The sequence below is a fragment of the Vigna unguiculata genome, chromosome 4, assembly GCF_037176805.1.
Source record: "Vigna unguiculata cultivar grain cowpea cultivar isolate G323 ecotype 2 chromosome 4, ASM3717680v1, whole genome shotgun sequence".
NCBI classification, from domain to species: Eukaryota; Viridiplantae; Streptophyta; class Magnoliopsida; order Fabales; family Fabaceae; genus Vigna; species Vigna unguiculata.
In genome coordinates, this window is record NC_140795.1 from 10,958,967 (window position 1) to 11,096,064 (window position 137,098).

At 36.1% G+C, this 137,098-nt stretch overlaps 1 protein-coding gene, 1 non-coding gene and 2 pseudogenes across 9 annotated transcripts; 3 read left to right on the forward strand and 1 right to left on the reverse strand.

The window, feature by feature from the left end:
* Window positions 1-19,760: 19,760 nt before the first annotated feature.
* Window positions 19,761-19,886, reverse strand: LOC114182832 (small nucleolar RNA snoR77). The gene has a single exon (XR_003604267.2). It is a non-coding gene; the product is annotated as a small nucleolar RNA snoR77 (small nucleolar RNA).
* A 19,226-nt stretch (window positions 19,887-39,112) lies between these two features.
* On the forward strand, window positions 39,113-41,132 carry LOC146886785 (uncharacterized; annotated as a pseudogene).
* A 7,351-nt stretch (window positions 41,133-48,483) lies between these two features.
* LOC146886786 (uncharacterized) lies at window positions 48,484-50,028 on the forward strand (annotated as a pseudogene).
* A 1,321-nt stretch (window positions 50,029-51,349) lies between these two features.
* Window positions 51,350-102,247, forward strand: CSTF77 (Tetratricopeptide repeat (TPR)-like superfamily protein). Of its 8 annotated transcripts, none has more exons than XM_085672159.1 (24): window positions 51,350-51,531; window positions 51,608-51,673; window positions 51,748-51,810; window positions 51,943-52,052; window positions 52,748-52,848; window positions 54,681-54,742; window positions 54,838-54,978; window positions 55,086-55,214; window positions 57,519-57,565; window positions 59,335-59,398; window positions 60,878-60,998; window positions 65,532-65,590; window positions 65,805-65,873; window positions 66,768-66,908; window positions 72,595-72,659; window positions 77,477-77,573; window positions 82,919-82,978; window positions 89,131-89,277; window positions 90,825-90,891; window positions 90,960-91,055; window positions 99,962-100,054; window positions 100,618-100,869; window positions 101,117-101,130; window positions 101,717-102,247. In XM_085672159.1, exons 1-24 carry the CDS (start codon window positions 51,529-51,531, stop codon window positions 102,005-102,007), a joined length of 2,358 nt encoding a protein of 785 aa, XP_085528285.1. In that variant the 5' UTR covers window positions 51,350-51,528; the 3' UTR covers window positions 102,008-102,247. The 8 variants fall into 8 exon arrangements, with proteins under 8 accessions (XP_085528285.1, XP_085528286.1, XP_027924443.2 ...); XM_085672160.1 differs by having other exon boundaries at window positions 100,618-100,752; XM_028068642.2 differs by having other exon boundaries at window positions 101,117-101,211; window positions 101,717-102,008.
* Window positions 102,248-137,098: the final 34,851 nt, after the last annotated feature.

Here is a 137,098-nt window from a genome sequence, read left to right on the forward strand (position 1 = left end):
TTATTATATTAATGAGTACGAGAATCAAATGAGTACTTATTTGTATATATAGGTCTTTTTTAGCCTATGCTGAAGTAATAAAGACATTTCAAAATAAATGAGAAATATAATTGTTCAATGAATATTTGTAGTTAAATTAATTATTAACATATGTATATGCATAAATATATGAGTCATAAAGAATAATTGTTGAACTTAGATGAAGATTGTCAAGGGTAAATCTACTTCTAAAAAATTCTCCAACAATAAAAAAAGTATACACTACAAAAAATTTTGTTAAATACGAGAGTTATTTGAAGTATAAAATGGTAGTTATGACTGCCATATTTTGTGGGTATGGCGGGTACGGGTACCGCCATACATCTTGCCGCCACAATGCAGAATATGGCAATCTTTGACAAAATGCGGCAGCACCCACAATTTAATGCACTGTGTAAATAATGGCAGTTGAGACCGTCATATTTTGTGTGCATTGGCAGTTAAAATTGTCCTAATTTGTTTATTTTAAAAGAATTCTAATATCAAATACGACACTTAGAAATTTCATTATTTTCACTATACTAACGTGGTATATGACGTTTCAACTGCCATAATTTGAATATGAAATTATTATTTTTTTTATATAATTATTTATTTAACTATTTATTTAATCTGTTTTCCATTAATATTTAACCTACTTTCCATAAAATTAGAAAAAGTAAAAAATTCACATAGATAACATTTTGATCATTAATATTTTCGTTCATAATTTATATTAAAAAAGTTGATGTCATCCAACACCATCCAAAAGTTTGCATGTACGTTTACATATTGAAAACAAAAACCAAAATAGATATGACGCATTATTATAATACATTTTGCTAAAATTTCTATAGTTATGTTCCTAATTAGTCTTTTCTGTCTCACTTGATCTTCTTATGCCAATAGGTGATAGAGCACCACTTCCAACATCTGGTGCCTGGAATAGAAAAAAAAAACTTATAAGTTATTAAAATTCAAATGGGTATTATAACAAACTTATGTAATTTCATAAATAAACTATTAAATTTTACTCATTTTCCATCTTCAGGAACTTCTCATCCATATTTGTTGATGTTGCACTACATGAAGCAAAATTTGTACCATTTAACCTTGCAGTGGTTTGCTTTAGTGTAAGTCATCATATAGGTTGAACTACTTGGTGAAGAGAAAGGTGTTTTTCTCATCAAATATCTTAAATTTTTCCTAGAGTGCATAACTCTTGAATAGGCGACTATCAAAGAGAAATTAGAATCAAATCAAATCATGAAGCAAGCTTTAAGCATATACTTATATTCTAAAATGGTCCAATTGGAGAGAATGACTCATGTAAATCAGAAAAGAAAAAGGTCATGACATATGTAACATCCGGATTTTTTTTGGATGTTACGGAAACATATAAAATAAGCATTTTTAGCGGAATGATTATCGATAAAATGAACTTAAGAAAAAAAAAAGTTTATAATTTAATCTATTAAAAACGTAATTCAAACATCCATTGTCTAAAAGTTTTCAATAACAACGACATTGAAAATAAATTACACCGTCTTTAATGCGTAATTTAACAACTTAATAAAAATAATGAACATAAATCTCAAGTTCACCTATTTCTCTCGTTAGTCTACTCCACGGTAGAATCATCTGCAATATCATCTGCTCCCATATAACACACGCATCATACGATCATCGCACATACAACAAACACACAAATAAGGGTAAACTAACCACAACACTGATATATAAAAGAACTCTAACAAAATAAAACTTTGTGAATAATACTCAACATCACATTACTTCAGCATTATATATAATCACAACCAAACACTGGATCTCTAAATACGACGAAAAACCTCATAAAACTTAACTCAATCAAGAGTCTTCAAACAAAGAAAATACTCACATGCAATATATGGAAACTAAGAATTTCCAACAAAATAAGCTTTTATCTCAAATAAAATATTATTCAATATTTCTAAGATTATGTATATATTCTTGTCCACTTAAAATAACCCATATTTTCTTATCTTCCTAAACCGTGCACCGAAATCTTATACCTATATACAACTTTAAAACCCCATTGTATAAAATCTTAACATTATATCATTTTGAATATAATATTTGAACAAAGTCTCATGCATGCCACCTATCTCCATGCCTTCTACCTGGACTTGATTTTAATATATAATATATGCAATAAATATATAATCGAGATACATGTTACAAAACAATATATATACATATAACATCCTACAATCATACTTATAAAACCCAGTCCTTTCTTATAATATAGAATAAAACAAAGACTTACTTATAGCTATAAAACCAAAGCCATTTTTTTAATTGCACATGCCCAGATCATAATATTTTACCTTCATTTGACTTCATAAACATATATTTTACGACACCTTATATTGCACACCTATGAAAACTTAAACATATGAATTCTAAGCTTCATCCAAATAAACTTTCACATGAAATCAAATAAAATAGTAGTATTTAATATTATTTTGAATTAACACAAAATTTATGTGGCTACAAACTTTCACATGAAATCAAATAAAATTTATGTCCCATCAAACTATCAAATGCTTCAACACTAACTCATGCATAAACATTCAATTAAGTGATTTATATTCACTTGTAACCAGGACCCCTCCCTAGAGTAATGCAACATGCATTCTATATATATATGCACCTATCAAATCCAAGCTTCCATACGTAAATCAAATTCTAGGATAATTCACAAAGCATTAAGATAAGTGGCCAAGGAAACAAGAAAAACTACAAAACGTGATAAATGGCTACCCCACTTCGGTACAACAAGTTTATACTAATGTGAATTCATTAAACCAAAGAACATACTACAACAGCAGAGTAACATGCATAAAGCTGAACTACCAGAATAAAAAGAAGGTAGAAATGCACCAAAAATCTAAGGAAGACAACCAATATTTTCCTCTTCATCTGCAAGAACAAAAACCTCACGCATACCAAGATGAGAAGAGAAAAGCATACCCACAGCAAAACGAGGTTTGTAACTCAGTGAACAAACCAACACATTATTCATCACCAATTCAGTAACAAGAATACTCACCCAAAATCAAATACATCAAGCATCAAACAACAACAATAATAAAAGAAAGCTTCCCCTACCTCTATCTTCACTCTCGGCGTTTTCTCTCAGGTTCAGTTTTGCCTAGTCATTTTCTGGCCTTCTTTTTATGTCACCAGTGCAGTAAGGGCTTTCTGCCCCGGTTATTTTCCACATTTTTTCTCGGGTCTGGAACCGAGGCATATTGGGGCGAGGCCAAAAGGTACACCTTTTGGCCTCAGTTATCACCCGAAGCCATAGACCTAGTTTTATGCCTTGGTTGTTTTAAAACCGGTGCCATATACACAGTTTTCTGCCTCGGGTCAGATAGGACCGAGGCCATAGGTGAAAAATATTTTTTTTAATTCAAATTTTCACAGACTTTTTGGCCTCGGTTATGGTTAGAACCGAGGCCATATGTGAGTTTTTTGCCTCAGTCTTGGTAAGAACCGAGACATATTCCACTGCTTTTTTTTAAAATAAATTTTCTGTTTTATATATATTCCCACATTCATATATTTTTCAGACCTGCATATATTTTTCAGACAGCAGCACAACCATAACAGAATATTTTCTCAAACATCCATAATCCAAAAACATTTAAAAGATAATTGAAATGTATACAATCGAAATACATATATCCTAATCAATACTATTGTACATTTGAATTATGAATTTTGCACATGCTATCCTACCAAACTTTATGGACTTCGCGGGAATTGGCAAATGACTCTTGAATGTCTGCAAAATAAGACATTAAGTTAGTATATAGAAAGACAACTTTACTATACCAAACTTTAGAATATTGAAAAGTAATTGTTTTAATTCAAAAATATATTACCGTGTCCCAATTAGTTGTAATACGAGCACGCACAATTGTTGTCATCCATTGCATTATATAGTAACCGCACTCATATGAGTCGGTTTGTCTATTACACTACATTATATCAACAACATTAAAATCAATTAATGAAGAAAATCAAATCAAACAATTATAAATATATGGATAGAAATATCAAACCTGGAGGGAACACCATGCAAGACATTTTGCCTTAGCCGTTGATCTCCCTAACAACATGTTATGTCCAATAATTGAACTCTGATAAAGGGAATAAGTTAGGATACTTTTATATAACATGTCATTTTCATAAGATTGAGATTAGGTTTCTTACCAATCTATCACTTGTCTAAGATGGTTGGGGGGAGGGCGGTGCAAAGAGCAAAACCACACAGCAAGGTTCTCCCTTAGGGAAACCACAAGTAATTGCCAATGATGTCTTAGAAGAAAATAAATTTATTGTTATGCATTAAAATGATAGATTATATTCATAAGTTAACAAAAATGACTTACCCAGCAATATAAGGGACAAAATAAATTTCTTTTCCGTGTTGAAAGCATCTAGTGACATATGATTGGATGTCATAAAACTTGTTGTCTTCATGAGTGAGTTGGGGGTCTAGAAACCCATATACATAATTCAGTCCCATAGTTTCAGTGACAACAGACAAATACCTAAACATAAAATTGAATTGATATAAGTAAATAGATAAATATATCATATAACTATATATAATGATTGAAAGACTTACATCATCCATAACTGAATAATGGTAATATTCAGTTCCTCTTGTCCCCATGCAAGCTCCAAGACATCTTGGGAATGCAAGTAAAGTGGGATGTCAAGATCTCTCCCAAAAATGTTAGCATCCCAAGTAACCTGCATCGGGTTATCTTAGGAATTCCTAAGACTCATATCCAAGGCAGCTTACCACAAGCACCCCACCCCATACGACTAGTTGGGGTTCGCCTTTTTAATCAAACAAAGTAAGTATAATATAATAGAAGTAGTAGGGGCTTCATAGCGACTTTCATTCTAAAGGAAACCGAAGAACAAACCTTTAGTCAATAGGAGCCCTACTTCCCTCTTTGCGACCTCATCACTTCAAAGCGCAAACCAATTTCTTAGTCACCGGGCGGAGCGCACCTTAGGTACTTCAGTAGGGCGAGCTTTTTGATAGTGACTTCTTTCGTTTGGTAGGGCGACGAAAGAAAGGCTACTTCAATCTAGGAAACAGCCGGAAACTCGAGAGGGTCGCCTTTGGAAGCGTTTGCCGGTAACCAAAGCGTCACGACTCAACAAAAAGGAAGGAGTGACGCTGACTGAATCCAATCCATAAACCCGGAAACGAAACAAAGTTCGTTCCCTTTCAGTAGGTATGATTTCTGCAAGTTGGAGCAATGCACCAAGAGGATCGTCCAAAGAGAGAAGAATCTTCTTTGATTGAGGTTTTTCCTATATTGATACAATTTCAGTTAAAATGGAATATAATTTAAGTTTGAACATAATAAAGATGTAAACTTAAAAATGTAGTATATTTGTGGGTTTAAGAGTCTGTACCGGGGAGTCAGTAACAACCAAATCTCTAGGCCAGGCGAGGAAACACTGGAATGCTTGTGCCACAGTATACACCTCATTTGTGGGCACAAGAACTAAAGCATACGGCATGAGAACCTCCTCTACCGTGACCTTAACCTCATCCTCTGATAACTCCATGCCATGAAGAACTGTGGTTGCCTCAAATACTTTTCCACGAGCCACTAGTGTCTTTTATGTACCATCCCAAATATATAGCTGACATGGATGAGAGTCATCCATGTCATCCCCGGGAGGAGCTGAACAACTCCCCTTTCCGCTTCTACCTGGTAGAGTCAACGATTTATTAATGTTATTCAATTACTTTATTAAATATCATTTATTCAATTCATAACTTATAGAAAACAAATTTACCCGTGGGAGGCACAAATGGGTCTAGTTCTGGCGGAGGATCCACTACGAACGAATGCCATAATGCTCAAATTGGCGCATAAGTTCTTCTCTCACCTGCGTTGTGATCATTTCCTTCATTCTTTGTTCATAATCAGCACCATGACTGCATGAAGACTGAAGAGAGGAGGAACCGAAAAATTGGCGTATGCCGACTCCTGATCCAGCACCACGCACACGTCCAGGGTGCTCAGGTCGTCTAATTGTAGCAGCATGTATGTCATGACGACCTTCTGGAATGAATCCTCCTTGGGAGGTCTTCTCAACCAACGAATCCTACAATGTAACAAAAAAATTTATAAAAACAAATACAATATAAAACATGAACGAGCTATTTAGATAAGAATTGTATCTTACAATTTTCTCAGAGATTTCTCGTGCAGATTCAGAAGTGTAGTTGCCCGATGAACGTAAACGGGCTAACTTCCACTTTTGATGACGTGGTGGTGGTGAAGGAGGCTCAGTATCTTCACCCTCAGAATGTGGGGGCCTAGATTTTTTCTTTTCTGTCAATATCTTCTCTTCAAGTTTTCTATACCCACCACGAGATAATATGTGGGGGTTTTATTTTAAGCACTTATGCTTTGAGCCTTTTTTCTCTTTACCTGTAACATATAAAACTCACTTTATGAATTAGTTAAAAATTTTGCATAATTATCAATTGTGCTATTGATGATTTCAAATAAACATACCTGTCATCCCTCAGATGTCCAAAGCTCAAGAAACTGACGCCATGTGTCTTTGTAACATCCTGACCGGATATTACGGATTTAAATAATAAAATAATGAAGTAAATAATAAAAAAATCATTTATTATAACTGATATTCCCAAAACGCGGGAAAATTAAAAAATTTTATTACTTTCACAATAAACCAAAATTTCATAAGTATAAATAACATTGTAATTATCCAAAAGTCCAAAATATTCATAATTACAAATTATTTGAAAGCATAAAAACTTCATAAAAATTCTGATAAAATCTTCTCCCAAAACTAGCCCCGCTCCGTCTCTAGTCCTCACCAGATCCACCTACAATAACATCTGCTCCCGTGTACTGCGTACACGATCATCGCCAAACACAAGCAGATAGGGTGAGCTAACATATTACACAAATATATAAATATTGCATAGTTATATATATCACACAATCACACTAATACTGTTGCAGTAAAATCGCCTAGCGAAGGACACATACCACCAAGCACTACCCGCTTCCAAACCGCTTGGAAGGTATGACGAGTCGAACCTTGGCTCACATTCAATACTTAAATTTTCGGAATTTAATATTACTTTTGTGCTTAAATATTGTATTTAGTTGCATACTATATTATTGGATATTATTGAGTTTAATAATGCAACTGTAATTTAATTTAGGTCCTTAAGAGTGTAAATAATGAATATTTTAATTCATAAATTAAGTCCCAAAATAGGAATTTTGGAGAGAAATAGTCCAAGTACTAAATGTACACCCAATTCTCATTTTTACACCCCTTTTTTCCAATTAGAATATCTATTTCTAAAAAAAACATATGTGGAGCTAACTGCAACCCCTCTTTTCAGGTTTACACCCCTTCTGTAATTTAATTTTCAATTTCTACTTTGCACCCCTCCTTTTTACTAAGTTGCACCCCTAATGTCACTTAAACTCCCGTCCACCAGATTGTGCCACGTGGCAATCCTCCACTTATTAAGTTAACCAATTAAAACTTGCCACATCCTCAATCCCCCACTCATTCACTACAAGAAAAATCATTATTATCGACTGTACTGTACCTAGCCAAACTCAACCAAGTAAAAAGTGTGCATATCGAAACCACCTAGTACCCGGACATCACCAACATAAGCCATCTAGGCAAGTAGTCGGTCGAGACCGACTACTCGAGCACATCTGGTAAGGTCTCCAATAAACTTAAGCGAAAATCGAAGCCCCCCGCATTCAATAGGTCTCAAGGGCCTGGGTTGGGGCCCAGGCCCACTCATGGCCCAAACTAGAGCCCAGGTCAAGACCCAGCCCATGAAATGGTCAAACGTCAATAATGTTCTATAAATACACGTGGACCCCATCATTTAAAGGTACGCATTCATTAATCATTGATTTGACTCTCTAAGAGTTTTGACTTACTTGAGCTTCGGAGATTCTTCTGCAGGTAACCCCTCCTGGGTTCAAGCTGACATGTATCGACCGGGAAGAGGCCAACTAAAGAGATAGCGGACTACATGGTAAGGTGACGCTTGTGTCTAACCTCTTGTTTGTTCTCTGCAGGAACACCGACGGTTAAAATCCGTCGGTAATGGCCAAAATCCATCGCTAAATCAACATTACCGACAGATCATCGACGGTCAAAAATTCGTCAGTAAAATGCTTGTCTGTAAAATTTTACTGACGGAAATCATGTTCCGTCGGTAATTATCGACGGAAAAATCCGTTGATAAATCTGTCGGTAATTATCGACAAAAAAATCCGTCGGTAAATCTGTCGGTAATTACTGACGGAAAAATCCGTCGTTAATTACCGACCGAAATATCCGTCGGTAATTACCAAAAATCCGTCGATAAATTTGTTACACTATTCATCTTCTTCCTCCTCCCCTCTTTCAAATTTTTTTTTTGTTTTTTTTTTCGTGGTCGTCGTCCCCGTCGCCGTCAATGTCGCCGTCGTCGTCGCCGTCGCCACTATCACCATTGTCGTCGCCATCGTCGCCGCCGCCGCCGCTGCCGCCGTCGTCTTCTTCTTCCTCTTTCTTCTCCTTCTTCTCCTTCATCTTCTCCTTCTTCCTCTTCTTCTTCTCCTTCTTCCTCTCTTCTTCTTCTTCTTCTTCTCCTTCTTTTCTTCTCCTTCTTTTCTTCTCCTTCTTCTTCTCTTTCTCCTTCTTTTTCTTCTTATTCTCCTTCTTCTCTTCTTCTTCTCTTCTTCTTCTTCTTCTTCTTCTTCTCCTTCTTTTTCTTCTTTTCTTCTTCTCCCCGTCTTCTTATGAAGGTGAGATTTGGGCGGGAAAATTCCCGCTTCTTTTACCGACGGATTTATCCGTTGGTAATTTTGTCGATAATTAAAATTTGAGAATCTGTCGGTAAAATCCGTCGGTAATTCAAATTTACCGACAGAAGTATATCCGTCGGTAAAATTCCGTCGGTAATTTTAATTTTTTTTGTAGTGATTAAAATAACCACTCACAGTCTGCCACATCATCAATCCCCAACTAACTCAAATCACCAATCAATGTTTGCCACGTCATCATCTCCTTCCCAACACAAACTCTAACCCTAATCTCTCTTTCTCTCTCTTCCGCACCAACTCCATGCCGCAGCCGCAGCCGCAACCGCCACCCCGACTCCGGCCGTCACCGCACACCCTATGGCCGCCATGAACCAGTCCGGCCACCGCTGCTCACGCCGGAACGCAGCCACCGCGACGCGCTATCCCCGGAAAACACCGTCATCGTTGCTGCACCGATGGTCCGCGACTGCATCGTCTTCTCGCTCGTCCCGCAGCCACCACCGCGTCGTGACAGCACTCGCATGGACAACGTGAGCCTCCAACTCCCGCGCCTACACCGACCTCCGTCGTGTCTCTATCACACTTCCATCGTTTCACCATGTGCGAACCAATCTTCGTGATTCATAGAACCACCGTGTCTACCGCCTCCAACCACCGTCTCTGCTGCGTCTCGACTCCCCTCCGCATCGTCCCGCTGCGAGCATCTGCCATCGTAGTACCTCTCGTCGCAACCACCATTTATTTTTTCTCCTCACTTTTGCGTTGTTGTTGCGCCTACAAGGAGATGAACACAATCGCAAATCTGCACGCGAGTTCGATCGTCACAGATCTGCACCAGTTCGAACAAGACTGGACACCACCACCCTATCACCGTGTGCGTCGTCAGAATTGCATTCGCAATCATCGCGAATCATTTGCGGCAGTCCGATCAGTCCTCCTCGCAGCGGTCGTCAGCCATGGAAGAAACTCACATGGGAAACCCTAATTTCGGAGAGGGAAACTAATTTGGGGGAAATTGCTTTGACACGTGGCAGCCTCTCATTGAACAATCAAAGAGTCAACACTGGTCAACTCTGGGCAAGGCTTGGTCACAGTTGGTAATAAACTATTTTTACACTATTTTTGGTAGGTGGTTCCTCTGTAGGAACCCTAATTGGCCTAACAATGAAGAGATAGTCTGGCGGCAGTTCACCACCAACCAGACTAATTCTGGAAATTTCCCAGAATCACAAACTCTAAAAATGGAATATACGAATCATACATAATTATACTAAATTCAGCATACCAATAAGAATTAAATTAATCAACGCATGAATTACCCTATTTAGCATGCCATTCAAATTAAAAATTAAAGTTAACGCGTAAAAACTCCCCTAACCTGGTCTCCTTTGCTTAGAACTTTGAAAATTCTCCCTTGACCAGCCCCAAAGCTCCCCCCAACACTCTCAATCCTCACAAACACTCAATTTTCGTTCTCCCTTCTGCAACCACAATAACAGCCCACCAAAACCCTTTTTCTTACCTCTAATTAGCCTTTTAAAAGTGCTCTTAATGTGGTTTAATGGTCTAAAACGAAAATCCAATTAAATTATGGTTAATGTCCTTTAATTGGTAACTAATTTGGCAAAAATAAAGTTTAATTTGGGTTCTCCAAGACTTGAACCCACAACCATGCCAATACCAAATCAATGATAAACCATCAAGCTAATTCATGTTTCTTACTAACTTAATTCACATATTATATTATTCCACAACATAATTACACATATTATTAAAATAATAATATTTAATTAATTAATACATAAATAGCATACATAGGACTTAAACCCAAGTCCTCTCACACAATTAAAGTAATCTCAACCACTTGAGCTAGTACTTTTCCACATCATACAAACCAGAATTAAATACCATAAATGTTCTTCCTACCCGTATTTATTAATTAATTATTTATTTAATTATTTAATCTTCACGGGTCTTACAGTCTTCATCAATCCAACTCTATTTCAACAATGGATTCTGATTCTTTTTATGTCCAAAGACATACCTAGACGTCAACTTGGTCTTAAAACCACGAAATTTCTCAGCCACCGATGACAAACATTTTTGTTTAAGCGTCGCCACATTTGGAATATCAAATGTTAGCTGCAATATAGAAAATGTCATCAACAATATTTATCATATTATCAACAAAATCAAAGTATAACGTTAATAACATTAATATTAGTTACCAATATATCCTGCCATATCATTTCCTGATCAGCTTCAATGACATGATCAAAAGATGGCGTAAGGATTGATATTCTCTCTCGTGCCAACATTCCTAAATAGCTTTTGAAGACGTCCCCAGAACGACCACTAGGCTCACCAGTGTCGATGTTAATATCAACTATGTTTTCTGACCTTTATCTCTTCTAATTAAGAGCTCTCTCAACCTAGTGGCTCCTCTGGTGGGTCTCTTAGCAGGTGCTTCATCCTCTGATGAAGTATAATGTTCAGCCATGTATTTGTGAAATGAAAACATAAAAAACCATTAATAAGAAACATATAAAATAATATATAAAACATTATTTAACAAGACACTTAAATTTTAACAAGAACATGAAATTCGTACATAAAGTTATTGATTGGTCATATGTATATTCCTTCATCGTGATCTTCTCGAATTGCATGTACATCATCAACTAGATGGATTTCATCAACGGTTGTCGTTCTTCTAAATGGGTGAGCGACAACAATATTAAGATCACTCATATTCTCTTCATTAGGATCAATTTGCTTTTTTCCATGAAGAGCGACAAACCAATGTTCAGTTGCAGGATCTTTAACATTAGGATAAATGGCTCGTCTCGATAACCCACCTTTCGAAAATCCACTAGAGTCATTCATGATTCATCTATTTTGACACCACTCTTATTGTCAATCCACTTACATTTGAACAGTGGAATAGTAAACATGGTATAACCAACCTCCCATATCTCTTGTATTACACCATAGTATGTCATTGATCCTACTACGAGATTTTGATCTTTAGATGTAGAAAATTATAGCGACTCAGCTTCAAGACTGACTCCACTATTTTGTACTGTGCTTTTATCATCAAGAGACTTTGTATAGAATGTGCAATTATTGATTTCATAACCTGTACAACAGATGACATCAAATTTCAACCCATTTGCTAACCACATCAAAGTCTCAGAGCATTGTGAATCCTTCAAAACCTCAGATTTAAACTAAGGCATGAATGTTCTATTATGCTCCATCAAATGTCATTTCTCTTATTGTCTAGGATTGTTCTCTTTCACAATGACTTTGTGTGCAGATAAGTAAGGCATTACCTCATTTGTGTTGTTCAATATGTATAGGTTTGCTTGCATCAACTCTTCGCCATTTTTGGTAACCACACTCACACCTCGGATGCTGTTACTTATAGAACACCTGTTCAACCATGATTTGTGAGGAACTCCTATCGGTTTTGCTTTTGCCATGTAATCTGAACAAAACTTGACACTTTCTTCAGTAATATATCTTTCGATCATTGAAGCTTCTAGACGATATTGATTTTTCACATACCCTTTCAAAATCTTCATGTAACGTTCAATGGGATACATCCATCTTAAGTATACTGGTACACAAAACTTGATTTCTCTCACCACATGAACAAGTAAATGTACCATGATGTCAAAAAATGATGGAGGGAAGAACATCTCTAGCTGACACAAGATGATAACAATTTCGGCTTGAAGTTCATCTAACTTTAAAGGATCAATGACTTTGCTACAAATTGAAGAGAAGAATGCACACAAACGCGTTATAGTTTGTCTAACATTTTTGGGTAAAATTCCACGAATAGCAACAAGTAACAATTGTTGCATTAAGATGTGGCAATCGTGAGACTTTAGGCCAACAAGCTTCAAGTCTTGCATGGACACTAAACTCTGAATATTTGAAGAGTATCCTTGAGGTACCTTGACACTCTTTAAACATAAGCAAAAACTTATCTTCTCTTGTCTGGACATAGTGTAACATGCAGGGGGCAAATAAGTGCGCCTACCAACCTCCTTTGGTGCCAAGTCTTCTCGAATCTTCATTTCAACCAAGTCCAAACGAGCATTTACTCCATCTTTTATCTTTCCCTGAATGTTGAGTAGTGTACCAATCAAGCTATCACACACATTCTTCTCTTCATGTAAGACATATATGCAATGCCTAACTTCTAACTTTGACCAATATGGAAGGTCAAAGAATATTGATTTTTTCTTCCAAGGGCTCGATGCAGATGACTTCTTGGACGTTTTACCAAATACATGATGTACTTTATTAACTTTTTCATGAATTTGAATGCCAGTTAATGGAGTTGGTTCTTTGTCATTCTCTTGATGTCCATTAAATGCTTTTTTTAACCTTCGATAAGGATTATTAGCTTGTAAAAACCTTCGATGGCGTAGATACACGGTCTTCCTTCCGTTTTTCAATTGATGAAATGCAGTATTTTCTTCACATATAGAACATGCTTTATAACCCTTGACACTGTACCCTGACAAATTACCATAAGCTGGAAAGTCATTAATGGTGCAAAATAACATTGCATGCATCATGAAAGTTTCAGAAGCAACAACATCAAATACTTCAACACCATCAACCCACAACAACTTCAAGTCTTCAACTAGAGGATTGAGATATACATCTATGTCATTTCCAGGCTGCTTTGGACCAGATATCATCATAGACAACATCATGTATTTTCTCTTCAAGCAGAGTCCAGAAGATAAGTTGTAAATGAATAATATAACAGGCCAACAACTGTGGTTTGTACTTAAATTACCAAATGGATTCATTCCATTGGTAGCTAAGCCAAAACGAATATTTCTACATTCTTCAATGAACTTGGGAAATTCCTGATCAATATTTTTCCATTACATTGAATCAGCTGGATGATGAAAGAGTTCGTCACATATTCTCTCAGTTGCATGCCATCTAAGGTTTTTAGCATCTTTAGGATTTGCAAACAAACGCTTAAGTCTGGGCACGATTGGAAGGTACCAGAATACTTTCAAAACAGATCTTTCCTTCTCTATTTGACCATTATCTTCACTGTTTCTTTTATGCTTGTACCGTGATGACCCACACTTTGGATATTTTTTCAAATCTTCAAATTCTTTTCTGTATAATATGCAATCATTAGGACATGCGTGTATCCTTTTATACTCCATACCCATCGGACAAAGAATTTTCTTGGCGTCATAGTTTCGAGTAGGTAGAGTATTTCCTTCGGGAAGCATTTCATTCAAGAGCACGAGCAATTCTGTGAAGCTTTTATCTGTCCAACCATTGGTCGCTTTCAAATTCATAAGTCTTAAAACCGCTGATAATCGCGTGAACTTAGTTGAACCAACATACAACGGAGTTTCCGCATCAGCAGACATCGTCTCATTCACATGCGCTTGTGCAAAAGCTTCTGCGCCAACATCCTGTATCATGTCCTCCATATTGTCTTCTTCTACTCGCTCTTCCCGTCGCTCTTCCCATCGCTCTTCCCGTCGCTCTTCCCATCGCTCTTCTCGTCGCTCTTCCCATCGCTCTTGCCGTTGCTCTTCTCATCGCTCTTTCATGGGGGAATTGGCAACATATTCAGTTCGAGAAATAGTTGGAATGTGTATTAATTCGACGTGCCATGTCCATATTGTATAACTTTTAAAGAAACCATCACAAATAAGATGTTCCCTAACTTGAGTTGCATTTAATTTTATTCCATTCAAACAGTTGACACAAGGACATCTGAACTTCACCTCATCATCACTTCTCCCCTCATAACGTTGCGCAAATTTTATAAATTCTTCTACTCCATTCTCATACTCAGCGTTGATACGTGGTAAATTAATCCAATCTCGATCCATACTGAAATCGCGTGAAAAATTTCAGTAATCTTTGAATCAATGCTCACGTCGTAATCAAGGTGTGACCCTATCCCATTTAAGAAGATTCACTTTCTTTATTTTATTGGTACATATTACTTTTAAAATACATATATTAAATTTCACAAAATTTTGCCAGCATTTCGCATTGGCCTTCAGGATACACGAAATGAAAGTGATTATAAACTACAATCAAATATGCACCTGAAGATCAATACAAAACACAATTGACAAATATTCATGAATTTTAAGATATGTATTTTAAAATATATATGCACTAATAAACTACTAAAAAGTGATTTATCTTCTTAAACTGTCCAATTGGACAATTCAAGATTCAATACATTTAAAAATATCCCCTTTTATCTAATTAAAAAATAAGTAGTTTCGTCAAAATGGAAATTTGGGGACAATACATAATTTTCGTATTGAATCTCAAACGGGAAACTAAGGCTAACTCATAGTATATACAAACAATCCAAACAATTTCAATTCTAATGAAAATCAATACTTGCAATAATCGAAATTCAAAAATAATATATACAAAATGGAAAATGAAACAAAAACGAGTTAGAAACCTACCTTGGAGGAATGGTGGTACTACAATTGCCGGAAAAATATCGAGAAGTGGTCGCAGGTGGCCGGAGGTGGTCGACGGTGGCCAGAGGTGTGGTGGCATGGGTGCAGAAGAGAGAGAGAGAGCGCGCGCGAGAGAGACCGCGTGAGAGAGAGAGCGACAGAGAGAGACGCGAAATGGAGGGGGCTCGCTCGCGTGGTGGTTGCACTGGCCAGAGGAGGTCGATGGTGACCGGAGGATGTGGTGGCAGTGGGTGCAGCGGAGAGAGAGAGAGTGGAAGGAGTTGCAAAGGCGCTGGCGCGGGGAAGAAGAAGGGTTCGCGAATTTCGAACCCTAAATAAACCATATGGCTTCGGTTCTTAGAGGAACTGAAGCCATTGACCCCCTTCTGGCACCGTGTCTCCTTGGACCGAGGCCAAACAGCTAACGTCCAGCCACTTTTTGGCTTTGAGTCTTACTGGATCGAGGCCTATACCCCTGTTTGGCACCGGTTTTGAGCGAACCGGGGCCTATACCCCTCTTTGGCTTCGGGTATTTGGTGAATCGAGGCCTAAAACTTGGCTCTAATTGAAAAAATGCCACCGCGCCATTATATGCTTCGGTTCCTAGCCAACCGAGGCATATAAGGCGAGGTAAAATGGGAATTCTGCACTAGTGTGTAATGCCTAAACTTATTAACCTAGAATTTTTATATCCTTTCCTAAAATCCTAACTTTTAACCTAAAAATATATCGCGTCAAAGAAATAAATCCCCTTTTTCTTTTTCCTTTTGGTTACTAAGATTTGCAAAATAAAATAAATCAACCTCTTTGTAAATTGTGAACGAGTGATTGATAAAGAGTAAAAAAAAGATTCACATCCTACACCAATCCAAACAATCGTGAATGCCATAAAGAAAATTAATAGATTTATGTGGGCCCCACTAAAAAAGGAAAAAGAAAAAAATAAAAGAAAATTGGAACTCCTTAGTTAAAAAGGATTGAACCTATGCACCTTAACATTTAACACCTAAACTACAACCACTAATCCATATTTCTTCTTTGGTTACTAAGATTTGCAAAATAAAGTAAATCAACCTCTTTGTAAATTGGGAACGAGTGATCGATAAAGAGTTAAAAAATTATTTACATACTACACCAATCCAAACAATCGTGAAAGGGATAAAGAAAATTAAGAGATTTATGTGGGTCTCACAAAAAGAGGAAAGAGAAAAAAATAAAAGAAAACTGGAACTCCCTCGAACCTATACACCTTAACATTCAACACCTAAACTACAACCACTTATCCATATTTCTTCTTTGGTTACTAAGATTTCCAAAATAAAATAAATCAACCTCTTTGTAAATTGAGAACGAGTGATTGAAAAAGAGTAAAAAAAAGATTCAAATACTACACCAATAAAAACAATCGTGATTAAGAAAATTAAGAGATTTATATGGGGCCCACCAAAAAGAGGAAAGAGAAAAAAATAAAAGAAAACTGGAACTCCCTAGTTTAAAGAAAGATCAAACCTATGCACCTTAACATTCAACACCTAAACTACAACCAATGATCCATATTTCTTCTCCTTAAATAATACGCACCATTTGCTTAAAAACACTTATATTCCATATTTTGTATTTCAATAAAATAATTAAATCAAATAAAATAATGATCTTATTGCAGACATTAGTTTTTTTCGTAGCTTTCTATTTATTCTAAATTTTCTGGGTCTTACAACATACAATGCACATTTAGAAGTATTTTTTTCTTTTTAAATAGAGTTTAGAAGTATATAACATGAAAATTTTCCCTACTTAAATTTACAGTGTATAAATTGAATCATAGTTAGTCCTTACTAATCCTAACGCATAGAAACTTAAATTAACTTGAGATAGAAATAGATTTGAATTAAACAAACTTGTGGTATAAAAGCAGAACCATGCACATTTGGTAACTCCTACTCCATTCTTTGCTTTTTAGGCCAATATATCTCGTTTGTTGCCCTATTGGTTTATTTATTTCTTTTGTTGTCCCTCACATTTGATGCTTAGATATTTTTCTGCAATTCTGCAAAATCATTATCATAATTAGGGATGGCAACGGAGTGGGGCGGGGACGGGTTTCGCTATCCCATACCCATCTCTGCAGAAAAAATTCATCCCAATCCCTATACCCAAACCCAACGGGTATCAAACTTTTGTCCTATCCCCATCCCCACCGGGTAACGGGTATAATCTCGTACCTATACCCGTACCCGTGTTCTAACTACTTTAATATTAATTTTTATAAAAGAAAAAAAATTATGGTAAAGAAAACATAATATTATCAAATATTCAATACTAGGAGGATGATTGTTTCTTTCATATTAAATACTTTGAAATAAATTATAATTGTCTAAATTTTAGATTAGAATACCAAATAAAATTTCATGAGAACCAAAACATTTATTAAATTTGCAAACTACAACATTGATGAAACTTAGTTGTTAAAATTAAAAAGTATTTCAAAAAAATATAGAAGGAAAACAAATATTCAAATTAAAATATATTTTAAATGTTTGTTTACTTCAATTTTTTAAATTCTAATGAATCTCTTTTTTATACACTAATAAACGTTATAATACATCACTTGATCAAAATGACACAAAGAACAAATAATAAACATAATAATAAAATTTTGACATAGATTTTGTATCTTTTGAATTTCAATATATGTTGGATAGTGAGAAAAAAAATTCATAGCAATTACATTAAATTTTTATATTGTAGTAAATAAAAGTTATTTATACAATTAAAGTGTAAAAATTACAGTATGATTAATAATGAGTTATAAAATAAAAAATAATAAGATAAAATATATCAAAATATTATTCTACATGATGAAAATAAACAATAAATAAAAATATTAAAAAACTAACACATGTGTGTTTTAGAAATAATTTGAGAGACTTTTGAAAGAAAGCGCACAAAGAAAATCAAATGTATAATTAAGGTATGATAAGATGAAAAATACCTTAGAGAACTAATTATTAAATTATGTTTGAAGTGGTTAAAATTAAATAGAAATATCATTAGTGATAAAAAAATTTGTCATTAAATTACAAATAAATTATTAATTAAATTGGTCACTAAATCAAGTATCGATTCGATCATTGAATCGGTCACTAATTTAATCACTGATTCAGACAATAAATCAACTACTATCACCCATGACGAAAAATAGTGACTAATATGGGTTAATGACTAAATCAGTCACTATTTCATGTTTTTCTAACTGAATTATCATATATTATTCCTAAATATAATTTTAAGCACTTCAAACATAATTTAAAGTGAAAAAATTATAGTATGATCAATAATTAGTTATAAAATAAAAAATAATTAAATAGAATATATCGAAATATTATTCTACATGATGAAAATAAACAATAAATAAAAATATTAAAAAACTAACGAATGTGTGTTTTAGAAATAATTTGAGAGACTATCGAAAGAAATCGCACAAAGGAAATCAAATGTATAATTAAGGTATGTTAAGATGAAAAATACCTTAAAGAACTAAGAAAACTTTTCAAATATCAACATATATACTCAATGGTTGAAAAATAATGAAAATTATTTTAATGAAACAAAAGAGTTCTTCAAATTAAACAAATATTAATAATAATAATAATAATAATAATAATAATAATAAGTAAAGAATTTTTTTATATTACCTTAAATTGAGAGTATAAACATTCTCATGTGAAAGGAAAATATATAATAAATAAAAATATTAAAAAATAATAGAAATATTCAAATGTGAGGCATAAAAAAAATTTTAATTAACATACATCATTTTAACATAATTACATAAAGGTTATGATAAGTTAAAAAAATATATTGGAGATGCGAATGAGTTTCATGACAAACCTAATATTAAAAGAAAAAAAAATAGAAAAAAAATAATATATATATAGGGTTACTTAATTAATTGTGAATATTTTAATAATTTAAACGAGAACGGAGATATGGCGGAGACAGGTATTATGGCGGGGATATGTACATCCCCATACCCATCCCCATACCCAATTGAAAAAGTCAGGGATTCCCCATACCCATACCCATACCCATACCCAATCAATGCGGGGATTCCCCGTCCAAACGGGGACGGGTTCGGGAAATACCCACGGGGACGAGTTTATTTGCCATCTCTAATCATAATTGACAAAGAAAACATAAATCCAAACCCTCTCAAACCTAGAAACAAAATTATCAATTTAAACTTTTAAGAATCATCAAATAAAATCAATTCATGAAATCCCAAAAGAGAACAAAACACACTGAAATAAAATGGAGAATCTTGAAAATAAGAATAAAGAAGGTACATGAGCTTATTGGGCTAGCTTGAACATAATTTCAGCAAGACTAAAGAGAAAAAGAATTTTATTTACGAGCAGTTTAACACCTCTCATGCCATTTATTTATAGTGGCAAGTAGGCTGCCTGAGTTACCACTCAATAATCACAATTTTGAGATCCTCTATAATCACCAATTTCCCAACCCTCTAAATTCCCAATTTCTTAATAAAAAATGACAATATATAAACAAACAATTTGGTAGATTTCGCAAACTGTATACAAAACCAAATAAGGTAAAAAATTTGATTAAAAATCTTCACAAACAAAACAAAAAATGTACCAACCCTAGTGAAAAGATCCACATAGTGTAACACCCCATTTAAATAATAGCCTTAATTTAAATAAAATGTCACATAGATGAAAAGGAGAAACAAAGCCACGAAGTATAGCGTTACTCCTTACAAATATCCAGAAGAAAACAGGAAAGGATCAAGGCACACCACGATGCCAGATAAAAGGTGAAGTAAGAGATTGATAGTAATTCAAATAAAACTTAAGACAAGTCAATACATGGGCCTTAGCCCTAAATGAAAGCTGGAATCCATCCCAGAGAAGCTACACAGCAGAATCACCGTTTCCCTGTTGACAACGGGGAGTTCTCGCATCTGCTCACACTAACAGGTTGATGATCATCGCAAAAGGAGAAAACCACACACATAACAATCAAACAAGCAATAGGGTAAGCTAGAGTAGAAAACGATTTATCATACAGTTACATACAACTTCATAGTCCAAGATGCACATGTCAACCAATCATGTTACGACTTTCAAACAATACACTAAGACTCACAACGCGACTCATTCAGATACATATAATTAGTTGAATGTGAGCTGCTCTACCGAGCTAATTGTTACAATGTCTCATCCCCCACACACAAGGTTATCCCTTAATGGGTTCCAGGCCTCCTACTACTCTCACCACTAGAGTCAATACGCTCTATGTGAGACTAACTGACTCTTTAGAGTGTTAGGATGCAACCTTACCTTGAATACTTCTAAATTATATAGATCGGGCATAACCATGAACTCTCACTAACAAGGGTCATGGTATTATGACGCAACAAACTGAGGAACCACCATGAGGTCTCACCTAGAGACTCAGGGAATTACGTCCTAACCAATGAGGCACCACCACGAAACTATCATGGAATTACGTCCTAACCACATATAAATCATGCTTCACCAATTAAATAGGTACTTATCACGCATACCAATCTCATGTCAACTTTATAACCAACCTTCATTCATATTCCATATCAAAACCATACCAAACTCATCATATTCGATTTATGAACCAATTCCATACATGCAAATCATTCATCCCCTGCTTTTAACATATTAATTCACCCAAACAGGTGGCAAACATACCATGACAGAGAAGAAAACAGAACACGGTGCATTCTTGCCAACCTTCTCGCTCAAGCAGAAGTCTCGCTCAGGCGAGAGTGTTCTCTCGCTCAAGCAGTGGTGTTGTCACGTTCTCTCGCTTAGGCGAGACCTCCTGGCCTGAGCGAGATGGCCTCTTGCTCAAGACTGGAGCTCGTCGCCTAAGCGACAGCTCGCGCAACACCTAGGAAGATTTTCTGATACTTTCGCTTAGGCGAGCTCCACTCGCTTAGGCGAGATTATCATATCTCCTCTACTGTTCACGCAGGCCAGTACACAAATTCACCCAAAACAATAAGGAATATACTATCATATCATATTAAGCAACATACACACACCATAAACATGAAACAGAACTAAAGAGCAAGCAAAAACACATCCAATCTCGAAACCCTAGCTTCCCTTACCTGGAAATAGCAAGAAAATGCCTCGACTCTAAATAGTGGAGCACAACAGCTCTAAGAACGGACTTGTGAAGTGGAGCAAGAAAATGAGGTTGAGCTTGCTTGACCAAGGTGGTACCAAACCCTAGCAGAGAGTTCACAACTGCTCTAGGAAGGAATAAGGGAACTGATTTCTGAAAAGTGCAGAGAATGAGAGTGTGTTAGCTGGTTTAGGGTCCTTGGCTCCTTATGGGCCAACTCTAGGCCCAACTGATTTGGGGCAGCCCCTTTAAATTAGGGAAGAATAAAATAGGTGGGCCTTACATATACTGATTAAATAAAAATGGTAGTGAAAATTAGTGAAAAGGTTGAAAGAACTCAATATTGGGTGCTACATTTATCTCTATGGCACGGGTTAAAAGCCAAAGAGCCAAACTTCATACCCTAATGCGAAAAAAAACGTAAATTATAAATATTAATTAACCTAAACCTAAATATTATTCATTGAAATGGTGAGTTTGCCTTTCAGACTATTGTGAGAATTAAATATTAACAATTATAACTAAAACCAAATTGCACATACACTATAGGTACATCAAAAGCTAGAGTATAAACTTCTGCACATAAACTATAGGTATACTAATATAGATATTTATTTGATGTTTGCATAATGGCATTCCTACTCTCTATGAAGCAAATGATAAGCTTGTTCCACGTGAACAATCTAACGTTCCGTTTAATAAATAAACTTAATTAAACGAAACGTCACACAATATAATATAAAGAGTAAAGTCTCGGATAAATGCTACTCCTTACAGATATCCAAGGTACTTAAAATGAAAATACCAAGGCACACCACGATGCCAACAACAAAATCGAAATAAGGATCAACAGTATACAAAATAAATGTCCAAGGGCAGACAGACACATGCACTACAGCCCAAAAAGGAAACTCGGAAAGTGGGAACCGACCCAATGCGAACTAAGCAGCGGAAGAGTTCTTGTAAAATCCTGACCGGATATTACGGATTTTAAATAAAATAAACTAGAAATAATACGTCAGCGTCATTTATTAAATCTCATTTCCCAAAACGCGAGAAATTTAAAACTTCATTACCTAGTCAAATAAACTAAATCCAAATCATAAACTTGATTAAATCATAAGCATCACAAATTGTTTACAAAATTATTCCAAATCATAAAACAATAAGACTTTGAGAAAACTCTTTATGCCAGTCTAGCCCCGCTCCGGCTCTATGCCTCACCAGATCCACCTACAACATCATCTGCTCAATGTACCACGCGCACGATCATCGCCAAACACAAGCAGATAGGGTGAGCTAATAATAGAAACATCAATCATATAAATAAAATATTTATGTCAATACAAATATACCAAAGGAATTCCCTCCTTTAATTTCAAGCCACATGATCGCTACCATGTTACTCATGTTCTACGTCTTCCAGTGAGTACCTCAAGATGTCTTGCTACCATACCTATCGGCCACAACCGATAGAGCACGTGCGGGAAACCATTGCTATGTATCATACACTGTAACACCAGGTGGAGTTCCAAAATACAAACATAGTTCGCAACGTCCCAAGACTACCAAACTCGTCAGCTAACTACTGAGGACGACAATCTATCTAGACCCATCCGTACTGGCCACAACCAGCATACTCACACCGACAACACTCGCCAACCCGAGCTCAACTCAAGGGTTCCTCGTGTTCATCCGCCATCCCGAGCTCAACTCGAAAGATGTCATTCCGAGCTCAACTCGAGGAATGCCACGTACTTAACCCCTATCCCGAGCTCAACTCAAGGGATACCTTCCAAGCTCAACTCAAGGAACACCAGCAACCCACCTTTGAAGCACCACTATAGCCTTGTAGATCACACGTGTCCAGAGTGAAACATCAATACTGCTAAAGTAGAATCACTTGGCGGGGGACACGTACCGCCAGGCGCTGCCGCTTCTAGACCGCCTGGCAAGGGACACGTGCCGCCAGGCGCCAAGTGCCTCTGATGCTACTGTTAAAGCAAGTATCACCTAGCGGGACAACCTTTACCGCCAAGCGCCATACACTTTAATACTCTATTGGTTTTGTAGCTATCGACTAGTGGTCAAACACCACCGCCAGGTGCTACACCAGTACTTACACAGTACTGGTTTTTAAGCACCTAGAACAAGGTCAAAATAAATCCTACTCTTATAAATAAGCATATCCACAATCAAGAATATAGGCTTCCAAAAATCAACATGTCTCACATGCATAATCTCAACTTAGATGGCTTTCACATACGTGTACACAAGTATCACCACATATCATTTGATTAATTTTGAGTAAATTGTATAAGATAATTAATTTAGTAACCTGGATTGGTGGATTTTTAGTGGAATCAAGGAATCAATACATTTTTAATTCTGTGTAATTAAGTTTCGTTGTTTCTTTATTATAATTTAGCAATTTTGTTTGAATCTGCCAAACCCTCCCCCCACCCCGCCTCGGTATATTATTGTGTTCATCTGGAAATTGAAACTTTGGACGAAAATATTGGTCGTTGGGAGACAACTTGGTTCAACTTTCATATACTGCATTTAATCTGTTTTAATTCGATGGGGTACGACCTCTATCACTCCTCGCTCGTAGTCCTATTCTACGAACCTCCCTACTCTACGAACCTCCCCGCTCATAGTCCTACTCTACGGACCTGCCCGTTCGTAGTCCATCACACGTGATCCACCAGCGATGTACCTCCCGGCAACGCAGCATCTCTCAAGTGTGAGCACGGAACATACGAACCTACCTCGTTCGTATCCCCACACGAGAGTAATAGGATATGAACCTCCCCGCTCACATCATCACGTGTTCACCACCATCCATGAACTTACATGCTCATGGCATAGCATCTCCTAATCCAAGTATAACATCACTGCTTAAAAGCAACACACGTAAGTCCAAGACTATAGCATTATCGCCTGGCGCAGCCTAAGCGTCACCAGGCAAAACCGGCATAGACCGCCTGGCGGAACCTACTCGCCGGCAGGCACCAAGCTCCAGACAGACCTATTGTTTCAGGGTTTGTCGCCTAGCGGAACACACCTCGCCGCCAACCGCCACGCGGTACACGGACTTCCCTGGAGGTCCTATGGCCTGGTGGGCATTCCCATTGCCGCCAGGCGCCATACTAGAGGCACCTCTGCTGGTTTTTGGCACTTGAAATAGACCACAATTTCTTGTGAAACGTCATTATGCCTACACTCTTTGATTCTAAGATTGGTGCTTACTCTAGATAAAGTGTCTCCTTGCAATACTTTCGTTCCTTAGCTTTCTTACCCTATTTCTTATTGAACCTCTATTACTCATTAGTCACTCTAACCTGCCCAATATCTTAGTGATATTTAAGGTTATATCATCCATTCTAGTATTCCCTCATATAGCACTGTTGACATCAATTTATCCAATATACACTTATCTCAATCTTAGTATTTCAGTATACCAGTCTATTGATACCTCCCAAACCCCAATCTATCCATCCAAGTGAACTTACTCGAGCTAAAAAAAAGAATTCAGTCATAACTTAGACTATTTAAGACTCATATCAATGCCTTCCTTACCTCTGTTGTTACTAAATCACAGTCATTCCCGACCCTTATACTTAACCAACCAATATATTCTTACCTCAGCCAATTATTACTAATCGACATTACCAAAATCCCAAAATCATAGATTATACCATTACCATTTAGTTATTCTCTTTCCACTGTTCCATTATATCAGATTATTAATCCTCACTAAAAGTCATTACTTATTTGACTTAAATTCATCCTAAGTACATCCTTACAACCAATATGTTGTCTATATTTCACTCCACCCCTTATTCCTCTATTATTATCATATCTTCATGCCCAATTCCTTCGCAACTCAAATCATCGTTAGTTTCCTAAGTATGATTAACCAGTTTTCTAAAACAGCCATGTTATGTCGCTATCGCCTAGCGGCCAATGAGATGCTGACAGGCGGTATACCAGGTTATGGGTAAAAACCTAGGTTCCTACACTTATGTGGATCCCTTTCCCCTTCTCACAGTTTCTGTTGTCTCGAGCACTATAACCCGAAATGCTTAATGCAATATTTCTATAATCAAGCTCTTCCAATCACATCTCGAAAGACCACTAATTCCACCCGTTAGGGGAAGTACCAATTTTAACGTGAACTCTTCATGTTCACCTCTCCATTGATAATCACAAGCACACCATACAACCAATATCATAGCATAATGCAATCAAACAGACGAAAAATTCAAACTGGGATATCAACATATTACGAAATTCATAAAAATCCAGCAAAACAGCATCAGACCTCATGCATCGCCTAGCGGATTTCAACCCTCCGCCAGGCAGCTTGTGACAGAACCCAAAATTGGGTTAAAGCTGATACGTCGCCTAGCGGCACCATCATCATCGCCAGGCGATTTCTGGGCAGAAACCTAGAAACCTCAAAAAACAGTATGAAACAAAGTGGTTTTCATGCAATTTGACCATAGTAAGGCACAATACATATACATGAATCAAACACATAAGGAACAACTCCCCTTACCCGGAATTCTTTGCTCCAATTGGTCTCCTAACCTTTATTTTATGATGTCCAAGGGCCTCTCTATGCTACTTCACAAGAACTCAACTCTCCTTTTCCCAAAACACCAATGATTCCTCTGAAAACCTTCCTCACCATCACTCACGAACTACAGTCCCAAAGCTTCCCTATTCTCACCAATTTACTCTCTCACCTTAATGAGGGTTAATGATCCCAAAACGAATTTTAGACTTAATCATGGGGTTAGTGGCTATTCAAAGCCCATTATGGTTATTTTACAACTCCTTTGGCTGCCCCCTTGGCAGCTAGGGTTACTCTACCCTTTCATCTCCATGCCAAGAGAAGTTTTGGCAAAAATAAAGTTATATTTGTTCAAACCTTGGCTAGCGCATTATGGTTCTTTTATCGTTTATCTTTTCTTTTTTGCTACATTGGAAAAACTCTAGAAACCCTAGCAGCTGTAAGGGAAGCCAAAGAGGTGAGGGCTGAGTAGTTACCTAACATGAAATCATAAGTTAATGCCTTTAATGATCATTTTCGTTTTCTGGCAATCAGTGAAGTTAATTCTTAGGTTAGGAATTGGTTAAAGAGAGGGAGAGTGTGGTTTGTGAGTGCCAATTCGTGGGGACTGCTAGGGAGGTCTTCAATAGCATGAAAATGTGATCAAAGGAGATTGTGCAAAGGCTAGGGAGGGTCTTGAAGTTAGAGCAATGTTTGCTGCAAGAAGGAATTCTTAGAATGCTTTGGAACAGGATTTCCAGGTTAGGGAAGCTCTTTTATATATATAATTGTTTTATGATGTTTGTGTTGTATAATGCGTGCATGTGGTGCCTTGGTATGATCAAAACCTTCGTTGTTTTCATGTTTCTGGAATTTTTCCAAAAACTGCCTGGCGGCATTAAGGTCCGCTTGGCGATGCATGAATTATGTGTTGTTTTCTTGGATTTTGTGATGAACCGCCTGGCGCCAAGGGTGACTCCGCCAGGCGAGGCGAACACTGTGCAAAAATATTATTTTTCGTACTTTTCGCGCGGCAGGAATCGTTGGGCGCTGGTTTTATACCGCCAGGCGCTGGGCTCTTGATTTCTAGGTGTTAGGCGCCACAAGTTTTTTTGGTTTGTGCAGTTTTTGTAAAACTGCATTCGTTAAGTCCGATTTAGGTGAAAGTTTGACAAGTGGTCCATAAAATGTTGCTCTTCACTTTGAACGATGGAAATTTGATTTAAAGGTTTGTAGCTATAGATATATGTTACTCATGATTGCTGGTTGGGATGTCTTTAAAATGCATGAATAAACTCTTGATTATTTCAAATAACTACTAATTTGGCATGAGTTCGATGCATGAGTGAGATATTTTGTAAGTCTCTATGAATTTGAATGTTTCTTTGAGTTAGTCACATGTTGAGAATTTGTTTATTGGTGAACGCATGTGTATTGTACCGCACCTAGCCGGTCCAACCAAATAATAATAACAGTAAACGATCACCATATATACACGGAACAAATAATGTAACCGGCCTAAGCTGACCTAAGCCTAACTAGCCTAAGCCGCTAAAAGAGTAACCGGCCTAAGCCGACAGAAGAATAATAGCGGCCTAAACCGCTAAAAGAGTAACCAGCCTAAGCTGACAGAAGAATAATAGTGGCCTAAACCACTAAAAGAGTAGCCGGTCTAGACCGGCCACTCTAGAAAACTTAACGAAATCAAGGCACTTCTAAGATTCATCAAGCCCACAATAATCAAACTAAGGGCCGGGGCTAAGGCCCAGGCCCACCTACATCCCAAACAAGGGCCCAGCCCATGACGTGGCCAGACATAATTAATAATTTATAAATATGCATGGACCCCATGAATTAAAAGTATGCATTCATTACTTCCCTAATCACCAGATTTGACTTTCTGAGAGATTTCGCTGACTTGAGCTTCGGAGTCCCTTCTGTAGGTAACCCCTCCCGGGTCCAAACCGATCACACCGAGATACCCATAAGCGATATATATCAATCGGAAGAAGCCTACTGAGGAGATGGCGGACCAAGGTAAGGTAATACTTGGGTCTAACATATATTGTTTGTTCTCTATAGGAACATGTATCAATATAAATTAAATTATTGCATAGGAGGTGTGAAGTGCTATATTAATTTGCATTGGTGCATAGAATCATGTGCTTAATTTGTTAGAGGGTTGCTGATTTATATTTGATTTGAGCATGCATATTCATAAGTTGAAATTGAATGCTAACATGGATTTAAATGGTGGAGTATATATATATATATATATATATATATATATATATATATATATATATATATATATATATATATATATATAAATAAATGAGTTATGTATTACTGTCTTATTATTTTATAATATCATATGAACATGGTTTACTTTTGGGTTCAAATTGAATTTCGGCATTGATTTAAGATGTGAGTATATATGAATTATAAAAGAGAGGAATATGTGCTTATACTTGAAAGATGCATATATGTTGTGATATTGTAATTTGGAGTATATGAATGTGTATGTTCATTACTAGATGTTTGAGAATTGAATGATTGAATGCTAGGAAATGACTTAGAGTACCTAAAACCAGTAGTGTCATATTACTAGTGTAGCGCCTAGCGATGTAGAGTGGACCGCCAGGCGATAGTAGGAAACATGGAAATCCTGTGAGTTGTGGCGCCTGACGGTGATGTGGAACCGCCAGGTAGTTTGCACTGTCATTTCACGTAGTGGCGCTTAGGCTGCACTAGGCAATGGTGCAGTGGCAGGGTGCATTTGTGATATGTTTAGCATGGCTTTGTTGTGTTGGTCCTGGTCTGGGATATGCTTGATGTTGTCATGAGCGGGTAGGTTCATGACTAGTGATGAACACGTGATGATATGAGCGAGGAGGTTCATATCCTGATACTCTCATGTGGGGATACGAGCGGGGAGGTTCGTATGTTGCGTGCTCACACTTAAGAGATGTTGCAAGCAGGGAAGTTCGTAGCTAGTGGATCACTTGTGTTGGACTACGAGTAAGGAGGTCCGTATGGTTGGACTACGAGCGGGGAAGTTCGTAGAGTTAGACCACGAGCGAGCAGGTTCGTGGAAGCATTGGAATCTTTAAGACCAGCTTGAGTGTGTACCTTGTGTAGCGTAGTGTGCTTTTCTTGTTTTCGTTATCATGTTGTGATGTGAGACTTGGATCAGGAGATGTTGTGTCATGAGCGGGTAGGTTCATGGATGGTGGTGAGCACGTGATGATATGAGCGGGGAGGTTCATATCCTGTTATTCTCGTGTGGGGATACGAGTGGGTAGATTCATATGTTTCGTGCTCACACTTGAGAGATGTTGCGACAGGGGAGGTTCGTAGTTGGTGGATCACGTGTGTTGGACTACGGGCGAGTAGGTCTGTAGAGCAGGGCTACGAGCAGGGAGGTTCGTAGAGCAGGACTACGAGCGGAGAGGTTCATAGAGGCAAGACCACGAGCGGGTAGGTTCGTGTGAGCATCATAAATCCTGAGTCCATGGCTAACTTTTTATATGAATTGAAGGTTGAAAAGCCTTGGGGATTAAGATCTTGGCCAAGAATTAACTAGAATAAAATATATGGGTGTATCTTGATTTTTTATTAACTTATATGTTAATTGTTTATGAGCTCACCCTATTTGCTTGTGTTTGGCAATGATCGTGTAATATCCAAAAATAATTTATGCAGCTAAAAATCACTTTTTAAGACATTTTTATCACACAAGTTCAAATAGCCTAATTATCAGAATTGTTAAATAAATCACTCTTTAAGCACACAAATTCAATTAAATACTCAGAATTAAACACTGAATGAGGGAAAAAATATGCACTCATCACAACCTTAGTGTGATTCCTCCTTCAGAACTTCTTCTCAACTCTCTTTTCCCTTTGCACTGTGATATACTCTCTCAAAGTGTACCTATGGCAGCCTTAGCATAAACCCCCTCTCTCCCTTTTAATTCTCACTAAATTGCACCTTAATTAGCAATGATGGGTGGAAAAATGAAAATGGTCATTAAGCTAACTTAATTGCCATTCAAGGTCCATTAGTGGCTACTTTTCCAGCCCCTCTTGGCTACCCATTCAACTAAGGTTTTCTCTACCCTTTCACATTCATGCCAAAAACTAATGTTTGCAAAAAAAGAAAGTTTAATGTAGTTCTACCAAGGTTTGAACCCATAACCATGCCAATTACCAAGCATATGCACAACCATCAGGCCAGTTCATGTTTTTTGATAATTTCTATAAATATAAAATTATATTATCCCTCTTCACACTTAACATATTATTAAAATTACATGATTAAAATAACATCTAAATGGTATGCAGAGGATTCAAACCCAAGTCCTCTCAATCTAACTATGTATTCTCAACCATATGATCTAGCACTTTTCCCCGTCTTAAAGGCTCCACTACCCGTATTTATTAAATAATTATTTATTTACTTATTTAAATTTCACGGATCCTACACTCTTTTCGCACTTGAGAAATTTGCCGCAAAACTCTGATAATACCATCAACTTGTTTGAAATTTTTTACCTTTATCATGTTTCCACTCTTTAAAACCATAGGCCCGAAAATTCATTTCTCCCTTTTCGAACATTTAACCTTGAATAGTTTAGCATACCACTACCTCTCCTCCAAGATCCACAACAACTTGCAGATATTTTGGTTATCCCACTGAATCCATACCACTAGATTTCTAACAAATCCTTCACATACTTCTTTTACTTCACACTTTGAGCATGAACATCCAATTAAGAACTATTGGCATTGGTTCTACTTCGAACACCGATGCAATAGTGAAACCCACCGCCTCCTTGGTGGAAATTCCAGTACCTGCTTTGGAACCACGTTTAGAAACTTTTTCATAACTAGGATCCTTTGTGTCTATTTTTCACTGGCCTTTGTTAAAAACCTCTTATTCACGTGACACAATGCCTCCACCTTTCATCTTGTCCCTCACTTGATGCACAAGCACGAACTTATCTTCTTTAATCAAAGAACATCACTTTGCTAGGTATCACATCCCATAGGATTGAGATTTGGAAAAACAACCAATTTATCCTTTATATTTTATCCCAACCTTACTAAGGGAACAATTCAAATCGAGTTTGAATTTGAATCCTTTGATCACCGCGGGACAAACCACAGACTTGAGCAGTCTTCACTTGACTTTAACTATTGTGAAACCACCATCTCAATTCTTACTCCCTCTTGCATAGAACCCTGACTCATTCACCATACTAGTGACACAAAGAGGTATACGACCCTAAGATAAATTGACTCTTAGTCCAAGCATCACTTTTGTAACCTGTATCTTTGAATGAGATTATTTTTGCTAACCACATCAACACCACCCATCGTAGACACCTTGTCAACAACTCAAAACTTTTCTTTTCATTTCCTCCATCATTGTGTTGTAACATCATTGGTTGTCCTTCCATACAAGAATGATCTTTAAAGATGTGCCACTCCTTATGGTACGCGAAACTTTCCATCTTATACAAGGTCAAACCTATCTCTCACGTGAGAGACCTTACCTAGAAAATACTTTCTACTCTTGCTTGATTAATCTTCCAAATTTTGCCTCAATTTAACCTCCCATTAGAGGATTTGCCATCCTTATAAACCTCATGGTCTTTAGCCTTCTTAGCTTTAACCTCAAACTTTCAACAACTTTCCACATTAGAATTCAAACATTACTAAGATGTAGAACCAAGTTGATTTCCTCAAGCATTGTTACACTTGCATGCATTTATATTTTCCATTGTTCTAACCTTTGAATTCCACTCCTTTTGGAAAGCTTGTAATATCTAATTCCAAGAACCCGTCCTTGCAGCTCCCTATGACCAAACGTTGTTTTATGAACTCTAGCATCTTCTCCCAATCTACTAACCCAAAACTTAGCTTTCCTCGCTCAACAATATACATCATACAACAACTTCCTATCTTTGAGGCAAGAAGTTGCCTCAGAGACATCATCCCACACTTGTAAAGGTAAGCAGGCCAAGTTGGCCTTGAATCTGCATTCCTTTACCACCCTAGACACCACACACAATCCACAGAAACGCAAACAAGACAACTAGAACATACAAAACAAAACTCCATCATCTACCGACAACCAAACCTTTTGTCTGACACCTTTATATCCTTAAACCATTCGAATTAAGAAAGAAAAACAACCTTTGATCTAGTCTTGAGTGTGCACCCTCATTACTTTATCAACACGTTTTTTGTTCTTAAAACTCTTGGTTCCACATACCAACTCGACTAAACTTGAATACTTAAACCCGTGAGACATGAAAAACCCACAACCCTCACGTCATCCTAAGGACGACCTGCTCTGATACCATAAATTTAACATCCCAATTTAGTAGAATAATTCTAATAAATAAAACACCACATGTTTATAGTATAAAATAGAGCACCAACAAAAAGTATATAAGAATTAAACTTCTAAAGTTATCCATAATATGCTGAAAGGAAGAGTAATAAGGCACAAAACATTGGCCATAAGCTTAACTTAGACATGAAACAACTTAACTTGAGAGTGCTCACAGAGCAAGGAGTTGCAAAATAAAACAATATGACAAAAGTTTCTCAAAAGAGAATCAGCTACCTTGCCCAAAACTAGGCAGCAAAATCATTACCATCTGAACGATCCCCAAGAATCTCTACGTCTGCTCACACTAAGGATTTGGTGATCATTGCAAAAGGAACACCACACAAGAAAACAGACACAAGCAAAAGGGTAAGCTAGATGTAAAATTTGATTTTTAATATATCATTGAGCAGGTAATAATACACAAACTTCAAACTGGAAAAACAGTAGGCACTCAAACATGTGATAGCAATCAAACAGGCAGACTCTATGACTCAATTGTCCGAACACTTATAATAAGATTGAATTCACTGGATGTCTGCACTTGTTGTGGCCTTTGCTGCTCTGCATAGCCATTGCCAATGGGTTTCACCCTACCACGCACAAGGTTAGCCTTCAATCATCTAGGACCATTATCCTGCCAAAGACTAGGCCTCCCACTATTCTCACCACTTGAATCAGTCTGCTCTACGTGAGACTAACTGATTCTTTAGAGTTTTGGGATGCAATCCTTACTTGAATCCTTATCTAATTATATACACTACAACACCACCATGGAATCTCACCAAGTCTAATGGAATTACGTCTATCTCACACCAGAACCACAATTTTATCTCAAGCATTAGAAGATGGAGATGGGAAGGGAACTATTTTAGATAAAAGAAACAGAATGAGAGTGAGGGGGGCTGAGTGAGGGTCTTGGAGACAACTAGTGGGCTTACTTGGGCCCTCTAATAAGGTCAGGCCCAAACCTTATTAGAGCAGAAAAAGGAACTTAGATTCACTGTCTAGCATAGGTGAAAGAGTCATCATTTGTTCTCTAGGTACAATGGAAAAACCTCACCACAACCTATCCTTTAAGCTCACTCCAACAGGCAGGAGTGAAACCCATACGACCTCTCGACCCACGTGAATGAACTAGTAACCAGCTGCACTAATACAGTTATTCCTTTTTTTATTCGGACAGCTCCAAAACACTCAACAGTTCACCCAAACAATAAACCCAATGAGTTTGTTTTCATGCAAAGGAAAGCACACATATACGACTTTGTTTCATGCAAAGGAAAGCACACTATCACGCAATGCACGAGAAACAAATGTTGCTATCATAAGCTATGACCAAGCTTATATACTCTTACATGCCACCCCCTAGCAACGATGAAACAAACTGAATTATTAAGCATGCACCATACTTTAGTAGGTATTCCAACTAAAATCATTAGGTCAACATAGTTTAATATACGATATCAAAGCACACACAAAATCTGATGTAGTTCCTAATATTCACGGGTTGGTCATCTAAAGCACTAAGGCCACCAAAGTCACGCCATTACCATGCAATGCCACTCATCACAAGGAAACAAAAGCTTAATATTGAACGAAAAGTGGTAAAGACGTGCAAGTTCAGGGATACACCACCTTAGTACTGCAAGAAGGGGCTAAGTTTGTTATGTTTGCATGACTTTTCTTTTCAATTAATAGAACCTGATGCAATGTGGCAGAGAAAACATGTGTAAGTTGCACAAGACATGCTAGGGTACGGCTGTCAAATCAAAGTATACAAGTGCCCTAAAACCTTAAGATATATGGCTATTAATTAAAGGAAGATGATAATTTAACAAAAAAATTTGACAAACTTTTGATAAATTACTTTTTTTAAGTAAAAAAAGTATTATAATTATTACTTTATTTTGATTAAAAAATAAAAAATTAATCTATTTAATTCTATTTATAGAAACTTTATCAAAAGTTTGTTAAAAAAATTTGTCAAAAATAATTTTCCTTAATTAAATCGTGTGGCTACACCGTAACCATACTGAAACCAGAATTCTATGCAGACCATGTGTTCTCTACAAGGCACCAAACCATATGATATGGACGTAGCTGCACCACTCACCCAACCGCAAACATGACATCACTCATTGACTTGCAAAAGCATTACGCAGCCATGAAGAAAAATAAAACATCTATGACAGCACCTTGTTCACTAAAATGTAATGCCCCAAAAGATGCATGCACCCAGTGGCGGTTCTTTTAAGGGACCCGGGGAGTCGGGGCTCCCTAATGTTTTTTTTTTTTAATTTATGTATATTTTAAAAATATATTTATATATTATTTTATTATTTATATAAATTTAGTTTAAAAATGTTTTTTTCAAAAATTGAAAAATTATGAATTTTTCCTCTTTTGTTATTTTTTGTTATTTTTTATTTATTTTCTCTCTTTTCTATACCTTCTTTTTCTCGTATCTTCATTCTATTTTAATTTTCATCTTCAATCTCTTATCATTTTCAAAATCAAATTGCACCAAGACGAAATTAAGGAGTTAAGGAATATTTTGAACCGAACAATTTCTTCTTTTGTTCGAAGCAATATGTTTTCCTCTTATATGTGACTTTTCTACATTATAGGAAGGTCTATATATTTGTTATAGATAATAAAAACATGATCTAATTATTGATCGAACTCTTCTTTTTGTAGATGGAGCTATTTTAGGCTTGGAAATTGTGTAAGGGAAGAGCTTGTGTAAGGGAAAAGCAATATTATGAATCTATTCAAGGTAAGGGAAGCTAATCATTTAGAAGTTGTTAATTTTCTTAAAATATTGAGTTTTGGTTTTGAGATTTAGGTTGGGGTATTCATAATTTTTTATTTTCCTGGATAGGTGAGAGGTGACAAATTCATATTAGAAAAATTATGATAAAGAATAAAAAGAAATTGGTTTTTCTTTTCAAGAGGAAGACTTGTGATGAAGATGAAAAAAATGTATTTACGTCAACTAAACTTGAGAACTTCATGAGAATCCAAGAATTGAAGAAAATGAAAAAAAAAACTCTCTAAAGTTCCTAGAGTTCCATATAATGAATTTGAAAATTCTTTAGAACGTGATTCAGAGATACATCCTCAAATTTTGCAATACCCACCAAATCAAATTGACGATATACGAATGACTTATATAAAATGGGGTCCATATCATGATTCTTCCCATTTTTATAGCTACAACTGAAAGATATTTTTCTACAATGAAAATAATCAAGAACAAGTTAAGAAATAAGATGGAGACTAAATTCTTAACAAGTAGTATAATAATTTGTATTGAAAGGATATTGCAACAAACTTTAGTTTTGCTTCAATTATTGAAGATTTTAAGTCATTGAAATAGCATAGAGCAACACTATGACTAAAGGTGATAATTTTTCTTCTTTTAATATATTATTATTGATGATAAACTTTATGTTTCACTTTCCTATATATAATTGTCATATTTTGTTGAATTCTACTATCATGTGTGTTTGTTTTGGGTAGAGAAAATGATGAGAGGAAATGAAAACCTTGTTTTTTAATTAGAAAAAATAATTTATAAATAAAAAATATAAATTGGCTCCCTTGAATTTTGTCCAAGTTCCGCCATTGCATGCATCGCATGGTAAAACCACCACAGTCTATAAGGTAACGAGAAAGCATGTAACTCATGGATGAGACGAAACACGACTACATGGTGTGGGACACAATTTGAAAGAATGGTCGCTCAACAACTCCTAAAGAGTTTTACGTTTTTAATCACTCAACAAGGAAGGAGTTAAATCCCCTAGACCCAATAATACAGTATAAAGAAATTCCCAAAACTATTCACGTAAAGCAAGGGAGTCATGTTATTCAAGAATCAACAAGAGGGACCTCATTCAGCAAAAAAAATGTCACAAGGTAACATCCATTACAACTTCATTAACGCGTCAATGCTCTCCCAATTCTCATGCAGTGATCTTAAAGAAAAAAACACAAAGGTTGAACTTCCCCTTACCTATTCTAGCAGTTCTTCAAGTCTATGTTCCCCTCGCTCAAGAACATAGTAGAGCAGCCTCAACCTGCACTCTTGTCTTCCACTCACACCCCTTCACGGTTTCTCTCTCGGTTTCTTAGTCTTTATGTTTTTTCCCCACCAGTGCAGTGAGGGCTTTTGGCCCCGATTACTTTCGTGATTCTGCCTTAGTTCTAGAACCGAGGCATATTGGGGTGAGGCCATAATGTCTCTTTTCTGCCTCGGTTGTAGAGGGACCGAAGCCATAAAGGCTCTTTTTTGCCTCTAGTCTGGGAGAACCGAAGCCATAGGTGTTCCATATTTTTTTTTAAATAAAAAATTTCACAGGACTTTTGGCCTCGGTTATGGTATGAACCGAGGCCATATACCCACTTTTAGCCTCGGTTTTGGTAAGAACTAAGGCCTATTCTGCTGTTTATTTTAAATAAATTTTCTGTTTTATTGTGATTCCTACATTTAAACCTGCATATTTTTCACATAACAGCAGAAACAAGAACAAAATATTTTTTTAAACATCCACAATCCAAAAACATTTAAAAGATAGTTGGAATATTCACAATCCAAATACATATGTCCTAAGCAATACTATTGTACATTTGAATTATGAACTTTGCACATGCTATCCTACCAAAGTTTATGGACTTCGCGAGAATTGGCACAGGATTCTTGAATGTCTGTAAAATAAGACATTAACATTAACTTAGTTAGTATATAGAAAGACAACTTTAGTATACCAAACTTTAGTATATTGCAAAGTAATTGTTTTAATTCAAATATATATTATTGTTTCCCAATTAGTTGTAATACGAGCACGCACAATGGTTGTCATCCATTGCATTATATAGTAACCGCACTCATATGAACCGGTTTGTCTATTACACTACATCATATCAAAAACATTAAAATAATTAAGGTAGAAAATCAAATCAAACAATTATAAATATATGGATAGAAATAACAAACCTGGAGGGAGCACCATGCAAGACATTTTGCCTTAGTTGTTGATCTCCCTAACAACATGTTATGTCCAATAATTGAACTATGATAAAGGGAATAAGTTAGGATACTTTTATATAACATGTCATATTCATAAGATTGAGATTGAGGTTTCTTACCAATCTATCACTTGTCTAAGATGGTTGGGAGCAGGGCGGTGCAAAAAGCAAAACCACACAGCAAGGTTCTCCCTTAGGGAAACCACAAGTTATTGCCAATGATGTCTAAGAAGAAAATAAATTCATTGTTACACATTAAAATGACAAATTATATCCATAAGTTAACAAAAATGACTTACCCAACAAGATAAGGGACAAAATAAATTTCTTTTCCGCGTTCAAAGCATCCGGTCACATATGATTGAATGTCATCAAACTTGTTGCCTTCATGAGTGAGTTGGGGGTCTACAAACCCATATACATCATTCAGTCCCATAGTTTCAGTGACACCAAACAAATACCTAAACATAAAATTGATTTAATATAAGTAAATAGATAAATATATCAAATAAATATATATAATGACTGAAAGACTTACATCATTCATAATTGAATAATGGTAATATTCAGTTCCTCTTATCCCTGTGCAAGCTCCAAGACATCTTGGGAATGCAAGTAAAGTGGGATGCCAAGGTCTCTCCCAAAAATGTTAGCATCCCAAGGAACTTGCATCGGCTTATAAGCTATCATTTCTGCAAGTTGGAGCAATGCACCAAGAGGATCGTCCAAAGAGAGAAGAATCTTCTTTAATTGAGGATTTTCCTATATTGATGCAATTTCAGTTAAAATGGAATATAGTTTAAGTTTGAATATAATAAACATGTAAACTTAAAAATTTAGTATATTAGTGGGTTTAAGAGTCTGTACCGGGGGGTCAGAAACAACCAAATCTCTAGGCCAGGCGAGGAAACATTGAATGCATGTGCCACAATATATACCTCATCTGTTGGCACAGAAACTAAAGTAAACGACATGAGAACCTCCTCTACCGTGACCTTAACCTCGTCCTCTAATAACTCCATGCCATGAAGAACTGTGGTTGCCTCAAATACTTTTCCACGAGCCACTAGTGTCTTCTCTGTACCATCCCAAATATATAGCTGACATGGATGAGTGTCATCCATGTCATCCCCAGGTGGAGCTGAACAACTCCCCTTTCTGCTTCTACTTGTTAGAGTCAACGATTTACTAATGTTATTCAATTACTTTATTAAATATCATTTATTCAATTCATAACTTATAGAAAACAAATTTACCCGTGGAAGGCACAAATGGGTCTAGTTCTGGCAGAGGATCCACTAGGGAACGAATGTCATAATGCTCAAATTGGCGCATAAGTTCTTCTCTCACATGCATAGTGATCATTTCCTTCATTCTTTGTTCATAATCAACACCATGACTGCATGAAGACTGACGAGAGGAGGAACCAAAAATTTTGAAAGTGCCAATGCACTAAAATTTTAAAAGACAAGGTGGTTAAAGTTCATCTATACCAAAAAGGATTCATGCCAAATTACAAGATATGGCCATTTCATGGTGAAGAAATGCCCTCCGTTGATTTCACTACATAAGAAAATTGCATTCATATTTCAAGTATTGTTGCACACACCTTTGAGATGGATCAATTTATGTATATGCAAGAAATGGTGAATGATGCTCTTAATTGACATGCTTCATTTGAACAACAAGACAATAGTCGTTTAGAAGAGTCTCCAAATGAAGCCACTCAGAGGTTTTACAATTTGTTGGCAGAGGCAAATCAACCTGTATTTGAAGGGGTAACAGAGTCGAAACTGCCAATATGCATTAGACTTTTGGCTTGCAAATCTAATTGGAACATTCCCAACCAAGCATAGACAATATAGCAAAAATCAATTTAGATCTAACACCACTGAATAATTATTTGCCAAAGAATTATTATGAAGCCAAGAGATTAGTTTCAAAGTTGGGATTAGAGTCTAAGAAGATTGATTGTTGTGTTAATGGGTGTATGCTTTTTTATGACAACGATAATGGCAAAAATGATGCATCCTTGCTTGAATGTAAATTTTGTGGACAAGCTCGATATCACACAATCCATGCAGGAAGAAGGCAAAAAAAACAATTCCATTGAAGTCTATGTTCTAATTGCCTATAATTCCAATATTATAAAGAATGTTTGCTTCAATGGAAACAGCACAACACATGACATGGCATTATGAGAACAAAACTCAAGGAATGTTACGTCATCCATATGACGGTGAAGCCTGGAAACACTTCGATCGAAAGCATGAATCCTTCACGAGTGATCCTCGTAACGTTCGACTTGGTTTATGTTCGGATGGATTTAATCCATACATCTAGGCGTCGTCTTCACCATATTCTTGTTGGCCTGTGATTGTTACTCCATACAATCTTCCACCTGAGATGTGTATGACAAAGCCTTTCATGTTTTTAACATGTCTAATACCAAGTCCATCTAATCCAAAGGCATCCATAGATGTTTATTTGGAGCCTTTGATTGATGATTTGAATAAGTTGTGGAATGGTATTTGGACGTATGATGTTTCAAAGAAGCAAAATTTCCTTATGAGGGCGGCTTTGATGTGGACTATTAATGACTTCCCTGCATATGTAATGTTATTTGGTTGGAGCACACATGGTAGATTAGCTTATCTGCATTGCATGGAGCACACTAAGACATTCACATTGAATTATGGTCGGAAAAGTTGTTGGTTTGACTGCCATCGAAGGTTCTTGGCCACTGACCATCCATTTAGGAGAAACAAAAAGGCATTTCGCAAAGGGGAAGTTGAAACGGATAGGCCACCTCCTAGGTTGACCCCATCACAAGTTTGGAGAAGAGTAAAAGATTATCCAAAAGTGACTGAAAATGGTGTGACAAGGATAGATGGGTATGGAAATTGGCATAATTGGATCAAAAGAAGCATATTTTGGGATCTTCCATACTGGAAAGATAACTTGCTAAGACATAATCTCAATGTCATGCATATAGAAAAAAATTTCTTTGACAAGACCAAAGATAATGACAAGGCAAGAAAAGGTTTATCTTTATATTATGGTCGAAAAGACTTGCAATTGAAGCCACAATCTAACAGGTGGTTGCTCAAACCAAAAGCAAATTACACCTTCACAAAAGATGAATCTAAAATAGTTTGTCGTTGGATCAAGGAACTAAAAATGCCATATGGTTATTCTTCAAACTTGGCAAGATGTGCTAATATCGAAAAGGGTAGTATTCACGGTATGAAAAGTCATGATTGCCATGTCTTCATGGAGACATTACTCCTTGTTGCGTTCAGCTCATTGCCAATGCACGTGTTAAATCCTCTAATAGAAATTAGTCATTTTTTCAAAGACTTGAGCTCAACGACACTAAAGGAGCATTCATTGAAAATGTTAGAGGAAAATATTCCAATTATTCTTTGCAAATTGGAAAGAATATTCCCTCCTAGGTTCTTTGATTCAATGGAGCATCTCCCTGTTCATTTGCCATATGAAGCATGGCTTGGTGGGCTAGTGTAATATAGGTGGATGTATCCATTTGAAAGGTGATAAACCATGATTACTATATCTTTGTATTTTTAGACCTTTATTCTTGTTTCAAATCACAATCTATTCATTTCTTTTTATATATTTATGGGGGAATCAAAACGTTCTGTAAAATGTTGGAGTGCCACACAATTTTTTTTCAAAAGTAAATGTTGGAGTGATAGTAACAAACCACAACATTGATTTTCATAAAAAAAGAAAATCAATTTCTTTTCTCAATGTTCATTAAAAATAAAAAAAACAGCATACAAAGCTGAATGTTGTTGTCGTTTTCTCAACACTGCTTTTGTATGTGAAAAACTGAGGATTGTTGCCCTAGTTGAATTTTGGAAAAATCAGACATGAATCCTTAAATGTTGATTTAATGTAAAACATGAGCTTTTCTAATATATCTGGAAGACAACACATCAAGGAAATTAATAGAACAAGTAGGTTCTCTTTTTGCATATAAATAGGGCCATAGTATCAACTTTTTTAAGTTGTTACACAAAGAGTGTTTTTGTTGAGTGTTTCTAAAAATGCAAAACTACAACATCTTGTTTTTAGTTTAGTGTGTAACAAAGTAAAACTTCATATTTCTTTCAGTAAAAGGTGATAACAATTTTTGCATCAAGTTGCTCTCAAGAAAGAACCAAGCTTGTCAGCATATACACAGGTAATGTGCAACTTTGTAAATTAAGAGAATGTGCCATCATTTTTGGAATTAAGCTTAGTTTTAAGTTTTTCTTTGAGTCTGCTCTCATGTTGGTACTATTTGGACTTGTAAGATTCTGCTGCACATTTTGGGCAAAAAAGAAGCTCAAAGATCAAGGCCTTGGAAGCTTCCTTGACAAGAAAGTTAGTCTAAAATTGTGTTGTTTGTTCTTGTTTTTTTGTCTCTTACAAAAACTATGTTTCTTAAACAAATAACTTTGTTTGATTGGTCTAACTAGTCCAACACCCATGTAGAAAATAGTTTGAACTAGTATTATCATTTTATCTAATAAAACATACAATTTAGTCATTAATTTAATATACAATGAACTTTTTATAGTTTATATCATTTTATTACTTAAGATATAAGCCTAAATGCTTCTTATTGAATCATGGTTTAACTACTGTTAAACTTAAGCCAGTAAACAATGAACTAGTACATAATAAAGAAGAATGGTACCTTCTACCATAATTCACCTATTGTTATTGTTTGTGTATCTTTTAGTGCTCCCTTCAGTTGAAAAAGAAAGCTTTGGACATAACAATCGCAGAGCTTGTGTAAGACCCACTAAAATTAAATAATTAAATAAATAATTATTTAATAAATGTGGGTACGAGGTAGGAGAAGCCTTTATGGCATTAAATGTTATTCTTTGTAACGTGAAAAAGTACTAGCTCAAGTGGTTGAGAGTACTTAATTATGTGAGAGGACTTGGGTTCAAGTCCTATGTATGTCATTTATGTGTTATTTAATTATTATTGTTTTAATGATATAATTAATCACGTTTCTCATGATATAATGCTTGAATGGTATTAGTTAGCATGAAACATAAATTGGCTTGATGGTTGTACATGTGCTTGGTAATGGGCATGGTTGTGGGTTCAAACCTTGGTGAACCTAAATCAAACTTTATTTTTGTTAAACTTAGTTTTGGCTTGAATGTGAAAGGGTAGATGAAACCCTAGCAGCCAAAGAGGGCTGGAAAGCCATCATGAGACAATTAATGAATGGTAATTAACATGGATTAATGCCATCATGAGACAATTAATGAATGGTAATTAACATGGATTAATGCTTTTTCGTTTTACTCCATTAATCCCACATTAAGACCCAATTATTGATAGGCCATTTAGAGGTAAGAGAGAGGGTTTTGAGGTAAGAGATAGGGTTTTGGTAGGCTATTGTTGTGGTTGCAGAAGGGAGAACGAAAAATCTAGTGTTTGTGAGGATTGAGAGTGTTGAGGGGAGCTTTGGGGCTGAATTGAGAAGAATCAAGGAGGGTCTTGGTGATCAAAGGAGAACTTGTCAATTTTCAAAGTTTTAAGCGAAGGAAAACTAGGTTAGGGGAGTTCTTATTGATGTGCTAAGTATTTGAGAATGATACTGCTCGTTGTCATCTGCATTGCATCTGGGTTTTTGGAATTTTCCAGAAACCACCTGGCAGTCGTATTAGACCCGCCAGGCGACACTTGTTGCACAACCCAAAATTCTAGGTTTCCTGATGGTCCGCCTAGCGATGTGAACTGGATTTCCCCAGTTCGCTACTATTTGATGTTTTGTGTTGAATTGGGTTGTCTGGATGATGTCTGGAGGAATGTTTAATCGTACTTTTATGGTGTATAGATAATTGCAATTATATTAAAATAATCACGATATGAATTGCTTGAAATTTTGAGGTTTAGGATTCATGTGGGGTGGTGATGGATAAACATTGATTCTGCAGTTTATGAATTTAATTATGTGATGGAAATAATGCCAATTTGATCAAATTATGAACTGTATACGATGGGTGCAATTGAAATTATATAAGTATGATGTTGTATGTTGTGTTTGGGAATAATTGGGGTCACGTCGAGTGCAGGGAAATATGGGCAGGACCCAAAATTATTGAGCACCGCCTGGCGGTACCGAGATCACCGTCAGGCGACATCGCAAATGCAGGAGAAATACTGATTTGTCTCACGTTTGAGTTCTTGGGTGAAATTAATTGAACCTATGGGTTGTAAAATTGTGTAAATAATCATATGGGTAAGAATAAAACTTGACGGGTGAGATAATGAACTATAGGTGTTAAAAGGTATGAAATGAGTTGTGTACGAGTATGTGATAATGGGTAGATATGCATTAAACTAGATAGGGTTGTATGTAGAAACATGATAAGGACTGTAATTATGTGGGGATTAGTAGTTAGGACACTATATAATGTTAATTGGATGATTATGGATTGGTCAAATAGTAAAATGATGAATGGGAAGAAAAATGTGCAATTTGGTTATTGTAAATATGCTTGGTTGATTGGGATAGATACTTGGAGGTGGTTTATGTTGCATGATTCCCTAGTTGGATTATTGAAAGTGTATGAGCTACCTTGAAAATTATGGTTTGCTTGATTTATTGCGTGGATAGTAATCTAGTTATAGAACTATATCTGGAGTGCATAAGTGTGCAATAATTTAATGTGTTGTGTGATTTAAGGTCCCTTAGGACCTGTTTAATGTGCTAAGATTAGTAGCAACTGCGCTACTTGTGTGGTGCCTGGTGGCGAGGTCGAGCCGCTAGGCGATATCAAGTTAAAATAGTGGTAGTGGGCCCTGTATGCGCGAGGCGCCTGACGGCAGTAAAGGTTCCGCCAGGCATAATGGAGCAGCAGAAGGCCTAGAACGAGGCTGGCACCTGGCGACGCGAGAGGGGTGCGCCAAGCGGTGACGGGCAACGAGGCGCCGAGCGGCAGGGTGGAGTCCGCCAGGCGGAGACGATGTAGTGAGGATTCTGCAGGCGCGTGGTTCCTGGCGGTGTGTGATGCCCGCCAAGCGGTCTGGACCTAGATTTCGCCTAGTAGCGTGAGATGCGCGCCAGGCGGGTTTGGTCCAGTGATGGTGCGCGAGGAAGGGTTCTACACAGCTTTAGGTGATGTTCATGATGCGAGGCTTTGGCTGGGGGCCCAGTTACGAGTGTATCTTGTATTGGGGTAACACATGACCACTCTAGGTTGTAGCTTGGTGGTTTAGGAAGTCCAGTGGAGTGTGCGAGTTGTGGCTCGTACGGCGAGGTTCGGGTGATTGCCCTCTTCAGTGCATTTTGATAGAGTTTTGGTAGTTTGGAACAGCTACAAACAAACTTATGTTTGTTTTGGGGAGCTCCACTTGGTGTCACGGTGAGATGTTGTGGCAAAGTTATTCCCACGTATGGACTATCAGGTGGTGGCCTGTAGTCGGAGGGGCAAGTAGACACTCGTACAGCAAAGATCGATCATTGATCTCACCTAAAGGGTATAGAAATGATAGACGTCTAATGTAAGTTCTGGAAATGGAGAAGTAAGGAAAAAAGGGAGAAGAATGCTAACCCGGGTTTTAATGTTGAAATGTTATATTTAACATTATATTGGTTTGGTTTTATTGAAATGAGCTCACCCTATCTGTGTGTGCTTAGCGATGATCATGTAACTTGTTACATGGGAGCAGATGTTGATGCAGGTGAGCAGGCTAATACATAGAGACGGAGTGGGGACCTCTTGGGAATTTTCACTGGTTTACTTTGTTGGACTATGGTTTTATTGTAATAATTTTATGGATAATTATATTTGTAATACTGTTTTCCCGCGAAATACATTAATTGTTTTGGCGCGTTGAACTTATGGTTTTAAATATTTCCCGTGTTTTGGGAAATTGGTGAATAATAAATGTGGTTGTTTTATTAAAATTTATTTTGTTTGTAACACCCCATTTATTTAATAAAGCTAAATAAAGGATATGTCACACAGTATAATATAAGAAGCGAGGATAAAAAAGTATAACGTCACTCCTACAAACATCCCAATTGCTTAAAGGACAAATAAAAGAGGCACACCACGATGCCAGGTTATAAGTAAAGTAAGAGAGTGATAATGACTTAAACAAATTCCCGGAGAAAATAATACATGGGCCTTAGCCCTAAATGAAGAGCCCAAAGGCAGAAGTCAATCCAAAGGCTAAGCAACGGAACCATCACCTCCCTGTTGAACATGGGTGTTCCTCGCATCTGCTCACATCAATAAGTTGATGATCATCGCAAAAGAGAGTACCACACAGTAGAACACACAACAAAAACAGAAGGGTAAGCTAGAGCCAAAAGTGGTTTTATCATGCAATCATATATACTTTCACGGTCAATTATATATACATCACCCAAGCATGTTATGATCTTCCAAAATAATACACTAAGACTCAACTCGACTCATCCAGATACATATAACTTGGTCGGATTTAGCGGATGCTTGCACTTGTGGTGGATACCTTTGCTCACCCCCGAGCTATGTGTTACAAGTGTTACAATGAATCAAATTCCTCACACACAAGGTTAGCCCTTAATGAGTTTCAGGCCTCCTGCTACTCTCACCACACGAGTCAGTCCGCTCTAAGTGAGACTAACTGACTCCTTAGAGTGTTAGGATGCGATCCTTACCTTGAATCCTTACCAAGTTATATAGATGGGGCACCGCCATAGACACCCACTAATAGGGGCCATGGAATTACGTCCCGACCACTAAAGCACGACCCTAAAACCCCACCTAGAGATTTCAAGGAATTACGCACTGACCATGGACCAATCATAATCAAACAAATAATATTTAACATGCACATATAAATATCTCATGCCGAACTTTACCATCCATCCTCATTTGTATCCCATGTTGAATCCACACCATCTCATTCTTCCCAATCCATGAATATAGAATTTCACCTCATACCAATACCATGCCATTTTGATACCAACCATTTCATTGAAATCACATGCCAAGATCATACCCAAAATTCATCATTTGCTCACCCATGAACCATTCCATATCTCATATCAAATTCATACCCAACTCATCATATTCAATTCCTGTTAAACTCATAAGCCACAAACCATAATTCATCATATTCACCCAAGGTCACTCAATTCATACTTTAAACGGCATAATCAGTCCAAACATATGATTAATATCCAAAAACAAAGAAAACAAGAAGCAAACCCACCCCGCACAGCCCCTCGCTCAAGCATAAGGGTCTCACTCAAGCGAGCTCCCTTCGCCTAGGCGAGAGCTCGACAATCTGGAACTGTGGCCATTCGCACTAACTCGCTTAGGCAAGATCTCCTCGCCTGAACGAGGCATTCTCTCACTCAAAACAAGGATGGCCTGCCTGAGCGACAACTCGCGCAGAAGGCTTGGGCGAGCCTCTACCAGTCTCGCTTAGGCGAGACCATCAGTTCTCGCCCCTGTTCTCACCTGCAGCAGTCACATTTTCACACCAAACAACAAACACAAGCACTTCACATGTTCATAGTAACATATAGCCCATACAACACCAAACAGAACCAAGAATAGGCCAAAAATCGTTTAAAACACAAAGCCCTAACTTCGCTTACCTGGAAAGAGCTATCCAAATGACTCGTATACATAAACAGTGAGCATCATAGCTCCAGGAACTACTTAGTGAGCTGGAAACATAGCATAATGGAACAGAACAAGGGCATTGAGATAAGCCTCAGAGTAAACACGAAAATAAGACTAGGAGAGATCTAGTATGAGCTAAGGAGCAACTTACGTGGAGTCGAAAGAGCTTGAGCAACGTTGACGAAGGCTAAGGATCAAACCCTAGCAGAGCTTCTGTTGAGAACGATGGGGTTTGAGGTCTGATGTTTTCTGAAAGTGAGATGAGAGTGAGAGTGTTAGGCTGGTTTAGGGTCTTTGGCTCCTCATAGGCCAGCCCTCAGGTCCAATTAGATCTGAGGCAGCTCTTAAACATAAGGGCAGAAAATATTGGGTCTTACATTGTTTATTTTAATAAGTAATTTCCAACTAGGACGTTACAGCTTGAGCAAAAAATGTGGAAGTTTCTATGTTATCTGATTTGTAACGGTTTTTAATTGTAAAAAATGTGATATATATTTTGTGGCGGTTTTTAACTGTCAAAATCTGATATATTTTGTGGCAGTTTTTAACCGTCAAAATATGATAAAATATCAAAAAATAAAAGTAAATTTTGTAGTGGTTTTTGACCGCTACTAATTTCTTTTTCATTTTTGACAACAATACCAGCGATTAGATTTTGCTTGTCAAAATCTGTTTTTGACATGCGTAATTTTGATGGTTTTTTAAACCGGTAGAAATTTCATTTGTGACGGTTTTTAACCGCTAAAATTTGTAATTTTAACTGTCACAAATGTCCATTTTTTTGTAGTGAATAGTTAAAAAAAAATTCGTTACTCATATAATTTAAAAATAAGTGAAAATTTTAAAATCAAAATGTATAAATATTTTGTTTTAAGTTTATATTTTCTTATTTTTTTTAGATAATAGGCAAATTAATAATAACAACAAACCATGAATAATAAAAATTTATATATTTATATATGTGATTTGTCTTTAAAGGAATGCAAAGGAAAGTTAATTGCAGTTACATTCAGTTATTATATTCTAGTTATTTTGGAGGTATTTGATGGATTGCATTTTATAACTTCTTTGATCGACTTTCTAATGTATTTTTTTTCTAAAGTATTATTTCTTCTTTTAAAGATTTTTTTTTCCACTATTGTTTGGTTTGTGTTGATTTTATTTACTTCTAAAGCAAATGTAATATTTCATTTATGGTTAGGCGAGTGGAAAAAATGTCAACTTCATTACCAAATTCTTCTAGTTCTAACTCGAAAATTTCAAGTATTTTATTTCAAAAGATGTTCAACAAGTTGATTATGCACCTTTATGGGCATATGTCACTTTATTGGACAAAGGAGCCTAGGCGGGAAAAAGAGATGGACTTGCAATTTTTGTCAAAAAACTTTTAAAAGTTCTTATTTTAGAGTAAAAGCTCATTTATTGAAAATTGATGGGTTTGGAATTACTGTGTGCTCAAAGGTTAATGAAGAATATTTGGTTGAATTGAAATCGGTTGTTGAATTGGCAGAAAATAGAGTAAAACCTAAGCATGTTCCCTTGCCCACTAAAGATAGACATGAAAATAGTTCATTAAAAAGAAGAAATAATGGTCCCTTAGAGAGGGCATTCAACATGGAGGATAGAGAAAATCTCAATGCTCGCATAGCTAGAATGTTTTATTCTTCTGAATTGCCTTTTAACCTTGCAAGAAACCCATATTATGTCAATTCATATTTATTTGTTGCAAATCATAATATTAGTGGTTTTGTTCCTCCTAGATACAATGCATTAGGGACAACCTTATTACAATAAAAGAGAGCACAGTTGAGAGGTTACTCAACCCAATTAAATCAGCTCGGAACAAAAAGGGGTTAGTATAGTCTCCGATGGATGGACTGATTCCCAAAGGAGACCTTTAATTAATTTTATGGTCACGAGTGAGGGGGCTCCTATTTTTTTTTTTTAAAGTGATTGATGCTTCTAATGAAATAAAGAATAAGTAGTACATAGCTAACAAGATGGTTGATGTTATTAAAGAAGTATAGGAAGAAAATGTTGTGCAAATTATAAAAAATAATGCTTCTTTATGCAAAACTACTAGAATGATCATTGAAGGTTTCTTTCCTAATTTTTTTTGGACACCTTGTGTTGTGCATACATTAAATCTTGCCTTGAAGAACATATGTGCATTAAATAATGTTGAAGGGAATGATGTTGTTTATGGTGAGTGTAGTTGGATTATAAAACATATCGATGATGTTTCTTTTATTAAGAATTTGATCATGAATCACTTCATGAGATTGGCAATTTTCAATCCTTTCTCACATTTGCAGTTACTTTCTATTGTGGATACACGCTTTGCATCTGCTATAGTGATGATGAAAAGGTTTAAATTTTTGAAACCTTTATTGCAATCAATGGTCATTAGCGAAGAATGGAGCTCTTATAAAGCGAATGATATGGGCAAAGCCCAAGCTGTGAAAAAATTTGTTTTGAATGATGTATAGTGGGACAAAATTACGTATATTTTGGCTTTCACTCAACCTATATATAACATGCTTAGAGCTTGTGATAAAGATAGTCCCACTCTTCATTTGGTTTATGAGAGGTGGGATACCATGATAGAAAAGGTGAAGACAGTTATATATAGGCAAGAAGAAAAAGAAGTAAATGATACATCAAGATTTTATGAAGTTGTTTACAATATACTAATAGCAAGGTGGACTAAAAGTTGCACTCCTCTCCATTGCATGGCTCATTCTCTGAATCTTAGGTAAATGTATCTTATCGATATATTTTTTTAATAATTTATACATAAATAGTTGGAAAGTTACTAATTTTTATAATATATTTCTTTCTCAATTTGTATTTATAGGTATTATAGTGAAGAATGGCTTCAAGAAATTTCAAATAGGATCCTTCCACATGAGAATGAAGAGATTTCTATGGAGAGGAAAAAATGTCTAAAAATTTTTCACAACTAGTTGGATATACAAAAGGTTGCACTTGAATATGTTGATTTCTCATCAAAATCAAAAAGCTTTTCTTCTTTTGACACAATTGAAGATATGTGGATATTAGATCCTAAATCTTAGTGGGTGATGCATGGTTCTTTTGCCCGTCTCCTTCAAAAGCTAGCATTGAAACTTCTTGTGCAACCTTACTCATCATCTTTTGTGAAAGAAATTTGAGTACATATTCATTTATTCACTCATTAAAAAGAAATAAGTTGGATCCTAAAAGAGTAGAAGACTTGGTTTATGTGCATACTAATTTGCGACTTTTGACTAGGAAGAATGAAGAGTACAACCAAGGGAACAATAAGATGTGGGACATTAGTGGAGATACATAAGATGGCTTTGATGATGTTGAAAATCTTAGAGTGACAACATTATCTTTTGATGAACCAAATATAGAAGTTGCCTTATTTACACATGATACTCAAAGAGGAGATGAAATTGACACTATTTCTATTTCTAGACAATAAACAATAAATAATGATTTACAATTTTTATTTGTTAAATTATTTAAAACTATAGTTTGTCTTCTTAATTCATATATTGAATTTAATAAATTTAACATATTCAATTTAGATAATATTTATTAATAAATTTTTTATTTATGGTATGATTCAAAATAAATTATAATAATATAATATATATTTTTTAAATATAAAATACTTGCCGTATAAAAACATATGCTATATTTTTTAAAATAAGACGAATCGCGATGATATACTTGTCGTATTCATTCATCATAATAACTAATCTTTAAAAAAATAAACTTTTGAGACACCAATCAATATAATAACCATAAAATAAATTTCCTATATCTTTTCCTAATAATAAAAGTGGGTAACAATAAAATAAATTTTCTATATCTTCATCTCATAATATAGAGAAGTGGATAACAGTGTATGATTATTATATCAATATAATAATATAATAATAGTTTTAAGATTAAAAGTATAACAATTTAAAATATAATTACGAACTAACTAATAGCAGGAAAAATATTAGAGTTATTCTTTTATTACTAAGTTTTATGTAACTTCTTAAATTAATTTGATTGTTTGAATGACCTAGCTGTTAATTAAACCTCAAAAAACAAATAAGGCAAAATTCTCCTCGATCCCCATCTAAATATTTCCAATTAGTCCTTGTATTCTCCAAAAAGCAAAATACCCGCTTCCTTCTTCTTCCCCTTTTCTACTCTTTTCAAACTGGGCAACATGAAAGCGTGACTGTCCCTGGCTTCTTTTCTTTCTAACCCCCGACATGGTACACCTTCATTCTTTCCTTCTACGTTGTTGATGAGCATAAAAATTTGACCTTTTTTTTAATTTTATTTTTTTAGGATAAAAGCAGTGGCGGAGACAAGTACAACATTGAAACCGCGGAAATCTTGGCAAACGAGGCTCAGGTTCGGATCCAATTCCCGAGTTCATATTTTTCGCATACCCTTTAGCTAATTCATATTGTTTCTGTGCTGTTCAGCATTTGCCTGTTGCGGAGGCCACGCCCATATACGAGCAGCTTCTGCTATTGTTTCCAACTGCTGTAAGTGTTCTTGTTAATAGCTTCGGTGGTTATTATTGGAAGCAATTTATGGTTTTGGTTGTGTTTTGTGATTTAAATTATGTCGCTTCTTCTGCTATGGGCTGATTTTTGTTGATGGTTGTTTGTGCTCAGGCCAAGTTTTGGAGGCAATATGTGGAGGCATATATGGCTACAAATAATGATGATGCTACAAAACAGATTTTTAGTCGGTGTTTGTTGCATTGTCTTCAGATTCCTCTATGGTAGATTGTTTGCTTAATCTTGTTTATGGCATTGGGTGATGTACTTTTTTTTACTGTCTCTTTTGGATAATTTTCAGCTGCGGGTTGGGGATAGAGAGGTTTTGGGAAGAGTACAGGATACAAAATTACTGCATATGTATAGCTGCATTTCTGTTCGATCAACTAATATTTGTAAACTTATTTTCAGTTGGCTATCTTGTAAGGTTTATTGGTTTGCTTACTTGAGGGGACCTGTCTTGTTGTTATTCATAGATATTCTTGCAAGGGCATCCTCTTTAAAATATTGGACATTTTACATGTAACTGTTAGAAATTGTTCAAAGTAAGAGTGAGTTTTCAGGAAGAAAAGTAATCTGATTTTATTTCTTAAAGATCAGACGTTACACTGAAGTATTTATTGGATCAGTACATTGTCATAGTGACAGCAGTAGTTAGTTGAGTAACTGACTTAACAACATGTGTTACTGACTTAACCACTTTGCAAAAAACTAACTGCCTTAGAGACAGTGACTAGCTGCTCTTCTGAATGTGTCCCATCTTCTCTATCCTATATTATGTTTGGTGTTAAATTTGTATAAGATTGTTCTTTTTTTTTTTTTTTTTTTTGTGAACATGGATGAAACAGCCTGCTTATTTTGCTGGTCTTGTGGTACATGCAAATGATGTTTTTGTTTCAATCTATCCTCTGGTATACAGGAGGTGCTACATTCGTTTCATTAGAAAGGTCAATGACAAGAAGGGCATGGAGGGTCAGGAAGAGACCAGAAAAGCTTTTGATTTTATGCTTAACTGTGTTGGTAAGTTGTTTTCCTTTGTCCTGTTCGAATTATCTTTGTTGTTTTGTTGGATTGAAACATCAGCTATTTAGGAGATGGGGAAACTCATGCATGATGATTTGGTCATGTGAGGAGCATCCAGTAGAGACTTTGGTGAAAATAACATTGATTAGAGGGCCCTAGTTGGTAGAGAAGTGGACATTAAAATTGGTCCATTGGATGGGTAGAGAAAAGACAAGATATTAGGAGACACAAATACAAAAATGTATCTCTTTTAGTTGTATTACTGGAAACATGCTTTTTGGTGGAACTTGTTTTATATAAAACCATTTTTCTGTCTTCGTCCAATATTTTAAGCTGTTAGGTAATTGGTTTCTAACTTGATATTAGAGTTTTATTACCAAATATCAAGAGTCAATCCTTGCTGCTCCTATTCTTCTAAATAAAACTTGGATATCGGCAAACAATAGGGTTAGTTCATGCAGTACCCATGCTTCAAGGTCAAAGAGTTGTTGTTTGAAATTGTATCAGGCTTCAATGGTCGTGTGGTCTAGAATTTGATACTTGTTACCTCCATTCATTTTGTATGTGGATTTCAACGTAGGGTTGGGCTGTTTATTGTCTGCAATTCAAGCCCTAGGGGCTTTGTGTGATGAGGAGTTTTACATATGAAGCCATTTATGTACCTTGGATCGATGACATATTCTTTTGTGATAACTGGAAACTATCAGTAGATTGCATACATATTTAATACAAGAAACTCTGGGAATATAAATTTTGAAAATATTTGGTGAAATTTTGTTTTACTGGGGAAATATTATTTTTTTCTTTTTTTTTTGCAAATAATTCATTTTAATGTTGACTTAAAGAAGTTTGAGTATTAAGAAAACTACAAATCTTTCTTGATTGAATAGATAATTAAAGGGTAAAAAATATTGATTTGATATATTAACTCAAATGACATGTGCCATGAACTCTCAAAATGAAGACACATGACTACATGTGAAGAATAGTACATAAAAGGTTATCTTGTTTTTTAGAATGGGGACTTGAATATAGGAGTTGATTGGTTCAAGTCAGAGCCTATTGCAACGAGAAAACCAAGTTATATATTTCATCTTATTGGATAAGGCTTTGTTGCTGTTTTTGAATGTATAATTTATTGATAAATATGTTAGTGGTTTTTGTCTTTTTACTGATTGGGTGCATGTTTGAAATCCTATTTATTGCAGAGTTCAAAGTAAAAGAAAATAGGAATCTTAAGAGATTGATTGAAGTTGAACTGGTCTGATTTAGGCATGGGGCTATTGGGGAATTGCATAAATTTTGAATTTTAAAAATTATTGGTAATTGTATAATTTTTCTTAATAAGCATACTATAATTGCAAATTTCTTGTGTAATTAACCATTTAGTAGATCTATTCACTAGTAATTTTAAATTCTTTAGTCTAGTTGAAGCCATCAATTTTCTTTTATAAATAATTGCGTCCTAGTTAATGCTTTAGCTTCTGATTTATATTTCACTTATATTTTATGTTTGAAAGCCTTCTACCACTTTTTTTTTTTTTTTACTGAAACTCACTATTAATGCTGAAATTCATTATTTTCTTTTGATGTTATTTGGAAATTAGGAGGGAAAGGGAAGAATGTTTGTTATATTTATGTATAAATAAATGTATCTATACGTTATATACATACATATATATATATATATATATAATATATATATACATACATATATATATATATATATATATATATATATATATATATATATATATATATATATATATATATATATATATATATATATATATATATATGTACCTTGACACTTAATGATGTGATAACAGGAGCAGACATAGCATCTGGTCCTGTGTGGATGGAGTACATAGCCTTTCTAAAATCATTGCCGGTTTGTTTTGTTAACCTTTCGTTTTCTGCAATTCTTGGAGTATAATTAGGTATTATGTTACATAATTTGGGGTCAAATTCCGTGATCTCTTTCAGGCTATAAATGGTCAAGAAGAGTCACACCGGATGACTACTGTGAGGAAAGTCTATCAGAAGGCTATTGTTACTCCAACTCATCACATTGAACAACTTTGGAAGGACTATGAAAACTTTGAAAATTCTGTTAGTCGTCAGTTGGTAAGATATTGATTATGGTAAAATGCTTACTCTATTAATTTGTATTCATTAGTTTGTAGCTTTTCTACATTGGTTGCATGCAATTTGATGATAAAGGTGTTCTGCAGGCTAAAGGACTAATATCTGAATATCAACCCAAATATAATAGTGCTAGGGCAGTTTATCGGGAGAGGAAGAAGTATGTTGATGAAATTGATTGGAATATGCTTGCTGTACCACCAAGTGGATCCTACAAGGTAACTTTTTTTTTTTTTTTTTCTTATCAGCTATAATTGTTACAGGATAATTTCTCCTATTTAAACATGCAACTATGGATCTCTAAAAATTGTAATTTGGGTTGTGAAAGGGTTGGAGATCACACGTTGACTAGGAATAAAGTTTGATAATAATATATAATGCAATCTTCACCTTAGTAGCCGGTTTGATGAGATTGAGATACTCATAAACCCATTTACTAAAATGGTATCAAAACCATTCAGAGCTTATCCTAGTCAAATGTTTTGGTACTATTATGCCACCATTATCGGCTCCTACTAGACGATCTACAAATATCTAGTTCCATGCTTGAGATATCCATTTCTTGGTGTGAGGGGTGTGATCGGGCTCCTGTTAAACCACCCACAAATATCTAAACTCACACTCGAGATGTTCATTCCTCGGTATGAGGGGGTGTGTTGGAGATCTTAGATCAACTAGGAATAAGGTCAGATTTTAATATGTAAGTGGGGTGCAATCACACTTTACAAGTCAGTTTGGTAAGGTTGCAACTTGATGTTTCTTTTATATTTTATTTATGCTGATGTTGGTTTCATGGTCCTCGTTTGCAGTAGTTGGTTGTGTGTGAAAGCACAACTTGATGTAAATTTTGATATTAATTTTTGTGGAAGCTGCTGGTTACACAGATTAAGCTCTATGCTTGGTGTTAATGAGATGAACACTCTTATCTTCTTCCACATCATCCATTTGTGATGACATTATATTTCTATATAGGGGTTTATACTAGGGATGTCAAAAATATCCGTACCCGTGGATATCCGCGGAAAAAACCCGCAATGGATAAGAAATGGATATTAAAAATGGATACCCGCTACCCGTGGGTACGGGTATTTTTGATACCTGCATGTTAACGGGACGGGTACGGGTATCATAGTATCTGTATCCGTGGATACCCGTACCCGCTAAACTTTAATTCACAAAAATACCCTTATATATATATATATATATATATTAGTAAAAAACATTTTGTCCTAATTTTTTATAAGTTGCACATCTTGTCTTCTGTCTTTATTCTTCCAACTTCAAGTATTGGTACGTTGTCTTCTTTCAAGTACATCCCTTAACATTTTTCTCTTCTCCTTCTTTGAAATTGGGCATATACATCAAACCATATATAGATAGTGACGTTTATGGTATGCTTGTTGTCAAATGATGGAATCAAAATAAGAATATTTGGCACGTGACAGTTGAGGTTTATTATTTGATTATTTTTCAGGAATCAATGACTTGTTGATCAAAACACTAATTAAAGAATTTTCATCATGTTGAACGTCATTTTATATTTATTTTTATAATTATTTGGACTTGAGTTAGTTTAAAATTTATTTAAAATTTATGACAGTGATGTATTTTATTTTATTTTATTTGAATTTATGATTAAATATTTATTTTTTAAATAATTTTGTAAATACCCGTGGGTACCCGTGGATATCCACGGGTATGAAAAAAATAGACGGGTACCCGCATAACGGATACCCGACGGATATGGGTACGGGTACGGGGCAAATATTTATCTAGCGGGTAGGGTACGGGTACCCGTACCCTACCTGCCCTGTTGACATCCCTAGTTTATACTTTAATTATATCTCATGTGACATTACCAAATGAATTTTGTAAATTTTTCTTTGTTTTGTTTTTTCATGTAGACATAGTTAATTTTGATAAACTTACCAATTAAAATAAACTTATAATTGAAGAAAGTAAATTGAGCAAAGGAGGTAGCTGCAAATTTATCTTGTGCACCTCAATTTTTTCATAGGTGTTGTCATCTAACATTGGTATACATTGAGGAGCATAAGTTGGTTTTAATTCTAGAGAAGTTGAATTCATTTTCTTTTTCTTCTCCTTCTATTATAAGGGTTGTTGTTATTGATAAGTTGATAAATTTTTTTCAAAATCTTTATGCTATATATAATAAAAACTTTTATCCAAAATGCAAACTATATTAACAGCTTTTTCTGTTATGCAGAGGTTCAGTGGTGGCTTTACATTTTTATATCTCTAACATGCACTCTCACATAAGTGAGCCCTTTGAGTTTCAATCATTGACAATGAATAGGCCTGTCTTGTGCTGAAATTCAATTTTATTTCAAAGAACAGGGTTTTTAAGAATTAGATCTAGACCCACTTGGTTAGAAAGTCTTATGATCTGCCATGAACTGGCTATCCTAAAACAAAGTGTTAAGTGAAGCTACATACATGATTTTGTGCTTGTTACGTGTTTAAAATCATGATTAGTTTTAATTCTTAGTTACTTCTGACAGGAAGAAATGCAGTGGATTGCATGGAAGAGGCTTTTATCTTTTGAAAAGTAAGTAGCATATGTTTTTCTTTTTTTCTTTTCCAGTAATTGGATAGTATTACATGAACATTTTCACTGATAAATTTTTATTAGACCTTTGCTACTTGATATTTGATCAAACTGATGAAGCAATTTAAGCAAAGTATTGGATTTATCTAGGGTTTAGGGTTTCTTTTGCAGCAATCTGCTTTTGTTAAAGAACAAGCAATGACAACTCTCTCCCTAATGATGTACAAAAGCATTTGCATTCAAGACTAGAGTGCGTACAATTTGCATAAGATGTCTATTCTTTCTCTTTGCAATGCCAATATATTGTGGTGGTTGAGGACAAGTGGATTGATGTAAAATACCCAATGTGGATAAGAAGAAAGAAAGCTCAACGGAAAAGAATATTTTTTAGCATTGTCACTTCAAAAGGCTTCAACTATATTGCCAAATATAGTAGTCCATGGGGTCACTTTTTCATCATAGTTAGTTGGTGCGAAACAGAGATGGCAGAAAAAGTAGAGGCACAACTCGCATCCGAAAAGGAAGGTGCGGTGTAGGAGAAGAAAACCCTAGTTTGCAGAGGCAGCAGTGCAGGAAAAGAAAACCTTGCTGTGCAAGGGCAATAGTGTAGGAAAAAGGTCCTAGTTGTAGGGCATGGGAGATTTGTTCTCTCTTTTCTGTCTTCTGTCTTCTGTTGGGTTAAAAGCCTAAATGATAACTTTGTTAAAAATTGGGCCATAACTAGCCCAATAAAAACATTATATTTTAAACTAATACCCTAATACCCTAATACCCACGAGTCTCTCCTTCTTCAGTCCCATTGTCGTTTGCATTGATGTTGCTGCTTGACGCTGCTCACTGTCGCTCGTGCTACTATATTGTTCTCTGTTTCCAATTGTCGCCATTGATGCTTTTCCTGGCACTACTGCTGCCGTTGCCTCATCTTGACATTGGCTCATCCTGCCAGTGCCGTTGCAACCAATTGCAAGTTTGTTTCTTTTTTCCAATTGTATTTGTTAAGCGCCAGTTTCTTCTTTTTTCCAATTATATTTTGAAAAATATACCTATTTTCCAACAACAATAATGACCAATAACCTGGACACTTCACTAACATCGCACATAAATAACCTAGATTGGAAACATTGTTACCTGGTGTTGTGGTTGGCAACACATAACAAGGCGAGTTTTTAATGGCATTAGCTTTTGATTAGGTTTAGGTGTTATTTAAATAGAGTTCATTCACCCAAGAAGGTGAACATGTAGTGCAATGAATAATTTAGAAAAGACATTGATTTCTCATGATTTTACGAATTTGTTTGACAATCCTGGTGATGTTAGTGTATAATATCATGGGATCTTACTATTTTACGAGTTAAATATCTATTTTAACTATAATGCTCATGATGTACTTGTGTTTAGACAAATATTATGCCAAAGACCAGGAAAGGCTCTGATGTCATGCCTAAGATGATAAAGCTTAGCTTGTTAAGTGGGGCTTGTAGCATGGTCTTGTATGTTAAGTGCATGTTTGTGTTCTATTGTCATGTTCAAAAGTTTTAAATGCACTTGTTATAAAATAAAAGATGTAAAACCATTCTCTAGACTCCATATAGGATTTAAATGTTATAAGCTTCTAGGTGGTTGTCATCTTTGGCCATACTCATCATTTTGAAATGATGGTAGCATGGATCTAGTGCTTTCGGTCATTATGTCTTCATATCCTTATCCTATTATATGTTATGATGTTTTGTTTGTATTTTGTATCTAACTTAATCATTATTTTATTTTAGAGGAAATCCACAGAGAATAGATACTGCCTCCTCCAACAAACGAATTATATTTACTTATGAGCAGGTATTAGGAAATATATTTATTGGTTTCTAATTCCTTATCCCTTTAATATTTATATTTTATCATTAATGTGGAGAAACACATAGTTTGTTTTACTTGATAAAAATAACAAGAGAAAATATATTTTAGAGAGCTTGTACAAAGTCTCTCTTATGTTCTTGTATTTATATTGAAATTGTTTATTACTCTGAGATACAATGAAAGTGAGAAAAGAGTAGTAAACAAGTAAAGACACCTCTAGGACCTTAGGTAGATATAAGTACAATTAAAAGCAACTTCTTAATAAGCCTATTTTGAACCTCTTTTAACAATCCCCCTTAATATGAACATAAAGATCGAAGGTGCCAAACCTCGAATGAATAAAATCAATCGAAGGTTGTCTCAAGATCTTGTTAACATCAACAAGTTGATCATTGGATCGGACAAACTTTGGACAAATTTGCTTGAGTCATAACTTTTGTTGAAAATGATGGTCAATTCTGTGTTTAGTCTTCTCATGCAATACATGATTGGAAGCAATGTGGTAAGTTGCTCGATTATCCCAATACATCATTTGTTGGATGTTACAAAATTTAAGTTCTTGGAGGAATTGTTTTACCTACACAAGTTCCTTTACACTAGTTCAGTTGTTCTCATACACCTCAGCAAAATGGTAAAGCAAATAGAAATAATAGATACTTAGTTGATGCCTTTCATTCTACTTGTACATCATGGGGTGATGCCTTTCGTACATGTTATCTTTTCATGTGGGCCTCAATTGGATTAGATGCATAACAACTAGCCAAGCTCACAACAAACCCAATGTTCAGCCTAGTGCGAGTTAGGTAGATTAACTTCCCAAATGGGCTTTAATGTCTATATTTATTAGTTGGTGGACTTTCTTTTTCCCATCTAGGCTTTGATATGTATCTTTATTAATATAGTGAAATAGGTTTGAGATTAATCTCCCTCTTTTGTAAAAATACACATAGGGTAATAAAGGAGACATGGGCTAAGCCCAATACACAGAATAAAGAATAAAAACAAAGAAACTGAAGATACAAGATAAAGATGAGATATCTAAGATATCTAACAATATATCTAACAATATGTATCTTTATTAGTGTGAGCTAGGTAGATGTTTTAACTAAGTCTCTTTCTTCGACATGTTTTGTTCTTCTTTATGGAAAACTCAATGTGAAGAATTTTTCTTCTGAAAAATATTCCCATTGAGTTTCAAGGGGGTCTCTTAGTAAAATATAGTTGAATTGTATAAGGCCTATTTTAGTAAATTGATATGTAGTAAGTTCAACCAGGGCTATTTTACTAAACTTTTTCATAGAAAATGTTAAGGAAAAATGAAACTACTTTTTCCATGCTTAAAATTAAGATATGAATGAGTTAAATATAAGATTTTGGAGAAGCTAATGTGGAATATCTTGTTGCGTTTATTTGTTCCATTGTGTATGAAATATCTAACTAAATTGCTATTTTATTATCTAGTGTTTGATGTATATGTACCATTATCCTGACATATGGTATGACTATGCTACATGGCATGCAACAAGTGGTTCCATAGATGCTGCAATCAAAGTATTTCAAAGGGCTTTGAAGGCTCTCCCTGGTTTGTACTGTTTTCTTTCACTAGCTATGCTGAATTTTTTGATGTACATGAATGAATATTATATTTTGTGTTCACGACATTCTTGATTTTTCTTTCGTTGGAAAATAGTAATTGTAAGCCTTGATACAATTATGATAAAGAAATTTGTCATCTATAGTGTTAGATATTAGATATTGTTATATGTAATGCCATTTGGATTAATCATGAAATGGGTCTAGCCTTGCAAAGATTTAGTAGGTTGTCTAAATTATTAGGTTTTTCTTGTGAGTCGTGTCAATTAGAAAAACACAGTTGTAGTTCCTTCCCTGGAAGTGTCTCACAACGTACTTCGTCTCCTTTTGTATTAGTTTATTATGACATTTGGGGACCATGTTGTGTTATCTCAAATTTAGGCTTTCAATATTTTGTCACTTTTATTGATGATTATTTGAGATGTACTTGGTTGATTTTAATGTAAAATCGCGCTCACAGTGGTTGTTGCTAGCCGCCCTCATAGTCGTTGGCACTTGCAACACTTGCAGTCAATGGGTGTTGGTATTGTTTATCAATAATTTTACATTTATAATCCATTAATTTGATAGATGGGTGTTGGAGAAGTCATAAATTACTTAACTCAGTGGTTAGAGTATTGCTTTTATACGGCGGGAGTCATTGGTTGAAATCCAATAGTAGGTAAGGTATAGTTATAACTTATTAGATACAATTGATTGTGGTATCTAATAAGCTTTTCTACTTACTTTTTTCTTTATACTGTTTCTTTTTTCTTTTTATTGTTTTCGGATATTGGGACACATCAATTTCAACTTGTTATGAAATAACATTGATAGCCTCTTCTCGTCTTCTAGCTCGTCTCAGAGCTAGATTTGCCTCAATTGTTTGTCTCTTGCCTTCAGCCTTATCCAAATTAGTTTATGCTATTTCAAGGGTTTGTTGTGCTTGATACATAGCCTCTGTTTCTTTTTGCAATATCACCATGTAAAAATGCATTTTTAATATCTAGCTGTTGAAGCGGCCAATGATGAATAACAACCATAGCCAGAAAGAGACGAACAAAAGTTATTTTGGCCATAGGAGAAAAGGTGTCCCCATAATCTAGACAAAAAATCTGTGTATATCCTTTGGCGACCAAGCGAGCTTTTAGCCGATCAATATGACTATCAGGTCCAATTTTCACTGTATAAACCCAATGACAACCAACAATTTGTTTGTTAGGAGGTAAAGAAACAAGTTCCCAAGTGCCATTAGAATGTAAGGCTGCCATCTCCTCTACCATTGCCTGACGCCAGTCAGGGTCAGCCATGGCTTCACTTGTAGTCTTAGGAATAGGTAGTCTTAGGAATAGACACAAAATCCAAGAAGAAACAAAGGAGAAATAGGATGGAGACAAACTATCATAATTAATGGTAAAAGGATAGAGAGGGTTAGGATTACGATAGGAACAAATATCTTTTCGCATCGTAATAGGGAGTTCAAGTGCAAGAGGCATGGGCGGAGAGACATTTGGAGCAGGTGATGCTTGAGGATTAGTAAAGTGAGTCACAATTGGAGTTTGAACCTGTCTGTTGTATTGAAGCAAAGGACGTTGAGGAGAAGCAATTACCTGAGCCGAAACAAGCGAGACTTCTGAAGGTTCTACTATAAGATTGACATCCAACATAGTGGAAGTGTAGTTAGGGGTAGTCTAAAAAAACGTGACATCAGCAGAAACTATATATCATTGGAGTTCATGAGAAAAACAACGATATCCCTTTTGAAGGCGTGAGTAACCAAGGAAAATACATTTGAGAGATTTGACGGAAAGTTTATCTTTACCTGAAGTAAGGTCATGGACAAAGCATGTGCAACCAAAGACACTAAGAAGAATGAAGTAAAGATCTTGGGTTGGATATAAGAGAGTGTGAGGAACCTGATTATTAAGGATGGAGGAAGGCATGTGGTTGATCAAATAACATGCTGTTAGAATGGCATCTCCCCAGAATCGAAGAGGAATATGGTGGTGAAGGGTACCGAAAGTTTCAACCATGTGTCGATTCTTTCTTTCGGCGACGCCATTTTGTTGTGGTGTGTGAGAGCAAGATTTTTGATGGAGGATACCCTGTGTACTAAGGAAAGACTAAAATTGGGAAGACATATATTCATGAGCATTGTCAATGCGTAAAATTTTATTAGATATACCAAATTGATTTTGAATTTAAGTCCAGAAACCTTGGAATATAGAAAAAACATTAGAACAATTTTTCATCAAGAATAACCAAGTACATCGGGAGAAATCATCAATGAAAGTAACAAAGTAATAAAAACCCAATGTAGAACAGACACGACTAGGACCCCAAATATAGTGAACTAAGGCAAAAGGTGACAAAGCACTTTTATTAACTCGAGTACCATAGGTATGATGAGTGTGTTTTCCAAACTGACAAGACTCGCATTGAAAAGACGAACTGTGAGAAAGACTAGGAAGCGTGAGACACATTTTGGTAGGATTACGATGACCTAAGCATTGATGCTTAAGAGCTTGAAACGCAGTGGAGATACAAGCAACCGATTGTGATAGATAGTATAATCCTCGAGACTCATGTTCTGCTCCAATTGTCTGTCTGGTACGTCGATCTTGAACAAGAACAAAATTATTAGGAAAAAGAATAGAGTAGTTTTGGGTGCGAGTGAGCTTGCTTATGGAGATTAAATTAAAAGGACAACCGAGTATATAAAGCACATAATCTGGGGTAAGATTAGAAGAAGGGCATGTATGACCAATGCCATGAACTCTTATTTGTGAGCCATTTACCATGGTAACAGAGGCTAAAGAATCGAAATAAGTTAGTTGAGAGAAAAAGGACTTGTTACTAGACATATGATCAGAGGCACCTAAGTCAAGAATCCAAGGTCCAAAGGAGGACTTAGAAATACATGCTACAAGATTAGCAAATTGAGCAACAACGACGACATGCTGTATAGGCTGCGGGGGCTGCCTTGTATTGGAGAAACTCATTATCGGCATCAACTGAAATTGAAACTTCATTAGATGGTTTTGGAGAATTGCCTTTGGACGACATTCTGCCTCAGTATGGCCATACCGTTGATAAAAATTGCAACGAGGGCGTTTACCACGATATCCACCAAGAGTTAAGTGTGAGCTTTCGGAAGCCATAGGAAAAGAACCTGAAATTGGCTAAAAAGGGGGTGCCTGGGTGTGAGGAAGAAAACAGAGGGCGCGTCAGCAAGTGGGCCGTGCTGGAATAATGAGCTAAACGCAAGTGGAGATAGGTGCGTGAGACCAACGTGCCGGAAAGAGACCGTGCGTGTAGTGTCTGACGAAACGAATAACGAAGGGTGGTGGTTGCCAGAAGAAGACAGTTCTGATCGCAGTGGGCACCGAAGGAAAAAGATCGGTGAGAGAGCAAAGGGGCACACAATAGCTGTGGGTACTGTTGACCTGAAAAAAAAAATTAAAAAGAAATTCAAGATGGAAACCTTAAACTATTGATACCATATAGAATTGTATATATTATGAATTATGAATGTATTGTGTGTCTAATGCTATTTATACTATTGAATAGAATCAATTACAATAAAGACACCTAATAATTAGAAATCAATCATGCTAATTTATGAGATTATGTAACAGTTGATTTCTCATAAATCTATAACAATTGAGTATATTCTAACATAGTCATTTGTATATTGAAATACATTAACTGGTCTCTTGGAGAATGCTTGCTATCACAATAACAATACTAAAGTTGTCTGTTATTTAATGTTGATTGAGCAAGATTTCCTTTTGATAAAAGATTCTCTTCTTGATATTGTGTGTTCATTGGTGCTAACTTGATCTCTTGGAATAGTAAGAAACAAAATGTTGTTGCAATATCTAGTGCAGAAGAAGAATATAGAACTATGGCCTTACATAATTACTTAAGGAATTACAATTTTGGAGATGTCACTCAAATAAAACTTAAATGTGACAATCATATTGTTTTTTATATTAGGTCTAATCTTGTTTTTCAGGAAAGCATCAAACCCATTGAGATTGATTTCCATTAATTTGAGAAAAGATTATATCAAAGACAACAAGACTGAATTTGTTATTCAAATGATTAATTAGCAGATATTTTTACTTTGTACGAGGATCTAGAATTGATTATATTTGTAGCTAACTTTGTATATACAATATATATGCATTAGCTTGAGGGGAGTGTTAAATATTATTAGATGTTAGATTTAAGGCCATTTGTAATAATCATTAAATGGGCTTAGCCCATATTTTCTATATATTGTTTATTATAAATACATTACCCGTGTATTTAACACATGGGATTCAACCTGTGTCTCTCTTTCATTTCAACATACAGTATGGAATTCCATGATTACCAATGAGATTCGGATTTCTTTTTTCCAGATAGATATTCTTTGATTTTGAACACTTGTGTTAACTTATCTGATCTGTGGGAAAATTAAGGCTTATATGTTTCTTTTTGGTACTGTGACTCTTAATTATGCATGAAAATGCCTTGTCATTTCATTTTTTAACAGATTCAGAAATGCTGCGATATGCTTGTGCAGAGCTTGAGGAGTCTCGTGGAGCAATTCAGGTATTGTAAATGTGTTGCAAAACGTACAGTGATTAATGTCATTGTGTATTACTGGAGGTTAGGTTATGCATTATTGAAAAGATTGAGTCATTGTACATAGTTTATTTTTTTTGTATCATTCTTGTAAATGTAAAATTTATTTTATTATTATTTTTCTTGGTTTTTAATCATTTAACAAAATTAATTTCCTTGTTTTTTTTTTGTCTTATGTCAGGCTGCAAAGAAAATATATGAAAGCCTTTTGGGAGATGGTGTCAATGCAACCTCACTTTCTCATATTCAGGTACGTGAAATAGTTTGCTAATGCTTTTAGGGCTCAATGGTAGTGTTGGATGCTTCGTACATGGATATATATGTTAATATATTTGTCATATGATATTAAGTTTTGAAAATCATTGAACAAGTCGTAAAGTAGGTCTGCTTGAGATTGTCAGGAATTTACACTTGTCTATACAATTTTTTTTCTGTTGCATTTTATGGTGGTGGATTCTACTTCTACACACATTCTGCCTTAGTATGGCCATAACGTAGAAAAAAATTGCAATGGGGTCGTTTATCACGATATACACAACCACTTGAGAGTGAGCTTTTGGAAGCGATGGGACAAGTACTTGAAATGGGCTAAAACGAGGGGCCTAGGTGTGAGGAAGGAGATAGAGGGTGAGCCGGCAAGTGGGTTGTGCCGGAATAGTGAGCAAGATGCAAACGGAGACAGGTGCGTGAGACAGACACATCGGGAAGAAACCATGTGGGAGGGCGTGGCGGATCAAAACGATGAACGAAGTGTGGCTGTGGTCATCGGAGGGAGACAGTTCAGATTGTAGTGGGCACCGGAGGAAAAAAGAAGCTTGATGACAGAGCAAAGGGACGTACAATGGCCGCGGGTACTGTTCACCCGAAAAAAAAAAAGGAAAAAAAAGAAATTTAATATCGAAATCTTAAACTACTAATATTATATAGGATTGTATATGTTCTGAATGTATTGTGTGTATAATGCAGAGCACACAATATGTATTTATACTATTAAATAGAATCAATTACAATAAAGGTACATAATAATATGGAATCAATCACACTAATTTACGAGATTATGTAATGGTTGATTTCCTAGAAATCTGTAACCGTTAATTATATTCTAACATCTTGCAACAAATGTGACCTCTTTTTCATGCTACAGTTCATGCGTTTTCTTAGAAGGACTGAAGGTGTTGAAGCTGCTAGGAAGTACTTTCTAGATGCACGAAAATCCCCAACCTGTACTTATCATGTTTATGTTGCTTATGCTACAATGGCATTTTGTCTTGACAAAGATCCAAAGGTTCGTACTGTTCCCTTTTGTTAGAATTATTACCTATACCTATTGTATCATTAACCCTATGTGTAGGGTGTTGAGTGTGGGAAACTACCTACTGCCATATCTACTGTTGCATGTAATCATGCCTAGTATCTTAGAGTAGTCTTTTCATATCTTTTCATATGTACGTGCTTGCTTCACTATAAATAGAAGAGGAAGAGAGTGGTACTGTTGTCCACTACTCATATTTTAAAGTCTCAGTCTCAAGTTGGTATCAGAGCGGGTCGATCCCGCTCTGGTTTCTGTCTCAGCTGGTCCGTCACCGCTGTCCGCGGTTGATCGCCGTTAGTCACCGCCGCTGTCCGCGGCTGTCTAAGTTCGGTTAACCTCGTTTCTGAACTACCCAACACTGTCAAACAACTTCTCAACACTGTCCGCCACTGTCTGCGTCCTCCGCCGCTGTCCGCCACCGTCCGCCGCCGTCCGTCGCCGTCCGCCGCCGTCCACCGACGCAGTTCCGTCCGGAAGGAGCCTCCTCTACCCGTTTTGACCATCAAATCTCTGTTCCGGTGAAGTTCAGTAGCACCTCTTGTGGAAATCGTCCCTTTCGAAGTCGAAAATCGTCACTGTTTCACTGTTTTCGTCACTGTTTTACTGTTTTCCGAGATCCTCTCTTTATCATGGCCACTGGAGGAACTGGGAGTGCTATTTCATTCTCTGGAAGCCCCTGCATTACGTCCGAGAAACTAAATGGCCAAAATTACTTATCTTGGTCCGCTGCCGTCGAGATGTGGTTTCTCGGTCAAGGACACCACGAACACCTTGAGAAAGATGGCAGCCACGTACCTTCTGAAAAAGCTGAACAGTGGAAACAAGCGGATTTCCAACTATGTGCTCTATTGTGGCAATCGGTGGAACCACGACTTTTGATGTCCCTACGGGCCTTCAAAACTTGCCACTCGTTTTGGAAGCGAACTCAGAATATCTATGCAAATGATATTCAACGCCTCTATGATTCGGCGAACAAGTTGGCATCTATGAAAATGACTAACCATGATATGATGTCATTCATGAATGACGCTCAAGCTGCTGTGGAAGAACTCCGAATGTTCTTGGAAGTCGACTCTCTAGATGAAATGAAGAAAAAGCTTGACAAGTACTATATGGTAATGATCCTCCGCGCTATACACCCAGACTTTAATCATATCCGAGATCAGCTTTTGACCTCTCATGAGGTTCCTTCCATGGAAACTTTGATCTCCCGCATGATACGTGTTCCAACTCTTCAAACTCCCGAAACTCTTGCTGTAGTGGAACCATCTGTCATGGTTGCCACCCGAGGAAGAGGAGGTCGTGGAACTAGAGGAGGTGGACGTGGAGGTCGTGGGCGTCCTCAGTGTACGTATTGTAAAAGGATGGGTCATACCCAAGAAAACTGCTACACTTTACATGGATTTCCTGCCAAAACAGCCAATGTCTCCCAGGCAGAGACTACTGACTCCAAGTTCACTGAGGACGAGTATCAAGAGTACCTACGCCTCAAATCCAACAGCTTGGCACAGTCATCCCAAGCTCCAAGTACATCAACTGTTTGCATCTCTCAATCCATGGAAGGTCACAATTCATGGGTAATTGACTCTGGTGCTTCTGATCACATTTCTGGTAATACCTCCTTGTTCTCAACCATCTCATTCCAAGAAAAATCTCATTTTATAACCCTCGCAAATGGTTCTAAAACATCCTCAAAGGGAGTCGGTCAAGCCATCTTATCTCCGTCCTTAAATCTAAAATCTGTCCTTTTTGTCCCTAATTGTCCTTTCAATTTAATTTCCTTAAGTCAGTTAACCAAAACATTGAATTGCTCTGTAACCTTCGATGACAAATCTTTTGTTATACAGGAGCGTGGCTCGGGGAGACGGATTGGAGAAGGATATGAAGCGGGCGGATTATACCATTTTGGATCTCGTCCACGTGTGTCATGTGTTGCAGCCCCCAATCCTAAAATGTTACATGATCGGCTTGGTCACCCTCACTTGTCCAAGTTAAAGAAAATGTTTCCTGAACTTAGTCGTCTCCAGACTTTAGAATGTGAGTCATGTCAACTAGGAAAACATGTTAGATCTACCTTTCCTAAAAGATCTCAATCAAAGTGTACTTCTAGTTTTTCTGTCATCCATTCCGATATCTGGGGACCTAGTCGTGTCTCATCTTTTGGCTTTAGGTATTTTGTTACTTTCATTGATGAATATTCGAGATGTACTTGGGTTTATCTTATGAAAGATCGTTCTGAATTATTATCCCTCTTCACATCCTTTTTGAATGAAATCAAGAATCAATTTGGTCAAGTAATTAAAATCTTAAGAAGTGACAATGCCAAAGAGTATTTTTCGTCTGCTCTTTCTAATGTTTTGAGTTCCCATGGTATCCTGCACCAGTCTACTTGTCCTCATACGCCACAACAAAATGGTATAGCAGAAAGGAAAAATCGACACTTAGTTGAAACTGCTCGTACCCTTTTGCTTAGTGCCAACGTTCCTGTCCATCACTGGGGAGATGCCATCTTAACTGCAGGTTTTCTTATTAATCGGATGCCATCTTCCTCTCTCAATCATAAGGTCCCTTTCTCCATTCTGTTTCCAGACAATCCTCTCTTTAACACTCCCCCTAGAGTTTTTGGTTGTGTATGTTTTGTTCATGACATGTCTCCCGGGTTAGACAAGCTTTCTGCTCGCTCTCTCAAATGTGTTTTCTTGGGCTATTCACGACTTCAAAAAGGGTATCGATGTTACTCTCCTGAAACCAAGAAATATTACATGTCTGCCAATGTTACATTTTTTGAACAGACCCCTTACTTCTCTCCATCTGTTCAAGATGTCCATGTCATCCAGCAGGTCCTTCCTATTCCCGTGGTTGAATACAATATTTCCAATGTCCCTGTCCCTCCAAGTCTCGACCAAAGTCCTCCTGAGCCATCATCTCCACCTATTGACTCTCTCCAACACAGGACGCCGACGAATAGTCCAGTTGTTCAAGAACATGGTGAATCCCCTACTTCAGATTCTTCTCCCTCGTCTCTTGATCCCATGACTCCTGATGAAGGTGATTCAGGTTGGCCCATTGCTCTCAGAAAAGGTACTCGTTCCTCTCGAAATCCACATCCCATTTATAATTTTCTTAGCTATCACCGATTATCGCCTTCCTATTGTTCACTTTTATCCTCAGTGTCTTCTGTTGTTATTCCCAAAAATGTGAATGAAGCACTTGATCATCCTGGATGGCGACAAGCCATGATTGCAGAGATGCAGGCTCTTGAAAGCAATCATACTTGGGAGCTCGTGCCCCTCCCTTTGGGTAAGAAGGCTGTTGGTTGTCGATGGGTGTATGCAATTAAAGTTGGCCCTGATGGTCAGGTTGATCGACTCAAAGCCCGATTGGTTGCAAAAGGGTACACTCAGGTTTATGGCCTTGACTATTGTGACACCTTCTCTCCCGTGGCCAAGATGACTACTATTCGCCTCTTCTTTGCAATGGCAGCAATTCGTCACTGGCCTCTTCATCAATTGGATATCAAAAATGCCTTCCTTCATGGTGATCTTGAGGAGGAAGTTTACATGGAGCAACCTCCTGGGTTTGTTGCTCAGGGGGAGTCTGGTATGGTATGCAAATTGCATCGATCTTTATATGGCCTCAAACAATCACCACGAGCTTGGTTTGGAAAATTCAGCTCCATTGTTCAGAAATTTGGGTTAAGGCGCAGTGAGGCAGATCACTCAGTCTTTTACAAACATACCTCTCCTGGGAAATGTGTCTACCTAATAGTATATGTTGATGATATTGTTATTACAGGAAATGATACTACTGGAATATCTCAACTGAAGGAGCACTTGTGTAAACATTTTCAAACCAAGGATCTCGGAAGCCTCAAATACTTCTTGGGCATTGAAGTAGCTCAGTCAAAAGATGGAGTTGTAATCTCTCAAAGGAAATATGCTCTTGATATATTACAAGAAACAGGTATGATTGACTGCAGACCAGTAGAGAGTCCTATGGACCCGAATCAGAAGTTAACAACAGTAGAAGGCGAATTATTCTCCGATCCAGAGAGATATAGGAGGCTCGTTGGAAAGTTAATTTATCTCACTATTACGAGGCCTGATCTATCTTTCGCAGTTGGAATTGTTAGCCAGTTTATGCAGACTCCATGTCTTGGACATTGGAATGCCATCATCCGTATTTTAAGGTACCTCAAGAAGGCTCCAGGGCAAGGTTTGCTATATGAAGATAAAGGAAATGTTCAAATCTCTGGGTACTGTGATGCTGATTGGGCAGGCTCTCCTATTGACAGACGCTCTACTACGGGATATTGTGTCCTCCTCGGAGGAAATGTTATCTCTTGGAAAAGTAAGAAGCAAAATGTAGTGGCTCGATCCACCGCTGAAGCTGAATATCGGGCAATGGCGTCTCTCACGTGTGAACTCATATGGGTAAAGCAATTTCTTCGAGAGCTTAACTTCTGTGAAATTCAGACCATGAAGATGTATTGTGACAACCAGGCTGCTCTCCACATTGCATCAAATCCAGTGTTTCATGAGAGAACTAAACACATAGAAATTGACTGCCACTTTGTTCGAGAAAAATTGATGACCAAGGAAATTTGTACTGAGTTCGTTGGGTCAAATGACCAACTTGCAGATGTGTTGACCAAGTCATTAAGGGGACCTCGGATTGAGTTCATTTGTTCCAAGCTTGGTTCATACGATTTGTATGCTCCAGCTTGAGGGGGAGTGTTAGAATTATTACCTATACCTATTGTATCATTAACCCTATGTGTAGGGTGTTGAGTGTGGGAAACTACCTACTGCCATATCTACTGTTGCATGTAATCATGCCTAGTATCTTAGAGTAGTCTTTTCATATCTTTTCATATGTACGTGCTTGCTTCACTATAAATAGAAGAGGAAGAGAGTGGTACTGTTGTCCACTACTCATATTTTAAAGTCTCAGTCTCAAGTCCTTTTAACCTGTACTTATCATGTTTATGTTCGACCAATGTATTTTAGACATTTGTTACAATTATTTATTCACCTACAAACTTTTTTGATACTAATGATTCTGCTGCATGTGTGCTTGGAAATGTTCTTGGTGTTTGGAATGGTTGAATATGTTGATATACATAAATGGATGTGCAAGCGGTTGTAAGTATACTTAATTTTAGTTAACAAAATGCCTTTTGTTGTTAGTGTGATTGGTTCTCAAAATGAAGTAGTTATCTTACAATAAGGAAAATGGCCAAGGATTCCCTTTCTTGCCCATTCTTTCCATTGAGATTTAACACAATAACAGAGGTATATTTTAAGTTTTTACTTCTATCTAGCGAATAAATTGGCTCAATACTTTATGGATACGCTCAAGTTTGTCATTAATTTTATATCAATTGTTTCCTAATTATGTCTTGAATTGATTTTGCAATACATCAGTCGAGGATGAGACAATGAAATTTGAATTATGATAAAAGATCATTGGTGATAGGCTATTTGTTGCTTCCTGATTTTTCTCCCTGATTGTGGCAGATTTGGTTTCTTCTTTGATACTAATTTTGTTCATAAATAAGGAACTGTATCATGAAAATAGAATTGGAGAAATTCAATATTTCTTGTTTGTTCTGATAAGTAACAATAAATATTATTGCTTTATCCGTTTATCCACGCAGATGGCTCATAATGTTTTTGAAGCTGGACTAAAGCGCTTTATGCATGAACCTTTTTATATTCTCGAGTGAGTTCTACCTCATAACTCTTATATCTCTAATGCTTCCTTGCTATGTGGTTGCACACCTATATTTGCTTGATTCTTTTTCTCAATTTTTCAGTCTTTAAGTTGGAATAATAGCGAGTCAATCCCACTCTACTAGTTTTGATGTTGTTCTCGCGGTTGTTTTGGAAATTGTACCTATGAGCTGTTTACTTATTAACATTAATTACCTAGTTATTCCTAATTTAATTTTCTTGTATAAATGACAAGAATCAGTTGAGAGATAATCAATCTCTTAAGTTCTTTTTTCTCAAATTTTCATCCTTAAGTTAGAATTAGAGCGAGTCAATCCCACTGTTCTAGTTTTGATGTTGTTCATCGCCGTCCACCGTTATCCTTGGCTGCCTCTGTCGTTCGCTGCTGTCCATCACTGGCCACCCTTTTTGTCATTGGAACAACTGCACGTCTTCTCTGCAACGCTCGCTAGATCTCCTCGTTCTTGTTTTGACCCTTGTTTCTCTAGTTTCAACTTTGGTTGAAAGGCTCCTCTCTCCATTTCTCTTTGTCATACTCTTCCTCCATCATTATTTGTTGTCTCTTATAGTTGGCATTGATTGTGGAGTGTAGAGTGTTGTAATTCTTATTGTTGGTGAAGCAATATATTTAAGAAGTTTTAAATTTTATTCCTATTAGTTTTCACTTTGTATATTGGTTGTATCTTAGTTTTATTACTAGCATATCAATTCCCCAATGTTAGGGATTTGTTTCCTAGACTAGACTTTGCTTGTTTCCGAAAATGTCCAATCACTGTGTATGTGTGTCTATATATATATAAAATAAGGTTGAGCCACGTTTTTCTAATGAAGATTATCAATAATATCTCATATTAAACTCTGACAGCCAAGCATAGCCTTTCACTAGTTTGTCAAAAGCTTGCATATCTCAATTTTTGGAATGTCGAAGTCCATGGATAATAGAGTTAGGTGCTTCGGATCGGTCTCTTCTTTTTTTTTTTTTTTTGTTCAAAAGGATCTGAATCAAGATGCTACTTAGTCTTAAGGAGTGATAATGCCAAATAATATTTTTCTTCGGCTTTTCGCACTCTTTTAAACTCACTTGGCATTTTACCACAGTCCATCTATCCTCATACACCTCAGAAAAATGGTATATCAGAGAGTAAGAATAGACACTTAGTTGAAATCATAAATGAGTTTACGTTCCTTATCAGTCAAACGTTTATGCTCTGATAATGGGAGGTAATATGTCAATCATGACATGTCTAAATTCCTTTCCGAAAATGTTATTGTTCATGAGTTTACTTGTGTGCATACACCCCAACAAAGTGACATTGCTGAAAGAAAAAATAGGCATCTTCTTGAGGTGACACGAACACTTCTTTTCCAAATGAATGTACCTAATTCTTATTGGGGAGAGGCTGTGTTCACTGCGGCTTATCTTATTAATAGACTATCCTCTCGAGTCCTAGATGGTAAGAGTTCTATTGAGTTCATATCTTCCTTCTTTCCATCTGTTTCTTTTCTCTCTAATTTTCATTGTCGAGTGTTTGTCGATATTCATAGTCAATTCCGTGGAAAGTTCGATCATAAAGGTGTTAAATGTACATTCATTGGCTATGGATCTAATAAAAAGGGATATTGTTGGTATCATCCTCCGAGTAAAAAGTTTTTTACCTCCAAGGATGTCACTTTTGATGAAAATAAATCTTTTTATGAACGTCCTCAGCTTTAGAGGGAGAGTTCTTTTGAAGTCGAGTCTTCTGAATCTTTTAAGTCATATTTAAACCCTTTCATAGAAGAACCATCTCATACTATGCTTGGTACTCCTGACACATCTGGTATGGATGTCTCTGAAGTAGCTCCTAACAAGGGCATCTTTGTTCCCGAATTGGGGTCAGCTCTAGAAATTAGCTATGATTCTAAAGCTCTGCTTCTAACAAGGGCAACTTTGTTCCTGAGTCAGAGTCAACTCCTCAAATTAGTCGTCTAGAGAATTTCTTCCATATGAAATACCATATTCGATAAAAGCAACCTAGTGAAATTCCTTGAATATTAATTGTGAATCTGACCTTGATGACTTGCCCATTGCCTTGAGAAAAGGAACTCGGTCTTGTACCAAGTATCCTATTTCTCATTTTGTGACTACTAAAAGCCTATCTGTGCAACACCAAAGTTTCCTCTCTGCCATTGATGCGATTAGAGTCCTTACTTCAGTTGAAGAAGCATTGAAGGATGAGAATTGGGTTCAAAAGTCATGAATGAAGAGATGAGTTCCTTAGAAAAGAACTAAACATGGGAAATTGTTAATAGGCCATGGGATAAAAAGGCAGTAGGATGCAAATGGGTGTATAATGTAAAGTATAAATCCGATGGCACATTAGAATGTTACAAAGCAAGGTTAGTTGCCAAAGGATTTACTCAAATTTATGGTGTTGATTATGAGCATAAATGGAAGTGTATGCTGATGTAGATTAAGCAGGGTTTGTCACAGATAGGAAATCTACCATAGGATATTGCATTTTCTTGGGTTGAAATTTTGTGACTTGGAGAAGTAAGAAACAAAATGTTGTTGCAAGTTCTAGTGCATAGGCTGAGTTCCAAGCTATAACACAAGGGGTGTGTGAATTGTTATGGCCAAGAATTATTCTAAATGATCTTAAAGTAGCATGTGAAGAACCTATGATTCTTTATTGTGATAATAAGTCAACTATTACCATTGCTCACAATCCAGTTCAGCATGAAAGGACCAAACACATAGAGATAGACCGACACTTTATTAAAGAGAAACTGGATAGTGGCCTTATCACTACTTCTTACGTCTCGTGTGGGCTTCAGATAGCATATGTGTTTACAAAAGGTCTTCCCACTGAGCAGTTTCATGATCTCACATCCAAGTTGGGAATGATAGATATCCATTCCCTAGCTTGAGGGGGAGTGTTGTAACTAGGATATTAAATGCATTACTAGAAGTTGGTAGAATATTAAATGTATTATTAGAAGCTAATAGAACTTGTAAGTAGATTCTAGAGATCTCTTGATTTTAGTGTTAGAGTTCTCTATATATAGGGACTAATGTATTGTTTCAAATGAATTAATTTAATAACAATCTTCTTTCTTTTATATTAATTCTTTCTAGTAATCCAAATAAACGATTAATGGAAAATCAAGGTGAACCTATCTCTGTGATGCTGAGTAGGCAAGATCTCATTGATAGAAGTTCCATTACAAGTTACCTCTTGTTAGAGGTTGCTTTGGGTTTTCTTGACCAATGTTTGACTTGTGTTAGTTAGGTTTTTTAATTGATGTCAGTGGTACTTTTTCTCAACCAATGTAAGTCAAGCAAGGTTTTTCATTCTTGGTTGTTAAGGTTTACTTTTTAGTTGACGGATTAATTTTTGTTGATGTAGGCCAGTGCTAATTCTTGATTATTGTTAGTCAGAATCTTCTTGGCTAATGTCTAGTGTTTTATTTGATGGATTTCATTCATGCTTTTGTTTATTTGTTGATATCTATCATCACTATTCTTGTTGTCAATGTTTGTAGGCATTTTCTCAATCAAGGTCATTAGTGTTATTATTTCTCCGAAGTCGCCTAGGATTTTAGTTTTGTATTGGATGGAGAAATTTCCATGTTTGAATAGAATTGTTGGTGACCAATGTAGGAGAACTTTTCAGCTGATATGGGTCAAAAAGGTTGGCCAAAAATGTAATCTTGACCAATGATGTTGGATAAATAACCTGACGAGTTCAGCAAAATATTTCCACACATTCACACCAATAAAAACTCTTCCTACATTCCGTTCTGCTTATCCTCGTGACTAGTTGTTATGGATTCTTTGCTATGTGTCCCGTGCCTCTAACCAATGTTTTGACCTTAATTCCATTCGTGCGTGACAAAATTGCAAAGTTCAAGCACAATACTTATGTAAATGAATGTTTGGGTATTAATTTAAGTTTGAAATATAAATATTTGTTTTTGTTTAAATTAAAATTAAAATAAATACTAAAAGTTAAAGTGATAAATTTATAATAAAAGGTAATTGATTAAAGTAAAAATTAGGATAGAATAAACCATAGATTATAGAAAGATAAAGTAAACCACAAGAGATGAATATAGAAATAAGGATAGAATAAACTATAAGTGATAAAAAGACAAAATAAACAATAAGAGATAAAAATAAAATAAATTGTAAAAGAGAAATAAAATATAAAAGTAACAGACAAAATTGAGAGATAAAAGCCAAGGAGATAGAATAAAGATAAATATAAGAGATAAATATAAAGATGTAAATAAAGATAAGAATGATGATAAAGAGATAAAAGATAAAAACACTAAGTAGATTGTTGTTGGCATGTAGATCGCATGGATGTGTCGGTGAAATGTAGGGAAATGTATTAGTGTTTGGTTTCAAAATGTAAATGTCAGATTCTTCAGTTTCTACAGCTGGCTAAACCTAAATCCATGTGTCTTTCCTATCATGCATCTAAACTACGTATCTTGATTTTTTGGTATTTTTCCTCATTTGGTGGTATCCAATCCTGTGTATAATCATTTTGTATCTTGTCCTTTCTTGCGTGGCAACACATTTCTTATTATTCTCATTTTCTCTACTCTCATCTTATCTCTTTAAATTCCATTTTTTACTATCATATAATACTGATGTATAGCAGTACTATACCTTAGATAGTTTGTGACACAGATAACTCCAATGCCTTCCTCCATGTTATCCATCTAAATTGTATATGGGTGTGACATCCTCATTTTTTATTAATGATAATTCCATTCTTACCCAAAATAATATTTTCTATTTTCACTATATATCAGATATGCTGATTTCTTGATACGAATGAATGATGACCAAAATATACGAGCTTTATTTGAGAGGGCGTTAAGTTCACTTCCACCAGAAGAGTCAGTTGAGGTACGCCTTGCTTCCTATTCTCTAGTTCTTTGAAAAAAAGATTTGTTGGAACCTCACTAGAAGTTTAGTTAATAACATGTAGGTTTTATTTCTGCTTAAATCAGGTACATGATACTAGATTTTAGTTCATTAGGGAATAATATATTAAAATAGATATGTATGTGATACCAATATATTCTTCACTTTTGTTTCTCTTAGCAGGTTTCCTTTGGCTTCCCACACTTTTGTATTTCTTTTCCCTTTAATAATATTTCTAAGAATGCAGCGTATGATGGATACAAGTTGTTGAATCACCAAGAAAGACGCATCTAACGGTCCACAGATCAAGTTTGGTTATGGATATATACAAAAGCTGAGCACGCAAATATTTTAGGAATGAGGCCATTTGAGATCTTAAATGAGGGAAATAAATTTTACTGTTTCAAGGGAACTTGTGTTCTCTAGTATATGTGTGGGAAGTCTATTTATCAAATATGCAGCAGTGAGGACAGATTCTCCCCAATAACTTTTTGGAACTTTCCCTTGAAAGAGAAGTGCTCGGGTAGTGTTAAACAGGTGCCTATTTTTCCTATCTACCACTCTGTTCTGTTGGGGAGTATGGACACATGCAGTGGCAGGAATTAATCCCTTTGGACTGAATAAGCAAACATAGTTTGGTTGAAATAATCCCTAGTGAGGACAAATGAGTCTATGAATAAGACCATGTTCAGTTAGAAAGGAAGTAAAGGAGCGGTATTCACCACCCCTATCAGACTGAATGCTTTTAATTTTGGCATTTAACTGCAACTCAATCATTTTCTTAAAAGTTTGAAAAACAGACAAAGTCTCAAACTTAGTTTTAAGTGCAAATATCTAAGTGTATCTAGAAAACGCAACAACAAAAGAAACATAGTATTTATGGCCTGCATGAGAAGAAACATGTGCAGGTCCCCACAAATCTGTGAGGATAAATTCTAAAGGAGAGTACACAAAATTAGAATAATAAGCAACTAGTCTGAGACTTTCCAACACAACATGAATGTACACAAACCAGATTTATTTTTTGGACTAGACATGGAAATATGGCACTGTTTGAAAACTATTTGCATTACATGATGACTAGGATGTCCTAATCTGTTATGCCACAACTGGGCATTATTATTTACAAGGCTATACTTATTTAAATTGCTAGACACAATATGAAGTCCAAAAGAAGGAGAAGTAGAATTGTCAGGAGGAGACAACAACTGAACATGTTGGAAATCATACAAACCATCAGCACCAACCACACCATGAAGGAGAACTTTATTTGTCCCCCAAAGTTTGATGTCATTTGTTAGAATGAAACTCGAAAAACATAGAATTATCCTTTGCAAACTGACTTACCCTCAATACATTTTTTGTAATAGATGGAACATACAACGAACAATTTAACCATAATAAAACATGAGAGTTAGAAGGACAAACAAAAGAAGATGAACCAACACTAGTAATGCTTAGACATGCACCATTCCCAATGAAAATTTGATCTGGTCCATCAAATTGTTGATGTTATTTAATATTGAGCGAGTTTCACTAGTTATATGAAAACTAGCAACAGAATCAAGTATCCAGGAGGATTTGCCATTACCTTGAGTAACGGACTACACCATCATAGGACTAGGTTGAGTAGGTGGAGTACTGGTAGTAGAATGAAGATTGGGATTCACCCAAGTGTTGGAAGGCTTAGAAGTACCAGCTGAATAAGGAATTGATTTTTGTGTAGAAGGATCAAGAAAGTACAATGACTCATGAGGTTGATAGGACATATCTGCTCGAAAGTGATAATCATTTGATGTATGACTAAATTTTAGACAAATTTGGCACTGGAAGTTGGCAAACTTGCCAGGTCCTTTGGCAGGACCATTGCCATTTTGAGCAGAACCGCGAGAGCTTCCATTTTGAGCACCTCAAGCATAGGATCCTTGAGTAAAATTTAGTGAGGGTGTAACTAAAGCCTAGTTCTCTTGTTCACATCGATGAAGCCTGAGTGCATGCCCGTACAAAAGTGCTTCAATCGCGACGATAGAAGGTCGTTTCTTACTCTCAATCACAGATACCACAGAGGCATAATCAGATGGAAGACCTTCCAAAATAGAATCCACATGGTCTTCATGTCTGACTGGAACACCAACATCGACCAGTTCATCAACATAATTTTTTATTTTTAGTAAGTACTCTTCCATAGATTTAGATTGATGTTTGACAACTCTCATCACAGTACGAAGCTAACGAGAACAAGACTTGGTGTGAAGACTTATATATTCATGGATCCTTTCCCAAACTTCATATGAATGAGAACATCCAAGAACACGAGACGGAATTGACTTGGAGAGAGTAGACTGAACCCACACAAGCAGAGTATGATCATGAACCTCCCAGGCCTCGTAGTCTGAATTGACAATATCACTTGCACGATCAAGTTCAGTGAGATAGCGAGGTCGAGCAATTGGACTAACGACAAACCGTTGCAACTTATATGATTTAATCACTGGTTCAACATACTAGCGCCAATGTTAATAGTTAGAGTCATCTAATTTCTCAGCAATAGACGTAAGAAAATAATTAATGTCCATAGAACAAGTTGAACAACAAGATTCACAAAATAACACCGAACAAACTTCGAAAACAGAACTGGACTTTGATGCAATCACAAATGACGAGCCGAAAACAGAGATGCCTACCGTAGACGGAGTTGCACAACGAGAAACACGAAAGACTACTAAAAACCACTGTGCGAGCGTCGAAACCAAAGGCGTGCACTGAATCGCAAGAGCAAGCACAATCGCTTACCGAGAACGATGGAAAACTACGGATAAAACGTCTGAAATAGAGGCGTGCACCAAGTCGCGAGAGCGAGGACGAGTGTGCAAGGAGAACGAGAAAGCAACAACATATCGACGAAATAGCCGAGAGATGAGAGTGAATAGAATCAAACTTCGACTTCGAGAATAAAGGAAAACACCGATTAAACTCCAAATCAATAAGATCGGAGTTCAATCAGACGAGCAAGACAGTCAATCGCACAAGGCAATGCGGACAAAGAGGAAAGACGAAAGCGGAATCACAAGAAGGAGTGGATCAGATCTGTGAAAAAAAGCTCATGATACCATCTTAGATTTATGAAAGAGAGAGAAAAGAGAGAATAAAGTGAACAAATGGAACAAATTTTATTAACGTGTCAACACTTTAAGTGTGTGATACAATATTGTATTTATAGAGAACTACACATGTGGACAGCTGTATACAGAAATTGACAGTTGTACACTAACACCATCAACATGGCTAAACTTTCCAAACCAGGTCCTAGGAGATTGTTTTAGGCCATATAGGGATTTGTGAAGACGACATACCATCCCAGAAGACTCCCCCTGAGCAACAAACCCAGGAGGTTGCTCCATATAGATTTCTTCTTGCAAATCACCATTGAGGAAAGCATTTTTAACATCTAGTTGATAAAGAGGCCATTGTTGAAGAGCAACCATGGCGATAAATAAACGAACAGAAGCCATATTTGCCACGAGGGAAAAGGTATCTCCATAATCCAACTCAAAAATTTGAGTATAGCCTTTGGTCACAAGACGAGCATTGAGGCGATCAATAGTACCATGAGGTCCAACTTTGATAGTAATCACCCACCTGTAACCAACAATAGATTTTCCAGACGGTAGCGGGACCAGTTCCCAAGTTTCACTGTTATGAAGGGCACTTAGTTCATCTGTTATGGCTTGACGCCAACCAGGATAGGCTAAAGCTTCCCGAATAGTTTTTGGAATGGTCATAGAAGAAAGAGAGGAAAGACATGTATAAAAAAGGTAATGACAATCGATGATAACTCAAAGCAATATAATGGGGAGAGGGATTATGGGTAGAACGCATACTTTTTCGCAGGGCAATGGGAAGGTCAGACTCAGGTGTCAAAGCCGGAGGAGACAGAGTAGTTGGCACTTGATTGGAGTCACATGGTGGTGGTTGTGATTGGTTTCGGCGACTATAAAGCTGAAGAGGTGGTGGAGGAGAAGCTAACTGTGGAGCAAGAACCGATGGTGAAGAAGACACAGTAAGAGGGTCACAAATAATAGGAACATGAAAGGTACTAGGAGAGGTTTCAGGATTGGATGAAGTTAGAGGTGAAGATTGACTCTTAAAATAAAGGGAGAACTCATCAAAGGTGACATCTGCAGACACAAAATAATGGTTAAGAAAAGGAGAAAAACATTTGTATCCTTTTTGTGATCTTGTAAACCCTAAGAAAACACAGTTATGTGATCTAGGAGAAAGCTTGTCAAGACCAGGACTGAAATTACGAACAAAACATGTAGACCCGAAAATTCTTAGAGGTAAGGGATGAAAAAGTTCATGAGGGAATAAAATGGAATGAGGTATGTTATTCTTTAGAACCGAAGAAGGCATACGATTAATGAGATAACAAGAAGTAAGAATAACATCAACCCAAAAATGTTCAGGAACTTCTCCATGAATTAAAAGAGTGAGTTGTTTCAATAAGATGTCTATTTTTACGTTTAGCTACACCATTTTTTTGAGGGGTATAAGCACAAGAAATTTTATGCAGAATACCGTGAGAACCCATAAATTGTTTAAAAGAATGAGAAAGATATTCAAAGGCCATTATCACTGCGCAAAACTCTAATAGAAACATCGAACTGAGTTTTAATTTTGTTGAGAATAAAGAAGATAGGGATTGAGATTAATCTCCCTTGTGTATAAACCACACATAGGGTAATCTATTTATAATAGAGAGAGGTACAAGTAAAAAGAGTAACTGAAAATAAAAAGATTAAATAGAAGATATTGTTTGATATTGTGGTTATCAATATCTAACAATATCTTAATAATATCAAACTATATCTAACAAATTTCATTAGAAAAAGATTGAAAGATATGGAATAATTTCGAACTATGTTTCATCAAAAATAACCAAGTACATCTGGAATAATCATTAATGAAAGTAACAAAGTATTGAAAACCTAAAGTAGACTTAACGCGGCTAGGACTCCAAATGTCACAGTGAACCAAGGCAAAAGGGGATAGGATACATGTTAAAGAAGAGAGAAAGAAGAGAGAGATACATATTTTTAAGATTCAAACGAAATCTATGAGCTAAAACCCAAAGGTAGGCTTACTAGAAAACCAATGAATAGTGTAGTACATTTTTAAATTGAAATGCATAATTTTTTTCCGATATTATTCCACATGTTTGATTCTATGTTAATTTTTGCTTATAGTTTCTGAACTCATTTAATAGGAGAATTCAAGAGATTGTTGTTTACTGGTTTTTAATTTATATTTAATTATTCTTATTGTAGGTCTGGAAAAAGTTCACCCAGTTTGAGCAAACCTATGGGGATCTTGCGAGCATGCTGAAGGTTTCTTCAAATATATCATTATATAGTATTCTCCTTGCCATCACAAATTTTTTCTTCAATGTCTGTCTCATGTGCATGATTTGTGTTGAAATAAAAGAAAGAAAAACATAACATAAATCCTTAATATGTATTGAGCACGTACGGTTATGCATTTATAAATAGATGGGAATAAGCATTTTACATGTAATAATTAGTGTTGAATATAATGAAAATAGGATTTGAAATTAATCTCCTATGTGTATAAACCACAAATAGGGTAATCTATTTATAATAGAGAGATGTACAATTAAAAAAAGTAACTAAAAATAAATAGAGTAAATAGAAGATATTGTTTGATGTTGTGATCAACAATATCTAACAATATCTTAACAATATCAAACAATATCTAACAATTAGGATTTTCCAATTGTTGCACTTGAGACTGAGACTTTAAAATATGAGTAGTGGACCACAGTACCACTCTCTTCCTCTTGTATTTATAGTGAAGCAAGCACGTACATATGAAAAGATATGAAAAGACTACTCTAAGATACTAGGCATGATTACATGCAATAGTAGATATGGCAGTAGGTAGTTTCCCACACTCAACACCCTACACATAGGGTTAATGATACAATAGGTATAGGTAATAATTCTAACACTCCCCCTCAAGCTGGAGCATACAAATTGTATGAACCAAGCTTGGAACAAATGAACTCAATCCGAGGTCCCCTTAATGACTTGGTCAACACATCTGCAAGTTGGTCATTTGACCCAACGAACTCAGTACAAATTTCCTTGGTCATCAATTTTTCTCGGACAAAGTGGCAGTCAATTTCTATGTGTTTAGTTCTCTCATGAAACACTGGATTTGATGCAATGTGGAGAGCAGCCTGGTTGTCACAATACATCTTCATGGTCTGAATTTCACAGAAGTTAAGCTCTCGAAGAAATTGCTTTACCCATATGAGTTCACACGTGAGAGACGCCATTGCCCGATATTCAGCTTCAGCGGTGGATCGAGCCACTACATTTTGCTTCTTACTTTTCCAAGAGATAACATTTCCTCCAAGGAGGACACAATATCCCGTAGTAGAGCGTCTGTCAATAGGAGAGCCTGCCCAATCAGCATCACAGTACCCAGAGATTTGAACATTGCCTTTATCTTCATATAGCAAACCTTGTCCTGGAGCCTTCTTGAGGTACCTTAAAATACGGATGATGGCATTCCAATGTCCAAGACATGGAGTCTGCATAAACTGGCTAACAATTCCAACTGCGAAAGATAGATCAGGCCTCGTAATAGTGAGATAAATTAACTTTCCAACGAGCCTCCTATATCTCTCTGGATCGGAGAATAATTCGCCTTCTACTGTTGTTAACTTCTGATTCGGGTCCATAGGACTCTCTACTGGTCTGCAGTCAATCATACCTATTTCTTGTAATATATCAAGAGCATATTTCCTTTGAGAGATTACAACTCCATCTTTTGACTGAGCTACTTCAATGCCCAAGAAGTATTTGAGGCTTCCGAGATCCTTGGTTTGAAAATGTTTACACAGGTGCTCCTTCAGTTGAGATATTCCAGTAGTATCATTTCCTGTAATAACAATATCATCAACATATACTATTAGGTAGACACATTTCCCAGGAGAGGTATGTTTGTAAAAGACTGAGTGATCTGCCTCACTGCGTCTTAACCCAAATTTCTGAACAATGGAGCTGAATTTTCCAAACCAAGCTCGTGGTGATTGTTTGAGGCCATATAAAGATCGATGCAATTTGCATACCATACCAGACTCCCCCTGAGCAACAAATCCAGGAGGTTGCTCCATGTAAACTTCCTCCTCAAGATCACCATGAAGGAAGGCATTTTTGATATCCAATTGATGAAGAGGCCAGTGACGAATTGCTGCCATTGCAAAGAAGAGGCGAATAGTAGTCATCTTGGCCACGGGAGAGAAGGTGTCACAATAGTCAAGGCCATAAACCTGAGTGTACCCTTTTGCAACCAATCGGGCTTTGAGTCGATCAACCTGACCATCAGGGCCAACTTTAATTGCATACACCCATCGACAACCAACAGCCTTCTTACCCAAAGGGAGGGGCACGAGCTCCCAAGTATGATTGCTTTCAAGAGCCTGCATCTCTGCAATCATGGCTTGTCGCCATCCAGGATGATCAAGTGCTTCATTCACATTTTTGGGAATAACAACAGAAGACACTGAGGATAAAAGTGAACAATAGGAAGGCGATAATCGGTGATAGCTAAGAAAATTATAAATGGGATGTGGATTTCGAGAGGAACGAGTACCTTTTCTGAGAGCAATGGGCCAACCTGAATCACCTTCATCAGGAGTCGTGGGATCAAGAGACGAGGGAGAAGAATCTGAAGTAGGGGATTCACCATGTTCTTGAACAACTGGACTATTCGTCGGCGTCCTGTGTTGGAGAGAGTCAATAGGTGGAGATGATGGCTCAGGAGGACTTTGGTCGAGACTTGGAGGGACAGGGACATTGGAAATATTGTACTCAACCACGGGAATAGGAAGGACCTGCTGGATGACATGGACATCTTGAACAGATGGAGAGAAGTAAGGGGTCTGTTCAAAAAATGTAACATTGGCAGACATGTAATATTTCTTGGTTTCAGGAGAGTAACATCGATACCCTTTTTGAAGTCGTGAATAGCCCAAGAAAACACATTTGAGAGAGCGAGCAGAAAGCTTGTCTAACCCGGGAGACATGTCATGAACAAAACATACACAACCAAAAACTCTAGGAGAAGTGTGAAAGAGAGGATTGTCTGGAAACAGAATGGAGAAAGGGACCTTATGATTGAGAGAGGAAGATGGCATCCGATTAATAAGAAAACCTGCAGTTAAGATGGCATCTCCCCAGTGATGGACAGGAACGTTGGCACTAAGCAAAAGGGTACGAGCAGTTTCAACTAAGTGTCGATTTTTTCTTTCTGCTATACCATTTTGTTGTGGCGTATGAGGACAAGTAGACTGGTGCAGGATACCATGGGAACTCAAAACATTAGAAAGAGCAGACGAAAAATACTCTTTGGCATTGTCACTTCTTAAGATTTTAATTACTTGACCAAATTGATTCTTGATTTCATTCAAAAAGGATGTGAAGAGGGATAATAATTCAGAACGATCTTTCATAAGATAAACTTAAGTACATCTCGAATATTCATCAATGAAAGTAACAAAATACCTAAAGCCAAAAGATGAGACACGACTAGGTCCCCAGATATCGGAATGGATGACAGAAAAACTAGAAGTACACTTTGATTGAGATCTTTTAGGAAAGGTAGATCTAACATGTTTTCCTAGTTGACATGACTCACATTCTAAAGTCTGGAGACGACTAAGTTCAGGAAACATTTTCTTTAACTTGGACAGGTGAGGGTGACCAAGCCGATCATGTAACATTTTAGGATTGGGGGCTGCAACACAGGACACACGTGGACGAGATCCAAAATGGTATAATCCGCCCGCTTCATATCCTTCTCCAATCGGTCTCCCCGAGCCACGCTCCTGTATAACAAAAGATTTGTCATCGAAGGTTACAGAGCAATTCAATGTTTTGGTTAACTGACTTAAGGAAATTAAATTGAAAGGACAATTAGGGACAAAAAGGACAGATTTTAGATTTAAGGACGGAGATAAGATGGCTTGACCGACTCCCTTTGAGGATGTTTTAGAACCATTTGCGAGGGTTATAAAATGAGATTTTTCTTGGAATGAAATGGTTGAGAACAAGGAGGTATTACCAGAAATGTGATCAGATGCACCAGAGTCAATTACCCATGAATTGTGACCTTCCATGGATTGAGAGATGCAAACAGTTGATGTACTTGGAGCTTGAGATGACTGTGCCAAGCTGTTGGATTTGAGGCGTAGGTACTCTTGATACTCGTCCTCAGTGAACTTGGAGTCAGTAGTCTCTGCCTGGGAGACATTGGCTGTTTTGGCAGGAAATCCATATAAAGTGTAGCAGTTTTCTTGGGTATGACCCATCCTTTTACAATATGTACACTGAGGACGCCCACGACCTCCACGTCCACCCCCTCTAGTTCCACGACCTCCTCTTCCTCGGGTGGCAACCATGACAGATGGTTCCATTACAGCAAGAGTTTCTGGAGTTTGAAGAGTTGGAACACGTATCATGCGGGAGATCAAAGTTTCCATGGAAGGAACCTCATGAGAGGTCAAAAGCTGATCTCGGATATGATTAAAGTCTGGGTGTATAGCGCGGAGGATCATTACCATATAGTACTTGTCAAGCTTTTTCTTCATTTCATCTAGAGAGTCGACTTCCAAGAACATTCGAAGTTCTTCCACAGCAGCTTGAGCGTCATTCATGAATGACATCATATCATGGTTAGTCATTTTCATAGATGCCAACTTGTTCGCCGAATCATAGAGGCGTTGAATATCATTTGCATAGATATTCTGAGTTCGCTTCCAAAACGAGTGGCAAGTTTTGAAGGCCCGTAGGGACATCAAAAGTCGTGGTTCCACCGATTGCCACAATAGAGCACATAGTTGGAAATCCGCTTGTTTCCACTGTTCAGCTTTTTCAGACGGTACGTGGCTGCCATCTTTCTCAAGGTGTTCGTGGTGTCCTTGACCGAGAAACCACATCTCGACGGCAGCGGACCAAGATAAGTAATTTTGGCCATTTAGTTTCTCGGACGTAATGCAGGGGCTTCCAGAGAATGAAATAGCACTCCCAGTTCCTCCAGTGGCCATGATAAAGAGAAAGGATCTCGGAAACAGTAAAACAGTGACGAAAACAGTGAAACAGTGACAATTTTCGACTTCGAAAGGGACGATTTCCACAAGAGGTGCTACTGAACTTCACCGGAACAGAGATTTGATGGTCAAAACGGATAGAGGAGGCTCCGGCGACGGCGACGGAGGTGGCGCGACGACGAACTGGCGACGGGAAGGCGGCGCGTGAGCGGCACGCGCCTGCCTGCAGCGAACAGAGAAGACGCGCGTGGAGGCGCGTGGCGACGGCGCTGCCTGCGACACCGGCGGGGTTGGCTGTCGCGCGGAGAGGCGGTTCAGATCCGGTGGTTTCCGGACGGAACTGCGTCGGTGGACGGTGGCGGACAGCGGCGGAGGACGCAGACAGTGGCGAGAAGTTGTTTGACAGTGTTGGGTAGTTCAGAAACGAGGTTAACCGAACTTAGACAGCCGCGGACAGCGGCAGTGACTAACGGCGATCAACCGCGGACAGCGATGACGGACCAGCTGAGACAGAAACCAGAGCGGGATCGACCCGCTCTGATACCAACTTGAGACTGAGACTTTAAAATATGAGTAGTGGACCACAGTACCACTCTCTTCCTCTTGTATTTATAGTGAAGCAAGCACGTACATATGAAAAGATATGAAAAGACTACTCTAAGATACTAGGCATGATTACATGCAATAGTAGATATGGCAGTAGGTAGTTTCCCACACTCAACACCCTACACATAGGGTTAATGATACAATAGGTATAGGTAATAATTCTAACAGTTGCTACCTAGTAACCCCTAATCATTTAAAAGTGTTGAGAAGAAAGAAAATAGGGTTTGATATTTATCTCCCTTGTGTATAAACCATACATAGGGTAATCTATTTATAATAGAGAGAACTACAATTAAAAAGAGTAACTAAAAATAAATAGAGTAAATATATTGTTTGATATTGTGATTAACAATATCTTAATAATATCAAATAATATCTAAACAATATCTTACAAAAAGAATAACCTTGAACGAAATGCATACTTTGTTACCTTTGTTAATGGATTGACAATTAGCAGACATTAACCCATCAGGCTTTAGAAAAGGGCTAGAGACCATTTGAAAGAATGAAAGTAGCTGTTTTTTCCTTTTCTATCTTTTCCAAATCAATGCTATGACTGGGACTAACAAAACTTTTTTGCCAATGTGTAACAATGTAGACTTTGGTTCTGATATTTCTAGAAATAAGTTCTTGAGGGTGGGAAGAAAATGCTTTTAAAATCATGTCCATGATATGTACCTTTTCTAAAAAATTCTGATGAGTGTACTTTTGTATTTGTTTATGACTGTAGAATGGACTAAACATGGTAGGGCAGTAATCAGCCTGTAATTTATGATTTATCCTTGTCAAATTATATAGGTTGAGCAAAGAAGGAAAGAAGCACTTTCTGGAGCTGAAGATGGAACAACATTAGAGAGTTCCCTGCAAGACATTGTATCACGGTACAGTTTCATGGATTTGTGGCCGTGCTCTTCTAATGATCTTGATCATTTAACTCGGCAAGAGGTACAATTCACTTATATATTTTTTGGGATAAATAATGTCCTTGCGGTCAGGAACTTACTCTCCAATAAGCTTAAGACGTTTGATGAAGACTCACAAATGGTTTTTATATCTAATATGGCTCATCACTCAAACACCTTTTAAGCTTTAAGGTAGACAATACCTAGGCCCACCATATACTGTGTGGAAATTCAACCTTTACTAATAATGCATCAAGAATCAAGCTCTTGATCTCTGTCTTAGAGGCTTTGATACCATACCTGGAACAAATTATCCCACAAGACTTAAGTTGTTATGTGAAGGCTGACTGATAAATTTTTATTTAGAACTTGTCATTGGCTGTGCCTTTTTACCTTTGGTTGTGCCTATTTAGTAAATGGTCTGGAGGAATTATTAAGTATCTAGATACAAATGCGAATTTTGGACTAAAGCATTTGAATAAGGGATGTTTGTGTTCAAATGCCTAATGAGTTTAATAAAATTAAAGAGAATATTCTCTATAACATACTAGTTTTTAATGTGTTCTGATCTTAGGCTTCTCTCGCCATATTGGAAAATCCTGAAAGCTAGCTCATGAGATGAGGGTTTTTCCCTATCCACATTCTTTTGGTCATATTGGTAGTCAATGTTAGATATACCAATATTATGAAACCAGGACTAGTCTATGATTGTACTCGCATGTTGCACATTGTTAACAAGGGAAATTGATCGACCTTCGCATTTTAATGACAGTGCTTTGATCCTTTCAAATTGAACCAACCTGTTGAACTCTATCCCTATATTAATATTGTGCATATCATCAAAGACGTCAAATCATGAATCACTGAGTCATTTAATAAAAGTGCTTTGATCCCTTCATATTGAACCAACCTGTTGGACTCTATGATCATCTAGGACACAAATCATGAATCACTATGTCAAAATATTAAATCTTGAATTGTTAATTGTAGGGTTAAAATATTGAAAAGTAACTCAGTCATCACATAAATGATGTTGAGTAACAATGTTAAATTAGGTATTTACAAAAGAACTTATTATATGTCTTTCAAAACAAAATCATGCATGAATGACTGTGTGAAGCTTCTATATCAGAGAACTGAAAACAGAGTGAAATTCTGTGGTGTAGTGAACAGAATTAGTGATGAAACTGTGAACCCCTTGCTTTAGAGGAATGAATAAAAGTAGAACATCGGGATATTAAGTATTTAATTATACTCCTTCAATTTCTTTTTTGTATTTTAAGCGTCTATAACTTTTCAATTTCTTTTACTGAAATGGTTAATAAAAATTAATGAAAAGCTAAATTTTGTAATTTGTATTGTGATGTGAAATCACAATTGACTTACAATTCATCCCAGGATACAACTTCATTGGCTTGCCCAGTCGTTGCAATTTGTGTAATATGGAGATTGCAAATGATTAAATTTTATTATGATGATTGTATTAGTCGTCATCAAACCTACTTGTTTTCCAAAATTAGCCTGCCTCTCTTGAAATTGTTCTGTGTTAGTGTTCTATACAGTAATTCATTTTCATTTCTATCTCTTCAGTGGCTTACCAAAAATATCAATAAGAAAGTGGAGAAGTATATTTTGGCTAATGGGACGATTGTTACAGGTACTGATTATATTCATTCAAACATTTGGTTTTTACATATATATGGTGAATACTATATGATAGTGCAGATAAAACATCTATGGCAAACATTTCAACTGCATCCCCAAAGATCGTTTATCCCGATACTTCAAAGATGGTGATCTATGATCCAAAGCATACACTTGGTACATCCTCCTATTCAAATTTTGATTACTTTTTCGTAATAAACCTTTTATAAAGTTACAGGAATGATGTGGGTTTAATCCCACCCACACATACTCACATATATATATATATATATATATATATATATATATATATGTGTGTGTGTGTGTGTGTGTATGTATGTATGCAAGGTTGTCAAATTCAAGAGTTTACGTAAACTTGTGAGAGTCCGGTGAACTCGGATCGTAAACTCGAATTGTAAAATCGTAAGAGTTTACTTTAAAAAAAAAATATTAAAATATTTATAAATAATATAATAAAATATTCTTATATGATATTATAAATAAACTTTTATATTGAAATATTATTAATATTATTAATTGTTAGTCATATTGTATTTTTAAATAATTTTTATATTATTTTAACTATTTTTTACAATAAATTTAATTAATTATTCATATCATATTCAATATTTAATATAATACAAAAATGTCTCTTAACTTTTTGTATGCAAATGTTTGAGCCCAATGATTTTGAGACCTAAAACCCAGCAGAAACCCTACAAAATTTATCTTCCATGATGACTCCTTACTAACGCAGCCAAGTTATGAGCAAGTGCAGCAGGAAGGTCGCAGACATGATTAACCATGATCGTGAGTACCCACAAAGGCGAGCTCCCACAAGAAAGAGTCCAACATGTACATAATGGAGAGTGCTTTAGAAGAAGGAATGAAGAAGGGGCTGAATCAGAAAACACTCATACCCTAATACCCAAGAGTTTTTTCCACATATGCGTTCCAAAAGACCGTTTTTGTTTGAATGTTTTTTCTTATTGAACTCGCTAAATCGTTCCAAACTCGCAAGTTTGACCGAGTGAACCAAATCTACATTCAATTTTACTGAGTTCACTCGAAAGCAAACTCATTCACTCGAGTGAGAAACGAGTTTGCTTTCGAGTTAACTCGGAAGCCATGAGTAGGAACATAAACTTGTCCGAGTTAATGAGTTAACTCACAAGTTTGATAACCGTGTATGTATAAACGAGTTTGATAACCGTATATGTTAGTATGGTGAATGTATAAGATAATTTCTATTATTTTGTTCAGTTGCCATACTGTTGCTATATTGTTTCGTACAATTGTTAGTTAATGGTATTATAAACAAAAACGTGACTCCTATAAATACTCAGCTTGTACACCTTCACCATTAAGTCAATGGTAAGAAATCCAGTCTCTTGTTTGACGCTTCTACACGTCGCGCTCTTCTTTGTTTGAAGAGCGTTGGTTCTATTTATTCCTTGTTGTTCGACACTTCCACTAGTTCTGATATGTTGATTGTGTCTTGTCTACATCCGATTGTCGCTTTTTCGTGGTCAACCGTTGTGATCTGTTTCAATCGCAGGCGTTCTCTTTTCTCCAGCTCATCTTCTCTTCTCGAGCAGTTCAATCGGTGGTTTTGATCTTCGTTGTTTCATTGGCAACTTCGTCTTCTCTCTTTTGACGGTTCTTCGACTCTTTGTTCTGCATCAGCGCTGCTCTTTGATTGGTGACTGTGTTCTTCCCTCGCACTCCTCTGCTAAGTAGGTTTCATTGGAGACTTTCTTTGTCGCTATGTCATCAGCAAGGCGACTTTGTCTTCTCCTTTCTGATAGTGGTTCGCCTCTTTGTTGTGCTTTGATTTGTCTTGATTCACGTGCTTTGTTCGTTTACGTGCTTTTTTTATTCGTCATGGCTTCCCTGCCGTTTCCTAATTCGATTGCTGGGAAATTAGATGATTCAAATTATTTACAATGGAGACAATATGTTGAACCTATTATTAAGTCACACAAGTTACAGAGGCTTGTTAATCATTTTGTTCCTTCTTGTTTTCTCATTGAAAGTGAACACATCACTTTCGCATATTCAATTAAATAGGTCTGACTATTTCATATCCCTAGTGGAGTCACCATCTATCGCAACCTAAATTGCGACGGGACAACGAACTTAAAAATAAATTAATTTGAAAAAAAAGATTTGAAGTCGCCACCATAGTTTATTCTGGAAAACTATGGAAAACCATAAAAATACTATAAATTATGCGAAAACCAAATTTAGGGTTCGAGAGTCGGTTACGCATAAGGAAGGTATTAGCACCCTACAACGACCACCCAAAGGCGGTACTTTTAATTAAATTTGCAAAAGAGATGTGTTTATTTCATAATATTTATTTTTCCCAAAAATAAGAAAATAAATTGAACAAATATATATTTTTAGTGAAAGGGACCCGACAAGGGTTAAAACTTTGGTCCTACGTAGTTCTTTATAAAACTATTTGAAAATGATTTGGAAAACCTTTTGATTTTTGGGAAGTGCACCTGACAAGGACTTGTTCTGCTCCTACGTATCTCTATTCACAATGGAGAATCAAGGATCACCCTTCCCTACAGTTGTCTCATTCTAAGCCTGCCTTTGTCAAACAAGCCTACACTGACCTAATTTGGAAGGCTGCTATGTAGTAGGAGTATGATGCTTTGTTAAGTCAGAAAACATGGAATCTAGTTTCTCTGCCACATGGGTGACAAGTTGTTGGTTGTAAATGGGTGTTTAGAGTCAAGTAAAATGCAGATGGCTTTATAAACAAGTACAAGGCCTGTTTAGTTGCTAAAGGATTTCATCAAGTTCATGGTTTTTATTTTCATGAAACATTTTAACCCGTAGTTACGCCGGTCACTATTCACATTATTCTTACTATTGCTATTTCTAGTGGGTGGAAATTGTTTCAGCTTGATGTTAATAATGGTTTCCTCAATGGACTTTTGGATGAAACTGTGTACATGCAGCAAACCCTAGGATTTTTTGTTCCTAACAAGTCCTTGGTTTATAAGCTAAATAAAGCTGTTTATGGGCTTAAACAAGCTCCAAGACAGCTACAAACAACTCTACATCATCTTGGGTTTTTTACCAGCACTTGTGACACATCTTTGTTCATTTTTCAGTGTGGGTAGGACATCATTTATCTTCTTGTTTATGTTGACGACATTATTATTTTTCGCAGCACCTTAAATCTAATTTAGATAGTTACTACTCAGCTTCATGCCACCTTTTCTCTTAAACAGCTTGGTCAGTTAGACTATTTTCTTGGTCTTGAGGTCAAACATTTAGTTGATGACTCTCTTCTTATGACTCAAACGGAGTATATTCATGACTTATTCATGACTTATTCATAAAACTCACGTGGCAGAAGCTCATGCCATCTCTTCTCCAATGCTCTCCACCTATAAACTATCCAAACAAGGCGCTGATCTCTTCTCAGATCCTACTGTAAGGCCCACTTATATTCTAACCCTTTATTTTAAGGACTGCCCCCAAAGTCTAATGGGCCTAAGGGCTGACCCATAGGGTGTTCAAGACTCCTAAGGCAGCCAAACCCCTCTCACTTTTGCCTTTTTTGCAAAAACAGTGTCTCACTTCTCTCTTTTGTTCCCTCACAGAACCTCTGCTAGGGTTTAGCCCTTAGCCCTCTTCAAGCTAGCTCAAACCAGATTTTCTACTCCACGTAAGTCGATTCCAACTCATGCTCTTTCTCCATTCAGTTCAATCTTCGTAGTTCCAACTAGGGTTTGTCGTAGTGAACTCGCTTTAAACTAGTTCCACTGTTTTTCAGCTCTCAAAGCTACTCCTTGAGCCTAAGCGAAAGGAGCTCGCCTGAGCGAGAGTCCCTCTCGCCTAAGGGAAACTTTTTTGCCTGAGCAAGAAGCTGGGCGAGAATGTGGCTTGCTCTGTTGTTTCTCTGTTCTCAAATGTTGACCCTATGTTTGTATTGATCTTGCTTTTAAAGTATTAATTGGGTGATTATGTATGAATGAGATAATCTATAGTCTGCGATGGATGAGTTTAACATGATTTAGGCATGCTACATGTATGGTTGGCTTCATGGATTGAGAATAATGAGTTGGTATGGATTTGATATGGAATATGAATGAGAATTGGTAATAAAGGTTGGCATAAGACTTATATGCGTGATAAGTATTACTTGGTTGGTGGAATATGATTCGTATGTGGTTAGGACGTAATTCCATGAGCCTCTAGGTGAGACTTTATGATGGTGCCTTAGTTGGTCGGGACGTAATTCCATGACCCCTGTTAGTAGGAGTTCATGGTGGTGTCCCATCTATATAATTTAGTAAGGATTCAAGGTAAAATTGCATCCTGACACTCTAAGGAGTCAGTTAGTCTCACATAGAGCGGACTGACTCTTGTGGTGAGAATAGCAGGAGGCCTAAAACTTATTAAGGGCTAACCTTGTGTGTGGGGTTGAGACATTGTAAGACTTGGCTCGGGGGTGAGCAGCTCGATAGAGTAGGGAATACCACCACAAGTGCAAGCATCTGCTGAATCCGACTAAATTATATGTATCCGGATGAGTCGTGTTTGAGTCCTAGTGTATTGTGTGCAAGTCATAACATGATTGGCTGATATATATACCTATTGAAATATGAAAGTTGTGTGTGACAGTATGATGAACTATTTTCTACTCTAGCTTACCCTTTTGCTCGTTTGTTGTACGTTCTGTTTGTGTGGTTTTCTCTTTTTGCGATGATCATCAATTTATGTGAGTAGATGCGAGAACTCCCCGTGGTCAATAGGGAAACGGTGACTCCGCTGCTTAGCATCTCTAGGATGGACTCTAGTTTTCTTTTAGGGGTAAGGCCCATGTATTGGCTTACCTTGGGATTTATTTGATTTACTGTCACCCTCTTATTTCACTTTGTATTTGGCATCGTGGTGTGCCTAGTTTTTCTTTTGTCTTCTTTTGAACAACTGTATGGAGTGAGGTTTATAGTCCAAGACCGTGCTATTATATTATTCTGTGTGACGCCTCTTTAATTAGGGTCATTAATTAAATGGGTTGTTACACCTACACTCTATAGATCCATAGTTGGAGCTCTCCAGTATGCTACTTTTACTAGACTAGAAATTAGCTTTGTTGTCAACAAAGTATGTCAATTCATGGCTAATCCTCTAGACTCTCATTGGGTTGTGGCTAATCCTCTAGACTTTGTTCCATGGGCTTCATTTTCAGCCTACTCTATTGTCTTAGCCGGTCTCCCTAACAACATTTTGTGATGCTAACTGGGCCTCTGATGTGGATGATCGTCTCTCTATTTCAAGCGCTACTATATTTCTTGGCCCAAATTTAATTTCTTGGTGATCTCGTAAACAAAAGGTTATAGCTTGTTCCAGCACCGAGGCTGAGTATCGCAGCTTAGTTCAATCTTCTACTGAGCTTACGTGGATTTCTAAACTTCTCATAGAGTTGTGTGTCTCCTTTACCACACCCACTCTATTTTTGTGATAATCAAAGTGTTGTCTCCATTGCCCATAATCCTATTTTTCATCATCGCACTAAGCACATGGTGATAGATGTGTTCTTTGTGCGTGAGAAGATTTTGGCTCAACTGCTCTTCATTCTACATATTCCAGCTCTTGATCAACATGCAAACATTCTCACTAAGTCCCTCTCTTCAAATCGTTTGGTTGTTCTTCATGACAAACTCGTTGTGAAGAATTTTTGTGATGATTCTTCCCATGGAGTTTGAGGGGGGCTGTTAGTATAGTGAATGTATAAGATAGTTTCTATTCTTTTATACAACTGTCATACTCATGATGTATTATTTTGTACAACTATTAGTTTCTGGTATTATAAACAGAAACGTGACTCCTATAAATACTCAGCTTGTACACCTTTACCATTAAGTCAATAATAAGAAATTCTCTCTCTCTCTCTCCCTCCCTATATATATATATATATATATATATATCATAATTTAGGGTAGAATTGTTCAATTTATTATTCTGAGAATACAATTCCTATATACAAGGATAAAAACCTATTTTAGGAAGTATAATAATAGCACGTATACAATCAAATCCCTATGATTCAGGGATACTATCTTACACTGTAATTATCACATGCTAAATAAGGAAATAATAAAACACAAATCCTGACAGAATTAATACAAATAATAAAACATTCTAACACTCCCTCTCAAGCTGGTGAATAAGTATTTTCCATTCCTAGCTTGGAATCAATACTCTCAAAATTGTTGTTGTTAAGCCCCTTCGTTAGAATATCTGCAAAGTTTTCTTGTGAGGAGACATATGGAGTGCAGTTCAGACCACTGTCTAACTTTTCTTTGATAAAATGATTGTCAACCTCAATCTGTTTGGTTCTATCATGTTGCCCTTGGTTCATCCAATTTTATCCTTAAGTCTTCCAAGATGATCTCTAGCAAGAGTAGTTCACATATCCCTTGTGCCATTGCCCTAAACTCTGCTTCAGCACTGATTTGGCTACCTTGTTCTGTTTTTTACTCTTCCAAGTCACAAGATTCCCTCCAAGGAAAGTGAAATATCCCATAGTTGACCTCGTATCCACAATTGACCCTACATAGTCTGCATCTGTATATGCTTCCAGACTCACATTCCCATTTCGTTTAAACAAAATTCCTCTGCCTGGAGTTCCCTTCAAATATTGCACAATTCTTAGTGCAACTTGTAAGTGAACCTCTTCGGTTGATGCATGAACTGGCTAACTAGACTCACAACGAATGCAACATCAGGTCTTGTGGGAGATAAATATATCAGTCTACCAACTAGCCTTTGATACATTTCCTTGTCCACTACAGTATCTTCTTGGTGCTTCCCAATTTCATGTTTGGGTCAATTGGTGTACTTGCAGGCTTGCATGCTGTCTTACAAATTTCTTTTAACAAATTAGTGATGTATTTTTGTTGAGATATGAATATTCCCTTTTTAAAATGGGTCACTTCAATTCCCAAAAAATACTTCAATTTTCCCAAGGTCTTAATTTCAAAGTTCTTGGCCAGATGTTGGCCTAACCGTTGTTGCTCATCCTCATCATCACCTGTCACTATAATATCATCCACATAAAACCACTACCATTGTTACTCCCCTTGACTTTGAGTGTTTATTGAACAGAGTGTGGTCTCCTTGACTTTGTTTAAAGCCCAGACCTATCATAACTTTAGAAAACCTTCCAAACCACACTCGTGGTGATTGTTTTAGCCCATACAATATCTTTTTTAGCTTGCAAACAGTGCTGGCAGTTGTTTTTCCACCATATCCAGGGGGCAATTCCATGTAAATCTCTTCTTCAATTACTCCATGAAGGAAGGCATTTTTAACATCAAATTGTTGCAAGTTCCAATCATAATTAGCTGCTAGGGATAATATCATCCTAGCAGTATTTATTTTTGCAACTGGAGCAAATGTTTCCATGTAATCCACTCCATATGTTTGAGTGAATCCTTCAACTACTAACCTTACTTTGTACTTCTCAATGGATCCATCAGTCTTGTATTTTATAGTATATACCCACTTGCACCCTACTGGCTTTTTCCCATTTGGGAGAGCAACCAAATCCCAGCTACTATTATTCTCTAATGCTTCCGTTTTGGCCTTTTAGGCCTCCAATCTTTGGATCTCAAAGTTTAGTCACTTTTGTGTTATATTAAATAAATTCACTCACTTTTGTCTTATATTAAATGTGATATGTATAACTAATTAAATTTATTTTAAAAAACTAGTTAGAAAAGTATAAAAAATATTTAAAAATATATAATATTATCAACTAATAATAATAAATAATAATAGTTCAGTAAAAAAATATAAAACTTTATTTATAATATCATATGATAGTAAATTATTATATTATTTATAAATATTTTCTTATCTAAAGTAAACTAGTTTATGATCTGTGTTTACATAAACTCTCGAGTTTAAAAACCTTGGTGTGTATTTCTGATGTTAGAACATTAACATTGCTTGGTGGAGTTGTCATGCTTATATCAATCATAGGGATTCCTATAAATAAGACAACAAGCTTTGGTGGTGGTCGTGGCAACAGTAGAGACCGTTCCGATGACGAGAATGGTGGAAGCTCCGACAACGGCTTCGTGAAAAGTCCAGCAATTGCTTGAGCAAAGGATTGGTAGTGGCTCTACCATGTGGCAGATGGGGCACGACAACGAAGCCCAGCAATTGCTTGAGCAAAGGTTTGGTAGTGGCTCTACCATGCGGCAGATGGGGCACGACAACAGTTAAAGGAAATGGGTGCACTTCAGGCAACCCTAAAAAGAACTATATCTAAGACGACAAAGAAAAAAATGCACTAACTTGAGAGGATTTTATTCAAAATCGATTCATTTGAAATACTACATTAACCTCAATATATAGAGATCTTTGACCTTAAAGTAATAATTACAAAGAGATCTCTAGAACCTTCTAATAGCTTCTAGCAATTTCTAACAACTTCTAGTAGAACACTTTGTTAGATATTGTTTTATATTGTTAAAATATTGTTAGATATTGTTACTCTTTTTAGTTGTATCTCTCTCTATTATAAATAGATTACCCTATTTGTGATTTATACACAAGGGAGATTAATCTCAATCCCTATTTTCTCTATATTCAACACACTTAATATCCTACTAACATCACTTTAGATTTCTCTTTCATCAGGAAAATCCTTGTCACATGAGTGCAATCATGAATAAAGTGACAGACCATTTAGTGCTAGATGTACTAGAATTTGATGGACATCCTCGTACATCAGAATGAAGCAATTAAAGAGAACATTACAAGGAGAATATGTGGCACGATGAAACTAACATACATCACACTTGAATAACTCAACAATCTCTTTCGAAAATAAAGGAAACACAGACTTAAGAATGTAAAATGACATATGTCCTATATGACAATGGAGAAATGAAATGACAAATCCTCAAAGTATTGTTTCATTTTTCTTTTAATTCAATATTATTTCATTTTCCTCACTGAACAATATGGAAAAAGGTAGCTAGTTAATTTTCCTATATGCTACTACACCTGAACTCATGACTTTGTCTTTATCCAATATCCAGGTGCAGGTGCTGGAACTAATGCATTTGATGAAATTCTGAAAGCTACACCACCTGCCTTGGTAGCATTTTTGGCAAATCTACCAGCCGTTGAAGGTACTTTACAAATTTCTTTTAAATGATTTCTTATCCATTTTACTGTATGTATTTTCTGGAATTTTATGTGATCTGTCATCATTTGTTGAAAAGCCAACTAGGATGAGTTTTACTTCACCAGCCAATATGACGAGGTAGTTTATGTTAATGCTCCTTTTTTTTTCTTTGGTTCTTTAATTTATTTCTTCTTTCATCCATATTGTCTATTTCCCTAAGAATATTATTATTACAGAGTTTAAGCAATGCATTTCTGGAGTTTCTGTAACCATGGACCATTTCGTTCTTAGATTGTCAATACATTGTGCTATCTACTGAAACTGCCACTGAAGTTTTTCCTGCAGGATATTATTTGATAAGCTTTGATGAATGTTCCATGAATTCTCTTGGTTTGTGGTTCATAAAATATATAGTTTTGATGGATTATAGAATGTGGAAGCTAAGTGCTTGGTTAAGGAAAAAAATTATATACGAACCTATTTTTCTGGGCTTACCACCACAACTACCTTTGTTTCTTGATTATTTGTATCTGAATGCAGTTGAAAAATATGGTTTGAATTTTCCAGGCCCAACACCAAATGTGGATATTGTGCTATCAATTTGCTTGCAGAGTGATCTACCAACAGGACAAAGTGCGAAAACAGGAATTTCAACACAAGTGCAAACTGGGAAAGCGGGGATTCCATCACAGTTGTCAGCAGGTTATGCTCCTGCTACTAGTGAACTTTCTGGTTCAACCAAGTCTCACCCTGTTCCAAGTGGTGTGTCTTTGAAACCAGGAAGTAATAGACAATATGGGAAAAGGAAGGAATCAGACAGTATGTGCATCATCTATCTAGGATCTTATACTTATAAATACATTATTGTTTGTTCATTTTAATTTATATGTGTGCAATTTACTTATGTAGAGTTGTGTGTATTTGACCCATGCGGTGTGACTATTGGAACATCTCTGCAATATGGAATAACCTTACTCTCAATTTTACTCTCAAATCCAATAATTGAAAATGAAGTTATCTCTAGAAAGTGGGAGGTTTGAATAGAGCTATACAACTGTCATTGCAGACTTTTGCAACCAGGTCTATCAAACACTCATAGGTGGTAGTCCAATAATTTTTCAAATAAGTTCATACAACCTCTCTAAATTCTTTTTCTAACGGGTAAGTGTTAGTGTACTGTTATTACTTGTTAATGTACATCTAATAATTAGTGGTCAACTATGCTGTGGTTGACCATATAGTACAGCTGTACTCTGCGTTTATGTTTTGTAATATAAATATATACATGTACAGTTTCAGCATAAAATTTTTATGATGAACAATCAAAATGTCAAGCCTTCCTAAATATATGTATATGTTCATATTGTAAAAGCGGTTGACTTAGTTGGGGTAGACCTTCTTGCCTTTATTCAATATCCCATAGCATGTTGACATAGTTGGGGTAGACCTTCTTGCCTTGATTCAATATCCCATAGCATGTTGGAAAAACTTGATGTTGAGTTGCTGGTTGACAGTACATGTAAACTCTAAACCACCAATAATACCTAAATTGCATTGTCCTAGTTTTCTAATGTGTGTGTGCTTGTACTCTTAAAGCTTTCTTTATGTTTTTAGTCCAAAGTTAAGTTTCCCTCATCCTGACATTTGTGATTGTAAAAATGTTTAGGGCAAGAGGATGATGATAGTACTACTGTTCAAAGTCAACCACTTCCTCGTGATGCTTTCCGGATACGACAGTATCAGAAAGCTCGAGCCAGCAGTGCTTCTCAAACGGGATCAGTTTCATATGGAAGTGCATTTTCTGGCGATTTATCTGGCAGCACTGGTTGATAAAATATTTTTAAGCATTTATTGGAGGCTTTTTATAAATTTTAAAATACCTTCCATCAGCTCATATATCACTATCTTTTTGCTTATAGCGTTATGCTTAAGTTATGAACATTGTCATGTTTACTAAAGTTATCTGACAATGCAAAAGGACTACAATTTTTGCATGAGTATATCCGCTGCTTTTGGGAGGTTTAATACTTCGAAAAAACATGAACTTGCATGGAAGAATGATTACTTGTCTCTAATTGCTAGAGCAGAGATTGGTCTTCTGAAACTATTTTTCCCGTGTAGGAATGATTTTCCAATATGTCGATATTAGAATTTGTGCCAATTATATATTAATGACAATTTATCTATATTTATTTTATGATCATGATTTGCACCATACTGTAATCTTGTGCGTTACTTTTGACGACGTAGTGTTGGTGTTGATGATATTTTAGCTTTTCTTAATATGATGTTTAAGTGAAGAAAATTTTAAAAAAATTCTCATTAGATATTAAGATAACTAAATGATTGTGTAGATATGAGGGTGCATTTCCAAGAATTTAAAAGACAAAATAGAGTGCAATTAAGCAACATGAAATTGTAAATGGATGAGTAGAGGGCAGGGGTGTGAAACACAAAGCATAAAATAAGCAAAAACGTGAAATGAGTAAAAGATGGAAGAAAAGATAGGGGAAGGGAAGAAGACGTGATCACACACCACTTGGAATACCGAGTCACCCAAGATAGGTAATGTCACCACTTGAGTCTAGAAACTCAAGATAAGACTAGAGAAGAAGACGGTCAAAGAAGAGAGTTATGCTCACAACGTAGTCAAATATATGTATATAAACACTCATTCAACCATCTTACAAGAGGTAGAGGTTTCTTTATATAAGTAATGGGAGGGGTATTTTAGCAAATACACAAAGAAGGACTTCTAGAAGGTATGTGGCCCTAAAAGTGAAAGCCCAAAGGTCACCTAGGAGGCACACTCCTTGTTTTCCAAGTTATTCATGCGAAATTGACCTTCTATATGGTCAACCACGCCTCCTCTTAGGTCTTTTGGTCGCTCCATTCTTCTTGGGCCAAACCCACTCCTCTTCTCCTCTCCAAAGGAGCGTACATCCTAACAAGTGTGTAGTAATATATACTTTTTATCATGAAGTTCATTCACATATTATATATATTTTTCATTTTATCATAACTTTTATACAATTATGTTCAAATAATGCAATTAAATATTTTTTATGTCTCACATTTAAATATTTTTATTCTTTTTTAGTATTTTTATTTATTGTATATTTTTGTTTCACATAAAAATGTTTAACGCTATCCATTTAAGTGTTTAATGACATAAACATTTCATTTACCAACTAATCTAAAAAAAATCTTTTTTACTATATTACTATTAATTTTTTATTCCTTTGAAGAATTCTTTTATTTCGTTAAAACAATTTTCGTATTTATCAACCATTGACTATGTTGATATTTGAAACTTTACTTAGATTTCTAAGGTATTTTTTATTTTATCCTACCCTTAATTATACAATTGTTTTCTTTTGTGCAAATTCATTCAATAGTTTCTCAAATTATTTCAAAGATACACATTTGATAATTTTGTACTATTTTTATTTGTTGCTTATTTTTATCTTGAGAAATACTATTTTGATATATTTTATATAATTATTTTTTATTTTTTAACTCATTATTAATCATACTGTTATTTTATCACTATAATTGTATAAATAAATTTTATTTACTATAACACAAAAATTTAATGTAATTACCATGAATTGTTTTTATCATCATCCAATATATATTGAAGTTCAAAAGATATAGTATCTATGTTAAAATTTTATTATTATTAATTTAATACTTGTTCTTTTTGTGATTTTGATATAGTGATGTATTATAACTTTTATTAGTGAATAAAAAAAGATATTGATTAAAATTTAAAAATTGAAGTAAACAGACATTTAAAATATATTTTAATATTTTAATTTGAATATTTGTTTTTCTTTTATATCTTTTAAAAGTATTTTTCAATTTTATCAATTAGGTTCCATTAATGTTTGCAAATTTAATAAATGTTTTGGTTGTGATGCAATTTTATTTGGTATTCTAATTTGAAATGTAAACCATTATAATTTCTTTCTAAATGTTTGATATAGAATAAAAGAACTATTCTCCTAATATTGAATATTTGATAACATTATGTTTCCTTTACGTAATTTTTTATTATTCTATAAAAATTAATTAATTAATATTGAAACATGAGAAAATGGGTACGGGTATGAATACGAGAATATACCCATTTACCTTGTGTGGGTGGGAATGGGAGAAAATTTTGATATCCGTTGGATTTAGGTATGGGGATGAGCTAAAATATAAAAAGGTTAAAAGAAACAATAATGTGTGATATCAAATCTATGAGAAAAAATCTCTTTATGCCTTAAAGCTTTGTAAAGAACATTGCTTTGTTCATGGACAACCCAAAATAGTGAAGCTTAGCTTGTATTTTAGTTAGCAAGCTAGTATTTTTTTTTTTTACATACTACTTGAGTTTCGACTAGGAGTAATTGTGTTTCAAACAATATTTGACTTTTTAGCTAGGAGTGATTATGTGTTCAAATAATACTTGTTGTTTTAGCCAAGAATGGTGGAGTTCCTAACAATACTCATTTGTACCTAGAGATGGAAACAAAGCAGGGTGGGGATGGGTTCATCTCTAAAGTAAAAATTCATACTCATCTCTATTCCCATTGAGTAACATGTATACATCTGTGCCTATGCCCTACCTCTCCAGGTATCATGTCTCAATCTACCTAGAGATAAGACTCACAATTACAACAATGATAATTTTCTCACGTAATAGAGTCACATTAAAGTTCATAGGGTTCACTTCACACATTACAATGGTTACACTTAACCAAAAATCACTCTCTAAAGATGGATATGACAATATCATCTCTCAGAGTGTTTTTATATTTTTTCTTTTCTCTTTTCTCTTCAAGAATGAAATTGATAATATTTAACAACTTATTCATTTTCTCTTGTCTCTTACTTCCTCTTCATCTAGGTCTTGATATATATATAGTTGTGCTTGTATCACTTGATCATTGATGTAGAGTTAAATCTATATATCTTCTTATCTTCAAATATTCTCATCATTATTCACTTTCGAAGATCATGATATTGCTTTCTGCATGTATTGCTTCCTATGAATTATCTCTTCTTTCCTTTTTAGCCATTTAACAATTTAAATTTCAAATATTATAAACATTGCAACAGTATGTTTTTTAAAAGCAATGAGCTTAACTTTTACTTTTATTTTTTTCCCTTTTTTTAAATAGTTAAATAATAATATAACAAAACCTATTTGCAGTTTTTATAAATAAACTAAGAAAACAGTTGTTGGATATTTATATTGTTGTTGTAAATCTCTTTTATCTTTGAAAATTGCAACTAATTAGATTTTTATTTTGTGAGAACTTCATATTGATTCTTGAAGATTAAAAATATATTTTAGATTAGGCTTTATATTATATACTTAAATTCATTCACGAAATTGTGTTTTGCGCTCTTTCATCTTCACAAAAGGAAGAGTATCCAACGTGTTGTGTTTACAAATCAAAAGAAGTGAAGTGAATCAGATGATCTTCTTTTGTTCCATAAGGTAATGCAGATTTTCTTTCTCCTCTTTTTCTTTGGCTTTATCCTTTTTCAAATATTACAAGAAAATTATGTATTATCGATAACATGATTCGTCTGAAATAGATCATATCTGTCTATAATTTCTAATTTCCGACGGATTTTTTACTACAGTACATTTGTTGGTAAACAACACATTTTTTGTAGTGAAATTTTGATGTTGCTAATTTTGGCCGATTCATATCATATAATTGAAACTTAATTGAAATTGAAAGATTCTCTTCAATTGAAGGAAGTATGAGTACTGCCCACCTCTCAATGCATATGGCTTTATTAATCTTTCAATAGTTTTAGGACTACCCTCATTCTGTTTGTGGAAATGTTTGCCTTTTTATTTCGTCGGCTTCCCCTCATCGTCACAATTTAGAATTTTGTTTATTTGTTATGCAATTGAATCAACAAAGGGTGGAATCATGCTAACCCTTTCCCCTTTGACCTAATTGGCTGGACTTTTAGGATATAGGAACCTTTTAATTTGGATTTCACGTTGAACACCAAAGTCCATTCTTCATGTGTGATATGATATGTTTTGTTAATATCCTTTTCTGTTGAGAACATTTATTATGCCCTACCATGTGAAAACAAATATAAATCTATAATAGGTATATGGAGATTTAGGCTTTAGAGAATTATTTAAAATGGTACAATTTTGTCTCCTAAATTATCAAAATAGTGTAATTTTGAAGTCATGCCAAATTAGTATGATTTTATTATACTAAATTCGTATCAAGCTAACATGACATCAATCAAATTTAACAAAAAAAATTACAAAACAAACTAAAGTTGTATCAAGCTAACACAACTTTACTTTGTATCACAGTACACAAAAGTTGTACAAAATTAACATGACTTCACTTAAAATTTAAAAAAAAGTATAACGAATCGAAGTCATATTAAATAGGCACAACTTCTTCAAAATGAAGTTGGAGTAATCTCACATGACTTCAAAATTACACTTTTTTTTGGTAATTTTAAAGTCAAAATTGCCTTATTTTGATACTTTCTTATTGTACTTGAGGTGGAATTTAGTGATTAAGCTTCATATAACTTTAACGAAACAATAGTTTTTCAACGTTATTCATAGGATAAAGCATATTGTTTGAGTGAGTTTGGTGTTTTTCGTGTTTCTGTATAATTTCCTAGAATATCAGTTGATTGATTTTATATTTCAATCTGTTGAATAATATTGCAAGAATACATTAATTTGTCGTTCCTATTTTTAATCGACTGAAATGTTTAGTTCTGTAGCTATACAACTCTGATTTATTGGTCAATTGAATTTATTTTAAAAGGATTTTTATAAGTTTTAATTGTACCTAATTTTGAACAAATAACCAATTCAACCCCTCTTCTTGGCATAGAAAGATATTTTAAACCTTCTTGGCATAGAAAGATATTTTAAACCTATAACATCAGGGCCAAGAAAAGTTAGTCAATCGTTTTCACGACATAATAAAAAGTATTGATAATAAGTTTTGTTTGTATTATAAAAAGTATTTATCTAATGAAAGATCAATTATTATGCATCTAAAATTAATATATAATACCCAGAGGCTTATAAGTCTTAGGGAAAAGCAAGGGAAAGGCCCTTTCCAAGAGTCGTTGTTGAGTAGGAAAGGTAGAGTGGTTGGTTATGAGAGAATGACATACCATTGGATATTACTTGGTGGTAATATATGTTGATGATTGCATGTTTTGGTTTTGGGAACATGTTTGAAGTTGTGATCTTTGTGGAAAATTTTTGAGGTTGGTAAGACCCAAAAAAAAAATTAGAATAAAGACAAATCCATGGGAAAAATTGATAGTTTGATTAAGATTATTGATTTATTTAAATTAATTATTTTATTTAATTATGACATATGGGATAATTATTTTAAAGATTTAAGTTATTGTTTTATTTATTTTATGTAGTTATATTATGTGGAAGATATGTATTTTTAAATATGTGGTGTGTAACATGAAAAAATGTGTAGTTTAATGGCTAGTGGTATGCGTTAGTGTGTAAATGTGCATGGATTCGAACCAGGCTCTGATACCTAAATTTAACACCCCTATTTGTTTGTTTGTGTATTTATTGTGTATGCGATGATCGTAGGACTCACCATTACATGTATGTCAACACATGAACATTATAACCTTATTTTCATACATCCTGGAGAATCACAATAAAAACTCAGAACAATTTGAATTCACATTCTCAATGTATAAGTTTTGACAGATTATTGAGATCAAACCCTAGAATTAAACTAGGCCACATATACAGGGATCCATCAACATGCATCATTCAGGCAATAATTCCAAAATCACCCATCATGGAAACCTTAAACAAAAACCATACATACCATACATTCAACAAAATAATAGTGAATTCGTATCTCCAATTCATACATTAACCATCATTCATCAAGTTACAAGATTATAACACATGACAATCTCAATTGGTTCATACCCAATATTCATAACCAATTCCGTGGGATTACACATTCCATGTTCATATCTCAACTTGCACCAATTCAGAAAAAGAGAATAGGTGGCCATTCCAACCACAATTTTTTCCAAAACCCTCAGGAACACCCTAACCATGGAAGTATCATCATGCACATAAACAACTACACATAAATTTTAGAGACAAACAAGTTAGCTCCCCTTACCCAAAATTCCAAGCTATGAATCTTGACGGCTCTTTTTGGCCCTACACTCCTCTTACGAAGCTTTCCCATGCTCAAAAAATTTTCACAACCTATAGTCTCCTTCTCCCAAGTTATCCTTGTCGTCCGAAGCCATAATTCTCTCCCTAATCACCTATTAGAAATTGGCTAATTAAGGGTGATGAAAATAAAATAAAAATAATTACCTAAAACTAAAATTACTTAAGTTTCTGACTATTTTATTTTATCCTAATAATAAAAATGAAAATGAAAATAAATTAATTAAATAATTAGTTCTGCACCATTAAACCTATTAGACACACTTAATAGGCAACTTTTGTCCATGTGTCTAGGTTCTCCAAAACTAAAAAAAAAAATTGCCAAAACAAAAACAAAACAAATTCTCCTTACCAAACAACGTATTACAATTATCTTGTACCAAATACACACCACAAATAACATAAATATATACATCACGCACACACATAAAATTAATTAAAATAAATAGAATAATGGCACACTACAAGAATTGAACACATAACCTCCCAAACTCAACAAAGAGCTCTTAGCCAAGAGAGCTACACGTTGCTCTTTTTCAAGAAACCCAGTCAAATTATTTTTTATAATTAACTTTATGCTCCAATTTCCATTCTTTAATTTGATTAAATAATTAAATAATTTTTATGGGTCTTACATAGAGTACCCTCACGATTTTATCCTTAAAAGGCACCTTAGAGGGTGGAATTAGGGAGGGGTATTTAAATTGTCTTAGGCATCGACTCCTAAGCTATTTGGGACTATTGGGCATATACGAACATAAGCCCTTCAGTCGAAGTCCTAGGGGAATGATTATCCATCCTAATGAACAAAGCAATAAAGCTTTTGATGAAAAATCATGAGACCCGCCCTAGTTCTGCTTCATTCCCTAAAGTGAATGCAACAATAAATAATATGAATTTATTTCATGCCCTTTTATGGCTGAACAAAGCAATGAACTTTTAATGGCAAATAAGATGAAAATATATGTTAACATTACGGTGGTAAAGGTCATTTGAGTTGTACTTGTCGTACACCAAAGCATCTTAAAACTAATGAGAAGAACATAGAAATACATTTTGTTTATGAAGATGGTGATTCTGATTATGGCCATATGGATGCTACTCATCTTGATATTGTTATTTTTCTTTGCTAAACCAAATGGAAGCATTCATCACCTCGTTGGTGATGAGAGTGCTAAAAAAAGATTTCTCATATTATGTTTTATGTTTATATTAAGAGTGATTGTTGACACTAGCATTAATGATGAGGATATGTGTCTTATTGATAGTGCAACAACTCATACAATTCTCAAAAGTAATAATTTTTTTTCTTTTTTTGTAATACGAGAAGTCAATGTTAGTACTGTTTTTGGTACTATAAATATAATTAAAGGCTACAGAAGAGCTATTATGCTTCTACCAAGAGGAACAAGGTTGCATATTAAAAATGCATTTTATTCTCCTAAGTCTTATAGAAACTTATCAAGTTTCAAGGATATTCTTCTAAATGGATATCATAGTAAGACAAACAATGAAGGAGATATTAAATACCTTTATATCACTCGAATTGAGTCGAATAAAAAATATGTATTGGAGAAATTAGTAGTCTTCCCTTATGGCTTGTACTACACATATATTAATGCAATTGAGACGCATGTCATTGTAAGCCATAAGCTTACAAATATAAATGAATTTCTTGTTTGGCATTATTGGTTGGGTCATCCTGGATATATCATGATGCGAAAAATATTCGAAAACTCATGTGGACATCCACTTAAGAGTCAAAAAAGAAAAAAAAACTTCTTCAGACCAATGAGCTCTCATGTACTATACGTTCACAAAGGAAAGTTAATATTAAGACCATTACCAGAAAAATTAGAAATGAGTCAATCTCATTTTCAGAACAAATACAAGGTGATATTTGTGGTCCAATATACCCACCATGTTGATCATTTAGATATTTCATGGTTTTAATTGATGCATGAACTAGATGGTCACATATTTGTTTATTATCAACTCGTAATCAAGTATTTGCAAAGTTATTAATACATTTAATAGCTCACTTCCCAGATTATCTGATTAAGAAAATATTTTTTGATAATATTGATGAAATTACATTTCATGCTTTTTTTGAGTATTGTATATCAATTGGAATTGAAGTTGAGCCTCTAGTAGCACATGTTCATACTCAAAATAGACTCGCAGAATCATTACTAAAACGTGTAAAATTAGTTGCAAGACCATAATTTATGAGAGTTAATCTTCCAATGGCTACTTGGGGATATGCAATTTTGCATGTTGCATTATTGATTCGCATCAAGCTAACAAGTTGTCTCAAATACTCTATTATGCAATTGGTTTTTGGTCAGTGACCTAATATTCTTATGTAAGAATGTTTGTGTGTTGTGTATATGTTCCAATTTCCCCACCAAAAGGGACTGTGATAGGTCATCAAGAACGATTGAGAGTATATGTTGGATATGATTTTCCATCAATTATAAAATATCTTGAACTACCAATAGGAGACTTATTTATAGTTCGACTTTTCGATTGTCACTTTGATGAATAAGTTTTTCCAACATTAGGGGGAGAAAGAAAATAATTGGAAAAAGATATTGGTTGGAATAAATTATCATTATCTCATCTTGATCCTCATACAAAAGAATGTGAATTAGAAGTTTAAAGGATAATTCATTTACAAAATTAGTCAATCAATTACCTTATGTTTTTTGGGTAATTAATATCAATTGCTAATGCTCCAAAGATAATTGATATTAATTCATAACAAGTCTGAAGCGTGGTAGGCCTATTGGTTTCGAAGATAAAACTCTTGAATGAGAAAGAGCACTAAAATGCAAGATGACCTAATTGAAAAGGTAGAAATCCCAAAATATTTATTTGACATAATTAATGATTTGGTTTCAAAAGAACCTCAGGTACCTGAAATTGTTGAAAATGATGAGATCTCAATAAATTATGTCATGAATCATATAATATGGAACCAAAATGAAGTCAACATTGATGAAACTTTTACATATAATATAGTGATGAATGTTATGAATGATAATGAGGATCAATAACCAATGATCATTGAAGATTGTCGACAAAAAAGTTATTGGCCAAAATTAAAATATGCAAAGAAGCATAATTAGATTTGCTTGCTAAATGAAAGGTTTTTGGACCTATAATTTGCACACTTGAAGATGTGAAACCTATTGGGTACATATGGATTTTTGCGCAAAAACAAAACAAGAATGATGAAATTGTTAGATACAAAGCATGATTGGTTGCTCAAGGTTTTCACAAAACCTAATATTTATTTGTGAAAGGACATATTCACTAGTATTGGATGCAACAACATTGTAATATTTGATTATCCTAGTTGCATAACAAGGTTTGCATTTACATCTAATGGATGATGTTAAAACCTATATGAAAATTCTTGAAGGATTTAATTTGTCTAACAAGGCAAATTCTAAATAGGGTTATTCAATAAAATTGAACAAGCCTTTTTATTAATTAAAGCAATCAGGACGTGTGTGGTATAATTGTCTTATTGAGTACTTGTTAAAGGAAGGGTATAAAAATGACCTTACTTGTCCTTGTATTTATATGAAAAGATCCAAAAATGAATTTTCCAAAATTGTTGTTTATGTAGATGGCATAAACATTGTTGGAACTCCTAATGAGCTCACAAATGCAATTGATTATTTAAGGAAAGAATTTGAAATGAAGGATCTTGGAAGGACAAAGTTTTGTTTGAGATTACAAATTGAGTATTTAAACAAATGTGTTTTTGTACATCAAGAAGCTTATATAATCAAAGTGTTTAAAATGTTTTATATGGACAAATCATATTCATTATGCACTTTAATGGTGTTAGATCATTAAATGTTGATAAAACCCCTTTTTAGACCTCAAGAAAAATATGAAGAACTTCTTAGTCCTGAAGTACCATATCTTAAAGCTATAAGAGCAATAATGTATCTTGCTAGTTATACTCGACCTGATACAACATTTGTTGTAAATTTGTGAGCAAAATATAGTTCTTCACCAATAAGAAGACATTGGATTGGAGTAAAACATATACATTTTTACCTTAAGGGTACTATGAATATGAGCTTATTTTATCCAAATGATTCAAAATAAGATGTAATGGGTTATGCAAATGCATGTTATTTATCATATCCTCATAATGCCATAATTGTTGATAGCAAACAGGACATTTGTTCACATGTGGTAGCACAATGATTTCGTAACGGTCTATGAAACAAACCATAGCAGCAATATCGTCTAATCATACAAAAGTTTTATTATTACATGAGGTAAATTGTGAATGTGCTTGGTTAAGGTGTATAATTCAACATGTTCAAGAAACTTGTGGCTATCCTAACAAAGATGGAATCAACAACCATATATGAAGAAAATAGTGTATTGTTCAATTGAAAGGATGATATAGATATCCAAAAGATTCATTCATGTGAAAATCTGACAGGTCTATTTATAAATTCTTTGCTAGGAAGAACTTTTGAGCAAAAAATTCACAACTTTGGACTTCGTCATCTTAATGATGTAAGTTTACATGAGGGGGAGAAATAAAATATGTGTTGAACAATATTGTATAAAGAAGACATGAGGTTGTACTATCTTTCCTTCACTAGGTTTTATCCCAAAGGATTTTTTCTTAGTAAGGTTTTAACGAGACATATTCTCTCATCAATGGACACCCAACGGAGGTGTTATGAATTAATAGTTATCCATTGATTTGATACAATTTTATGTAAATATTTGTATCAACTAGTTGATTTCTTTCTTTTATGGGACACATGTTTTATCTATAAATAAGATTTTTTCCTATCAGTAAGTAGCGAACACACAGACGTTGTCGCGCTTATGTATTCGCATTTTTTAATAGAAATTTAAGATCAATAACAAATATATAATTTTTAAAATAGTTGTTAAATATAAAATTAAAGAAAAATAAGATATGTAAAAAGAAAATTTAAATAATGATTTAAGACAAAAGATATTTGTAGAAAAATGATTAAAAATAAATGATTTATAAAATAATTAATTTTTAAAATAACTAAGGGTAAAACAGGTTTTATGAAATGTGGACACAAAAAGAGGAATCCCCTTTATTGTTATAGAAGATATAGATACATAGATAATACACAGAGAAGTTGCTCCCAACCTATTCTCTCATTCTTTGTTCTTCCTCCTATTATTCTCTCAAATATTAGCTTTATTTTATAATAATAATCTGTTTATAAATTTTAATAATTATTTATGTTTATATATTTTAATAACTTATTATTTTACAATAAAAATTAAATACTTTAAAGTTAATGAATTAAATTTTATGTTTAATAGATTATATATTCTCATTGTGTAATTCTTTTAGTAGTTTATTGTGGAAAGTTATTTACTATTCCGTTTTTTCTTGATTTATTAACTATTCTGGATAATGATATTTTAACAAAAGTTTTTGACAAGTATTTGACAAAGGTGACGTGGCAGCGGTTTTTTTTAAATTTTAATTACGAAATGGTTAGTTCACACGTGCAGCGGAAAGAGAAACCAAAATGAAGTTAAATATCAGTTACAAAGAGAAAGTGAAGAGAGAAAAGGGGGAAAGTGAGGCCGGGGGGGTGCGAAGTGAGAAAGTGAAGAGAGAAAAGGGAGAAAGTGAGCCTGCCGGAGTTTATGGTTCAGTGAAAGTGAGATTCCGGCAACCATTTCGCCGGGGGTGGATGATAGTTATCAGTGAAAGCGAGAAAGATAGAGAGCAAGAGGGATAAAGCGAGAAGGAGAATGAGAGAGTGATCAAAGTTAAGCATTGCAGATTAGTGGTGGATAATTGTAGTCATTGACGCCGTTTGGGTGGGTTACCGGAGGCAGGTCGTAGAAGAAGTCGTCGACGACAAGGAATTCGTCATCCCGAGCGTACACAACTGTATAAACAGCTGACGCCGATGTGGGTAGTAAGGACGCTCTATGTGAGGAGTTGAAGCAAAGTTTTTTGAACAAAACTGTAGGACAAACCAATAAACCTAATTAAAATGTGGTAAATACGTTATTCTTATTTCATTACTTAAGAAAAATATTCGTATGCATAACCCAATTCCAATTCAAATAATTAAGTGGGAGTAGTAGCCTCACAGGACCCCAAGTATAAACCTGATAGAAAAGTGGGGAGTAACTCGCAACTATGTGGGGAGTACACATGAACTTTTGCAATACTGCTTCAACATTGAATAAACACTATTCTTAAGTCGTCTTTTTCGACCATTGACCATCAAGTAACTCAATCACGAGGTCTAATGGACCAATTAAAATTGAATTAACGGAAGTATGTGGATTTAATATGTGCACACAACTGTATAAACAGCTGACGCCGATGTGGGGAGTAAGGACGCTGTATGTGGGGAGTTGAAGCAAAGTTTTTTGAACAAAACTGCAGGACAAACCAATAAACCTAATTAAAATGTGGTAAATACGTTATTCTTATTTCATGACTTAAGAAAAATATTCGTATGCATAACCCAATTCTAATTCAATTAATTTAGTGGGAGTGTACCTTCACAGAACCCCAACTATAAACGTGATAGAAAAGTGGGGAGTAACTCGCAACTATGTGGGGAGTACACATGAACTTTTGCAATTTGCTTCAACATTGAACTAACACTATTCTTAAGTCGTCTTTTTCGAGCATTGACCATCAAGTAACTCAATCACGAAGTCTAATGGACCAATTAAATTTGAATTAAGTGAAGTATGTGGATTTAATATGTGCACACAATTTTATAAACAGCTCACGCAGATGTGGGTAGTAAGGACGCTGTTTGTGGGGAGTTGCACCGAAGTTTTTTGAACAAAGCTACAAGACAAACCAATAAACTTATTTAAAATTTGGTAAATACGTTATTCGTATTTCATTCGTTAAGAAACATATTCGTTTGCGTAACCCAATTCCAATTCAATTAATTTAGTGGGAGTGTAGCCTGAGAGGACCCCAAGTAAAAACCTGTTACAAAAAAGGGGAGTTACTCGCCCCTATGTGGGGAGTACAATCGGACTTTTTCAATATTTCTTCCACATTGAATAAAAACTCTTCTTAAATCGCCTTATTCGAGTAATGGCCATGATGTAACTCAATGACGAAGTCAATCACGAAGTCCAGTACACCAATTAACATTGCATTCGCTAAATTTTGTGCTTTTTCAACTACACAAACCGGTAAAAAATATTTGACGCAGATATGGGGACTTATGCATACATATATGGGGAGTAAAGGCAAACTTTTTTAACAAAACTGCAGAAAAAGCGAACACAATTAATATAATGTGTAAACACATCATTTGTGTTTGATTTAGCCCAACAAATATTCCTTTTCATTATCCAATCCCAATTCAAGTAATTTGGTGGGAGTGTAGACTTACTAGAGGCCAAATTCAAACCTGTAATGGTAAGTGGGAGTTAAGTGCAACTACTTGGGGAGTGGAGTTCAACTTAATCAGTACTGCTTGCATATTGTACACAACTTTATTTAAATCTCCTTATTGGAGCATAAATAATTATGCAAATTATTGACGAAGTCCGGACCTCCAATTAACACTGCTTTCACTGAATTTTGTGCTTTTTAAACTCCACAATCATGTGTAAAACATGTCACGCAAATGTGGGGAGTTATGCATATATGTTTGGGGAGTTTGGGCAAACTTTACTAAGAAAGCTGCAAAAAAAACCCAATACAATAATTTTAAATTTAGTAAATACATCAATAATATTCGATTCAGTCAGGCATATATTGCTTACAATTACCACATTTTAATTAGGTTTATTGGTTTGTCCTGCAGTTTTGTTCAAAAAACTTTGCTTCAACTCCCCACATACAGCGTCCTTACTACCCACATAGGCGTCAGCTGTTTATACAGTTGTGTACGCTCGGGATGACGAATTCCTTGTCGTCGAAGACTTCTTCTACGACCTGCCTCCGGTAACCCACCCAAACGGCGTCAATGACTGCAATTATCCACCACTAATCTGCAATGCTTAACTCCGATCATTCTCTCATTCTCGTTCTCGCTTTATCCCTCTTGCTCTCTATCTTTCTCGCTTTCACTGATAACTATCCTCCACCCCCCGGCGAAATAGTTGTCGGAATCTCACTTTCACTGAACCACAAACTCCGACGGACTCACTTTTCCCCTTTTCTCTTCTTCACTTTCTCACTTTGCAACCCCCGACCTCACTTTCCCCCTTTTCTCTCTTCACTTTCTCTCTCTAACTAACATTTAATTTCATTTTGTTTTCTCTTTCTGCTGCACGTGTGAACTAACCATTTCGTAATTAAAATTTAAAAAAAAATCGCTGCTACGTCACCTTTATCAAATACTTGTCAAAAACTTTTGTTGAAATATCATTATCCATCATAAAACTGTCTTCTTTCTTGTTCACACAATACGGCAAGAGGGACCCCTTTCCATCACACGTCCTCTACTCTTCCACCTCCGCTTCCAATATTTCAATAATACAGATTAATCAATCGAAAAAAATTAAAATAAAAAACGGGTAAGGAGAGAAGATGAAGTCGCACACTGGTGCCTCGCCGGAGGAAGGAAATGGACATTGACTCCATTTTCAACGTGCGAGAACGGTAGGCTTTCTCTGCATCAACTGTGGTAATAGTATCTCAGTATCTGTAACGAGGATAACTGGTGGTGACGTCGGGAACTATGGTGAAAGGAAGAAAGAGTTTTAGGGTTTGTGAGAAGAATAGTGAAGGAAGAGGTGAAGGGATGCGAAACGGAAACGATGGTGGAGTTTTAACAAAAATTAATTTTAATTAAAAAAATAATGGTGAAAGGAAGAAAGAGGTATAGGGTTTGTGAGTGAGAAGAATAATGAAGAAAGAGGACAAGGATGTGAAACGGAAAAAATGGTGGAGTTTTAAGAAAAAAAAAATTTATTAATTAAAAAATTAAATATTTGATTATTTTCGATTATTTACTATTAATTTAAATATTTACCGTAGGTTATAAGCAAAAGACATAATAATTTAAATCCGTTATATATTAAAATAAGAAAATACTATCATAATTATTATATTATCTATTTTTTTTATCGACAAGTGTTACAAAAATTAGGTTTTTCATCATTTTAAAATTCGGTACAAAAGGACTCGAGTTCAAATCCTACAAAAGCCAATTTAATTTAATTTTTTCATTTATTTATGATTTCAACTATAATATTAATTATAAGTAATATTAATATTTGTAATATTTTTATAAGTATTATTATTTGTAATTATTAATAATATTATTAGTAGTAATAGTAGTAAAATTATAGCAACATTAATATTATTAAAATATTAATAAGTAATATTATTATTTCAAATATTTTTATAATTATAAATTGTACCGCACCTATGCGACCTAACATGACTATAACAACAAAATCCGCCTACATAACTTCCAAGGATACGAATAGTTACCAGATAAATCAAGTGGACAAGAGTAGACGGCCTTAGCTGACTACTATAGGAATGAGAATCGATGACCCTCACGGACTTAAACACTACTAGCAAAACCTCTAAGGCCTATGATGATCGAGCTAAGGGGCCTAGGTCTAGCCGAGACCCACTTGCAACCCAAACAAGGGCCCAGTCCATGACGTGGCCAGACATAATTAATAAACTATAAATACGCATGGACCCCAGTAATTAAAAGTACACATTCATTAATCATTTAATCACGAGATTTGACTTTTCTGATAATTCTTTGCTGACTTGAGCGTCGAAGTCTTCTCCGCAGGTAACCCCTCTTGGGTTCAAACCAGTCCAGGCCAAGATACCAGCAAATAGCATATGCCAGCCGGAAGGAAGCCTACTGAGTAGATTGCAGATTGAGGTAAGGTGACATTTGTGTCTGACATCTCTTATTTGTTCTCCGCAAGAACATAAATATTATTTGTAGTAATAGTGGTAAAATTATAAGCAATATTAGTATCATTACAATAATAATAAGTAATATTATTATTTGTAATATTTTTATAAGTATTATTATTTGTAATTATTATAAATATTATTAGTAGTAATAAAATTATAAGTAATACTAGTATTATTATAAATACTATTAGTAGTGATAGTAGTAAAATTATAAGTAATACTAGTATTATTACAATAATAATAAGTAATATTATTATTTATAATATTTTTTCTAAATATTATTATTTAAAATTATTAATATTATTGTTATTATAAATATTACTAGTAGTAACAGTAGTAAAATTAAGCATTATTATTATAACAATAATAATAAGTAATATTATTATTTGTAATCAGTAATAATATTATTGTTATAAATGTTATTTGTTGTGATAATAGTAAAATTATTAATAAGTATTATATTATTATTTTTATAATAATAATAAGTAATATTATTATTTGTAATATTTTTTAAAATATTATTATTTGTAATTATTAATAATATTATTATTGTAAATATTAATTGTAGTGATAGTAATAAAATTATAAACAATATTAATATTATTACAATAATAATAAGTAATATTATTATTTGTAATATTTTTATAAGTATTATTATTTATTATTATTAGTAATATTATTATTATAAATATTATCTGTAATGATAATAGTAAATATAATAGCAATTATATTATATTCTAAAAAGAAGGCATGTGTATCACCTATGAAGAAAATATAACCACAAATAAATTGTCCTGGAGAACGTTTTAAACCAATGTAAAATTATTTCAACCATTTAGTAATTTACCTCATAATTTATCTTTTCATGAAAAAAAAAAGTAATATATGTAAGGCCCCCTTTTTATTTATGCTTCCTTTTAAGGGCTGCCCTACAGTAATGGGCCTCAAGGTCAACCCATAGGATAAAAGCCTTCATGTTGCCCTAATTCCACACTCACTCTCACTCTTGCAGAAACTCAGCAGCCGTCACCTTCCCCTTCCGCACTAGAGCTCTGCTTGGGTTAGCCTTGTCGTCTCGATCTGGTCCGCTCAAAGCTCACGTTCCACTTTCTGCACAATGTAAGTGACCCTAAAACCTACTGTCCTTACTTCCCTTTTTGTATTCCACCGTTTAATGTTAGTTGATGACCCTGTTCTTCCTACTGTTCCACTGTTCCGCTAGTTCCTTGTCCGTCTCTCGAACTGCTGTGCTCCGGGGTCCAGTGTCGAGACCTGTACGAACCCATTTCCAGGTACGGGAAGTTAGGGTTTCGAGTTTGAGTCGTCTTTGATCTATTTTTGAGCTTGTTAAATATTTGTATGGATAAAATTGTTGTCTATGGGGTGTGGGATATCTTGTATGATCGGTGGGTTCAGAACTATAGCTACTGCAGGTGAAACAGTGGCGATACCTGTTAATCTCGCCCAAGCGAGCCAGTCTCGCCTAGGCGAGACAAACAGGGATTCGCCCAAACCAGTTTGCGCGAAGGGTCATAACACTTGTAACACATAGCTCAGGATCGAGCAGCTCGGGGGTGAGCAGAGGTATCCACCACAAGTGCAAGCATCCGCTGAATCCGACTAAGTTATACGTATCCGGATGAGTCGAGTGGAGTCGTAGTGTATTGAATGAAGAATCATAACATGCTTGGCTGTTATATGGATATGGGATGATGAAAATATATTTGAATGTATGATGAATATGTTGTTGGCTCTAGCTTACCCGTTTTGTTGCATGGTTGTATTGTATGTGACTGTTCTTTCTTGCGATGGGCGAGGTTCTCGTGGTCAACAAGGGAATGGCGATTCCGCTGCTTAGCCATCTGGGCTGGAGTCATTTTATTCATAATTTCTTTAGGGCTACGGCCCTTGTATCGTTTAATGCTTTCCTACTCTACACTCTTTGTTAGAATTGTATCTGGTTTATGTTAGCATCGTGGTGTGCCAGGTTGTAGGGGTTGTGTTAAGGACCCCAAGACTACGCTACTATACTTTTATTGCGTGACGTTTCCTTTAATTTCTTTTAATAATTAAATGGGACGTTACATTTATGGTATTAGAGCGGTCATTCCTTAGGTCTGTGGACTTGGATGTCCGCTTAGCTTTCTCTGCGTCTTTTGAGTGTTCTTAGTTAAATTCTTGTCTTTATCGAGCCTAACCAAGTGATTTTCTGTGTGCCAGTGGACTATGGCACCTCCTCGTAGGACTTCACAATCATCCCAAGGACATGTACCTGATATCGCGAGAGCCATAAAGGCGATGGTAGCGGCGATGGCGCAGTAGAGTGCTGCGATGATGCAGCAGTATGAGGCATCCATGCAGCGACAGGCGGCGTCACTTGAGCAGCAGCAGATAGTGACACAGTAGATAGAGGCTGCGAGGGTAGATGCTGAGGATGCTCATCGGCAGCACATGGAGGCCCTCCGCCAGCTGGAGGAGAACAGGGCGGCTGCCCCTGTGTTTGGTCCAGAACCACGACCTGCAGTCAGGGAGTGGAGCCTGGAGGACTTTCTGAAGCACCACCCGGTGAAGTTTGACGGGAAGACTAGTCCTGACGCCGTAGACAATGGCTGAAGGACTTAGAACGCATCTATGACGCCAAGATGTGCCCTACGGAGAACAGGTTGGCGTTCTCGGTTTATATGCTCACGGAAGAGGCGGAGCATTGGTGGAGCAGCTCCAGATCCATCATTGAGGAGAGGGATGAGCCAGTGACGTGGGAGACATTCAGGGAGAGATTCGTCTCTGAGTATTTTCCAAACAACATCCGGTACGCCAAGGAAGTGGAGTTCCTCTAGTTGACCAAGGGAGGGAAGACCGTGACGGAGTACGCTGAGAGGTTCAAACACCTCAGCCGCTTTTATACACTGCCACTTGATGAGGAGTGGAGATGCCGTAAGTTTGAGAACGGCCTTCGCGGTGATATTCGCTTGATGGTAGCTCCCTTGTCCATCAAGGATTTTGCCGCTTTGGTGGAGAAGGCCAGGGTGATGGAGAAGATGAAGCGTAAGGTGGAAGGTCAGCGCCCACAACAGCCACAGCCGCCTCAGAGGATCGGTGGACCGTCTGGGTCCAAGCCCAGACATGAGGAGCGGAGGAGACCGTATGATAGACCCCACCATCAGCCTCAGGGGTCTAGGAGCTTTTCTCCTCAGTAGGGCCGAGTTCGGTGTTACACATGTGGAGGACCCCACCTGAGGCACGCTTGTCCACATATGGAGGGTTACCGTAGGTGCAACAACTGTGGCAAGGAAGGCCACTTTGGGAAGGATTGTCCCAACCTTGCCAGGGCAGCGGCACGCCCTCCTGTTCAGACTCCCCATCAGCATTAGTGGAGGGACAAAGGCAACAGGCCTCAGGCGACGGGCAGGGTCTATGCCATGACCGGGGCAGAGGCTGCAGGTTCAGGTAACCTTGTTATGGGTTATTGTGTGATTTCTGGGATGAGGTGTTGTGTGTTGTATGATTCTGGAACGACACATTCTTTTGTGTCAAATGCATGTGTGGAACGGTTGGGTCTGCCGGTGCGCGAACTGCAGTGTGAGCTTGCGGTGTCTACTTCGGCATCGGGTTTGGTCAGGACATCGTCCTTATGTGCTAGGTGCCCAGTGGAGGTAGAGGGACGCAGGTACAGGGTGAATTTAATCTGCCTGCCTCTACAAGAGTTGAAGGTGATCTTAGGGATGGATTGGCTCTCTGCCAATCGCATCCTGATAGATTGTCGGGAGATGAAGTTGTTGTTTCCCGACTCAGAGGAGCTTGAGTTGGTGTCCCCTCAGGGAGTGGTGAGGGAGATTCAGAATGGCGCGCAGTGCTTCATAATCTTCGCCCGTATGGAGCTAGGAGAGGGAGAGAGGACATCAGTTATACCGGTAGTGCACGAGTTTGAAGACGTCTTTCCGGATGAGGTACCTAGGTTGCCTCCCAGTAGAGAGGTGGAATTCTCTATAGATCTAGTACCAGGGACAGGCCCGATGTCGATGGCCCCGTATCGCATGGCTCCGGCAGAGTTGGTAGAGCTCAAGAAACAGATAGAAGATCTGATGGAGAAACAGTTCATCCGACCCAACACTTCACCTTGGGGAGCACCAGTATTGTTGGTGAAGAAGAAATATGGGAGTTCACGTCTGTGTGTGGACTACAGGCAACTGAACAAGATGACGATCAAGAATAAGTATCCGCTCCTGAGAATCGACGACTTGATGGATCAGTTGCACGGGTCATCGGTATTCTCGAAGATAGATCTGAGATGGGGCTACCACCAGATTTTAGTGAAGGCTGATGATGTGCAGAAGATGGCCTTCAGATCCAGATATGGCCACTATGAGTATGTGGTTATGTCGTTCGGTGTGACCAACGCCCCGACAGTGTTCATGGACTACATGAACAGGATCTTCCGACCTTTCCTAGATAACTTTGTCGTGGTCTTCATAGACGACATCCTTATCTACTCCAGGACTCAGGAGGAACATGCAGAACACCTGAGGTTGGTGCTTGGTGTTTTGAGAGAGAAGCAGCTATATGCCAAATTGTCGAAGTGTGAGTTCTGGATGGATGAGGTTCTATTTTTGGGGCATGTGATATTTGCTCAGGGGATTGCAGTGGACCCGGCAAAGGTCGAGGCAGTGGTAAAGTGGGGAAGTCCTAAGTCGGCCATAGAGATCAGGAGCTTTGTGGGGTTAGCGGGCTACTATAGGAGATTCATAGAGGGATTCTCTAAGATAGTGGCGCCTCTGACTTTGCTTACCCGGAAGGACCAACCTTTCACTTGGACGGACAAGTGTGAGGAGAGCTTCCAAGAGCTAAAGAGGAGACTGACAAGTGCTCCTATATTGGTAATTCCGGATGTGGGGAAACCGTTTGAAGTCTACTGCGACGCGTCTCATCTCGGACTTGGTTGTGTCTTGATGCAAGAAAAGAAGGCGGTGGCGTATGCTCCACGACAGCTTAAGGTGCATGAGCGTAATTACCCCACTCATGACCTTGAGTTGGCAACGATAGTATTTGCCTTGAAGATCTGGAGGCACTATCTTTATGGTGCTCAGTTTCGAGTGTTCAGTGACCACAAGAGTTTAAAGTACTTGTTTGATCAGAAGGAGCTGAACATGAGACAGAGGAGATGGATGGAATTCCTAAAGGACTATGACTTCGAGCTCCTATATCACCCGGGGAAGGCAAATGTGGTGGCAGATGCTCTGAGTAGGAAGACGGTACATACAGCACATCTCATGATAAAAGAGGTAGAAATACTAGAGAAGTTCAGAGACATGAGGATACAGGTGGAGTTGGGGTCCGAGTCGATTAGGTGTAGTACCCTTACTATATCTAGTGACTTCTTGGACTCGATCAAAGAGGGGCAGTTGTTGGATGCTGGTCTGAACAGAGTTAGAGAAAAGCTTGGGTCAGATGAGGCTAGAGATTTTGCTTTGGATGATGATGATATACTGCGGTTTCAGGGTAGGGTATGCGTACCTAATGATGCAGAGGTGAGGAAGTTGATCCTTGAGGAAGGACACAAAAGTCGTCTTAACTTGCATCCTGGCATGACTAAGATGTACCAGGACCTCAAGGAAACTTTCTGGTGGCAGGGAATGAAGAAGGATGTGGCGCAGTTTGTATCCGCATGTCTGACTTGTCAGAAGGCGAAGGTGGAGCACCAAAGACCCAGGGGAATTCTACAGCCTTTAGAGATACCAGTGTGGAAATGGGACAGCATCTCCATGGACTTTGTGACTCATCTTCCGTGAACTTTTAGAGGACATGACACCATCTGGGTGATAGTGGATCAGTTGACCAAGAGTGCACACTTTTTGGTAATGAACTTGAGGATGTCCATGGCCAAGTTGGCCCAGTTGTACGTCAAAGAGATTGTGAGGTTGCATGGGGTACCTTCGAGCATAGTCTCCGACAGAGACCCACGGTTTACATCCTGGTTTTGGAAAACCTTACAGGAGGCATTGGGAACCAAGTTGACTATGAGCTCAGCTTATCACCCTCAGACCGATGGCCAGTCTGAGAGGACGATCCAGTCGTTAGAGGATTTGTTGAGAACTTGCATATTGGATCATCTGGGTGCTTGGGACGAGGTACTGCCTTTGATAAAGTTCACCTACAACAACAGCTTTCATGCGAGCATTGGCATGGCGCCATACGAGGCTCTTTACGGTAGGAGGTGTAGGACTCCTCTTTGTTGGTATCAGGATGGAGAAGCAGTGTTGGTGGGACCAGAGTTGTTAGAGCAGACCACTGAGAAGGTGAGGATGGTGAGGAACATGATGCAGGCTTCTCAGAGTAGGCAGAAGGCCTACGCGGACCGCAGGAGGAGGCCTTTGGAGTTTACAGCGGGAGATCATGTGTTCTTGAGGGTGACCCGAACCACAGGCGTGGGAAAGGCTCTCAGCTCAAGGAAGCTTTCGCCCAAGTTCCTTGGCCCATATCAGATCCCGAGGAGAATTGGGCCAGTGCCCTATGAGATAGCCCTGCCCCCGTAGTTGGCGAACCTTCATCCGGTGTTCCATGTGTCACAGCTGAGGAAGTATGTATTCGATTCGGCCCACGTGTTGGAAGCTGAGGATATACAGATCAGGGAAGACCTCACTGCGAAAGTACCACCCATAGCTCTTGAGGATAGCAAGGTTGAAGAACGTCGTGGAAAGACCGTTAGTCTTGTTAAGGTCATCTGGGATCGGCGGACGGGTGACTCGACTTGGGAGTTAGAGGAGGACATGAGAAAATCACATCCACACCTGTTTACCTGGTGAGTCTTTATTTTCGAGGTCGACAATTTTCTTGTTGGGGAGAATGTAAGGCCCCCTTTTTATTTCTGCTTCCTTTAAGGGCTGCCCTACAGTAATGGGCCTAAAGGCCGACCCATAGGATAAAAGCCTTCATGTTGCCCTAATTCCACACTCACTCTCACTCTTGCAGAAACTCAGCAGTCGTCACCTTCCCCTTCCGCACTAGAGCTCTGCTTGGGTTAGCCGTGTCATCTCGATCTGGTCCGCTCAAAGCTCACGTTCCACTTTCTACACAATGTAAGTGACCCTAAAACCTACTGTCCTTACTTCCCTTTTTGTATTCCACCGTTTAATGTTAGTTGATGACCCTGTTCTTCCTACTGTTCCGCTGTTCTGCTAGTTCCTTGTCCGTCTCTCGAACTGCTGTGCTCCGGGGTCCAGTGTCGAGACATGTACGAACCCATTTCCAGGTACGGGAAGTTAGGGTTTCGAGTTTGAGTCGTCTTTGATCTATTTTTGAACTTGTTGAATATTTGTATGGATAAAATTATTGTCTGTGGGTGTGGGATATCTTGTATGATCGGTGGGTTCGGAACTATAGCTACTACAGGTGAAACAGTGGCGATACCTGTTAATCTTGCCCAAGCGAGCCAGTTTCGCCTAGGCGAGACAAACAGGGATTCGCCCAAACCAGTTTGCACGAAGGGTCGTCCAGGCGATCCGCTCAAATTTTTGAGCGAGCAAACATCTCGCCCAGGCGAGAGGGGTCTCGCCTAAGCGAGATCCCGCGTTAGTTCCTAGATGCTCTTTCGAGCCCTCGCCTAGGCGAAGGGGGTTCGCCTGAGCGAGCTCGCCTCGCCTGAGCGAGACCCCCTCAGCCTGAGCGAGGTGCTGGGTGAGACAGTGCTGTGATTGGATGTTTGTTTGTTCCTGAATGGTCTGTTTTGGTTGGGTATGAATGTATGATGAGTGATATGTATATAATGGAGTATGAGGTATACAGAGTATGATTCCTGAATTACAAATGATGGGTTTGGTATGAAAGTTGGCATGATCTCTACATGACTTGTATATGATGAGTTGGTTACATATGTATGTGTGTGGGGCCACAAACTTGGCATGAGCAGTAATGAATCTTGGTGGTTGGTAAAGCTTTGGTATGGTTGGCATGAGGAGAAACACCTTACGCATGATCGAGAATAACGAGTTGGTAATGATTCAACATATGAGAAATGAAGATTTGTTATGGGTTTTGGGTGGAAACCTTATGTGCAACGTATGTATAAATCCTTGGTTGTTTATGTATGTTGGTCCGTGTTAGTGCATAATTCCTTGGGGTCTCTAGGTGAGACTTTCAGGGTTGCGCTTCAGTGGTCGGGACGTAATTCCATGGCCCCTGTTAGTGGGTGTCCATGGTGGTGCCCCATCTGTATAACTAGGTAAGGATTCAAGTTAAGGTTGCATCCTGACACTCTAAGGAGTCAGTTAGTCTCACTTAGAGCGGACTGACTCCTGTGGTGAGAGTAGCAGGAGGCTTAAAATTCATTAAGGGCTAACCTTGTGATGAGGGAAATTTGATTCATCGTAACACTTGTAACACATAGCTTAGGATCGAGCAGCTCGGGGGTGAGCAGAGGTATCCACCACAAGTGCAAGCATCCGCTGAATCCGACTAAGTTATACGTATCCGGATGAGTCGAGTCGAGTCGTAGTGTATTGAATGAAGAGTCATAACATGCTTGGCTGTTATATGGATATGGGATGATGAAAATATATTTGACTGTATGATGAATATGTTGTTGGCTCTAGCTTACCTGTTTTGTTGCATGGTTGTATTGTATGTGGCTGTTCTTTCTTGCGATGATCATCAATTTGATTGATGGGAGCAGATGGGCGAGGTTCTCGTGGTCAACAAGGGAATGACGATTCCGCTGCTTAGCCATCTGGGCTGGAGTCATTTTATTCATGATTTCTTTAGGGCTACGGCCCCTGTATCGTTTAATGCTTTCCTACTCTACACTCTTTGTTAGAATTGTATCTGGTTTATGTTAGCATCGTGGTGTGCCAGGTTGTAGGGGTTGTGTTAAGGACCCCAAGACTACGCTACTATACTTTTATTGCGTGACGTTTCCTTTAATTTCGTTTAATAATTAAATGGGACGTTACAATAAATATATATATATATATATATATATATATATATTATAAACTCTTTATTTAATTACTATATTTATAACTATACATAATTCTAATACTTAAATATAATTATATAAAAAAATTATTTCTTTAAATATAATAATAATTATATTAATTTATTTAATACTAATGATATTTAATAGGGAAATTAGATAGAATAGAAGATTTTTCTTTAAAAAACATAGTATTTAAGATAATGAATAAAAATAAAACTAAGTTTTGATTATATCAATATACTTCAAACGTTAGATCAATTCAGTACTCTTTCAAGAACTAAATACACAAAATAGAGTAAATTCTATAATAAAATAAGATTTCAACAAATGGAGACAATAACACACCAAGCAAATCAGAGTAGAATTCAAAGAAAATTCAACATCTTAAACAACGGTTTCCCAGCCCTTGGGATAAAAAATTCAAACGTATTGAAACTACCGTAAGGCCCACTATTTTTCTCCAATTTTATTCTATCCTAATTTAAAGGGGTTGCCCCAAATCAGTTAGGCTTGGGGTTGGCCCAAAGGGAAACTAGACCCTAATATGCCCTAGCACTCCCATTCCTATTCACTTTCAGAAAACAAATTCCCCTTGTTCCTCCCTAGAGTTGTTGTCGTCCCTCTACTAGGGTTTGACTTCCTTGCCACTGTCAAGTTCGATCAAAGCTCATTCCTGCTCAGTGTAATTTACTCTTCGTCTCATACCACCCCTCTCTTGGCATATTTTCGTGTTTTCCCAGCTAGGGTTCTGTAGTGAGTTCATCTTAAGATCTATACCACTGTTTTTCCAGCTTCTAAGTTTATTCCTAGAGCTGTTGTGCTCTGTGGTTGGTGTCGAGGTCCTATACTAGCTCATTCTAGGTAAGGGAAGCTAGGGTTCACTCTTTTATTATGTCTTTCTGCTTGAGCCATTGTTATCTCGCTATGGTATGCCTTGTGTGTTGATGTGAACTTGTGAAATGCACTATTGGACTGCTTGGATCCTGTTGTGTGACTGTTGCACGAGAGAACAGTGGTGAGCACTGGTTTTCTCGCCCAAGCGAGCATGTCTCACCTAGGCGAGATTAACAAAGGCTCGCCCAAGCTATTTTATGCGAGTAGTCGCTCAGGCGAGAGGGGTCTCGCCTAAGCGAGAATGCACGTAAGGTCTTCCTGTAAGTCGAGATCTCGCTTAGGCGAAAGGAGCTCGCCTGAGCGAGAATCCCTCTCGCCTGAGCGAGAGTCCCTCTCGCCTGAGCAAGGCCTTTCAGCCTGAGCGAGGAGCTGGGCGAGGGTGCTTGACTATTTTGGTTGTTCTCTATTCTTGGATGGTCGGTACTTGCTTGAATTTAATTGTTTTGTTAAAAGCATGAGATGAATGATTATGCATGAGTGATATGGTTCATGGATTGTGAATGATGGATTTTGTATGATCTTGGCATGTGATTTAAATGAGATGATTGGTATTAAAGTGGCATAGTATTGGTATGAGATGAAATTCTATATTCATGGATTGGGAAGAATGAGTTGGTATGGATTCAACATGTGATATGAATGAGGATTGATTACAGAGGTTGGCATGAGGTTTATATGCTTGATAAATATTACTTGGTTGTTTGAATATGATTGGTATGTAGTCTGGACGTAAATCCATGAGCCTCTAGGTGAGACCTCATTGTGGTGCTTTAGTGGTCGAAACGTAATTCCATGATCCCTGTTAGTGGGAGTTCATGGTGGTGTCCCATTGATATAATTTAGTAAAGATTAAGGTAAGGTTGCATTTTGACGCTCTAAGGAGTCATTTAGTCTCACATAGAGTGGACTGACTCTTGTGGTGAGAGTAGTAGGAGGCCTGAAACTCATTAAGGGCTAACCTTGTGTGGGGGGGATTGAGACATTGTAACACTTAGCTCGGGGGTGAGCAGGAAAATTCACCACAAGTGCAAGCATCCACTGAATCTGACTAGATTATATGTATTCAGATGAGTCGAGTCTAAGTCTTAGTGTATTGTTTGAAAGGTCATAACATGATTGGTTGACATATATTCGTTGCTCTGTGAAATAGAACGTATCTGTATGATAAATTGTTTTATACTCTAGCTCACCCTTTTGCTTGTTTGGTTATTTTGTATGTGGTTCTTTTCTTTTGTGAAGATCATCAATTTATTGATGTGAGCAGATGCGAGAGGTACTCGAGGTCAATAGGGAAGGGATGATTTCGCTGCGTAGCCCACCTGGGATGGATTCTACTGCTTTGGGTTTTATTATAGGGTTATGGCCCATGTATTTGCTTGCCCTTTAAATTTAAATTGGAGTATTGTTGAACTTTGTATTTTGTTTGTATCTGGTATCGTGGTGTGTCTTGGTTTCGTCTAGCAAAATTCTGGATATTGTACGGAGTAGTGTTATACTCTAGGACTTGTCTCTTATATTCTATCTGTGTGGCATTTCATTTAAATTAACGTATTTATTTAAATGGGGTATTACAACTACTCATAGTAATCCAAGGGAAAATTACTACTACATGAGTACGGTAAAAGCCAATATCACTAACTTTACCTTCTTATGTTTTGCAACCCATATTCCTTCACAAAAGACCTACAAAACCATACAATAATCAACCATAAATCTAGCACTATTATCTTAAATACAATGTACTTTTTACAAGTTCAACAAATAGTTAAATATGAAGAATTATCAATAATAAACAATAAGTATTTGCAAATGTCACAGAAAATAGATTTCAAATGTAAAATGAATACTTTGTCATATACCTAATACAACTTCAATTCCAATGCATTCATTAGACTAATGTAAGATGCATCAGTGTATATGTAGACATATATGAAAAATAAATATGATATCAGTCTTCTCAAGAGTGACACTTTCAACTTTCTTAAAAGAGGAAGGAGTTTCTGAAGCAAACTTATTTGGTATCTTCTTGTCCTGATCCACATTCAAAAGAGTTACTTATGATTTGGTTTAGAAACTTTATTTATTATTATAATAAAAGACAGTATATCTTGTGACAAATAAAAAAAATACATAAATGATACAATAGAAAAAAAAAATATCTTACTTAAGCAAAGACTATATATTGTATTTTTGATTTTCAAAATAATGCATTTTAATACAAATAAAGTAGATTAAATAAAACATTAATTTAAATCACTAGTGACCAATATACCTCATTAGAAATTTCAGGTTCATCATTATAGATACCTTTGGAACCGTCAGCACCACCAACTGTCACGATTGCCAACACCACCAGTACGACAATGATAATTGTCAGCATCGCCAACATGATTGCGACCATCGCCAGCACCGTGACGACCATTCTAATTGTAACCATCATTGTCATAATCATCCTTGTTGTAATCATCATCGTTATAACCGTCCTTGTCATAACCACTCATGTCGTAACCATCCTTGTCGTAATCATCCTTGTTGTAATTGTTCTTGTCGTAACCGTCCTTGAAGTAACTGTCCTCGTTGTAACCATCCTTGTCATAGTCATCCTTGTTATAATCGTCCTCGTCGTAATCGTCCTTGTCGTAACCATCCTTGTTGTAACCGTTTTCGTTGTAACCATCTTTGTCATAATTGTCCTTGTCATAATCGCCCTCGTCATAACCATACTTGTTGTAACCGTCCTCATCGTAATCGTCCTTGTCATAACCATCTTTGTTGTAACCGTCCTTGTTGTAACTGTCCTTGTCGTAACCACCCTTGTCGTAACTGTTGTTATCGTAATCGTCCTTGAAGTAACCGTCCTCGTGGTAACCATCGTTGTCGTAGCTGTCTTTGTTGTACCGTCCTTGATGTAACCGTCTTTGTTGTAACCGTTATCGTTATAACCATCTTTGTCATAATCGTCTTTGTCATAACCGTCCTTGTCGTAACTGTCCTTGTTGTAACATTCCTAATCATAGTCGTCTTTGTCGTAACCATCTTTGTCGTAGCCGTCCTTGTTGTAACCATCCTTGTCATAACCGTTCTTATTGTAATCGTCCTTGTCATAACCGTCCTCATCGTAACCGTCCTTGTTGTAATCGTCTTTGTCGTAACCATTCTTGTCGTAACTAGTCCTTGAAGTAGCCATCCTCATCGTAGTCGTCCTTATCGTAGCCATCCTTGTCCTAATTGTCTTCTTCGTAACCTTCTTTGTTGTAACCGTCGTTGTCATAACCATCCTGGTTGTAACCATTCTCATCATGATCGTCCTCATCGTAACCATCCTTGTCGTAACCGTCTTTGTTGTAACTGTCCTCGTCGTAATCATCCTTGTTGTAATCGTCCTCATCGTAACCGCTAAAACCATCATTACCATCACTACCACTACCACTGCCACCACCACCACCACCCTCGCCATCCTCGCCACCACCACCACCACCACCATCCCTGCCAACACCAACCTCACTATCACTACCACTACCATTACCACCGTCACCGCCATTGCCACCGCTACCACCATCACCTCCCTTGCAATTGCAACCGCCACTACCAATCTTTACTTGTTTTGCCGATGCATTTTCCATGGAAATTGGTAACCTTTGCACCTTCAGCTTTAGTTATAGATTTTCCTAAAAGAATTTAACTATTAGTTATCACATGCTATTAAACACAACTAAAAACATATTTACAATACAACATTATCTTGACCTTTCAAATTACACAAAATAAAACCATGCTTGAACAAACAAATTAAATAATAGAACAATAATAATAGTTTAGTGAGAAATGAATGATCTCACCATAAAAGTAAAAAGTGTTACCCTCATTAGTAATGCCACATCAACACATAAGTCAAGGAAAAGTGAAACACGAATCAGATATGTAAATGAATTTTAATTTAGTAAAAAAATCTTTATCTCAATGCCACGAATATACAATCATTACAATAAGAAATTTAAACAAACCATTAGCATGAACAAAATAGGTCCAGAATCATGGTTTTAACATTCATCGATAATGTAGAAAATTGCACTCAAATTAGGTCTATTTGAGCCACAATTGCAATCACAATCTCAGTAAATAATAATTAAGTTACAGACAAATAAGATCAATAAGCCTTTTGAAAACCTTCACATAAAACTTTTAGAATATCATACGTTACTTTTTCTCTAAAAAATAACAATATAAATTAATGAATGAAAGCATAATATGAAGGAAAGGTAAGGTTAGAACTTTATATCTAGAAAAAAATGCACTAGCACTTTTCGCAGGGTACTGCAAAAGATGACACAAAAAGAATGATGCAAAGAAAAAGAAAAAGATGAGAGAAAAAGTTACCCTGAAACTCCATTGGTGAGTCCATTTGTAGAACAACGTCGTAAGGCTTTTTGAAGTTCTCCACACTTTTTTCTTCTTCTTTTTCCTTTTATTTCTCTTAAAAACAAAAATTATCTTATTAGTTTTACTTTGAATATACTTGATATATATATATATATATATATATATATATATATATATATATATATATTTAAATAATATAATAATTTAGCTTTACTCTTTATTATATTGACATAATCGATCGATATTATTATTACTAACAAACATTTGTGTGTTCGATTTTTTAATTTTCATAAAAATTTAAGTTAAGATCAATAATAAATGTATAATTAACTTTTAAAATAGTTGTTAAATATAAAATTAATTAATAAAATATGTACAAAAAAAATTAAAATAACAGTTTAAGATAAAAGAGAATTTTAGAATAACGGTTAAAAGTAAATTATTTATAAAATAATTAATCTTTGTAATAATTATAGGTAAAACTGGAAAAATGAAATGTGGACACAAAAAAGAGTATCTCTTTATAATATCAAGGTTTCTCAAAAGTTGAATATGAAACTTCGAGTTTCAACCTCTAGTTTAAAAATTAAAGAAAAAAAGATAGAAATAAAATAAATTTAAATAATAATAAATTAGAATGTGTGTTTCTAAAATTTAAGTCATATTATTGGATTTAAATTTAAATTGGAATACATGGATGTGTTTTTAAAAAAAATATATATTCCTTCTAGTCCTTATTATAATAAGACACCATTAACTCAATTACGTGGTAAAAAACCAATTTTTTTTTTGTTATAGTTACTTACCTATTTTGCCATTATTAGCACGCTTGTGTACGTATTGTAACAGCTAAAAGTAAATTTATTTTATTTATTTTCATAGGGCGATAAGAAAATTCAAACAAGACCTTAGTCAAGGTTCTGAGTGGATTTGGATTTAGGTTTCCAGTTATGTTTAAGGTGAGGACATGTTCTTGGCTGATATGGCGGAGGGTAAAAAATGGGAGATACATTGGCAACATATGAGAATTGGATGCTGGAATTCCGGTGAGTTTTTCCTTCTTTGTTCCATTTAGAAAGGGACCCAAACTCGTTTATATTCACCATCGTAGACGGGTCTTGTGCAATCTTTCCATTTTTTTATTCCAACCTCAACTCTCTCTTTGATAATTAGCATAGAAGCAAAATTAGATGAGACATTACCTATCATATGTTTGTAGAATGGATGTTCCATTATGCTTATAAACATTGCTAACATCTCTTTATCGCTTAAGAGGGCTCCAATTGGGCCTCAACTTCTCTCCATCGTTGAGCATATTCCTTGAAATTTTCTATCTCGCTCTTAGCCATATTCTGCAGTTGTATTCTATTAGGTTCTATATCAGTGTTGTATTTGTACTGCCTTAAGAATGCAAGAACCAAATCTTCCCATGATTGGATATGAGTTGGGTCCAAACGAGTGTACCAATTAAGAGCCATGCCAGTTAAGCTTTCCTGGAAGAAGTGAATCAACAATTTCTCATCATGAACGTAGGCAGTCATTTTTCTGCAGTACATGGTTGTCGCAACCTAAATCGCAACAGGACGACGAACTAAAATATAAAATAATTTGGAAAAAGAGATTAGAAGTCGCCACCATATTTTATTCTGAAAGACTATGAAAAAACATAAAAATAAAATAAAATAAAGTCTGCGAAAACCAAATTTTAGGGTCCGGGAGTCGGTTACGTGTAGGGAAGGGTACTAGCACCCTATAGCGCCCGCCCAAAGGCGGTACCTTTATTTAAATTTGCAAAAGAGATGTGTTTAATTTAAATGTTTATTTTTCCCATAAAGTAAGAACATATATTGAACAAATATATTTTTGAGTGAAAAGGACCCGACAAGGATTAACCTTGGTCCTACGTATTTTCATAAAAATGAGAAATCAGGGCTACATTATTCTTTATAAAATTGTTTGATTAAATGATTTAATTTTTGAAAGTTGTCCTTTCCCATATTTGAAAAGGAGTGTCATGCGACGCGAGCGGCTGATTAGACACTAAACACATTTTTTATAACTTATTTATTAAAAAACAGGAGTGTCGTGTGACACGAGCGGTCAATTAGATACCAAAACAAAATCTAATAATTTTTGCATTTTTAAAGAAAGTGTCATGCGACGCGAGCGGTCGATTAGACACAAAAACAATTTTTATATTTTTATTTTAAAAAGAAGTGTCATGCAACACGAGCGGTCGATTAGACACAAAAAGAGAAAGAAGAAGAAAGAAAATAATAATAATATTATTAAATTTTTATTTATTCTTATTTTTATCATTTTTTGAAAATTATTTTAGTTTTTATTTCAATTTAAAATATTTTTATTATTTTTGAAAATGACGTGATTGAAATGTGAAATTTACTTAAAAACGCGGAAATGTGATACATAAAGAAAAACGCGGGGTGCATAAAGTAAACACGGGGTGCATTAAAGTAAAACGCGGGGTGCATAAAGTAAAGTAAACACATTATATCTAAGAAGAAAATAAAGGAGTGGGGTGTGTGCTTAGTGAAAACGCAGGTACGTAAAGTAAACTAAAACTTAATTGAAGGGGTGTTGGGTTATTACATTGGGGAGTGCATGAAGCAAATAAATAAACAAAATCCAATATTAAAACCAGGGGTGCATAAACTGAAATATGGAGGTGCGTGAAGAAAAAACATAAATCTGCTAACCTTAATAAAAATAGAGGTGGTGTGTGAATGAATTATGGTGGTGCATGAAGTAAAAACTTAAACCTGCTAGCCTTAATAAAAGAATAGGGGGTGTGTGAATGAACGGTGGTGGTGTATGAAGCAAAAACTTAAACCTGCTAACCTTAATAAAAGAATAGGGGGTGCATGAATGAACTATGGTGGTGCATGAAGCAAAAACTTAAACAAACCCTAAAGCCATATAAAAAAACGCAACATCTCAACTCTTACTTCATCTCCTACCTTCCGCAAATGGCCACCACCCAAACACCATGGTTGTCCCTGTTCGAGACCCACAAGCGGACCATCATCGGCGGCGAACGACCAACAATGGTGGCAACCCCTAATGCCATCAATGACGTTACCAACACCAACACCTTCTCACATCGCATCATCCCAGAATCCAACACTAGTTCAACCGTGGCTCACCATCTCTCTTGCCGCAACCACCACAGCAACGCCGATGACCACCGCGAACCAACACTTACTCTGTTTTTGATTCCAAATACTGTTGGTTTACCGATTGGTTCTCCTTTGTTGCAATTCCGAATTCAATGATTTGAATAAAAATGTTGCATACTCGTGGTGCCAAAAAAAATGCAGAGGATATTTGATGATGAATTAACGTGTGTGTGGTTACCTCCTGGTGTTTGTGTTAACTTAATTAGCATTGGGGTGGGCAGAAGTTGGAGGAAGTTGGGATAGAAGAAAAAAACTGTTCCCTCCAATCTGGCAGACAATTTTTATTTTCAATTTTAATTTTTAATTTTTTGAACTTATTAATTAATTAAAAAACGAAAATATATTTTATAATTATATATAAAAAAAAATATCTTACTTAACGCTAAAAAAACATAAATTAAAAACTTTTATCAATTAATTTTTATTATTATTTTTTTAACAATTTATTATTTTTTATCTTTTATATATATATATATATTATTTTATTTTGCTTTATTATTTTATTATTTATTTATTATTTTATTTTTTATATTTTTTATATTTTTTATGTAACACTTATTTTTGAATATATATATATATATATATATATATATATATATATATATATATATATATTATTTTATTTTACTTTCTTATTTTATTTTATTTATTATTTTATTATAATTATTTTATTTTATTTTTTTATTTTATTTTTTATATTTTAAAACAACTTTATTTGCCCTAACAAAATTGGGTGTTGACAGCTGCCCCTCTTTACTTAAATCTTACTAGATGATACGAAAAATTAGTCATATTCATATCATCAAAGTAAAATATAAGAAAAGACAGAAACACTAATTTCATCTGGGCTCTAAAAAGAAATCACATCAATGCAAAATATTTAAGAAAAACAATGACCATTCCATCGAAGAGGGTCTTGATATGAAAGATCGATGACTAGTGCATTTGCATAGGGCCTCGATATTAAAGATCGATGACTAGTACCTTTGTAGAGGGCCTCGATATGAAAGCATATGAAAATCAAATGATCATTCCATCGAAGAAGGTCTTTATATGAAAGATCGATGACCATTGCATTTGCAGAGGGCCTCGATATGAAAAGATCGATGACCAGTACCTTTATAGAGGGCCTCAATATGAAAACATATGAAAATCAATGACCATTGCTTTTGTAGAGGGTCTTGATATGAAAGATCGATGACCATTGCATTTGCAGAGGTGATGAAGGATTATCTTGTTTCCTTTTAGAGTTATGAATATGGTGAAGTTGTTTAAGAAAGCTTTTTGAAAATTCCCACTGGACATTAAGATAGCATGCTATCTAGATGTGAAGGTTCATTTCTCAAGCTCGTGAAAGGAAGAAGAGAGTTGGATTCAAGCTTAAACACACACGACAATAACAACACTTAAAGAGCAAAATGAAAGAAGAAACAAAAAAAATGGAA

Excerpts from the sequence above, each read along its gene's own strand:
- CSTF77 (XM_085672159.1), top strand. Across the intron at positions 52,849-54,680 it reads TTTTATGCTTAACTGTGTTG|GAGCAGACATAGCATCTGGT; the intron begins GTAAGTTGTTTT and ends ATGTGATAACAG. Across the intron at positions 65,591-65,804 it reads AGTCTCGTGGAGCAATTCAG|GCTGCAAAGAAAATATATGA; the intron begins GTATTGTAAATG and ends GTCTTATGTCAG.